Below are 144,179 nucleotides of genomic sequence, written 5' to 3'. Positions count from 1 at the left end.
TTAAGATATGTGAAGGAAATAGGAGAACATTTTCATGTATTGCAAGATTATCTGAAGATAATATCTCATTAAAAAAAGCAGTGTTGACGGGACATATTTTTATTTAGAAAGATTAGACTGCTTCCTTTACTTTGTAACTGCAATAAGTCTGGATATTTATGTTGTTAGACGATTTCTGGTGAATGTAGTTCCTTTGGAGCATTCCTTTCATTCTAAACATATGTTTTTTTCATGTTCCTCTCTTTAAATCCTACATATGCTTCAGGTGACTTGTGTATAACCTTTCAGAAAGCAGCCAATACCTGGCTAATTCATCACTTACTAAAGTAAATTACTATGATGGAAGAATATTTGTTCTTTTACGCCTTTAATCCCAGCACTCGGGAGGCAGAGGCCGGCGGATCTCTGTGAGTTCGAGACCAGCCTGGTCTACAAGAGCTAGTTCCAGGACAGGCTCCAAAACCACAGAGAAACCCTGTCTCGAAAAACCAAAAAAAAAAAAAAAAAAAAAAAAAAAAAAAAACAATTTCTCCTAAAATCTTCCCGGCCATACAGTTGCACAAGTTGCATTTTTAAAATCTTTTTAGAATGTTTAATTATCAAGCACATGGATTTATTTATCAAACATGTACACATGTTTGAGTGTTTTTCCTGCATGTATGTGCATCATGCAAGCACTTGGAGACTTCAGAAGTCAGAAGAGGGCATTATGTTCCTTGGCAGTCTAGTTATGAATAATAGTGAGCCATTATTTGGGTGCTCGTAACTGAACCAGGGTCTTCTGTAAGATCAACAGATGTACTTTACTACAGTCATTTCTCCAGCCCCATGAGGCACATTTTTAATACTATGGAGATAAGAATTACTTTCTACACCTTTTAATATACATAAAAAATGTTGAAATTTTATTTTGGTCTAACGAGAAAAAGATGTGTCATCTACCAGTAATATTTGTCTTCAAGGTAATTTTTTATAATACACTCATTTAAAAATCATTGAATTACTATTAAAAACTGGTTTAAAAACTGTGGGCAATAAGACTGAACAAATGAATACCCACATGTCTGCCTGGGGCTCTCCACCCAGGTGGAGAGAAGAAAACATGGGTGACTGGGCACTGTTATGGTGAGCAAGTATGGAAGACACAGAGGGACAAAATAACTCATGTCCTGTGGAGCGAGGCTGATCTGAATAAGTGGTGGTAAGGAGTGGGCTAAGGTGAGTTTCCTGCTTACCATGCAGGGCCATGGCGATGTCCAGACAGAGGCTGCTGTCAAGGAATGGCCTGGGCCCAAAGCTCTGCCACAGCTGTGATCTCTGTTGATGTCCATGGCTCTGACTACCCTAAAGAACACAGAGTTGGCCCTGATCATCACTGACTGCAACACTAGGAAGAACTGCTCCTTTTCGTAATGAACTGAAGCACTTCAGAGTGTATGCCTTGCCCCTCTCCTGGTCAAGCATGAAAAAGATGACCCTCTTGGTGGGGGCTCAGATGAGCTGACTTTGAGGGTTTGAGTAGGGAAAGATGGTCTCATTACTTGACAGTCATGAGAGATGCCTTCTTCTTGTTCCTCACCCCTTAAAGTGTGCAACAGGCAAAAGAGCTCACCTCTGGCATCTTAAGAGTGGAAGAGCTGGTTCTGCCTCTCATCAGCTACAGCACTTGGGAGAACAGGTCATGCATCTTGCTCCTAGCAGCATAATAGAACTGTCATTTCTGGCTGGGGTACAGGTGGGCTTGTCCCTAGAATGAGTGTGAGAGAGCTGGTCCAATCCCTCATCTGGCTTATGGTGGTACAGGTGAGGGAGACAAGACCACTCACACCACTTGAAGCCTGTGGCAGGTAGAAGAGCTGTCCCTGAGGTCACAAGAATGTGAGAGCTGGAGCTTTCTCTCACCAGCTGCAACACTTAGAAAAGTGGTCCCTACATCTCTCCTGGTCAACACAGCAGAGCTGGTCTTAGCTGTGTACATGTGGGTGAGTGGGAGAGTGGCCCTACACCTTGCCTGGGCAGCACTGTAGAATTGGCGCTGGTTGTATATGTGTGTGTGAGAGCCAGCTAGAGGGCATGTAAGCAGTAGAATCTCCCTGCCCTATTCTGCTTACTGTGATGGGTGAGCTAGCCGGGTTGGTGCTGAAGAACTTACCTAGCTGGTGAAGATGAGGGAAAGCTGGTGAACTGACCATGCCAGTTACCACCTAGCCCCAGAACTAGGACTAAGTGTTGGCCCATCACAACATCCAACCCATCTATAATCTGCTGGACCATGTGAAGTGACCAGTCCCGCAGACCTAAAACTGCAGGATCTCCATGACACAGGATGACAACAGGATATCCAGGAGGAGTTCCAGTGAGTGCCCAGTGTTGACAGTATAATGAAAACCAGAGACCTTGAACCAGACCAATGACTCATTGCAAAGAACACCTTCAAGGAACGATGTGTGGACAAAAGTTTATACTGTGTGACACATTACAGCTTCCAAGATACAATATTTATTTTATTTCTTTTTTCTTTTCTTTTTTTTTTTTAAGGCTTTATTTTTTTTTTTCTGATCAAATTCAATTTCTTCACCCAACTATTTGTGGCTGGGGGCTTAAGAGTTCAACATTCTTGATCACTTGCTAGTTTATTAAAACCATGAGTATTAGCATCCATTGAAGCGACAGAAAAAAACTTCTGCATGCAGGCTTCCATGCCTTCTTCAGCCCACCATATGCTCCTGTTTTTCCTTGTATTACTCCTTCCCTTTCCTGTGGACTGGCTAAGGCCCTATGTAAACCCAGTGTCTCACCTATGCTCTAGAGGCAGAACCTTCTCTGCACCTTTTATAATACCCTTTTTTATTATTGAGAAAAGGAAGAAAAAAAAAGTTTCCACCTCCTCCCAGCCTCCCACTTCCCTCCCCCTCCTCCCACCCTTCTCCCCCTCCTACCACTCCTCTCCCCATCCCTCTCCAGCCCAAAGAGCAGTCAGGGTTCCCTGCCATGTGGTAAGTCCTAGTTCCTCCCCCCTCTGTCCATATCTAGGAAGGTGAGCATCCAAACTGGCTAGGCTCCCACAAAGCCAGCACATTAAGTAAGATCAAAACCCCGTGCCATTGTCCTTGGCTTCTCATCAGCCCTCATTGTTCGCCATGTTCAGAGAGTCCAGTTTTAACCCATGTTTTTCAGTCACAGTCCAGCTGTCCCTGGTGAGCTTCCAGTAGATCAGCTCCACTGTCTCAATGGGTGGGTGCACCCCTCGTGGTCCCGACTTCTTTGCTCATGTTCTCCCTCCTTCTGCTCCTCATTGGGACCTTGGGAGCTCAGTCCAGTGCTCCAGTGTGGGTCGCTGTCTCTATCTCCATCCATCACCAGATGAAGGTTCTCATAGCAGTATTATTTGTAATAGCCAGAACCTGGAAACAACCTAGATTCCCCTCAATGGAAGAATGGATGAAGAAAGTGTGGAATATCTACACATTAGAGTACTACACTGCGGTAAAAAACAATGACTTCTCGAATTTTACATGCAAATGGATGGAAATAGAAAACACTATTCTGAGTGAGGTAACCCAGACCCAAAAAGATGAATATGGGATGTACTCACTCATAATTGGTTTCTAGCCATAAATCAGGGTCACGGAGTCTACAATTGGTGATCCTAAAGAAGTTAAGTAAGAAGTTGAACCAAAGGAAAAACATATAGTTATCCTCTTGGCTATGGGAAGTAGAAAAAATTGCTGGGGAGAAAATTGGGATCTTGGGGGTTGGGTGGGATGGGGGTAAGGGGAGATGGGGAGAGAAAAGGGAGAAGGGGAGGATGGGGGAACTTGGGGAAAAAGGAAGATTGGGATAAAGGAAGGTAGGATAGGGGAGCACGGAAGCACAATTCTTAGTTAAGGGAGCCACCTTAGGGTTGGCAAGAGACTTGAACCTAGAGTGGCTCCCAGGAGCCCAAGCCGAGGTCCCCAGTCAGTTCCTTGGGCAGCTGATGATAGGGAACCGGAAATGACCCTAGCCTATAGCAATACTGACGAATATCTTGCATATCATCATTTTTTTCTTTTCTTTAAAAATTTATTTTGTTTTTTCTTTTGGGAAAAGGTTGCAAGGGCAGATGTGAAGAAACAGGTATATAAGTGAGATTGAGATGCACGGCATGAAATCCACAAAGAATCAATAAAGAGTTAAATTAGAAAAAATGAATATTTAAAACAGGTGTGATAATATGCAGGCATAATTCCAGCAACTGAAAAATAGAAAAAGAAAGATCAAGCATTCCAGGCCATCCTCGGCTACATAGTGAATCCGAGTATTAGCCAGGGCTTTATGAGACTCTGTCCCAAATATGAAAATAAGAGAATATTGTGGTGGCAGAAAATCAAACCAAATAAAAATCACACCATAGGTTCAGTGTGATTATAATTATGCAAAAATGAAAACATCAAAGGTAAATTGTAAGTGGAAAAACACAAGGGGGTTAATAGTATTTCTTGTGGGAGGTAGTACTGTGGAATTTTCTCTTTGTATGTCTCTGTATATTACTGATTTTCTGATTCATGATACTAATGATGGAAAATATCTGTTGCATCATTAAATAATATTTTCAAAGGAGTTTTATTAAGTTGATCAAGGAAAGGGGAAACAGTGATATATAGTAGATTATCTTCAGTAATTTGCACCATATAACCTGGAATATTGTTGAATGTTTTAAAAGTTATACAGTTAATGCTCCTTTTCATGGTTTCCCTTGCAAAATCTGTAATCTATGTCAAATCGTTTTGAGGTCTGAATGTTTTCCTTAAAGCAGAAAATGTTCCTGGCTTAGACTCCTTTGTAGATTCCCTGTCTATATCATAGCAAACAAGATACATCAAATGACTTAAAATCCAAGATGATGTTTGACAAATTCCCCTTTGATTAATAAAGAAAAACAACTTGAATATTTTGGCCACTGATTTTGTTGTTGGTTTTCATAGAAATTAGGAAGCAAAGCATGGTTGGTTAGGATAGCTATATATTACTTACTTCTCTTTGATTATCATTTAAAAGTGTCGTCTTCTTTTCATACAGTGTTAAAAGATTTTCCATGTAATCAAGATGTATACAGTATAATTCAATCAATTTTACATTATAATTTACCAACAGGAGACCTTAGGGAAATTCCACTGAGCTCCAATATGAACATGTTCTGGGCTGAAAGCCCATAGATTTGATTCATAATCAAACTGTTGTGCTAATATTTTTGATAAAATGGCTTATAACTGCAGTTCCTCATTATTCATCCTATAGAGTCCTTCTGGTGTTCACCTTCACTTGGGGGATGGAAGCACAGTGAGAAGTGTTAAACTGTTTTATTCTTATGCCTTTCCAGGAGAGATTAAATCATCATTTGTTGTTCCCGAAGATTTTCTTAGTTTTCAGAGATTCAAGGAATAAAATGGAAAGAACTCTTTACTTTGCAATCTACAAGCACCTTGGACCTTCAAAGTCAGACCACCCACAATTAGAGCTCTGCTTTGACCAGGGTCAAGAACTTCATCACCATACTAGTAGACTCTTTTGTCTTTGTGGATGAGGATTCCAGGGGTATCTTGAGAATACCTAAAGTTGTTGCTCAGATGTATGTGAATTGTGATCTGAGCTCATCTTTGTCAGTGGTGAGAACTGTTGGGCATGTCTCTTCTGGCTTTTCTAGGACTCTCTGAAATCTAAAAAGCTGTAAACTATTGGAAAAAACACAGTTCAAATGGAATTTTGAAATGAGTTTGATTTAAACTGGAGCCAGCCTCAGCCTGATCCAAGCGGTGTTTTAACACACTTTTGTTTTTCATATTTTAGTGACCATCTGTCCTTACTTGTCTTGGCAAGGTCTCTAGTGTCACTATGTAGACATACTGGTCTTAATCAGACTGCAGTTTAGTGTGGGCTTTAAAGGTGACTTTCTTTTTTTTAATCTAAATAACATTTTTTTTCATTTATTTTACATACCAGTCACAGTTTCCTCTCCCTCCTCTCCTCCTAGTCTTGCCCCCTGTCATCCCTACTTCCTATCTATCCTCTTCCCAATCCACTTCTCCTCTGCCTCCATTTAGAAAGGGGTAAGCTTCTCATGAGCATGAGCAAAGCATGGCACATCAAGTTGAGGCAGGACTGAGTTTTCCCCCTGTATCAAGGCTAGACAAGGTAACCCAGCATGGGTAAGGGTCCACAAAAGCTAGCTAGGCACAAGGGATAGGTCTAAAGGTGACTTTCTTTACCCTGGTCACTTTGACAACTTATGTCTTACTTTCTGCCCAAGACTGTTTTCATTCTGTGCAGGATTTTACTACTGGGACTTTTGCTTGAGACACATAGAAGAAAACATTCTGCAAAGATTCCTACTCAGAATGGACTGTAGCCTTCAGCTCTGTCTCAAGGATGGCACCATCTGAAGGGAACTCACCCCACCTCACTTGTCTGCTAGTCGGAGCTTGTTTCCTTCCTGACAATGTAAGAATTGTCTTCTTACAAGGCTTAAGTATCAGTTTTTAAGGGAGTTTGGAGATGGCTCAGTTGATAACCATTTGCCACTGGTGCATGAGGACCTGGGTTTGTCTATAGCTTAGCTCAACATGCATAATCTGGTGTGGGGGTGCAAGCCTGTGACAGCTGAGAGAAGATCTCTAGGGCTCACCATAGAAACTGATATCAATTTTTCACACACACAAACATATACACACATATGCACACATACAACACACACATACAACATGCACACAATAAACAGATAACACACATGCACACACACACTGCAAAGACAGCAAACACACATAATGCAGACACACTTATAACACACATATCCACACATGCACAGATGTACACACACAATATACACTTGTACAACATACACACACATACAATACACACACATACCACCAACTTTAAATATTTCTCTAATTTACTGTATGCTTTTCAATTTTCAAAAATGAGGTTATAATATAATTTTAAAAATCTCTCCCTTCCCTTTCCTTTCTCCAAACACTCCTACTTACCCCTCTTCACTGCCCTTCTAACTCAGGGCCTCTTCTCTCATTGTTGTTGCCTTCATATGTGTGGTGTATATTCATATATTCTTAAATAACACCAGCTCAGTCCTTATACTGTTACTTGCATGCATGTTTTCAGGGCTGTCTATTGGGCATTGGATACCTAATTACTCTGTTCTTTCTTGGGAAAACAATTTCTCCTACTTGTAGCATTTGTTACTTGACTGCAGTTCTTTGTGGAGGGTTCCTTCCTCATGGACTTTTCCCTGTCCAATTTGACATATTATTCTTTGTCTTGCTCAGCCCATTTGGGCAGGTGCACCACTGAGACTTTATAGGTACATCTTCTGACATTCCTAGGAGACACAGTCTCACAAAAATCTCTTTGGTCCTCTGCTCTTACAATTTTTCTGCCCATTCCTCCACCGTGTGCCCTGAGCCTTAGATGTGGGAGTGTTATGTAGATGTGTACACTGGGAATGGGTCTCTTAATTCTGCATTGTTTCTCCATATAAGTTAGTAAAATAATTTTCAAAATTCAAATTATCTATTTACTGTGAATAATATTAAATTTTATGCGGAATATTAGGTCTGAACTACAGATATGAGAGAAATCTCATAGATATTTCTCTTGTTTTACTTTTGTATTTCTAGTCATTTTCAAGGATATATGCTATTAACATTAATATTTGAAGAAACTGATCTTTTTGTTTTCAGGCCTCACTACTAATGCTACAGAGTTCCTAACTTTGGCTAGTTCAGAAGGGGTAAAATAGGTGGAACTTGAGGCTAGCAATAAGATATTATTCTCTTGTGATTGGAATTGTGTTTTCTGCATGAAGAAACATTTTTTAAAAAGTACTGAACTTTAAATTCATTCTTTAGGATATTAATTTAAATATTTTCAGTATCATATTTGTATGGCTCATGAACTGTTAAAAATTACTTATTTATTGAGATTATAATATAATCATATTATCATTCTTTTTCTTGTCCTCCCTCCAGCCTTCCCATATACCCCTCTTTCTCTCTTTCAAATTCATGGCTTGTTTTCTCATTAATTGTTGTTATGTAATATATAAATATACATTCATAAGTAGCTGAATACCCTGTGCTCAGTCTGGACAAGTCATATTTGTATCAATGTGTTCAAGGTTGACCATTTGATAGCAGATATCCAATTGGTGCATTCTTCCCTAGGAAAGTCTATTTCTTCAACTCTCTGCATTCCTTCGATGTCTATAATTCTTCGTGTAAGGTTGAAAGCTCATTAACTTTTCCTTGTCTGTTTAAGCATGTCTATGGTGTCACCTTTGTTTAGCTAATGTTTATGATGTCATTTGGGTGTCACTTTTATGGTGTAACTTCAGAAATTTCTAGGAAACACAATCTTACAGTGAGCTCTCTGATCTCCTGGTTTTATAATCTTTCTGCTTCCTCTTCTACAATGTTCCCTGAGCCTTAGGTGTAAGGGTTACATTGTACATATATTCATTGTAACTGTGATTTGTGATAGTTTGTGATTTTCCATAATGGTTTCCATCTGCTGGAAAGAGAATTTTTCTTGATAAAGAAGAAGAACTTCACTTGTCTGTGGGATATAGGGACAAATACTTAATACATTTATGGAGGGATTATATTGGTTTATTAAAGTGGGAATTGTATATTCTAATCTAAGATCCATGATTTCACCTTCCCTGGTTACTTAGGTAGGTTTCTAGTACCAGAAAAGAAATTTCTCTCTTGTTGAACAAATTTTCAATCCAATTTGTGTGCTGCTGGTTATCACCAAAGTGCATATGCCACTGCTCCACTCTGAGGGTTGTCCATGAATCATGCTGGTCATTGTTGTTCACTGGCATGAAAAGGTTTCCCAATAAATAATTGGTTTTGGGTGATTCACGAATTCCTTATATTATATAATAAATGTAGATCTATCTGTTTTTTATTAATTTTGATTGTCAGTAAGAAGAACTGATTGAGACTCCTATAGTTCTGGGGAAATTTATAAGAATTTATTGAATGAGAAAAGTTCTAGACCTTCTGAGTCAGTATAAATTATATAAAAATTTCATATGAATATCCTCCTTTATCTTTTATTGAGATAGTTTTCAAGTCTGTCTTTCCCCATTTTTCTACCTGAGACACTAAGAATAACAGCTAATTTTTAGTCTGAGGACATGAACTAATATTCTAGTGTCCCTGGAATAAATAAGCTGAGAAAATGCTGAACTGACCTTTCTTAGAAATAGAAAAAGACAAGATCTTCTGTGTAAATTGGGAGCATGGGGACTTTGGGGGAGGCTTGAAGGGGGGAGGGGAGAAGCAGGAAGGGGAGCAGAGAAAAATGTAGAGCTCAATAAAACTCAATAAAAAAAATAACAGAAAAAAAAAACCAATGTTGAACCAAGAGCCTGATTACCAGTTTGGCCAATGTTGTGAGAAACGTTAACTTTCACAGACAAGCAGCTTGGACCCATTCTCAGGGGAACCTTGAAAGAGCTGAGAGGGAACTGAGAGGTCCCTGGGGTGTTGGCTGCTCTACAGTACCCCAATCTTAGCCATATTTCACTGTGTCTTACTTTGAAATAACACAAATTATGGTAATGAAAGTGAAAGTTTCCATTGATTTCATGTCTAGGCAACATTGTTGCAAATAATATTTTTTTTTTTTTGGTTTTTTCGAGATAGGGTTTCTCTGTGGCTTTGGAGCCTGTCCTGGAACTTGCTCTGTAGACCAGGCTGGTGCAAATAATATTTTTTTAAGTATGCTTTCACAGTGGAAGGGAAAGGACTCCCTTGGGAAAGGTGAAAAATGTCTCATCCTTCTACTTATAAAGCACAGTACACGCAGAATACAGGAATAAAGATGTAGTAATAATCTGCTCCCGAAGTTTCATAGGAAAGATTAAACTAGTGCCTAGCAACATTTAGAAATATACTTGTGAAAAAATGTAAGTTTATCAAATTTTGACCTATGGTAGAGACTTGGTACATTTATTCTTCATGTATATTTTAGTTCTCCCTGTTGTATTATGGTTAATTATAGCCTTCTCAGAAGATTATACTTGTATGGAAAATATTTACACTTTCTAAGAAGCGTTTGAGGACTCTTCTACACAATGATAAGTATGATATATTCTGAGAAAATACTTTGTATTGACACACATATATAATGATGCAAGGTTTAATGTTTCTTTATTTTAAAATGTTTTCAAGTCCTATATGATGCAGTTTTGCTTTTTAAGCAGACCATGTTGACATGACGTGTTTAGTCATTCTCTTACATCTGACCCTTTACCCTTCAGACCCAAGGATAGTTTTAAATGCAGAAGTGACATTATCTGCCATTTTGCACAGCCTCTACCAACATAGACAGTTTGACATTAAGTAATTTTTTCATGTTTATTTTAAGGTTTTCTCATTAAAATAACTGCCCAAGATCCTATGAACTCAAGTGTCTCTTTGTTATACTGTTTCCAGAGAGACCATCTAGATTAAATTAAGCATGTTTAGACACAAGAACAAATAGTGGCAATACCATTTAAAAGGTGCAATAATAGAATTATATACAAAGGACAGCTCCAGCACAAAGAAGGGAGAAGTGAAAGGCTTTCCACAGAAAGTGACAATTGCACTGAGTTTCAAACGTAAGTACAACATTTCTTGGTGAGCTGGGAACAAAAGGGCATCCTATTAGAGACAAAAAGAAAGACTGGGAAACAAGCAGCCTTAAAGCTATTGAACCGCACAATGATTAAGTATGGCAGGTAATGCATTTATTAATTACATAGATGCAACGAGCCTACAGTGTATAAATACTACAGCACATTATATTTTATGTAGTGAATGTGTATAATTATCTGTCACTTCTTATTTTAAAAAGCTATTTGGCTTCTGGAACGGCAAGAAGTTCAGAACACTGGAGGCAGATCACTAAATGTCTAATGGTGCTGCAAACCCAGAAGCCGAGAAAGGACAGGTGTTGAAAATCCCTGACTTTCAGGCAAACATGCAGTCATTTTCTTTGTAGGTTATGGGAAGACTAAAGTGGCTTTTACTAGGAAGGTCCGCAATACATTTCCTTTGCAAAACATAATGGCAAGATATGTTTATGAGGAATGTAGTAGTTGGTTCATGGAAGAGACTAGTAGGTTGACACACGGGGAAATCCTAGGTTCACTACCGTGTCTTTGGTGGGATAGATACTTCATGGGTAGAAGGCTTTTGTGTCCTAACTTTAGGAAAGAGAGAGATGGCTTTCATCTTATATCATCTTTCCAGTAAAGAGAGTATGAAGGGTACAGAGATAGTGATGAAAAATGGCAAATGAAAGATCTCTAGGCTTTATACAGTTACAGTGTAGGGTGAACCTAGTCCAAGATGACAGTTGGTGGCATGCTTGCAAGTATTTTCACATGTTTATTTGGAATTGGATAGAATTAGAAATGAAAGTTTCTCAAATTTGTTGTTTAATGGTCTGGTCGTCTATTGGTTGCTAATGTATGTTTACATTACATTACAAAGGGTCCGATTAAATAATGTCCTAAAATCACTGAGTGCTGATGTCACTCAGTGGATGCACTAACTACCAAGCCTGAAGATCAGGGTTCGATCTCCATGGCTAACACTGTAGAAGACTATAGACTCCTGTTACTTATCTTCTGACTCCAGCAAATATGTCATCACACAATAATTATAGATGAGTGTGTACATGCACACATACACACAAATGAGTGCAATTTTAATTGAAAAAATAATATCATATAAGCTACAGTTTATACATATGTCAATAGATGTTCCAGCAACCTACCTATTTACCTAGATGTATTACACAACCCAGGACATATTTCAATCAGTACTTTAAAAAATGCAGATAATATGATGCTCTTAAGAAATTTTACTCATACTAAATAAATATTTGAATTTGTAACTCTCGAAGTTCTGGGATTGTACATTACATACTTCATTTTCTCATTTTGAGTAGAATAATACTGTTTATGTCTCACAGAACTAGATTCTAGGTACCTATACATTAGGATTGTCAGTCATCGTTGCTATACTTTATTCTACAGAACTCCAGCCTTTGTAATAAAATCGCATTTTAACTTCCGTGATGTTATGACAGTCTCTGTAACTTGGGATACTATTCATATTCATGAATCAATTTGCATATCCATTTAATATTCTCCTGCTTTGCTTTACTTGTGATATGCTATGTAAATTGCCAGCTCAATTTCCAAACACTGTGGTAAGCATGTAGTTAGAGGCAATGATATGCCATAGCACTTACACAAAGAAATCAAAATATTTTCAGGCACACAATTGTAGAGTCGTATGTGAAGGGACTTTATGTTTTCATTTCAAAGTCAGCTCCCTTCCAAAGCCAGTGTATTCAAAGTCAAGCTGTCCAACAATTTGAAAATACTTAGTGCTTGCTCTTTGACAATGAGTGCTTCTTTTTATTCATTAAAAAATGTTCTCATTACCTCTGATCATATCACCACACTCTAAGCATATTTTAAAATCTCCTTGCTCAACATTGTTGCCCCAGTTGTGTGTGTGTGTGTGTGTGCTTACTGCTTTTGAAATTCATGTGTGATAGGAACAGACTCCCTTTCAGTATTAGCAAAATAATTAAGAAAAAGACACTAAATACAGCAAACCTTTTATATTATGTAAATCAGTAGTTTGATGAGGAACTGAGAACTTAGATGATGCTCTTCATGGGGATGGGATATAAGAGATTCATGGGGTATATGGAATTCTTTTTTTTTTCAGAAATATTTGTTTTATTGATAAAATTTCTGCCTCCTCCCCGCCTCCCATTTCCCTTCCCCTCCCCTCACTCCTCTCCCCCTCTCCAACTCCTCTCCCTCCCCCTCCCCCACTCCTTTCACCCTCCCTCTTCAGTCCAAAGAGCAGTCAGGGTTCCCTGCCTTGTGGGAAGTCCAAGGTCCACCCTCCTCCATCCAGGTCCAGGAAGGTGGACATCCAAACAGGCTAGGCTCCCACAAAGCCAGGTTATGCAGTAGGATCAAAACCCAGTGCTATTGTTCTTGGCTTCTCATCAGCCCTCATTGTCCGCCATATTCAGAGAGTCTGGTTTTAACCCATGCTTTTGCAGTCTCAATCCAGCTGGCCTCAGTGAGCTCCCAATAGATCAGCCCCACTGTCTCCGTGGGTGGGTGCACCCTTAGTGGTTCTGAATTCTTATATATAAGTATATAGTCTCTATAGCAAGTTAAACAAACTTATCTTCTCAAGAATTTATCACTTATTTTTGGTTGAAGCACCAACAATCCTTTTTCTTTAAAAACTGTATTTTGGAATATACTGTATGTCTTTATTCCCACAGCCACCATACTAACTAATACTCCAGAATTCCTTATCGTATCTGACTAAAACTTACATTAATCAAGGCCTCTGCTCATGCCATCTCCTCCCAACTCTTTCTAGATTCTGATGTCAATTATTCTGATCTTCATTTTGAAAATATAAACATTTTATATTGCCTATGTAAACAATGTTTTAATTTAACATTATGACTACCACTGCTATCCAAAACTAATGACAATTTTCTATTCCTTTTTTTTATTGAGAAAAGGAAAAAAAAAACCAAGTTTCCACCTCTTCCCAGCCTCCCATTTCCCTCCCCCTCCTCCCACCCTTCTCCCCCTCCCCCCACTCCTCTCCCCCTCCCTCTCCAGTCCAAAGAGCAGTCAAGGTTCCCTGCCCTGTGGTAAGTACTAGGTCCTCCCCCCTCCGTCCATATCTAGGAAGGTGAACATCCAAACTGGCTAGGCTCCCACAAAGCCAGCACATTAAGTAGGATCAAAACCCCGTGCCATTGTCCTTGGCTTCTCATCAGCCCTCATTGTTCGCCATGTTCAGAGAGTCTGGTTTTATCCCATGCTTTTTCAGTCACAGTCCAGCTGGCCTTGGTGAGCTCCCAATAGATCAGCCCCACTGTCTCAGTGGGTGGGTGAAGGTGTAAGTCATAAACAACGCCACACCAGTTTGGAATTATGATTAATATGATGGTATTTATTTAAAGGGGAAAAAAACTTACAGATCACCATCAGCCCTCTGCGCAACCAGGAAGGGAGTCTAGTCGCCAGAGGAATAGGAAGTGAAGAGAGAGAGGAGAGGAAGTGGCCGCTTTTTTAAAGGGAGAGAGACCACGCCCCAATGGGCTGGTATCTCAGCGGCTATAGGCTGGAGGAGTGGGAGGACCTCCCGTAACACCTCCCCCTTTTGCTTAAATAAGAGAGTTCCAACCCTACAACGAATTTATATACAATAAGTACAAATATTCTATCTAGCTTAGGTTTTGTATAATAAATAACTTGGCCAAGTCATGAGAGAAAGTAACTACATTTATATAGTCTTCCACCCCATCGAAGATCTGAGAAGGGAAATAATGTTACCTGGGTAATTAGGAAGTTTATGGTGGCACACGCCTTTAATCCCAGCACTGCACTCGGGAGGCAGAGGCAGGCGGATCTCTGTGAGTTCGAGACCACCCTGGTCTACAGAGCTAGTTCCAGGACAGGCTCCAAAGCCACAGAGAAACCCTGTATCGAAAAAAACAAAAAAAAAAACAAACAAAAAAAAAAAAACAACTTCCAAAACATGCAACAAATCACAGAGACAACTAGCTACCTAGGCAATCACCCAAAGTCACATTAGTAGCGATGAAGCAACCAAATTTGGCTAAGGCCTAACATAACTGACATACCATTTTCAAAGGCAAGCAACTATTCAAAACTATCTTACCCTGTCCTGGCAGGATATGACAGCCCTGTTTTATCCACTGATGCACGCTCTGTATCTTTGTCAGTGGCTGAGGTATGGGCATTTCTTTGCCCCAAGGCCAGTTCTGCCAAAAAGAAAGGCTCCAGGTGGAGTGTCTTTGGTGCTCAACATTCTCTCGGGATTAGAGTGGTGTTGCCAGGAGCAATTGTGTCTCACTACCGCAAAACTCTGAGTTAGATTAAAGGCCATTTTCTACAGCTCTTTGAAGAAGTTGAAGATTATCTATCTATACTGAGTATAATCTCTATATACCTAAAGAACCTGATTAGTCTAATTATATATGACAAACTTAGATGACTATTAGTCTATATAATTCTCAATATCTATCTAACTTAAAGACTAAGACAATAAACTACTGTGAAACAAATGAGGACAATGAACTCCAAATATAAACAATGTACAAATATACATTGCAGTAGGTAAATATATATCAATACACAAACATTATATAAGTATCTTAATCAGAGGTAGAAATGTACACTGCAATATGGTAAATATATTCAATATATATATATATCAATACAATATATGTCAATACATAAAAATGTTTTAAACAGAGGTAGAAACATGCATGCATACAATAGTCAATATAATTTAACTTTGTATCAATATAAAAGAATCTATACCAATATATTTGTCTAAAAACAGTAACTCACAATTACAAATCTATTATCCCATCATCCCTCTTTTTTTTTTTCAAAATGATCCCTGAGCTTATAAAATTCCTCCCCCAACCCTCAATCGTATACTAATTATAATCAACCCCTAAATGATGTCGCTAAACCCAAGGGCAAACTTTACTGGGAGAGGGGACGTCGTCCTCTAGAATTACTTCCAGCTGTCATGGGGGCGACGTTCTTTCTGGGGGATCCTGTGAAAGTAAAATGATGGTTAAATTTCAAGATCAATGTCTTTTAAAATTGCCAATCGTCTCTGAGTATTTTGTGCAGGTTTGGCCAAAATGTTGTATAAGATGTGCACCATTTCAGCTAACCAAGTTGGAATTGTCTTGTGCAGCTGGTACCCAAAGCAGGTCTTGTAGTAGCGCTATCAGTATCATGACGTCATATCAACCAGGTGGAGTTGTTGTTATGGGGCCCCATCTTCTTCCTGGAAACTTCAAATGTCACTTCAGGAAAAACTCATTGTTCATTATGAAAAACTTAAACATTAATCATATAGACATATATAGTCATATATATATATATATTCAATGAAAGACATGATAGATATATTCAATGAAAAGTATGATAGATATGAGGAAAAGCAAAGATGTTTTCTAAACTCATATTTCTTTCTGTCCCACATCATGGCTCTTGACATGAGACAGAAACTCCAGAAACTCTGGGTTTTTCTCTTACTAACAGGCTTGGAATTGGAGAGGGACTGAGCCAGAGTCCAACTTCAAAACCAGCTTTATAAATTCAGAAATATGGTTTAATATTACTTACACAACCCATTCAGTTTTCCTGATATTTCCTATTGGGCAGGTATTTTTCCATCTGTCAGTATCCAAACATCCAGGGTCCCTTGAATTTCTCAAAGATGAGTGTTTTCCTGTGGAGATAAGAACAGAACACTGCCCCCATTATATATGTTTTTCTTACCACCTGTATGAATATCATCATTGTGGATGAGTTGTCATTTCTCCTTTCCAAGAGATTTTCTCCTCTTCAAATCAAAACTTTATTAATTTTGATGGTATCCACAATTTTTCTTCTCCTGTGGAAACAAGAGCAAAACCCTTCCCCAACGTAGCACATCTCCTGGCTTCCATTGAGAGGTCAGCACATCTTTGAAATAAATCGGTTGATTTAGTTCAGCAGACTTTTCCATTATCCAATGTCTTTCTGCTGCTGTCGTTCCTTTCTCATTAGCGTTAAGAAAATTCAAGGTTAATAAAGCATTATGTAATCTATTTCTGGGGGTATTTTCGGTCCCTTTCTGTTTGTTCAGCATATCCTTTATAGTACGATTTGATCTTTCTATAACTGCCTGACCTGTAGGATTATTTGGTATACCTGTAATGTGTTTTATATTATAATAATCAAAAAAGCATTTCATTTTCTTAGATACATATGCTGGACCATTATCTGTCTTTATTTGCGCAGGTATACCCATGATGGCCATAACTTCCAATAAATGTGTGATTACTGAATCAGCCTTTTCTGAGCTCAGGGCAGTAGCCCATTGAAAACCTGAATATGTGTCAATGGTGTGGTGTACATATTTTAATTTACCAAATTCCATATAGTGGAACACATCCATCTGCCAGATTTCATTTCTCTTAGTGCCCTTTGGGTTACTCCCTGCAGGCAACGGTGTTTGATTATAAAAAGAACAAGTAGGACATCTCTTTATAATGTCCTTAGCTTGTTGCCAAGTAATGGAAAATTCTTTCTTTAAGCCTTTACTATTGACACGATGCTTCTTATGAAATTCTGAGGCCTGCAACACACTTCCAATCAATAATTGATCAATCTCAGCATTGCCTTGGGCTAGAGGACCAGGCAGACCTGTATGGGAGCGGATTTGTGTTATGTACATTGGACAAAGCCTGTTCCTGATTATGTCTTGTACCTGGATAAACAATGAAGTCAACTCTGTGTCATCTGGTATAAATTCAGCGGTTTCAATATGCAAGATATCTCTTTCTGCATATTGTGAATCTGTAACTATATTAAAAGGTTGTTTAAAATCCCTTAGCACCATAAGAATGGCATATAATTCTGCCTTCTGTACAGAATCATCAGGGCTTTGTTCCACCTTACTCAATTCTTCTGACTTGTAACCTGCTTTCCCTGATTTATTTGCATCAGTATAGAACGTACGGGCTCCAGTTATTGGAGCATCACGTAGAATTCTAGGAAGAATCCAAGAAGTTCTTTTTATGAAGTTAAGTCTACCACTTTTGGGATAGTTGCTATTAATTTCTCCCAAAAAATTAGCACATGCTCTTTGCCATGGTTCATTGTCTTCCCATAACATTTTTATTTCTTTCGTAGTAAAAGGCACTATAATTTCTGCTGGGTCTATACCTGCTAGTTGACGAAGTCTCAGCTTACCTTTTATAATTAATTCAGAGACTTTTTCCACATAAGTTTTTAATTTTTACTTGGTTTATTAGGTGTAAATATCCACTCTAAAATAATATCTTCCCTCTGCATTAGAATCCCTGTAGGAGAAATTCTAGAAGGCAATACGACTAGGATGCAGCTAAGATTTGGGTTCACCCTACCTACATGTGCCTCCTGTAATTTTTCCTCAATTACTGTCAGTTCCTTTTCTGCTTCAGCTGTCAGTTTTCTTGGACTATTCAAATCTTTATCACCATCTAAGGTTTTGTTTAAATGAACTATTAGATCAGGTGTTATCCCAACAGCTGGTTGTAGACTGGAAATGTCTCCTAACAATCTTTGGAAGTCATTAAGAGTCTTTAACCAGTCTCTCCTAATTTGTGCCTTTTGCGTTTTAATTTTCTCTAACCCTATTCTGTAACCTAGGTAATTAATAGAATTTCCTCTTTGAATCTTTTCAGGGGCAATTTGTAATCCCCACCTAGGCAAGACTTTCTTTACTTCTTCAAACATCCTTTCTAAAGTATCTTTATTTGAATCAGATAACAAGATGTCATCCATGTAATGATAAATTATGGACTTGGGGAATTGTTTACGAATTATTTCCAATGGCTTACTTACAAAATATTGGCACAATGTAGGACTATTGAGCATACCCTTTGGGAGGACAGTCCATTGATATCTCCTATTAGGCTGAGAATTATTATAACTAGGCACTGTGAAGGCAAATTTTTCTCTATCCTTTTCTTGTAATGGTATAGTGAAAAAACAATCTTTCAAATCAATAACTATAAGAGGCCATCCTTTTGGTAACAGAGAAGGCAAAGGAATTCCAGATTGTAGTGGGCCCATAGGTTGAATTACTTTGTTGACAACTCTTAGATCTGTCACCATTCTCCATTTACCAGATTTCTTTTTTACAACAAACACAGGAGAATTCCAAGGGCTGGTTGATTCTTCAATATGGTGAGCATCTAGTTGCTCTTGCACCAGCTGTTCCAATGCCTGTAGTTTATCTTCAGCTAGAGGCCACTGTTTGATCCATATTGGCTTCTCAGTTAGCCATTTTAAAGGTAGGGCTGTTGGTACCTCTAAAGGTTTGGTATTTGCTGTATGTTTTTGTACAGCCTGAATGGCTGGTGACCTTTTCCCATAATACCTCACCATATCCTTCCCAGAATTATGAGTTCCTGGAACTACAGGAATGTTAATCTGGGTATTCCATTGCTGTAGCAGGTCACGGCCCCATTAATTTATGGCAATATTGGCTATATATGGCCTTAATCTTCCTATTTGCCCTTCGGGCCCTATGCATTCAACCCATCTTGTGCTTTGTTTTACATGAGATAGGGTTCCAATTCCCAGGAACTGAACATCTTCCTCTTGAAGAGGCCAATTTGGATGCCAAGATTCTGGGGTAATGATACTTACATCCACACCTGTGTCTAATAAGCCTTCAATAAAAGTGCCATTTATACAGACTCTTAGCTTTGGTCTTTGATCATTAATAGAAGTCTGCCAAAATATACGTTTACTCTGTCCTACTGGGTTTTTTGACTCATCCTCCACACGTATTTCATCATTTAGACCAGTATTACTTTTTACAGCAGAAATTGGAGCTTTTAATTTTCTTGGTAAGGCACGTTCTCCACTGTGACTGGGAATGGCTGGGCCACTGTTGGCTTGGGGGCCTGCGAGAGGCCCCTCAAGGACTTTCCCGATGGTATCGGGTTGCCATGTTTGTCTGTTGTTGACCTGCATTCGTTGGACCAATGTCGGCCTTTACCGCATCTCCTACATATACCTGAAGGCCTAGGTCTCCTACTTTTGTCAATCCCAGAGGAGATAATATTCCTAGAAATTCTGTGCCTGCAATCCCTTTTCAGATGTCCTAATTTACCACAATTAAAACACTTGGCAGTTTGATGTCTCCTCATTGCTGTGGAAATTGCTTCTCCTACCCAAGATTCATCGTTATAGCTAAACGTCTCAACATTCATCGTATGCTGAATCCATTCATCCATAGGTGCTGATCTAGACTTTAAAGGCCCAATTATCTTTTTGCATTCTATGTTTACATTCTCAAAAGCTAGAGATTCAAGAAGAATTCGTCTAGCTTCTGGGTCTGTTACCCCTATGTCCAGAGCCTTAATTAATCTTTGCAAAAAGTCAATAAAGGGTTCTCTTGGTCCCTGCCTAATTCTGGTATATGATTCAACCCTTTTTGCTGCATCTTGTATCCTATTCCAAGCATTTAAAGCTGCTTGGTGACATAGACACAGTACTTCACCATCATAAAGAGCTTGGACCTGTGGGTCAGCATATTCTCCTGCACCAAGAATTTGATCTTGGGAAACCTCGACACCTTTTGCTCTTCCTTGCTGTTCCATATGTTTGGATTCTTCTCTGAAATAAATTCCAAACATCAAGGAAGGTCCATTATCTAAAACTGCAGACACTAACTGATGGAAATCATGGGGGTAGCTCTAGCATTAGAAGCCCAAGTCCTTATCATTTCCTTTACGTATGCAGAGTGCAAGCCAAAATTAACAATAGCTTGCTTAATTTCTTTTAGACCATTCATTGCTATTGGCGTCCATCTAGCTTCTCTGACTCCCTTTGAGCCTTTAGAAGTTGATGCTTTGTCAGAATTAATTATAGGGTATGCCGCTAAAACCTTGGGTAAGCCAGTTCTAATAGCTGGTGTTGGCATTGTATCCTGTCCTTGTGCCTTATTACTCTGTTCACCAGCTCCAATCATTTCTTCAATCATTTCAAGTCTTTTTATTATTGTCTTTATTATTGTCTCTTTTGAATCCTGAATCTCCTGACCTGCATGAGTTTCTAGTAAAGATTGTATGGTTCTTAGGAGTGCCATGATCTTCCTAAATGATAGAATATGCAAAAGAATACTGAAACCTAGTAACCAGTAAATTAAGTTATCCCCATATTCATATTAACCTTGCATGATATAACCCATTGTACTGGCAACCAGAACAGTAAAATTCGCGTTGGAAACGGAAACTGACATATTATCTATTATCCAGCAGGTGGCGCTGTTGCCAAGTCGCGACGAAAACAGGGTCCTGTTTCAGAGTCCGCCTAGTATTTGTTAAAAACTGGAAAATGTAAGTTGCTCAACAAAGTAAATGTAATAAAATCAATTCCAGAGATCGAACCAGAAACCCAGAATCCAGGAGTAGAGAAGAGCAACCTGGAAGCCGCTTATGCCTCCACGTGACAGAGTCATCCTGAGGGGCTGCAGCTTTTAGCAACTGCGTGCTCTGGTTTGTGCCACTTAAGAGCTGTGCTTGCAAGGGAGATTTAAAAACGACTCAGAAAAGAGCAAACCACGCGGCAGAGACTATGCGGGCCTGTGGAGTTTAAATCCACGTGGGGAGGCCAAGGCCGCCAGTGGCGGCTGAGGAAGGGAGGGCTCCCGCCAAGCCGGACTCGAGGCCGGCAGCTGAGAGGGGAAAGGAGAGGTTCTAAAACCAAATGTTGGGTACAAACTGAAGGCGTAAGTCATAAACAATGCCGCACCAGTTTTGAATTATGATTAATAGCGTGGTATTTATTTAAAGGGGAAAAAACTTACAGATCACCATCAGCCCTCTGTGCAACCAGGAAGGGAGTCTAGTCGCCGGCGGAGCAGGAAGTAAAGAGAGAGAGGAGAGGGAAGTGGCCGCTTTTTTAAAGGGAGAGAGACCACGCCCCAATGGGCAAGCATCTCAGTGGTGATAGGCTGTAGGAATGGGAGGACCTCCTGTAACAGGTGGGTGCACCCCTTGTGGTCCTGACTTCTTTGCTCATGTTCTCCCTCCTTCTGCTCCTCATTGGGACCTTGGGAGATCAGTCCAGTGCTCCAGTGTGGGTCTCTGTCTCTATCTCCATCCATCACCAGATGAAGGTTCTATGGTGATATGAAAGATATTCATCAGTATTGCTATAGGATAGGGTCATTTCAGGTTCCCTATCCTCAGCTGCCCAAGGATTTAACTGTGGACATCTCCTTGGGCTCCTGGGAGCCACTCTAGGTTCAAGTCTCTTGCCAACCCTAAGGTGGCTCCCTTAACTAAGAATTGTGCTTCCGTGCTCCCCTATCCAACCTTCCTTTATCCCAATCATCCTTTTCCCCCAAGTTCCCCCCATCCTCTCCTTCTCCCTCTTCTCTCCCCATCTCCCCTTGCCCCCATTCCACCCCACCCCCAAGATCCCAATTTTCTCCCCGGCCATTTTGTCTACTTCCCATAGCCAAGAGAATAACTATATGTTTTTCCATGTGTTCACGTTCTTACTTAGCTTCTTTAGGTTCACCAATTGTAGACTCCGTGACCCTTATTTATGGCTAGAAACCAATTATGAGTGAGTACATCCCATATTCATCTTTTTGGGTCTGGGTTACCTCACTCACAAAACTCAAGTCCAAATGGATAAAAGACCTCAATATCAGTCAGAACACATTGAACCTGATAGAAGAGAAAGTGGAAAGTACCCTACAACAGATGGGCACAGGAGATTGCTTCCTATGTGTAACCCCAGCATCACAGACATTAAGGGCAACATTGAATAAATGGGACCTACTAAAACTGAGAAGCTTCTGTAAAGCAAAGGACACTGTCACTAAGACAAAAAGGCAACCTACTGACTGGGAGAAGATCTTCACCAACCCCGCAACAGACAAAGGTCTGATCTCCAAAATATATAGAGAACTCAAGAAACTAGACTGTAAAATGCTAATTAACCCAATTAAAAAATGGGGCACTGAACTGAACAGAGAATTCTCAACAGAAGAAGTTCAAATGGCCAAAAGACACTTAAGGTCATGCTCAACCTCCTTAGCAATCAGGGAAATGCAAATCAAAACAACTTTGAGATATCATCTTCCACCTGTCAGAATGGCTAAAGTCAAAAACTCCAATGATAGCCTTTGCTGGAGAGGCTGTGGAGGAAGGGGTACCCTCATCCATTGCTGGTGGGAATGCAATCTTGTGCAACCACTTTGGAAATCAGTGTTCGGTTTCTCAGGAAATTCGGAATCAACCTACCCCTGGACCCAGCAATACCAATCCTGGGAATATACCCAAGAGATGCCCTATCCTATGACAAGAGCATTTGTTCAACTATGTACATAGCAGTGTTATTTGTAATAGCCAGAACCTGGAAACAACCTAGATCTCCTTCAATGGAAGAATGGATGAAGAAAGTGTGGAATATATACACATTAGAGTACTACGCTGCGGTAAAAAACAATGACTTCTCGAATTTCTATTCCATTACATAGCAAAATAACAGTCAAATACTTGTAGGGGTATGTGTGAGAGTGAGCATGTTGTGTGTGTTGTGTGTATGCATGCACATATGTAGATATGTATGTGTATCACATTTTCTAACTACAAATTATTTATCCACTTATTGGAACAAGTTTTTTTTTTTATTTTTCTTTTGTCTATTGCAAATTGTGATGCAAGAAATGCAGGAGTACTGGTACTGGTTTCTTTGGCACACTGATAACTTCTGTGGCTAAATGTCCACTAATGGATTACTGAATCAGTGAATCTGGGAGGCACTTCGGTTTTCAACGTTTGAGGGGAAAATTCTTCAGTGCCCTATATATTTACTCAGACCTACAGTTTCTGGCTTATGCCACATTGCACTTGTAGGATATATTTGATGCAACTTATTATCTAACATTAAGGAACTGTGTCTATATTCTTTGCATTAGTTAGTCAATTTCCACATTGTTTCCATTGTTATCGACTCTGTGTTGAACTGTTTAGAGCTATAGTAAAAGCAAGAGTCATGGATCCATGATTACAGTATTGCAGGAATCTTTTCACTGTCCTGAAAATGCTAGGCTTTCATTTATTCATTTGTCGTGTCACTTGTCCCATATCTACCAACTTCTGACAATTATATCTGTTCTTTCTACACATGATTAGACTCAAGTAGATTATAATCATTTCAGATTTTTTTCAATTAAAATATAGCATTTAAAAAACCTTGTTGTTTTGTGACCTAATAAATCATTCATTCTTGTCGCTGAATAATAGTTCAATGAATGTATGTGATACTGTCTGAACATGCCCTTTCCAAGGGCATCATGGTGCTTCAAAAATTAATAATTATAAATAATGCTTTTCTCAGTGTTTGTGAGCAGATTTTGAAGTTTTAGATTTACCTGGAAAATACCTGTGAGAATCAGTGTCAGGGTGTATATTAAATATATGTTTAGCTGTTTATGAAACTGCCAATCTGCCTACCCAACTAGTGCTCTGGTTTGCATGCCAAATAGAAGCATATTCCTGCTGTCTCACGTGTTGGCATTTTGTTTGTCAGTGTCTGGGATATTAGCCACCCTAACAGCTGTATAGAAATATCAGAGATTACTTTAAAGTTGTCCCTAGTCACCTCTGATACTATATGCCCTTTCACATGCTTAATGACCATTTATACATGTTCTAAGGTGAAAGCCCTTAGACTATTTTCCCAATTTATAATTAAATATTTATTAATGTTAAGTTTTAAGAATTGATAACATATTTTAGTTTCGAACCCTTAATCAGACACATGTCTTCAAGTAACTTCTTTTTCCCCTTACTGTTGATACATTCACTCTCTTAAGACTGCCTATCACATGTTAAAGTCCTGTTTTGATGGTTTCCTCTACCAATTAAATCTTTGGTGAATTTTGCTCTCTCACATATCTGTAAACCTATTGTCAAACTGATGTTATTTTTGTTCTAGGTTTTTAAAAGAGTATTTGCTTTTTTTACATTTAGGTATATAATCCAAGGTGATACTATTTAGATTTGTTGTTTTACATTTGGATGCCCAGTTGAAAACTTTTGCTGAGTTAATCTATTTCCCCGGGAATACTTTGCTTGTATTTGTGATATTTGTGTGGATATATTTTCTCAGTTCTCTTTTCTGTTCCTGTGTTCTTTTTATCTGTTCTTTCAGAAATACCATGCTAGCTGTCTAGAGAACAGGTACATAGTACCCTCTTGTAAGTGTCTATTCTCTGCCTAGTTCTCAATAGTGTTTTGCCTATTTTTGTTCTTTGGTCCTCCTACAAGCTTTCAGGGGTATCTAAAATTTGCAATGTGAGGTTACCATTTATAAATGTATTAGCCAGTCTCACAGCTATACTCTGATAAGAGAAACCTTCAAGTCAAAGTTTGGGAATAATAACAATTATCTGTCTTCACAGTCAAAGGCCAAATTGCTGATATATTGTTTGCAAATATTCTCAATCTGTTGACCTAAGTGTAAAGAGCTGACCATCTTTTTAACTTTTATTGAGCTCTACATTTTTCTCTTCTCCTCTCCCTGCCTCTCTCTTCCCATTAAACCCTCTCCCAAAGTCCCCATGCTCCCAATTTACTCAGGAGATCTTGTCTTTTTCCACTACCCATGTAGATTAGATCTATGTATGTCTTTCTTGGTCCTCATTGTTGTCTAGGTTCTCTGAAATTGTGATTTGTGGGCTGGCTTTATTTGCTTTATGTTAAAAAACACTTATGATTGAGTACATGTGATAATTGTCTTTCTGGGTCTGTGTTACCTCACTCAAAATGATGCTTTCTAACTCCATCCATTTGCCTGCAAACTTTCAGATGTCATTTTTTCCTGCTGTGTGGTACTCCATTGTGTATATTACCACATCTTCCTTATCCATTCTTTAGTCAAAGGGCATTTAAGTTGTTTCCAGGTTCTGACCATTTTAAAAACACACATTGTCTTCCAAGCTGTTCTTAGTTTTCCTTCCTTCATATTTATAATTTCTTTGATTTCTCTAATTCACTGTTCTCTTTTCTCAGTGATATTATAGTTCTACTATATTCCACAATGACAGCTCTGTTGTTCTCTGAACCAGCTGATCTCACCAGCCTCATTTTCAGAATGTCACATATTGTGATTTAATATCTAGCTGTACAGGTGAATTCAATTTTACTTAAGACACCATTAGAAAACATTCTTATATGTTCTGACAATTATATTCCTCTTCACACTTTTTACATGTTTTATTTTTTATTATAATATTATAACATTTATGTCCTTCTTCATAGATCTTCCATATACCCCTAACATTATTCCTTAGATTCACTGTCTATATCAAGACTTGTTATCACATGCATACATATGTGTGTATGTATACACATAATGCATTCTTAAACATAACCCACTCAGTTCATATGATGTTACTTCTATCCAATGTTTTCAAGGTTCATAATTTGTGTAGGAAAGCAGCTGGTGTGTTCTTTTCTGGGGAAGATGGTATCCCATGTTTTCAGTTTTCAGCATCATCTTTAGAATATTGTTGTACAGCTCATGTTTGGCCAGTTATGTTGTTCCACCTTTATAGCTGTTGCCAGTAATTATTATTAAGAAATTAAACCTCACAACAAACTCAAAGTTTATCTAACTCTCATGATACTTCACTGTAAAGATTATTTACTGGGAAGATTACTGGCCCCTTTTCCAGATAAATAATTATTTTCTACTTTATAATAGAGAGTTCTAAGGCTGAGGTGATGACTCAGCCATTACACTTACTTGCCACCAAGTCTAAAATTTACTTTAGCCCCACATAGTATAATGAAAAAAAATGATTCTGGCAAGTTATGCTCTGACCTCCACATGTGGTGTGGCATTAGTGAATGAAAATGAACACACAAATAAATAGACCGTAGTAAGTTCTTAAATTAGAGTTCTTAGGCAGGGAAACATCAAAATTGACATCTTTCAATGGAGAAAACATATATAACAATTAAATCAACATAGCTATCATTCCTATGTTACTTCTTTTTTGCTAATATTTAGACATTAAAATGCTTGCTGTCCTTTGGTATAAAGAATACAGCCATTTGGAAGCCCAGGGGTAATTATTTTCTACTAATGTTTATTTCCTTAAAACTAATTTGTAAAAGTAGTATATTTAACTGCATTTCTTCAGTGTAATAAATCTTTGAAAATAAATATTTTCTTTTTTCATAAAATAATGAGAGTATACTTTCCCCAACTGCCTATCTGAATTTTTTAATCTCTCTGGATCAGTAAGTAGACAGTAAATTGAAATCCAGGAATATTACATTAATTTAACTTAGCTCCACTAAGGAAATATGGGTCTAAACATTTACATATTTCCTAAAGAATGCCTTGATCATTTATTAGCTTTGCTTTTAGTAAATGTAACTTATTTTTCCTATATTCACAAAAAATAGTGGGCCACTCTTATCTATACAAGATTATTGTACAGGAAGATCTGTTGTTACAATGAATTTTAAATGGGTTTGCAGTTTTTCTACCACCTTAATCATCTATCATAAACTATCACGTTAAATGCATTTCAAATATTGGTATAAGTTTCTCAACTGTGTCTACTACCACTAGATCCATCATTATCATCACTATTGCTGGTTCATTGTCCATGATGGATGGGAGCTAGGTCTTGATGTTTAGTTGACATAGTCTCTTTGTTAACAGAGAGCCCATTGTAGTGACAGACATACTGGTGCCCAGCATCAGACTTCTACTCAGAGCATTTAAATAAATAAAAATAAATAAATAAATAGATAAAATTCATATAAAGTGCATATAAACAAAAACACACCTTCTAAAGAGGTTACTTTGCATAAGATCCCTTATTTGACATTTTCATGGCCCATAGTACCCCTTGTAGCCCAGAGTTTGTTTTTCCATAGCACACTCTTTTTTAGTTTCATGGAAATAATGAAGTAAAAGCAAGATGTCTCAGAGTACAGTATTTAAAGAAAATATTATAACATTTTACAAAGGGAACTAAAATGTTAAAATACAGAAAACACTATGAAGTAAGCATTATTATTATTCTCTGGTTATTTTTTTAAATACTTACTTTAACTTAGTTTTGAGAGTATTTGAGTTAAAATTTCCTTACCATATAGTATATTTTGATCATGGTTTGTCACTTCTCTCAACTTCTCCCAGATCCTCCTCACCTGCCTCCTTACCCAACTTCAGCTTCTATCTTTCTCTTTCTAAACTAAAACAAAAGTCAACAACCAATCAACCAACCAACCAATCAAACAAACATACACAACAACAACCAAGAACTCAAGACCAAAAAAAAATTCCAAAGCAAAACAAAGATATAAAACCACAAAAAGAAACACAGAGTTAATTTTTTGTTGGCCAACTGCTCCCGGCCTGAAGTGTGGTTAATATACTCAGGACCAAAGGGACATAGCAATGAAGTGGCTTCTTATTTTTAGTGTTTGAAATTAAAATATAATTACATTTTCTGCCTTCCTATTACCCTTCCAGCGTTTCCATGGGACGCTCTTGCTCTCAAATTCATCTCATTTGCTGCTGGTGGGATTGCATACTGGTGTAACCACTATGGAAATCAATGTAGAGAATTCTCATAAATCTAAAAGTAGCCATTTGACATATATCCCAAAGAATTAGCATCCTACTTCACAGATACGCTCTCAGCCATGGTCATTGTTGCCCTGTTCACAATGAATAGAGAAGAGAAACAACTTAAATGTCTTTAAGTTGATGAGTGAAATGAAAAGAACATGTGTAGAATAGAACACATTATACTGAGAGACATAATCCATACTGATAAAGTCAAATGTCACCTTTAGTAACCCCAACAAGTTTATAAATACAATGAACCTATAGCACTTCTTGTGTAACATTCAGGACATTTTGCTTTAAATGTTGTTTGTCTTTGAAAATTGTTCTCAATTATTACCTTGCTCCAATTCTCCCTGGCCTACTGTAAATACATACAATTATAGATGATCATTTTGAGCAATATCTACTGATTGTGATAAACAATTCTGATGTGTTAAATAGCATATCGCACTGTGATGAAAATTCAAATATTTGTGAGTTTTTACCTTCTGTTTTGACAGTCTGCAAACCCGAGGGAGAAAAGGACTAAACATACAATCTATTGATTTTAACACCTAGCAGCATAACGTGTGAAACATACAGTCAGCCTTCATCCAACGATGGAGCCCTTTGTGAGCTTGCTAGGTAGTGTTTATAATTCTGCCTTACTTTCTTTTTCCTAGTTGAGATTTACTCTCCTTAATTTTGTATCTAAGAATCATACGCATAATGTCCCACCTTATTCTGCTTTGATTACCTGTATGTGGATCTGCCTTCATGCTAATGTGGACTACTCATGCATTCTGGCAGATTGCTTCTGCTGCGTCAGTGTCTCACACATGCAGATCTCTCACCAGCTTGAGCATTTTGAAGCTTTGTCTTAGTTTAAACTGAGAAGCAACAAAGTTAGCAAAGGTAATTTTGTTGGTCACTTGGAACTTCTGTGACTGACAGCTAATAAAAGGCATGAAACTGACCTTCACCTTCTCTTTAAAAATGTCTCTGTGTCAGAATGTAGTCTTCTATGAGGCCCTTCAGTACATTTCCTTGTAAGGCAAAATACCTATTGCATTTCAAGAATAAGAAGGAAATACATAATTGATCAACATATAAGCTCACATATTCATAAATAAAAATTTTAACATGCCGAAGGGTGGACTCATTTTGAAGTTGACAGAATCCTCTCCTGCAATTCATTGCAAAGGTATCTGTCTAGGGCCAGGTCCACTCCCTGCTGCATTAATTAACCAGGGAGAAAGAGTCTCAGATGAAACTTTTATGTCAGCAAGGTATCAGAGATTCATCACAGTATGCAGCTTGACTTCATGTTGACAGATGGGGAGCCTGTGATCTTTTGTACCATTAACTTGAAAGTAGCAGCCGCCTGTGGTAGCAGCAGCCACGCATTTAAAGTTACACAACAGAATCGGTGTTATTCGAAAAATTCATTTCAAAAGATTATCTTCAATCCTCATTCCGGTTGTACCATGTGATGGACCTGATTTCTTACTCAAACTTTTCTAGGTAGAGGAAATTGTCAACTTCCCTGGTGCATTTGGGTTTTATTCTTCTTTTTAGCCTTTCATATTTTACCAAAAGTGATGAGGAAAGGTTATTTGTGAAATCAAATTGACTTATATGTTCCCATACTAAAATCTGAGGAAATTTGATGGTTAACAGCCCAAATTAATACTTACTATGACACAGTTATTGTTTATATTTTGTTTCATAGGACTTTGTAAGGAACTGTCATAAATGTATTAATAAAAACACTTCCCTTGAAGCATTCACATCTAGCTCAGGAAATACAAAGTTTTATCCACTTGGTCGGTTTCCTTGGTTGATCTTAATAAAAATGACTCTTGAAGATGCCAAGGCACTCACATATTGTACATTCTTGAGTGTTCTCTGTTATGCTAACTCAATGTGCAATTTCAGTGATGAAGCCATGCTTCCCTTTCTGTTTTCTTCCCTCTCTAATGTTTTTCTCCAGCTGCTCCTTGTTGAGGAGGGAATATCCACCCACACCAGCTTGAAGTGTCTTATTAATGTCAACCAGGGATACAAAACAGAAAGTTTCAATCCTGTTTGTAGTTGCAAAATTCTCAATATCATCTTCCTTCTCTATCCTTCTTCCTCCTCTCCTCTCCTCTCCTCTCCTCTCCTCTCCTCTCCTCCTCTCCTCTCCTCTCCTCTCCTCTCCTCTCCTCTGCTTTGCTCTACTCTTCTCTGCTCCCCCTGCCCTTACCCTCTCACTCCCCTATCCTTCTTTCTCTCTTTCCCTCTCTCTCCCTCCCTCCCTCTGTCTTGGCAAAGGGAGTGCATTGAATATGTTAGCTATATGATTATAATAAATCATACATTTTGAAATAAAACATCATATTAAATATTCCCAACAAATTTTCAAATGGTCTGTATTATTTTTGCAGGAGATCATGTGGGAATAATAATAGTCACAATGTTACTATGCTGTTAACTAATAGATAAACAGTTCCTAATGTGGATGCAGTTCTAATATGTCAGTCCTCAGAATACATGCTTATCCACCATTTTGTGAAGACAGGTAACCGTTTCAATTACTATATGTTATTTACTACGTATTGTTCTGTCTTTCTTAATATAACAGACAAATCTCAGCCAGTGAAATAAGCACAGATTTACTTGCTTACAATAACACATTCCAATTCCTTTTTATAAAATAAAGCTATCATTCATTATCAAATATCTATGATTCCAAATATTGACAACCTTTTACTTTAAAATATTGTCAAGAAATAAAATAGACAAAAGTAACATATACCTAATAATAGCCAGTACTTGTTATTAGTCTTAATATTTATAAAACCTTATGTCATTTTTCTGCATTATTTCAAAGTTTAGTTTTTATGTTGACAGATAAACCTCTGTGTTTGCAGGTGTTTCTCATTGGATTGAACATGTTCCAAGACTTTCTAAATAATAAGTTTTAATTAGCAAATATTTTTCTACCAAGGGAACAATTATTTTGTCTTGAGAGGAATGAAATGAGGAACTTAGTTTCTAGCTTTTTATATAATAATGTTTAATTATTTTACTGGCAAAAGCAATATTTCAGCATAGTTTTTCTGTAGTAATTTCCTCTGAATTGAAATATTCCATACTGGAGTGAACAGAGAAGTTCATGAAACTCAGGAAATAAACAATTCATAGGTCTCATAAAGTTCCTGAGATAATGACAAATCATCCCCCTTCAGTGACAGGGAAGCAGCAAACCATTACTGGCAAGAAGAGACACTCAAGTGGCCATTGGATTGTGACACCCTCTACTTCACCTAGTCTAGTTTTCAAAAGTTCTGCAGAAAGTGCCAAAGTCAGAGCATTTACGAATCATCACCCTTGCTGGGGTGGAATTTCAGTGATACATCTGCCTTTGAATTATTCATACTCCTCTAAGTAGTTCCAGATCTCTTATGCATAGCTTCAGAAATATCATTGGTTTACCAAGTTGTACTTGGGTATAATCATTACTTTGCTATTTCATTGATTCCCTCTTTGGGTTGAGTAGGCATTTGTCCACACCAGGGAAAACAATTCACAATTATATTAAACAGTATTTCTGAACTCATAAAATTAACTAGACAGTAAGAATTAAAGAAAAAAAGAAGCTTATGAGTGGTAGCAATCAATGGAATGAAATAGAGCCAAGAAATAGATCGACATGGAATTGCACAAATGATATTTGACACACGCAAAAAGGAAATTGCATGAGGTGAGATTTGTTAGTATTTTTAAAGAATAGAGGTACATCAACATACCTTCCATAAATTGATGCAAAGACCTGATTGTTGAAATTATAGTACACTTGCATCATAGAGCATGGACATATCAAAATGATACTCACCTGGAAGGTTTATCATTATTGACCAGCTTTCATAGTGCTGGATGGGCTATGCATGCTACCAAAGTAATGAAGGAATAACTAGCTAATCTCACCCTTATGTAAACCCTCCAACTGACAATAAACTAGCTTGGAAGGACAGTCCTGTTAGTGTGATAGTGGCAAGAACAGCATGGGAGCAACCAACCACTTCCTGATTGGATTAAAGGCCTACTCCAGAAGTTGAAACCCATATATATCCCCATTATTGGAAGTGAGGAACTGTAGCTAAGCAGGCCAAAATTACTAATGGAGAACTTACTATTATTATCATGTTAATTGGACATACTGTTTATCTGACTTCTAATTATCATTACACCCACTACTTAGTGTATCTCTAATCCCCCACAGAGAAGCTCTTTTCCTAGAGGGCAATCAACACAGGTGTCTATAACTGATTTAAATGAAAGAATAATGTCCATACTGAAAGTGGAAACCTATAGAGCACTCCCTAAACTCATACCTCAAGGATCATTCCAGAAGCAGGGGCAAAGACTGTGGTGGATGACTACAAGAAAATCGTATTTTATGGAAACAATACAGCTGTTAAACATACAAACACCAGCATTGGATACATCATACATAAAACTCACTCAGGTTTGGGCCAGATAAAATTTTAGCATGGAGAAGAGAGGTGGAAACAAAGTGGCACTCCTAGTTAAGGGGTTATTAAAAATTGAGGGCTTCTAGTAGAGAAAGAGTTAGTTTTCATCTCCAGGTAGATAGACCACCCCGAAGTTAAAGTCAAACATCCAAGAATATCTGGAAACATTAACTGTATTTGAAAAGTTAAAAAAAAAAAAAGGCCAGAGGATAAAAAGTAGGGTGGATGATTAAGGGGATAAGAGATCTGAGAGAAGTTGGGGGAGGGAGTGAAGATGGTAAAAATACATTGTATGAAGTTCTCAAAGAACTAATAAAACATGAGTAAATGAAGAAAAAAATAAAATGAGGGGGAGACATTGCATGTATAGCACCAGCCAACAACTGGTTTATAGGCCTCAAAACAAAAAGCAAAACCTTAGAATTTCCTAATTCTGATGAAGGGAGCAACTGCATCACATTAGCAATGACTTGCTAGGTAAAATCCTCCAAATATAACTCATGAATGAAAAAAAATAGATTGCATTAAAGTAAAAAGAAAGCAAAACAATAAAACCAAATTTAAGCTTCGAGAAAACTGTTACTGGTATACAAGAAAAACTGTCACTGATGGATTTCTTGCATATACAAATTACTTCTAAACCTCTCACAGAAAGACCCCAAATGTTTAACTTTAAAATGAATCATAAATCTATGTAGAAATTTCACCAAAGAGGATATATTTCATAGATGATGAAAAAGGATGCACAATGTCATGCATTGTGAATGCGGTACAAGTGAAAACAATGAATAGATACCATGCCCTACTTACTGAATGCCTAAATTCCAGACTCTGGATAGTTATAAATTCCACTAAGGTTGTGGAGCAACAGTAGTTTTTATTCGTGTTTGTTGTGAATGCAAATTAAGACAGTTGCTTGAAAAGACATTTGAACATTTTTTTTCTTTTTTTGGGGGAAGAGGTTTGCAGGTATTCAAGACAGGGTTTTTCTTCAAAGTCCATTTAAGTAATTTCTTTGGAAACCAACTATGCTTGTTACTATAATTCACAAAAGTTTCATTCCTAGCTTTATAAAGTGGGAGAGGGACTGATGTACAGGCACTTGAATACATGTTTATATTAAACCTTTTTGTTTGTAATTGACAAGATTAAAAATCAATCAACACATTCTTATGTAGGTAAATGGGTGATTAAAGTGTGAAAACTTCTGCCTACACAATGCTACCCAGCAATCTCAAGAAATGAGTTATAAAATATGGAAGATGGTTGAAGTTGAAATTTGCATCAAGTGAAAGAAGCCATTCTGAAAAGATTACATTCTCTATAATTCCAACGTTGAGGTATTCCTGAGAAAGCAAAACTGTAGAAATATGGACAACCTCAGTGGTTTCCAGAGGCTTGCTTGGTCAGAAGGAAATGATACACAGGTGTTATTCAGGGTATTTGAAGGGCAGGGAGACGATTACCCATGTTTATTTAACAGTGAATCCATGGAGATTGGATTAATCATAAGTAATGGACTGTCTGACAGAGAGAATGATAATGAAGCTTTATGTTCACTTAGTTAAAAGCCATGTCAGAACTGATTCATCAGTTTCAACAAATTCATTATGTTAGTGCAGAATGTTGATATTTGGGGAGGTTGAGTGTTTGCGGTGAACAAGGTGGAACGGAAGTTGTTAGTGTTCTCTGGTTAAATTTTCTATATAGTTAAGCCTAACCTAGAAAAATATAGTATGCAGTTAACATTTTAAAATGTGCATCCTTTGTACAACAATTCTGATAATGAGCTGCCAAACCAAAGTTGAATTGAAATACAAAATTGCTATATTACCTAACCTAATGTTAACATTTTCCTTACTCGTTATAAATTTTATTGGAGTAGATATTTTTAGATAGTAGTCCATAAAACCACAAATTGTTTTGTGATGTATTTCTATCTAAAGGGATCTATACGTTGGTAGAATAAACTGTCTCTCAAGAAAAAAGGGATAAATGACTCAATTATGATACTATACTAAATCAAAGATGAGAATACAATGTCTGTAAATAATGCTCATTTCACATAGGGATTTATTGTTATATATTGTATGTACCAAGTGGAGGGCTTAAAGGGAGACTACCAACTAAAGGCTTTTCATAAGTCAGAAACATTAATCTAGAAACGGTTAATTGTTTCTTACTATGTGGATCAAGGTAACTGAAACTTCTTATTCTGTATCACCAAAGTGAGAGGACATACGTCAGTTGCTATCAGTGACACTCATAGGTAGAAGACTGGCATAAAGTGCAGTTCTGTTGTTAAAGTTCTTTCATTTGATATCTTTCAAAACCTGTTAGTTTAATCCCAGTCTCTTTCACTAGCTAATAGATATTGTGTTGCATACATGCAGTAGGACAGCCATATTGAAAACTTTAGCACTTAGTGCAGAAAGAGTAGAAATGTAATGCTTTATCTGGGGGTGGATCAAAATGATAAACACAAGACAAAGTATATAAAAGTACTATGGCTAGGAATATCTTCCTCAATATTAAATTGTATTCAGCCATCAGTCAACAAGTAAACACACAGGGAGGGGGGAGATGGAAAGGAGGGAGGCAGAGAGATAGTTTTGCAGGAAAAGTTGCTCAGAATCACTACAAAGAGCTGAAATACTAAGATGTATTAAGTGTGACCTGAGTTAAGCATAAACCACTAAAATTCTCAATATTTTTTGAAACTTCCCTAGTTCCATTTATCCCTTCTACTTCTCACTCCAAATGTAATCTCCACCACCCTGTTTTTTTCTATTAACCCTTCATGCCAACTGTGTCCAAATATTTCCCTCTCTACAATTCCTAGAAAGCTGATTAAAATGGAGATACCAAGTGTCTTTCGGTTGTCTGCCAGAATTAATGTACTTACAGCACAAATATCTTTGGTTCTTCCAAAAAATAAAAATAATAAAAACAACAAACTGCAGAGGTGGGAGTTATGTTGAGAGTGGATACATTATTTTTTAAAGAGAGATCTGAGGACATTTCTATAATTATTTTTGTGTCTTAATAAAGCTTTTGGGCTAGGATTTTCTGTTTTTCCACATGTATTTATGATAACCTCGTCATACCAGCCAACTCAATATTCAAACTGTCAGTTTATCTTGTAAGTCTGTAACCCAGATTTCTATCTGATGCTGAATTTTGCTGAAGTTCTCTAAATGTACAGTGTGAATATCTCTTTGTCTTTGGTGACAGCAATATCCTTTGAGAAACTGAATGCATAGTCTTTACACAGCTTTTCTTACTCTGAACTTTTTAGCTTAGTTTCTGAATTTAGAGTATGTTTGCCATTGCTATGACTAAATCTTATCTGGTGTTCTAAGTTCTGGCATTCCTCTATTTCATTCAACAAATCAAAGTATCTTCTGCTTTTAACCATTTGTGTGTAATATTTTACATATTAGACACTGTTTCCTAATGGATTATGTGTATGACACTCAACGTCTCAGTTTGTTTGTAAATACATATGTTTCAATTTCCAAAAGACTCATGTCCATGATTTTTCACAATATGCTTGAAGAACATTTTGATAGTGCACACTTAAATAGACCACATAGACTCAGTATCTGAGACAAAAGGCATGGATAACCCTAGGTCTTCTCAGATTTCTTCCCCCCCCCCCTTCTCTTCTGTCTGCCCTTCTTTCCTAAAATAAAACCCTCTTCTCCATATTTACTTTAATATTATGCTTTACTTTCTCCTTCTCTGTATGACAGCAGCAGAGATGATATATTCCATATACCAGTGAACTCTGATCAGGTCCTAACTTGTGCAAGTGTGATGAGCATACACAATTTTAAGCATTTAAATTAAGCTTAAGTTGAAGTTGCTCTTAAGAATATGTTCCTAATGTTTGAAATATTGTTTGGAAATCCTGGACTTGCAAAATTAACTATGATCATGTAATAGCTTTTCTTTATAATTAATAGCTACACCAAATTTAACAAGAAATATTTATGAATTAATCCATGAGATACAGTCATAGACGCACACAATAAGACATTTCATTTCTTTCACTCAGTTATTAACATAAAAATCTTGAAATTAATACCAGATGATATTAATATTGCAATTCCAAAGGTAACGTTTCCTACTGTAAGCAACAACAAAAAATGGATTTCTTTTACAGAGTTTCTATGTAAAGGGTATGTGCTTAAAATCTGAACTTACTTACTCTCACAGCTAAATGTTTTAATTTTGATTAAATAGCTAGTTTCTAATGGGCATAACGATAATGAGTATAAAGAACTATTGAAAGTGTTTTATGGTAAAGAATGAGTGTATATAACAGATCAAGACAAATAATTGGAAACAGCATTGGAACATCTTTAGACTATAAAATCAAAATGTCAATGATTATAAGAGCAGGCAAAACGCTGACTTACCATGATGGTTTTACAATTTTTATTTATTTACATCTCTGTCCTGGTTTTAAAACCAAAAAGATGGTTTAATTCTAGTTTCAAACAGTTCTTTCAGTTTGTAATGAATATAGAATTGTCTTTTAAATGATTGCTTTTATGAAAAATCTTTGCAATGATTCAAAATTATTGACTATCTTGATAATGTTATGAATATTATTATTATAGTTTTTATTTTGTTAAAAATATGAATTATTAATTATAGAATGAATTCCTGAATAAATAGATGGATAAAATTATATTAAGAAATGGAAATAATATATGTAATTGTATTCATTGATTTATAAATGGTCTCACAGAGACTGTCACTAACAAAATTTTTTGTCATTGCTATTTTCTGCCATTGTTTATTTTGCTTATTAAAATTATTTTAGGAATATTCATTATACTCAGATTTATCTATTGAATTTATGCTACACTATTATTCCATACAAAATAATAATTCTAAAGGGAATATTTCTCAAGTTTTCCTCCATAGTTTCACACTTCAGTAACTCAGTGGTCAATATTTATAGGCATTTTAAACCAGTTAATAGAATTGAACTATTGTCTGCTTTGATAGATGAGGAAAATAAAACAATTTAACTGATAGCAACAAAACCAATTTCAGTATGACTCAAATGGTGTTGTTTTTTTTTTTTGAGGGGAGGGTTCTTTTGGAAAAGCAGAATAAAGTAGATTATATTTATCATATCATATTCATTTAATTATGCTTGTACAAGAATTTCTCACTGCAATTCAAAGACTAAAAATAAATGAGACCATTTAAAGAAATACTTCTTCATCATAAGAAATAATAATCAACATAATTTACAAGTTACTACTAACCAATGACTTTGACTTTTCCTAGACTACAGGCAGGCACATGTAACTGGAGGGAGAAAAGAATCACACATTCTCTCTATTTCACTGTCTTTCATAACTCTTATATATGTTTTCAGGAGTTTTTTACCATATCAGTTAGCTAAAATCTTAATATGGGCCCATTTCTAAACACACTTTGATAATTTTCTTTAAGTCCACAAATAAAATTTATAAATCAAACCACAAGCCACCTAAACCATCATTTTCTGTCTTACAGCTCTCAGATTTAAGTGCGAAGGAATAGATCTTTGCAGAACCACTGTAACATTTTCTATCCTCCCTTCCTTTTTCCTCCCTCTTGAAATTTAAAATAATTTGTTTTTGTAGGGATGGGTTTACTTCAAGATAAAGGAAAATCTCAAGCTAAACCACTATAGCATCTCAGCAGTGGGCAAAGGGGGTATACCATGGATGAGGGGCACACAACATGCATAGAATGCTTGTGTTCCTGCTAGCTAGGAATATCTGCTAATTCACCCAGTTCTGTGCAAACTAATTCTCTCTCTGAAGGGTTTTCCTCATTGACATCAGTCTTTTCTTCATTTCTTCATAATATGTGTCTTAGTGAAACAAGTGAAATAGTAAATGCAAGGATTTTCAGAACTGTGTCCAGTGAGACTCTGGGTTATAATAATTGCCTGGTTAGTATTCCTTTGGGTAAAACAGTTGTCCATTCAGTGGATTTTTATAGTATTATTGTGAACATATTACAGGTTTGCTTACTTTTTTTTACATTGCTGTCTCTTTAATTTTGAATTAATTAATTTGAGCTTCGAATAATCGCTATGATCAGATTTTAATTTCTCAAGAATAAAATTAATTAATATCTAAAATTTGGCATGTCTAAAATATAAAATTACTCATCTCTTCTTGCAGATCTCAAACTCAACTTCTAGGTTTACACTCTCACTGTATTTTGTGGTTACTACAGTAGCATCTTTATTGGGAGGGGTGGATTTATCTTCTGGGAACATAAAAACAATTTTATGGGCATATAAGGAATGAAATGATGATTGTTATAAGGTGACTTTTATTACTATCAGGTGTCAAAGTAGAATTCGCAGTCTAAAATAGAGATAAGAAACGTCTATTTGAGGGTGTGACATAGTGGCTGAAACATGGAAGGTGTTTTAAAGGAGTCAGGCAGAGAAATTATAAAGGACACTTCAGACAGGAAGCCACAGGGTAATGTGACTGACCACTCATCATTCTTCCTCTGGTAGAATTCAACTTGGTGCCTGACGTCCTGGTACAATTATTAATAATACCCACTTTAACTCAGAAGTGTCTTGCTTCGGACGATAAATTATATGGCCACTCTACCTAAGGGCAGGGACATAGAGTTTGTACAAACATAGCGTATTTGGGGGAATGTAACCATTTATCACAGTTGGAATTTAGGATATGAAATAAGAGTTGTGAAATACGAGAGAACCCGAGAATAGAGTGTGAAGGATCTTTCTTCTCAGGCCAGCAGGTATTGCTTTTTATTTTGAAGAAGATAGGGTGTCACTAAAAGCTTTAAGTGACAGATGCAGTATAGCTCAATTATTTGAAAGCTTTCTCTAAGTTTTTCTCTTATGGTGTAAGATCGAAGCAAGGGGGAAAGCAATGACAATTCAGCTTACGTTTATCATGTTCCTATTGTTCACAGGCACTACTTAGAGTACTTGGTGAATGAATTATAAAAGGCATGTCTCGATAGTATGGAAATTCATAGTAACAACAAACATGTGGGAAAAAATGCAAAGTAGAGCAAGAGAGGTGAGTATCAGGAAACCATTTGCATTGTCCTGGAAGAAATGGCAGCCACAGCTTTGATAAGAGATGTGAGGATATAAATAAAAGTAGACTCTCAGGTATCTGAGTGTTGCTGCAGACGGAGAGAATACTTGGTAAAAACCACACTTGAGAATATAGTTGTGGTTGAGAATTTTATAGGACTCTGAAGTTACTGAGATGGTTAGAGAAGGAAGGGAAAGTGGTAAATGAATACCATAGATAATGGTGGCCCATATACTGAGTGACATGAGAATATGTGTTGAGATTTGCAATGAGCTAAGTCTTCAGTGGTAGCTTCATGTTGTCCTTGAAGAAAAACTGTCTAGAGTGAAAGGTAGTCATAAAGACCAATTATGTCCTTATGACAGACATCGAGAAAAGAGATATTCTCTGGGTCAGGATTTACCATACATATGAAGCTGAGTCATAAGTTGTGATTCTGTAACCGGACTGTGAAATAAAAAAAAAAAGAAGTGAAAGAAAAATATTTTGAAGACAATATTATACAGTGGATATAAAATGAGCTTTGATGAGCTAGGACTATATGTTCCTGATTAAATAGATATTATCAAAAATAAAGCAAGAAGCTACTAGAATTCTTTAAAAATAGTGTTGTGTTACTCTTTGTACAAAATACATCAAATAGACAAATATTATTAAATATTTGTATTTGAATCTATTTAAAATATAATTATCATTAAAAGCATTAATAAGCTGAACACTTAGTAGCATTTAAAAATATGTTAGCAATAACAAGATCAAAATAAAGGAATAAACTTGCAATTTTTCAGCACAAATCTGATGGAAAGATACCCTCTCTAATGCCAAAAATATTCTTATTTTGGTGGCAATATTATATATGGCAGAAAATAGAAGAAAAACAAACAAAAAACCCCCCAAACTAGCAGAAGATTAACCTTTAAGCTTATGACATATTCTGGAATTTGTATATAAGAAAAAATATTTGAAATATATTATTAGTCGCAAGCTATCAGGTTGGTTAATCCAAAGTAATGGGCAACAGTGAAACCTCATTTTCCACAGCTCACCCTAGTTTCTTTTTCTTTTTTTTTTTTTGTTAAACATCTATTATTGCAAGACTCACTTAAGTGAAAGAGAGGTATAAGAAGAAAGACTTAACAATATCTCAGGTTTTACTACTACTAATTAATGGATACCTATAAGAGTGTAGACCACAAGTATTTTACTTTCAAATGGTGGTTACTCTGTGAAATAACAGATATGCCACATATTTAATTGTGTTGATTGGCTGAAAATAACCTTAGATATTAAAACATCAGGTTGAAAAAATCATGTTATGTTTATTATCAATAAACAGTATCTCTTGGCATGGACAGTTTCATAGTAACACTGTTTTCTCGACAGAGTAGGGCTGATGTTCATGAGAGGCAGTGAAGCTGTTCCCAAAAATTGACTAAGTTCAAGCCACAAAAAGAAGTAGAAGTAAACAAAAGTTCCAGCCCTAACAATGAAGCTATTTGCGACTGATACCTCCTGGGAGAAGGATAAATCAGCCATCTTCAATGGCAAGACAAGGGGTATTTCAACCACACTCTAGTACAGATGTCAAGATTGGCTCTATATGCTTTGGCTTGGTTGTGTGTGTGTGTGTGTGTGTGTGTGTGTGTGTGTTCTTGGTTTTTAGCTTGTTTTCTTTGGTTTTAGGAGAGAGAGAGTATGAATTTATATGGGTAGAAAGGTGTGGAAGAGTTGTGGGTGGGGAAAGAACATGATTAATTACATTGTTTGAAAAATTATAAAACAAAACAATCAACTAATATTATTACTCACTGAAGCAAAAGAGAACTAGATTGTGAAAAGTTAGGCTCTATCCCATGAGTGAACCTGAGTTGCGTGAGAAGTGGACAGCTGCAATGTCCTTTGTGGTGCTTTAGCAACAGCAGCACTGAATATGTTGGGCTTTCTAAATCCTGCAGACCCAAGTGGACCACAGGTGGATTTGTCTGCATCTTGTCCTCAAATGCTATGCAGCCAATGTGCACTTTGGTTTGGGAGTGCTAGGGTTAAGGCTCATGGTGTGTCTTCAGCTGGTGGATGATGGGAGTTGAAGGATTAATTGGCATCTCCAGTAGATGATTATGCAAAGGATGCAGTTCGCTCAGGGATGTCCTAGTACACTCAGGCAGGCTCCTGCAGCAGTAAGATTCAAAGGCTTTTTAGTCTCCCTTTTAGTCCCTCATTCCTCCAGCTTTCTTAATGTCAGTTCCTGTGACTAACTTCTAAATTGACTACCGAGTCTTCAAAGCCCCTCCTTTTTCTTAACGTGTTAGCATTTTAGTCTTTTTTTCCCCTTATTTTGAAAATGTCTTTTGACTACCACTTGAAGAATTTCTTCTAGATCTATCTTTTCTATCTCCCTCAATTCCACAGTGAGGTAAATTGTTGATAAAGATTTTTTTTTTATTCTTCTTGATGTTAAATACTTTCCCTGCTTATAGGCAAAACTATATATTATCTCTAGATATGATCTCCTTGTGTAACTATTTAACTTGAAAAGATGTTTTTCTTTTGCAAAATATTACAAAATGTTATTTAAAACAAAATGATAATATGGATTAAAAGTTCATTGTCAAGATCGACAGCAGGCCAAAGGAGTGGAAGCACATAGAAAGGTCTTGGAATGAGTCTTAATTCCGATTTTATTATCAGATTTTCAAGCTATTATCTTATCAACTTCTAAGCTTCTATTACTTTTTACATCCTTTGTCTTCGTGTTCAGTGGAAATAGCTCTAGACTGCTGGTTGCCAATCTACTGGTCACTGTTTTGATGTGTCATAGACACTTGTGTTTTAGGAGTTACTCTTACAATCTACATTCCTGTCTCATTTAGCAGCAGACACCAGATTTCAGATATAAAGGCTCCCTCTTAAGATTTGGAAGGCAATCCCTGAGAAGAAACAACGAATTCCTACATCAGTACCAGGATTATACTTCTTGCCAGGAGCCAGACAGAAAGCCTTGATACTGGCTCTCAGATGTTCTCATACAAATCTGCTCTGGAGAGAGTTTAAGCAAGGGAGAGATTTACAATCATGCTCTTTTTACTTTCCAGGTTCCCTGTTGTTAAATGTTTATAACTCTTTTACCCAACACCCAGTTCACTAATCTTTTCAGTACATTTACTCATTACCTAGTTGACTGCTTTCAATCCTCACCCTTTTCTAAACTTGAGCTCATGCTCCCCTAGAAGTCCTTAGCTTCACTTTATATCCTATAATGATTTTGAACTTCTGAGCCAGCTGCCTCCCCTTCCAGAGAGTTGGGATTTCAGTCTTTACCACCATTTTTTGTAGGATCAAAACCAAGGCTCGTGCATGCCCAAATGCTTCTCATCTCTAGCCTATCCATTTTAAATTCTGACTATAATTTACTACCCTAAAAAAGTCCCTATTGGCAGTAAATTCAGTTTTAAATGTAAAGATTCAGATAATTTTATCTTCCATGTTTTAGTTGAAGAAATCAGCTGATGTATACTTTTTAGTTCCCTACTCAGTTTCCATAATGATTGCTTATAGAATTAATATAGAGATGTTTGTTCATATATGCGAAATCTATGGCTTCATTGCAGCTGCAATGGTAGAGTTATATAGTTGTAGCAGAGATTATATAGCCTTCTAAATGAAAATACTTGTTATCTGACTTTAATGGAAAAGTACATTGAACAGAAAAGATACTTGTTTAATATCAATTTATTTGTTAATATATAATTCTGTATTGTATCGTTAGCAATATTATGCAATACTGTTATTATCTGATACACTTCTTTTTGTGACTTCTTTCTTTATAAATATATGTATATATATATATATATATATACATATATATGCACATGCATAAAGATATATTAAAAAGTGGTCAAACATTTTCATTTGCTTCTTAAAAACTATGCATGATTTCTTCTTTCTATTAATCCCTGACAACAATCATTCCATTCTTTACATTTCTCTATTTTAAATACCAGATGCCTTAGAGTATTAGAATCATACAGTCTTTAGTTTCCTGTGATTGGTATATTTCATTTACAGCAATATCTTTAATATTTATCTGCTGCATTGCTTATAGAAATTCTGAATGATGTGCTTCTCTATCTATCTGTCTACTGTATTTGCTGTTCTCCCATCTTTGCTAACATTGGGATCCCAAACTATAATATTCAGAGTTCTAATTTTCCCTCAGCTTTACAAACACTTTTATTTCGACAACGTCCATGGTATCAGGTAGGAGTTGTCCTGACTTGTATTATCCTGGTGACCAGTAATGTTGAGCACTTGTCAGTTAGTCGAAATTTGGAGAAATCCTCATTAAAGTTCTTAGCCCTTTTTTTAAGTTGCATTATTAGAAATTTTATATATGAATTATAGAAACACATATGCTAAAGATTATTCATTCTGTCATTGGGCATAACGTTTGTCAGTATTTTCCCATTCCAAGGTTATCTTTTCACTTTGCCCCTTGTTTCTTTTCGGACGCACAAGATTTTCAGTGGGAAAATTCTTTTTGAAATTATTATGTGTCTAGGACTCTTCCTCTGTGTGTAAGTCTGTGTACTCCTATGAAGATGCCCATAGAATCCAGACAAGGCTGTTGTGAGCAGCCTGATGAGAATGAGAAGAATGAACTTAGGTCCTCTGCACGAGCAGTGCATACTTTAAATTACTTCTCCAGCTCAGAGAAGCTCCAGTTTGATTCACTCTGACTTGCCAGTTTTTCTTTTGTTGCGTACAGACTGCCTTTCATAGTCATGAAACATTTGTACAGAGTCAGATAATTAGTCTCTCCCCATGTTCCCTTCTGGGGTATCAAAGTTTGAAGTTCTATGTTTCCACTGATTTTAGTTATTTTCCATAAGTGTACACTTTCATTGCCTTTCATGTTAACATCCAGTTTTCCCACCATTATTTGTTGAGGACATTCTTTATTTCTATCACATATTTTTGATACTCTTAGGAACTATTTGTTAATAGTTTATATCTAGGTTTCTTTCGAATGTGCTATTCTATTCCATTGGTTTGCATGGTTTGTATATCTTTAATTGTCTTTAGGAAGAATAAAAAGCTGGAAGCAACATATTTTTATATTTTCAAATATATACTATACTATAAATCTACAATGATCAAACAGCATGTAATTTACAAAACAGAAATATAGATTAATAAAATAATGGCAGCTCAGAAATAAATCACTATAGCTGACTTGTAAGAAATTTGGTCATAGTAAAATCCACGTACCTTGAAAGCCAAGGAAATTTAAAGTAGTACTGGTTATAAATGAGAAAGCCAGATATATCGATGCACAGCCATGATTTTCACATTCTGGGAGCTAAGATGGTAGCACATAAGTGTCAAGCTGTCCTGAGATGCACAGTATCATGTTGCTTTAAAACTCTCAGAAAGAAAATTAAAAAGGAAAATTCGATTGGGAAACCCTGGGCCTGAAATTATGAGTCTCAGAAAGCACTGCAGCTTGAAACAGTCTGACAATGAGTTGCTGAGCTCCTCAGACTCCCAAGTTTTGAGCTTATTAGCATCAGGTCATAATACTGTTATTGCCTAACTGGGGAAGTAAGAAACTAGCATTCATAGACTTCCTAAATTCACCCAGCCTATAAGTAATTGACATCAAATCCAAGCTAGACTCCAAGTCTTCAGTGTAAGTACTGCTAATTGTTTAAAAAAAAATGCTATGATGAAAACCCAGTATGTTTTTATGCAGCAGTTTTTCACTCTTACTATATGGTATTTCATGCAATTTCACACTGAATAAGAAAATAAAGTTTAATTACTCATCACAAGCAGGCATGCTGTTGGCATCTCTAAAATTCTCTGTGTAGTCATAGTAGCTCAAACCCACACTGTCCTGACACTTCTAAAAATGTAGGCTCAGCATGATCCTATAAGCAGTGGCAGGAGTGTGTGCATTTTCCACCTCGTCATGATCTTGGCCCCTCTGACAGTGCCCTGCTCAATACAAATGGGGCTGGTGTGAGTTGAGTGAGTGTGACTAATTAGAGAAAGGCTTCCTACCGGAGGGAAATGAGTTGGAAGCTCCAGGATACCTCTTCTGCAGAAGACTGTCGAAGACTGATAAAGGGCAATTATTTCCTATGCATATACAATACAACACCCTTTATTGAAAATGGTCGTGCATGACATCTAAGGTTTCTTAAAATAGAAGTTAGGATACAAAGCAATAGTACAGCAGCTTCAATTTCTAATCAGAGAGCACTTACTTCTGTATATCTCATCTACGAGCATGGTGCTGAGAAATGGAAAAATTTACATAAATAGAAATTAAAGTGATGCTACAGTTTTTCATTACTCACATTACTATGCAAGTTTTTCTAAAAAAATATATATGTGTCTTATATATATATATATATATTCTGAAAATGGGTAAATTAATTCTCTCATTTTACAAACTTCAAAATAGTTATTCCATATTAAATATGTAAGTACACACACTTTAAAGAAATATTGCTATGTATATGGAGTCATTTTTAGACAAGCGGATCGATATTTAAGTTATATAAGCAAATTTATGTTTGTTCCCTGAGATTAAATTCCCTAGTCTCATACCCAGCTCTGCCACTTTCTTGTTCTCCTGTTCCCATCTTCTGTGGATCACATAGAACTTCCCCTTCTACCTTCCTCCATCTACTGGTAAACCAGGGCCATTACTCAGAGGGCAACAAGTGGGCTGAAGATTGAAGGCTGAGCCATAACTCCCCTGTTGCTTGAGATCCAATACCCCAAATCGCATTCACAGCTCTGTAGCAGAAAACATGTTGTGGTCTCCCTTTCCTTTCTCACCCCATCCTCAAGAGATCACAAAGTTTTTCTCTGAGCTTCCTTCCCCCAATTCATTCCTGTATACCAGTCTCTAAGAACAGCAGGCATTTCCTGTGAGCACACTAGCTGAGCAGGCCAGTAAAACAGGCAACATACAGCCATCACACTGTTGAAGAATCAAGAGAGTAAGCAAAACCTAAGCAGCCTGTGACAGTGGTGACATAGGCCTTTAATCCCAGCAATTGAAAGGCAGGGGTAGGCGAGTCATTGTGAGTTCAAGGTCAGCTTGCTCTATAAAATGAGTTCCAGGACAGTCAGGACTGTTACAAGGAGAAATCCTGCCTTGAAAAACCAAAAACCAAAACAAAACAAAAGAAATCTAAAGAAAAACTGAAAACAAAACAAGAACAAACAAACAAACACGCCAAAGGAGGAAAAAACCATCAAATTAACAAAGAGAAATCCAGAAATTATCAAGTAAACCTATAATCATCCCGATTCCAGCTGCCAAAATGCTAAGAAAAAAAAATCAATTATAGCCAGAAAAAAGGTGTCTTCACTACAACCCAGCTATCCTATCCTATTACAGCACACCCTAAATATTCTAACATAGATGAAGCACAAGAAAAAATACCCTAAAATCAACTATATAAAGAAGATAGAGGTCCTTTAAAATGATATGAATAAATCACTTAAAGAATACAGAAAAGGGGGCTGGAGAGATGGCTCAGAGGTTAAGAGCACTAACTGTTCTTCCAGAGGTCCTGAGATCAATTCCCAGCAACAATATGGTGGCTCACAGCCATCTGTAATGAGATCTGGTGCCCTCTTCTGGCCAGCAAGCATACAGACAGAACACTGTATACAAAATAAATAAATAAATCTTTTACAAAAGAATACAGAAAATCACAAACAATTGCAAGAAATAAATAAGCCTATGAAAGAAATCCCCAAGAACACAAATAGTTGAAGGAAACTACTGTTCAAGACAGGAGCATCAGATTATGGAGGAAGGGATGAAGGGGAAGAGAATAGGGAGAAATGACTAGAATACGGGTTTATTTATGGGGTGATGTGAAAAACCTAGTGATGAGGGTGTCTCTAGCTAGCAAGGACTACTAGTAATGGAGGGTACAGAACCTGAACCAGCCTTCTTTGGTAACCTTGCAAGGTTCCCAGAAGTGGGATGGAGAAGCCAAGCCAGTCACAAAACCTTCAACCTACGACTGTCCTGCCTGCAAGATGGCCTGAGGCAGGTGGCTCAGAACTTGTGAGAATAGCCAACCAATGACCAGTCAAACTTGAGGTACAAGCCAGGATAGGTAGTTCATGCACAACACTGTCTACTTGGCCAGGAACCTGTAGCTGGGTGGCTCAGGGACCTAGAGTAGAACCAAACAGCACTGGTGGAAAAAGGAAGTCAATAGAATGATCTCTTATGGTATTCAGCTGTACTTATAGGTTGGTCCTTAGCCTAATCAGTATCAGAGAGCCTTCCTCTATCAGCTGAAGCAGATGCAGAGACTCATACCCAAACATTAGGTGGAGCTCAGGGAACACTGCTGAAGAGGAAGAGGAAGAATTTTAGGAGCCTGAGGAATTAGGACACCAGGAGAATACAGCCCACAAAGTCAACTAAGCAGGACTTGTAGAGATCACAGAGACTGAAGCAGCAATTATGGAACTTGCATGGGTCTATGCTAGGTCATCTGAAAACATAGTGTAGTTGTTTAGTTTGGGGTGTTTGTGGGACTTCTAACATTGTGAGAGAAGGTCTCTGATCATTTCCCTGTTTTTTGGAACCCTTTTCCTCTTATTGGTTTGCCTTGTGCAGTCTGATATGAGAGTTTGTGTCTAGTCTTACTGAGTTTTTTAAAATATTGTGCTCAGTAGATATCACTGGTAACTCTGCTCTTTTCTGAAAGGAAACAGGAGCAGTGGATCTAGGGAAGAGGGGAAATGGTGGGAATTGGGAGGAGTGGAGGGAAGGATGCATTGTGATGTATTTCATGAGAAAAAAATAATAACTATGCAGACAAAGGGATGTTTTATTTAACTTTGCCATATTAATTAAAATATCTCAGACTTTTGGAAAAATTCAAGAAAACACAGTTGAAGGAAACAAATAAAACTCTTCAAAAGATGTAAATGGAAATAGAATCAATAAATAAAATGCAAGTTGAACGAATTCTGGAGATAAAAATTTTAGAATTTGAACAGGAACTACAAATGCAAGATCTATCAGCAGAATACAAGCTATGGAAGGGAGAATCTCAGGCATAGATGATACAACAAGGAAAGTGTTAAAACTAAAATACTCCCGATGCATGCATCCAAGAAATCTGGGACACTATGAAAAGACAAAATTCAAGGATAATAGGAACAAAGGAAGGAGAAGAATCTCAAATCAAAGGCCCCAGACAGTTTTCTCAAAAAAATAACAGAGTAAAATTTTCCTAACCTAAAGAAGGAGATACCTATAAAAATACAAGAAGCAAATAGAACATCAAATAGATTGAACCTGAGAATAAAGTAACCTCACTACTTAATAATCAAAACACTAATTGTACAGAAAAAAAGAAGAAAAGCTGCAAAGAAAAAAATATACCATATAAGTCATAGCTATTAGAATTACAACTGATTTTTCAATGGAGACTTAAAACTAGAAGGGCCAGGCAGATGTACAGCAGACTCTCTGAGACCACAGATGTCAGTCAAGACTACCATTCCTAGAAGAAATAAAAGGAAGACAGACAGGAGAGGCAAAAGTAAAGTCAAATTATCCCTATTTGCAGATTTTATGATCCTTAAGAGACCCTAAAACATTACCACAAAACTCTTAACTTTGAAAAATGTTTCCACATATGTGTGTGTGTGTGTGTGTGTGTGCGCGCGCGCGCATGTATGTGTAACATAAAACCAGAGCTTCCCTAATTGGGGTAGGGAGAAAAGAAACCTGGAGTTGAGAGGTAAAGAACACAGAAGAGCCTTTAGGGTGGTGAATATGATCAGGTTCCAGTTATGTATGTATGAAGCTGTAGCATTTTTTTTTCTTAGATTCTCTTAACAGAACAAATGCTTACAAGAGATATGGGAAACCTGAGTACATGTAAGAAAGCCACATTTACCATCTGGATTTTGATGGCAAGTCAAACTGAGAGAGTCATAATGATGCCGCTGTTGCTGCACAGGTAGAAAATGTTTCCCACAGACTCACACTTGCTTCCCTGGTGGAGAAACTAATTTCGGAGGCTCTTAAAAATTTGAGAGGTGAGGTATGAATGACAAGCAGTTCACTGGAGGCATACCCTTGAGCTCTGGAGGATATCTGGCCACTGTATTCTTTCTCTTACTGCTTCCTATACAAGAAATGACTCATGCTCCTGCTGCCATGATTTCCTACAAAAGACAAAGCTTCTAGCAGTCACAGAATGAACTCTCTGAAATAGTGAGTCAAAACAATCCTTCCTTCTTTCTTATGTTGTTACATTCAGGTATTTGGCCATTATGGTGTACAGGTTCTAATAAACACACTGTGAGAACACTAAGCTTGCATCTGTTAATGTTTGCTGTGTACTTGGAAAAAAAAGCCAACAATTTTCTATTGACAGTGTTATTTTCTTTTTTTTTTGTTTTTTGTTTTTTGTTTTTTCGAGACAGGGTTTCTCTGTGGTTTTGGAGCCTGTCCTGGAACTAGCTCTTGTAGGCCAGGCAGGCCTCGAACTCACAGAGATCCGCCTGCCTCTGACAGTGTTATTTTCTATGGAAATTATTCCCAATAGTGGACTTTGTAATATTTTAGCATCTCTTGATCCTGATGTTGTTAAGTGTTTGAGAAATTTATGGAACCACAGTTGTAAGCATTTGAATATAAAATGGAGGGGGGGAAAGCCATTTATTTCTTGTTTCTCCCTATCTGATATTAAGGCTCTTACGTAAGGAGGCTCATGTCCTGAGTGGTGAATGACCGCATTACTCTCTGGGCTAGCATGAGCAGAGGTGTTGGTAAAAGCTATTATGAATTCCTATGACTAACCCATTTGGGATAGCACTTCCTGTAGATTTTTCTGTTTCAGTAAATGAAGTAAAAGTGGATTTGAGCCTAGAATGAATCACCTGAACGCTAAATATTCATGCAGTTTCTGATTCCGTAGCCCCAAATCACTAAATTTATATAATCCTGATTATGAACACTTTGTAGGAGAGATAGATGCTAAATGGTCTGTCAAAAGAACACTTGGAAATAGGTGTAATTCTGTGGAAAAAGCCTCAATACTTCATTAATATTAATAGAAACTGGGTCAGTAAATAAAATGCACACTATTATTCTCCGTGAATTGTACAGATATAGCTGTTTAGATATTTCAATATTTAGTATAAGGAATGTGCCAGGCGCTGAAAATACACTGACCTTTGCTTTAAATGCGGACCTTGATTACAGGGAAATTACAATATGTGAAACCAAATCTCAAAGGAGGAAAACAAAGGTTTTAACTCATTCATACTGTTGCCGACTTAGAGATTAAAACACACTATAGATTTTAGATTTAAATTATCTTTCATTGCCTTTTGAAAATATTTTGCAAGTAGATACTGAGGAAATTCCTGGGCTCAAAAACAGAGAAGAGGGATGTAAAAGTCATAGACATTCTTTCTTCCATTTATAGTGGTAGTTTAAAGACAATTTGAAGACTGATACAGTTAAATAAAATGGGCAAACATGAAATACTCTATATGGTGATAATTTTATCCTTCTTTACCAGTTATTAAGTCATAGTTGTTCAGATCCATATTGCCAATGGATGAATAGAAAATATAACACAGTGTTATAAGGGGGAAAAGGAGAATTTGGAATGGGAAGGATTAAGTGGAATAGATATGGGAAGTCAAGGCATATGAGGAACTATGAGGAATGGCAACTAACACTAAAGATTTTTTTGAAAAAAAATTATGTATAAACTTACTGCTGCAGAAGCTTCCTGTAATATAACATACACAAAGGAGTTTAAATGGGGTTCTCCTACAATGGAAGTATATGTGGCATTATCCCAACCAAACATCATGTCATCCCAAATAAAATCCTCAGGACCAAGAATGGGTTTCCTCTTTCTGAGATGTTGCCTAATGCCAAATGTCCCTTAGACTCTTTGAACAAAACAGGCTATTGCTCAAACTATCAGTTGTTTCAATAATTTGACACTAAAACATTATCACTGAACACAGCACATATCTATGTTATATAATATAGAGAGACTTAGCTGAGTATCAACTGGAAGCTGTGTCTCTAACTGGCTATTGTTTATAATGCTGGAAGGGGCTGTGTATTACTGGAGGAGAAAAATCCTTAAACATCTCATCCAATTATGAACTCTAAAATATACAGTAACAACCTCCCTGGTAAGATACACTCACTAGTTTAAAAGTGCTGTGAATGACAGGGTTCTAATCAAGTACTTTTTGTTTGGATTTAAGGCAACTCCATAAAATAGAATTTACAGTCCAAGAAGCTGAGAACCTGACAACAGAAAGGTCATTGAGCCTAGGGGAAAATCTATTGCCATTATTTTGCTATAGGAGCATACTAATAAAATGACTTCTAAAGACTCGTTTCTATACCATTAACTTGCTCAGTCTTAATTACAAGAGCTTCATCTTGAAATTGATGGCAATTAATACAGAAATCCACAAGTGATAAATATTTAGAAAATAACAGACTTTGGAATGCTCATCCCTGCGTGGGATATGGACACCACACTCCTCTCCTCGAGGTTCAGGAATTGATGCAGAAGAGTGGTCAGAAAGATTTTAAGAGACAGATGTGATGTGTGAATAAAAAATATCATGCTTATGAGCCATGACAGGGCAGCTGCCAATATGAATTCACAGTGGGTGTGAAAGTATGCACAGTATCTGCAGAAGATCATATCAACTCACATATAGTCTCAGAGTGAAGAAGATGAGGTAGTTGTGAAGTCCTACCTCTGATCAAGGAGCTATTCTCATTTGGTCAATGCTAGGTGAAGGAAAGTTAGTTTTGTTTATTATACTGCACTTGGTAGATCAACCACACTCAAGGACTAGCATCACACCTAGTAGTAGATGAACCAAACAAACTGGATTCCAAGATTTCTTTTTACATTTTTCTTCATTTTGTTGTTAAGAGTGAGAGAGAAACATGAGGTTGGAAAGTTCAGTGATGAGGAATTCCCCTCTGTATGATGTGGATACGTTTGGTTAATAAAGAAGCTTGAGCTTCTGGCAGGGCAGGGCAGAGCAGAGGTAAGTGGGGAAGAAGGAACTGAATGCTGGGAGAAACAAGGGCTAAGTAGGGAGAAGCCATGGAACCCCGCCCCCCGCTAGAGACAGTTGCCAGACAGAACTTTGCCAGTAAGCCACAGCCATGTGGAGATACACAGATTACTAGAAATGGGTTAAATCCAGGTGTAAGAGTTAGCCAATAAGAAGCTAGAGCTAATGGGCCAAGCAGTGATTTAATTAATACAGTATCTGTGAGGTTATTTCCAACACAATATGTGGCTCTCCAACAGTTCAGGAGGTAGGAGATGGTCTGACAGAAGATGGGGGAAAGGAATAGGTAAGTTAAAAAAATCATATAAAATTCTCAAAGAACAAATAGAATAATGTAGGTGATATGAAGCAGAAAATGGAAAAAAAAATCTGAGATGGTATATCTCCACCTGGAGAGAGAGGAAGTCAATACAGAATGAAGATGAGCCAAATGCCAGTACAGTAATGTTATTAGATAAAACTTTATAGAATCATATTATTTTGTATCTACTAAAAATCGTATACAATACATATATACATATATAATATGAGTATGTGTTTGTGCATGTGTGTGTGTGTGTGTAAACAAAGCTATTCCACTTGGGCTGACAATGATCTCCACAAGAACAATAGCATAATAGATAACAAAAAAAATCTCTGTCTTTGATACAAGAAACTTCGTTTTGAGTGGTCAGGGTAGCCCAAGTGACTCCCCAATCAATATGGACTATTATCATTGTCCTTGATTACTTCTCAGAGGTAGAAGGTAAGTCCCTATTACTGAAGATAATACACGCTTAGAACTTAGGACACAAATGTTTGAGTCGGATCTAATCAAAGGTTCATTCCTGTAACCTTGCTTCCACTGTGTCAGAAAATGCTATGTAAGCAACCAAAGGATGGAATTAATTAATATCCTAACCCAGAAGGATACCTATGAACTAACAATGATCATAATGACAAGACCCAATAAACTTTCAGTAAGTATCACTCACATGTTGATCATAACCAATAGCTGTCTAATTGGATTTGTAATCCACTCCTCAGGAGGGAAATCTCACCTGATTCTAGAATCTACCTAACTTCACAAGGCTAGTAAGGTCTTAGAATTGATTGGAAAGAGAATTTACTGCTACCTCTTTGCTAGATCACCATACTTTCTATCTACATTATGATTCTAATCCTTGTTACAACAAAGAGTGTAGTTATCATCCCTTAACAAAGAAGCTTCTCTTGACCATCACCAAAAGAAAAAAAAAAACAGCTAGAAGCAATCCAGAGATCAGTGGATCATAGGGTGCCTATCTGCACTGGATACATCTGCTTCGAAGATCCTGAGTTTATAGCCCAGCCCATATCAGACATCACAGGAGAGAAGTGAAATGATAGTAAGGGCTAAAATGCCAGGAAGTCTGCTATGAAACAGTCTCACCTAGAATGGCTGCACAAACAAGACTGGAAGAAAACCAATCAATAGACACATTAATGTAGAAGGGGAAAATTCTCTTGGGGCCTCCTTTTCTAGACAAAGAACTAGAGGCTATTAATGACTGCTGAAATAGAGTGAATTAGGTTTTACCAGTGATGAGCTTCATCATTGGTTAACCAATACAAACAGATCAGTTCTGAAACCATATACACACAAGCAGCAAGGGGAAAATGTTAGCTAATAAAAGCAGAGAAAAGAAACAGCCCATTCAATTATAATCGACTGTTTTCTTTCTGAGGCCCAGTGGCCTTCTGTGAACTTTGCATTCACCGTGTCTTTCTGGACAGAACATGTGCTCTCTATCACTGTTTTCAATGTTAGTGCTGATCTCTGCCCCGTGGTGCTAACATCAAGTCTCCAAGCATTGCAAACCAGGTTCCTTAAGCCTGTTCCCCTAAGGGTCATTCATCAAATTGCTAGTCATTTTTTTATTACCTCTTCTTGGTTTCTTTCCAAATCCTCCTCATCATGACTCAGTTTTGGATGTCCAAATGAAACCCACCATGTTCATAAATATTTGACCACTGTAGGAGCTAAAGGGTCCTTTGTGATTTATGTAGACACTACTTTTTTGAAGTCTTTTTCTTCTTGAAGATTAAAAAGACAGCAATTTGAGTTCTTGAGATCTGGTCCTTGCTGTCAAAAATATTGTATTTCCATAGAATATCAATAGTGAAACTGATTCAGATTATGTAGGAAGCATAACGTGAAAGAATGTAAGAATAGATGAGAAATGATAGGGAAAACAGATGTGAACACAAGCTGTCATGAAAAAAGACAAGGACTTATCCCCATTTGATGATAACATTGGTTGGCTATTTCAGGAACACAGGATATTGAATTCAAAGTGTGTTTAAAAGGTATGTTACTTTTTTTCATCTTCAGGATACTTCACCATTTTTTTTCAGTTATTAAAACCTATTTAACATACTTAAAATTGTCTTACATACAACTACATAGCAAATATTTTTTTTTTTTTTTTTTTTTTTTTTTTTTTTTTTTTTTTTTTTTTTGTAAAATTAATTTAATTTATTTACTTTACATCCCATCCCAACATTTCCTCTCCCCCTGTTCCCTTTCCCCATTTCTCCCTCACCATGCTCTTGTTCCCCCTGTTGTTCCTGTTCAGAAAGGGACCAGCCTCCCATGGCTATCAACAAGGCATGGCATGTCAAGTTGCATTAGGACTAAGCTCTTCCCCTTGTATTAAGGCTGGGCAAAGCAATCCAGTATGAGGAGTGAGCTCCTAAAACCCAGCCAAAGCCTTAAAGGTGGTCCCTGCTCCCACTGCTAATAGTCCCACAAGTAGACCATGCTACACAGCTATTATGCATATGTCACACACACTTAGGTTGGTCCTATGCAAACTCCTTGGTTGTTGGTCCAGACCCTGGAAGCCCCTAGTTGTTTCTGTAGGTTTCCCTGTGACCTACAGAATCACAGGGGCTAAGGACATAGCAAATATTTTTAAATGAGGCTGGAGAAATGGTTCGGTGGTTATGGGTTTTGTTCTCAGCATCCATGTGGTGATTCACAATAGTCTGTGTCTTCCTTTCCAAAGATCTTATGACATTCTTTTTGAGGGGTCTCTTAAGGCATCCAGGACCCACATTTTTTATAAACATTCATGCATGCAAACACTCATACACATAAAATAAATACTTATTAAAAAATTGAATTATCTAACGAAAATTCTCCATTTCTAAAACCCTTCCCGAAGAGATAGAATGTTGACCAAATATATGCTATCAATTTGGGTGGCTATAATAGCATTTCCCTTCTTGCCTGCTATGTGACAATATCAAGATGTCAATAGTTAAGTTCACTCTATTTATTTTTACATTCTCACTGTGTTGCAGCTCTGTAAACAATATGATTAATGAAACCTGAAGCCTTCTGTTTTTAACCCAGTGACTCTCTACAGTTGTAGATTATTACAGCAGGCCCTTCGTTCTTGTCATGACTCCACTGATGGTGAGCTTCTGACAAAGGCCGATACAGACATTCGTAAGTCTGTTAGATAAAATTGTCATTTTCTTTAAAAATAGGGCATATTTCACATATTCTGTAATTTACTAAGTATTTAGTAGATATTTTTGAATAACAAAAAGAACAAATTCTGAATGCTAAAAAGGAGCTGGATTGTGACTAGAATTTTAATTTCAGTGAACACAATTTAAAACGTTCTTTATTGTAAAGAAGATGTCTCATTTCACAAAAAGAGGACATTTCCATTTTATTTTATCATCATTTTGAATCCATTATCATCTTTGTTATTGATACTCTCTTTTTATATGTCTGCCAGTACATTAAGCAATGTAGAAATATTATTCAGATGTAACCAATGAGGTAGATATTATTGCTGGTCCCATCTTATAAACAGGGGAACTAATGTTCAATGAGGTTAAGTTTCTTCCCATTTAGATCAGATGCTTATGAAATATTAATGCTAGACCATGAATATTTAAATGCAGAGCTCTTCTTCAATCTCCCCACATTGTTTTTCAAAACACAGGAGGTTCTATGTGCATGTGTGTTACTGTGGGTGGGTGACCCGCTCTTTGTATTAATTAAGAGATAATTATGATTCAAAATAACAGGTGTCCTTAATAGCATAGTACTTTGTCTGAGTTGATTCTCCTTTCAGACTCCTCCCCCAAACTCCGTCCTTAGTCTTCTTTCATTCTGTCTCTTCATGAATTCCCCTTCATATCACATGTGTGCAGTTACCCTCCTCATCTGTCCTTAAAACCTCTTTTCTCTTCTCAAGGTACCTTCTCTTGCTTTATGACCTACGTCCATATGCCGCACACCGCGCCCCATGTCTGTGCTTTCTGCACTAGAACCCAATTAGCAAGCTTAGGGCAAGGGGCTGGAGGTTGAGGAAACACACGCAGAGACAGACCAACAAATGGACCTCTAATCCCTGGTACAAAGCCCTTCTTTAATAGCAGCATGGAAGCTTAAATACCCTGCAGTCAATGGCCAACAGGTGAAAATCCCCTCCTCTGATCCTCCAGGCTAAGCACAGCTTCTAGTAACTTCAATTAGAAGGTTCTAGACAGGGAAGAGCAGCTGAAGGCCAGAACTCAACTGGTCCCAACATCCATACTCACTCCAATGTTATTTTCTACAGTTTATTGTCTCATGGTTGTGAACAGGATATATTGCCCATTTCATTTTTTTAATCCTCCCTCTTTCTACTTTGCCTCTGTTCCGCATTTCTGCTTATCAATCACATATATTTGTTACTTATTCTTAAGTACTCCACTACATCCTGAAAGTTAAAATATTGAAAAGAATCTAAGGTAAGTCCCACTTAGATCATAGTCTCTTACGTTTCACATTGACTGTCTACAAGCAAGCCACTGTGAAATGTCATTGCGACCTCTGTTTTATTAGTAATGCCTATGCTCACATACCGGATATTGTTTCCCACTGGATTTCTAACAAATTCTGGGATAATTGCTTCTCTTTAAATGTCCCTTATTAGAGTTCTCGTATCTTCTCTTTGATATTAATCAAGCCAGTTTTATCTTTGAATTATGCTCTACTTACATTTTTTTCCTCATTTTAACTCTTTTCACTGTCTTGGAATCATTTACCCTGCTCTTTAAATACTGTGTTAGATGTTATGGTATGACCTGCCTCTTTCTTTTCATCTAGATTTCACCCCAGTACCATTGTTTTTCGAATACTAATAGTCCCTTTTGACTACCTGAGCTATGTTGGGATCTAATCCTTGTTTATTCTCTGCTAGCATCCCACTCACCTGATTTTATAAACTTGGCTATGTACATATTTATATCATAAATACCCATAAAGCTCGTTGTTAGCGTCAATGCTCCCTCTGCTCCAATGTATACACAAGTATCATAGTAGTCTCCAATTTTGTTGTTAAACTCAACAGTATGGTAGCAAAATTTTCTCCCTAAAAAGCTAATAGGAGGTGAAGAGATGTTTTGGTGATTAGTATGCTTTCTACTCAAGCATAGGGAGCTGAGTGCAGATCCCTAGCATCATCATAAAAAGACAGGGGTTACCCAAAGCGCCAGCCGCAGGTTGAATGAGAAAGTAGGATCCCCAAGGCTCATTGGCTGGTCAGGCTAGACAGTTGTTTATCTTCAGGTTCAGTGAGTGAACTAGTGTCAAAAAGCAAGACGAATAACAGATTAAGACATACAATATATTTATCGCTGATCTCTACACAGACATGTACAGGTGAGTACACCGGCACACAAGTGTCATGCATACAACACACACACACACACACACACACTGTCACACCATGTACACACAACATACATACACAACGCAATAATAAAAGGCAGCCTTTATGTAAAGAAAATAAAATGGATTGCAAATTAGTGCTAGTCTGACTCTATATACTACATATATATGCATTATACATACATATATATCATTTAAATACCTATGACTTACATCAGAATGACAGTGACAATTTTTTCTTCTTTAATACTAAAAAAAAAACCTACAGAAACTGTTACTCTAATTTCCCTGAAATATGCCAGAGTTTTAGTCTTGCTTCTGGGTGTTATTTAGATGATTCTCTTTTGTCAGTACTTTTTACTTCTTTCTTTATTCTCCTATCCTACAAGGCTTAGAATTCAAAGGTGGCTTCTGTGTATTGTCCTTTATTTCTGTACATTCTCAAAAATGAGAGTTTTCACATTTTAAAATAGAGAAACTCCATTACGTGATTTGTTAGAATATTTTTCTTTATAGACTATCTTCTTAAAATGTTTCTTTTTCTCATTCTTCTCAGCATTCAGTCCAAAGTGCTGGAAACCCATCATTTGTTGATCATACTCCTGCGGAGTGGGGCAGCATTGTTTGTCAATTCTTTCATGGCCATTTTTCTGGGATATTCTATGAGAGAGTAGGGTTAGGGAGAGAGATATTTTCATAAAAATGAGTATATGCTGTAATACATACAGATGTCAATGCTAGCACATTATGATACCTATGTGACGGTTCTTCATGACAAAAAATTAAAGCACACTAACTCACATGTCCTAGCAGCTATACACACCTGCTTCTACATAAAACCCTGTGAACTTGCTAGAAAATTCTTTTAAGTAGCATACATATTTAAAAAGGAGACATTTGTAACAATAGCAATAACTTTGTGCTTCAGACCACAGGTACTGGCAATACCCAGGAGTACTGTTTATACCTAGTGCCCCAGCAGAAAGCAAAGTAAGAGATACAGCATGCCTGGACATGAAAAAGATACCAAGCTCTGGAACCAATGCACAGGCACAGCCATACTGAGAAAACACAGACTTAAAAATTCATTCTTCTGATGGTAACATGACTCAGAGACCTAAGACAAGGCTGCTACAGCTGTGTTTAGCTGAAGCTCTCCAAGTCCCCGGACCTCATTTCTTTCAATGAAGCTCACTTTTAAAGCTATTTCTGGCTACAATCAACCTTCCAAAATGAAACACAATTGGATTTTAATATACAATTAAAGGAGTTTATGAATGTCACAACAGGGCAATTGTTGGTGTATGTGGTTTATTGTGACGTTAGGGGAACAAAATGATTTTCCTAGATGACATGGACCCATGGTAGTGAGAAGTCAGCTGCTGCTTCCTGACTTTTATTTAATAAATGAGTCCAGTCTTCTGTTGCCTAACTGAACTGAAGATAAAAACGTGTGATCTAATGATAACTCATGAATTTGTGACAGGAAGCGCATCACAGGGTCTAAATTATAATTCAAATTATAAACCAGCCAATCATCATGGAGTCATTTTCTCTACATGGTGAGTCATCTAATTTACAGCATGAGAAAGCAATGACAATTTATCTTCTAATTTTATTTGTGATGCTTAACAATGTTATAGAGCATGTAAGTGTTTTCTCTCAGTGCTAAATTTAAAATCAATATAAATCAGATGTATTTGAATTACATAGCTTTTGAAATAGGAAAAATAGGACAGCTTTTATTTCTACTGTTCATACTATGAGAAATATTTCATTATATAAAAGTTAAAATGTGAGAGGTGAATTATTTTTAATTTACCATATTATCCCAATCCATCAATATGTAAAATATAAGTGTCTCAAAATGAAATAAAACATATGTAAATATATTACAGGAAGATATTACATTTGATTTTTATAGAGGGATTTTATTTCTTTCCCGAACTACATGGAAGGAATATGCCATTCTTCATAAGATCCACCAAGTCTCTTCACCCTATCAATTGTCTCCCCCTAATCAATTGTTGCTAATTGTTCATAAGTTATTTAACAACTTTTAAAAATGTAAAGTGATTCTTGTTCCTGAGTATATACACATCAAATAAACAAAAGTATACACTGCACTCTTTCTTTTTCTTGTAAGGTCTTATTTAGCATATGTCTCAAATTAATTTTGTTCTCTCTCGTGTCCCAAGCCGCTTCTATTCCCATGCCACTAACCTGAATTCAGTTTTTTTTTTGCAAATTATAAACACTTTTTAACCCTAAATATCTGCACAAATCAGTTTTGTTAAGTACTCCTACTGCTATAGGACACTCAATTCTGCCTTCTGTTTTCACACCCAAGTATGACACCAGAAGAGATGACCTCATCATGCACTGTTATGTCGTCCCCTCCCATACTTGAAGCTACATTATTCTCTCTACTATTTTAAACAGGAAGTTGCTAGCACATTCACTTTGGAAGAATAGTAACAATTTTTTTCTATATTATTTTCTTACAGTTAATATATTGAATCAAGTTATTAAGTTTTATACAAAAATTTGTAAAATAACTGATTATGTCAATCATTCATTTAGAACATATGACAAATTGTTCTCAACACCACCATCAGCTTCTATAAATTTCATCTACATCTAAGAGTCAACAGAACAAAGAAAGAAAACCTTGAAATCATTTGTTGCTTCAAATTCTACAAAATAGAACATTATAAGTTATTTCTTTTTTTTAATGTGTGGAGATTTTATTTTGAAGAGTTTTTTTTTTAATGTATTTATTTATTAAAGATTTCTGTCTCTTCCCCGCCACCACCTCCCATTTCCCTCCCCCTCCCCCAATTAAGTCCCCACCACCCCCAGCCCGAAAAGCAATCAGGGTTCCCTGTCCTATGGGAAGTCCAAGGAACCCCCACCTCCATCCAGGTCTAGTAAGTTGAGCATCCAAACTGCCTAGGCTCCCACAAAGCCAGTGCGTGCAGTAGGATCAGAAACCCATTGCCATTGTTCTTGAGTTCTCAGTAGTCCTCATTGCCCGCTATGTTCAGAGAGTCCGGTTTTATCCCAGGCTTTTCCAGACCCAGGCCAGCTGGTCTTGGTGAGTTCCCGATAGAACATCCCCATTGTCTCAGTGTGTAGGTGCACCCCTCGCGGTCCTGAGTTCCTTGCTCGTGCTCGCTCTCCTTCTGCTCCTGATTTGGACCTTGAGATTTCAGTCCTGTGCTCCAATGTGGGTCTCTGTCTCTGTCTCCTTTCATCGCTTGCTGAAGGTTAATATTCAGGAGGATGCCTATATGTTTTTCTTTGGATTCTCCTTATTTAGCTTCTCTAGGATCACTAATTATAGGCTCAATGTCCTTGGTTTATGGCTAGAAACCAAATATGAGTGAGTACATCCCATGTTCCTCTTTTTGGGTCTGGCTTACCTCACTCAGGATAGTGTTTTCTATTTCCATCCATTTGCATGCAAAATTCAAGAAGTCCTTGTTTTTTATTGCTGAGTAGTACTCTAATATGTATATATTCCATACTTTTTTCATCCATTCTTCCATTGAAGGGCATCTAGGTTGTTGCCAGGTTCTGGCTATCACAAACAATGCTGCTATGAACATCGTAGAGCATATACTTTTGTTGTATGATAAGGCCTCTCTTGGGTATATTCCCAAGAGTGGTATTGCTGGGTCCAGGGGTAAGTTGATCCCGAATTTCCTGAGATACCGCCATAAAAAAATCTACCTTCCAAAAAAAGCCCAGGACCAGATGGTTTCAATGCAGAATTCTACAAGAACTTCCAAAAAGAGCTAATACTTATACTCCTTAATGTATTTCACAATATAGAAACAGAAGAGTCATTGCCAAATTCCTTTTATGAAGCTACAGTTACCCTGATACCAAAACCACACAAAGACCCAACCAAGAAAGAAAATTACAGGCCTATCTCACTTATAAGTTATTTCTATGTGATGTAATTTTCCAAAGCACTTGTCCTAAATTACTTTAAATTTGCTATGGGGTTATATTACCATTGTTACTTCTACTTTTCAATCATATGTAGATTCAACTTTCCAATCTAGAGGAAGAAAATCGGTAGTATTTGTTCTTGTGCCTTTTATACATTGCATTTGTTACTTACTTTTCTCCTCTGCATCGAAATCAAAGTACTTCAAAGTTGTCCCTTTTGGTAATCATTGACCATGCTACTTCACATTTTCCTCATGGAATTAATGCAAATAATGAACTCACTACTGCCTGAAATCTGTACACTTTTAGAATCCATTATAACTTAAAGGAAAGTACAGTGATCATGAACAACTGAATTAGAAGCTCTGAAACTGTTTCCTATTGACCAGCAGAGGCCAGAATATAGTATCATGGCATTTCAAGTGTTCAATCTCAAATTGAAACGATACTTCCTAGAACTGCTTCATGGAAACTTAAATATTAAATATATGTTACTGCACATGTTCATTACTAAATGTGTTCATGAGCTTCCTAAAAGAAAATAGAGTTTAGATTATGTTCTATAGTAGTAGCTAAATTTGGAAAAAGAAGGAGGAGAATGGGGAAGATGAGGGGAGAAGAAGCCCTGAGTACATTCAATTTCATCTATACTGAGCATCTCTTTCTTTACCATATATGGCCCTGGTGATATGTAAACCACCAGAACAAACATAGTACATCTCAAAGAAAGTCTCTTTATTCCATGGAGCTTAGAATGTTAGGTGATTCCTTTCTAATTATCATGAAAAAGGTAAAGTTGAATTCCGTGTGCTCTAAGAAGCTTCCCTAAGATTTTTTTTTCTCATGCTTGACTTACATAATCTTGCTTAGAAATAAGGACAGAGTTCTCCTCAATGTAAGAGTGCCCTTAAGAATGCTCCAATGGCAAATAGGCCTGCAGATTTTCTCTTCTTCACAAGCCATTGATTAGAGAATTCAAAGCTTCTCTGTGGCATAACTTGAAGACTGGTGAGAGACAAGTGAAGAAGGAACTTTCATTTACATGGTAAGTTAGGGATTCTATACTTGTTACAGAATGAACCTTGGTTGGGATAAGCACTGAAAATGCCAGCCTAAATCGGAGGGGCAACAAGCAAATATATTATTTTTCATATAATCAACTAATCCAAATCACAGATTACCCAACCTTGAAAGTCTGTCTATCACTAACCAAAAGGCTCAAACACTTAATAGGCCTCCGCAACTTAATAGGCACCCAGACATTAGCATACCTGTTGCCTTCGAACCCCACACATGGGCAGCAATGCCTGCCAAAATGAGAGTAAAAAAACTAATCAGACAAAGTCCATAGTTCTCAGAAAATCCCTAAACATACAGTCTTGCTCTTCGACTTCCGTAGTTCCACTTCTGGCTAACTGTACTTGCTAGATGAGCTGTGTTAACCCAGATGTGGTTTTCATGTTTGAAAGTTTGCCCTGAGAAAGGCTTGGGACTGCTTTGAAGTCTCAAATACCCAGTACAGTAGCTTTCTGGCTAATAAAGTGTTTCAGTTGGCTTCAATTCATGTCTGAGTAGTCCTCCCTGGTAGATAAAGCAATCCAAAGAGACTGAAACTTGAATCTTTCAAAATTGTTAAGAAGTTATAGGAATTCAGATTAAAAATAGTCATTTTAAAGTATTATCTTCAATAACAACACAAATAAATATTTAATGAATGTCTCTGTATTTGCCTGGCATACACACACACACACACACACACACACACACACACATAATATAGAGCTGATTCAGTAGGTATGAATGGAGACTTTATTTGAAATCATTGAATACTAATGTATCACCAAGATATAACGGAATAAACTCCTACTACTGTCTGCAGGCAGAACTTTTAGAAGGAAAAAAAGAAAAAGTCAAATTGTCTCTGATGCTGTACAGCATGGGTGGGCAGATGCTTCTAGGCAAAAGATGAGAAAAGTGTGGTAACAAATCTACCCTGAATCATGTTCATGTCTCCAATCTAACTTAATCCGAAAAAAGAAAACATTTTCTTAATTAGTCTGGAGAATGAATCTCTACTGTCACTATATTATATCTGTATCAGGATTCTGGAAGAATAGGACACACAGAAATTGATCAATAGGCCACACATATCTATACATATAGAAGGCACCACAGTCAAGAGACAGTACTCTAGTACAATGAGCTGCACCCCTACACTCTTACAGTTTACCCACAAAACTTTTATCTAATTCAAAATGAAAGAGTTCAGAGCAAGAGCAGGAACCAGAGATAGTACCTGGAAACAAAGAAAGTTTCCAATAATGAGATTCTTTCAAATATTTTTATGTCACACTTAGGCATGCAAATAAAATAACTCTTGAATTTTATATATTATTGTACATCACATAGAGGCACTGAAATTCCCAGGTACTAGCTCAAAAAAGATTGAGCAGTGGAATTAAGCTTATCAATCCCCTATTGTATTCAGATAAGGGGAGATACAGACCACGAAAAAAGTGTAATAAGTAAGAAAAAATGGAAAGGAAATGGAAAGGTGAAAAGGAAAGGAAAAATGAAAGGGGTAGAAAACAGATAAAGGAGAAGATGAAAAAAGAGAATATAGGTAAATGAGAATAGAAGAGAAAAAATTGGAGAGATGAACGGAAGAAAAACTGTCTCATAAGGCTTTGGTTGGTGAGAGGCTTTGCAATCTCTAAGCCCACCCCCAAAAGACACATCTGCCCTAAGAAGGCCACACCTCCCAATCTTTCACAAAGTGTTTCACCAGCTGGAAACCAAATATTCAGACATGCAGTCCTGTGGGGCCCATTCTCATTGACTTCACAACAGCATAAGTGTTTTCACTTGTCATGACCACCTTGGAACATCGATATTTTTTTTTTTTTAAATCGTGAGTTCAGAATTGAAAATTCTCAAAGAAAGGATGTGTCCTTAAGGGACACTGCAAAACTCTGAGAATCATGTAAATAATCCTTTGCAGGTAAATAACCTGAAAGCCTATATTCCTTTTCTGTGTTTTCCAATTGTTTTGTAGGAGAAAGAATCAAATCAGTTTTCTTTCCATAGGGTCCTAGAGTGTATTACACATGCAGGAATTTCTTCTTTACTATGGAAGGGATTTAAGGATGCCTCAGGCCATGTGATTAATATTTTCTAGTGTTCTAGGCCTTTGAATATTGTGTTTTGGTTAATTTGCATTCCTATAAAAGAATATCACAAAATGGATTACTTATAATCAATAAAAATGTATTAGCTTCCACAATTGGAGTTTTGGAATCTTGAAAGTCTGCAATCAAGGAGTTAAAGCAGTCATAGATTTTTTTTTGTTGTTGTTGCATTATCTCATGATGGAAAGATGAATAGCAAAGAAAAAAAAGAGAGAAGCTTTTAAGGGAGTATAATAAGAATTTACTGGTGTATGTGGGGCGGGGGCAGGGTATTGGATCATTTCCATGAAAAGTATAGTACAAACTTCTCATGTTCTAGTAAACAACCTCTTCCCCATGCTCTGACAGATAACCATAACCAAACTAAATGTATAAAAAGCTAACAAATAAAAGCAAAAATACCCATCCAATTAGAAGGAAACTGATTGGAAAAGAGGTTTTTGGTAGAGGAAGTTAAGGGGAAAGATGAGATAGTTAAGAGTGGAAAAGATCTAGTTTCAATATATCTATGTTTAAAGTTATTGAACAATAAAAACAATAAAAATGCTTTAGATGCAATTTATGACATTATTCACCAGAAATATTTAGTAGAATCTGTGCTAGCAGTACAAATACCATAAAAAACAGATATTCTTTTGAATTTTGCCAGCATAAAAAGAGAAACATTTCTCTTGAAAGATGGGGTGAGGGTGTGATGCTTGACTTTCTGGGTTATTCATGGGCATTGCATCTGGATTTTGAAGAGTGAAAAGGACATTCTTCTACTTGAATAATATTCTAAATGGTTCTCCAGTAAATGAGGCAATAAAGGACATAATGCCCATGCTTTATGACAGGCATTATGTTAGATTTCAAGTAGAAGAAATTGAATCACATGTCCTGTTCCTGAGAGAACAGAAGATTTTAACACAGTTTTCAGTTTAATCATGAAAAGAAGTATTAAGGGATAGGTGTAACTATAATTCAGACCTGTGTATGCAGAGAAATTAGGAAGAATTTTCTGCAGGACATGACATCTGAGAATAGCTTTAAAGATAAGAGTTATATCCACAAAGAACCAGGCATTTCCACAGTGATCATATGTTCAAAGCCTCAAACTCAAAATAAGTTTTATAGACTCAGGAACCTAGGAGTCCAAAACCAGGAATTTCTACCCAGAACTGCTCTCCAAATGCCTTTTGGAATGAGTGTCTGTATTTCAACCCACTGTATAGTAACAACTGATGAATCATTTGTTCCAGTGGCTTGGGGGAAGATCTCAGAAACCACAGGACTACAAAAGACCAGCTAGTGACCAAATAAAAACAGCCTACCTTATGGGAACAGGACCATGCCTGTTGTATCATAGATATATGACTTTAGTGTATACTTTGTGACAATTCGTTGTCTTTCATATGACTTACTATTAACAACATGGTTGTCCAAGTGTTTTTTAATTAAAACACATAAACTTTGAAAAAAATAGATAATTTAATGATTATATTAGAGATGTACTGAACTTACATGCTATAAAGGACATATCTTCTTAATGTGCCCAGCATTTGTTCATCCATGAACACAGGGCCCCATGAACTAAGTACTTTCTGCAAGAACTCATCTCTTAACTTTAATTCACTAGGGATTAAGTTTTCAACACATAAACTTTGAGACACTTTCAAACAGCACTTTGTAAAATTCATAGCCAGTTGTATGTAATGCTTTATTCTCTTATGATTTCTAATGTACTAGTCACATTTTCTCTGGGATATGCCATTAATATACCAGTTAGTTTGATTTTCTTTGAGGTGTTGTAATGTCCAAGTCCTGTCATATGCTATTAAAAGAGAAAGAAGAAAGACTAACATAGCTTGGAGCAATTATTTGGACATACACAGTCATCATGTCAAGCAGATATGAAGTGTTTCAGATCATCCTTTCCAATATTATAGGACAGAAAAATTCACTATGATAGTAACCATATACCATGTGTCTAAGGAGGTATTCATCAACTCTATGGAAGATTTCACATGCAGCAAGAAGGCAGCAATATTACTTTAAAGCATCCATAGTTACTGCAATCCTTCAAGATCTGTGCAGTTTCTGTAGGAAAAAAAAACTGGTAAATAAAACAGTCAGCTTTCCAGTATCTAGATAAGCACCAGATATCCAAACTTTTCTCTCACTAACCTTTGACTGTGTTATGAATTGGCCAGTAGTGGGGAGAGAGAGTTGCGGATATATATGTCCAATCACTATATGTATCTATGATAAATATCAAATGTATCAGTGGTAATAATGTCTCTTATTGACTACGTGGTTGTGAAAGTGCCTGAGAGGTGAATGCCCACACTCAGTGGATGCTCTGTGAGATAAAGTTTGACTTGGACTTCACTTATTATCAGATTGCAGTGTTCCAATGAACCAAAATATAGCAGTATTCTACTTTCTACATATGAATATCAAGTATGGCATGAGTTAAAAAAAGGTCTTAGAGCACAGTAATTGTCCCCTTTTCATCTGTGCACTTCTCTTTGGTCCATTTAGGAAGGTATGAGGTTATTGTTATTGTGTACACCTATGTAATATTTCTCTGAGAAACTTTTCTTCTTTTTCATTATCTTCCAGTTGTAATGTTGACTCATTTCTTCAAATGGGAAAGATGTTTATGAAATTCTAATGAGAGCATTGCCCTTATCATGCTGTGCCTCTAGCCTTATTTCTGGTAATCCAGAAAGTGCAGGATTCTCCTGAGACAGTAGATGCTGGCTTGAATACATAGTGTTAAGTTTCCCTATCTGGACTTCAAATCTTTTCATCTTACAATAATTGTAATACTTTACTCACCTAATTTCTAATTATAAAACATTAGCCTTTGGGGCTAGTTAGCCATTGCATGGTATTTTATACTCATGGCTGGGTCACTTTTGAGACAAGGTGTCTCAGAATGTAAGATGACTGTACTCCTTAGCTGTCAGTGATGAACCTCTGCCAATGCTCTCAGATATGTGACTGTCTTCTCTCCAGAGATTTTCTACCACATTAAAATGATAAAATGTTTGAGACTATTCCTGGAGTAAACTATTTATTGAGCTTCCAACTTAATGAATCTGCTTAGATTTCACTATTTCCTTGCTTAAATCCCCTTTCCACAATTGATACTAAACTCTGTATAGTGTTGATGGTTCCTTTACTGCATGTTTCTCAGGGAAATCTAGCAGCATATTCGTACTCTATCATGATATATTACTCAGCATATTACATTATTTACCCAAGAAGAAGGCTTCAATATTGAAAACTACCTTCAATCAAATATGTATCCCAACCACATTTCCCACATCCTGATTCACTTAGTGACTTAGTGTTTTATTACTGTGAAGAGATGCCATGACCACAGCAACTTTTATAAAGGAAAATATTTAATTGGGGCTGGCTTAGAGTTAAGAGGTTTAGTCCATTGTCAGCGTGGTAGGAAGCATGACAGTACACAGGAAAAATGGTGCTGGAAAAAGGGCTGAGATTTCTACAATCAGACGGACAAGCAAGAGAGACTGAGTCACGGGGGCTTGCTTGAGCTTCTGAATCCTCAAAAACCACCCATAGCAACACACTTTCTACAGCAAGGCCACATCTACTCCAACACATGTCCTAAACCTTTCAAATAATGTCACTCACTATGAGCCATTTTTTTGTTGAAGCACTTAGTATCACCTCGCTTGTATCTTTGCCAATGGGAAAATGCCAATTGCCATGTATCAGTCTTGAAGAGTCCCTGATGGGGTTACATTATGACTTTTCTTACCAACATAAAGGCAAGATAAGAAGTAAGAAATAAAGCAAATCTTCCTCCCTCGACCAATTACCTTCATAAACAACGTCACAGATTAATCTGGGGACATGTTTTACTAATTGTCTAGATGTTTTTTAATCCCATCAGATCAACAAAATGAACATTAACAGGAAAATTTGAAGAAAACAAACTTAAGGAAATATAAAATCTGAAAATATCTTGGTCACATAAATTCAAATGTACTAAACACTTATGTCAGATTTTCATGTCTCCCAAGGAAGGCCATTAAGCATGGTCAGATTACCAAGATTCACACCCTTAAAGAAAACCAGGTTTTGTCAGGCAGTGGTGGCACATGCCTTTAATCCTAGCATACAAGCAGAGGCAGATGGATCTCTGTGAGTTTGAGGCCAACCTGGTCTATAAGAGCTTGTTCCAGGACAAGTTTCAAATCTACAGAGAAACCCTGTTTCAAAAAACAAACAAACAAAAGAAAAAAAAACAAATCAAAAAAAGCAAACCAAAACAAAAACCAACCAAACAAACAAAAAATAAAACAAACAAAAAACCTCTGCCAACAACCATCAACTGTCTCTAACTCCTCATAATTTTGGGGCATTAAGTTGAAGGTAGTTTTGGAACTGGGAGTTGATCTGAGAGAAGTTAGAGGGAAAGTGAGGGATAGTTTTGACCAAAATAGATTTTATAAAATTTGGAAAGACTTAATAAACATATATATTTTTCAGTTGAAAATAGATTTTTTCTTTTTGCTGTGTTTTGATTATGTTTTTACTTCCTCTGAGTCATCCAAGTTCCTTCTCTCTTCCTCTCCTGTCCGGATCCATACCCTTTCTGTTCTTCATAAAAAAAGCAAATATGTGCCAAAAGAATAATAATAAGTAAGGTAAAACAAGAGTAAAAAAAAAAAAACAAATTGGAATAGGACAAAACAAAAAAAGAAGGAAAAGATCCAAAGAGAAGGCATGAGAAATACATACAGACAACAGAGAAACATAGTATTCATAGTAATTCCATAAAACCCACAAAACTAGAAGCCAAAATATATGTACCAAGGACATTTAAGACTTTTAAAAAAATGCCCTGGTACAACGTTGTTAGGAGGCAAAGAGCCACCGAAGATGCTATTGAGTTACTTTTTAATTAGCCATCTTCAGCAGTGCATGGGGGCTAGTCATAAGAATAGTTATCCCCCCCCCCAGTAAGATTTATTTGAAGGAAACTAATCTTTTATTTGTAAATGGTTATCAATTGGAGATAAATGGTTATCTGGAATAAAGACGGGGGCATTTTTCTTTAACAGCTCTAACACCTTATTGGCCCTGCTCCTGTTCCTTCACTGCTTGCGAGTTCATTTGAGCATGAGTCCTGCTGTGTTCAGAATGTAATGGTTTAATGGCAGAAGCTACATTGGTGGGTCAGAGCCAAGGGGTTCCACAAAGTCACATCGTGCAACAGATCCCAAGTGAGAGATTTTTGGGCAGGTGGGGAGGCCACCACTGAGGGAAAACAGAAGGAAAAGACAGTGGGGAGAAAAGGCTCTTGCTTTTTATAAGGGTATATAACACATGCACATGGTGACAGTTCACACACATGGTGGCCATAGTGACCCTGTTCCTCTTGGTGGCTGCTGCTGCTGAGGTCCCTGAGGGCATGAGAGTGGAAATGCCTGATTGCTAAGACAGCAGACCTTCTTTGCTTGGTGCCCTCCTTTCTTTGGTTCTTGCACTCCTTCTATCTCCTCTTCAGCAGGATTCTCAGAGCCCCCAGAGGAAGGGATTTGATGTAGGCATCCCTTGTAGGCCTGGATGTTTTCAGGTTTCTCTCTCATTCTGTTCACTGTCAGGCTGTGGGTCTCTGTAGTCCTTCCCATCTCCTGCAGCAGAAAGTTTCTCTGACGACAACGGAGCAAGACAATTATCTATGAGTATAGCAGAATGTCTATAGGAGCTATTTTTATGCCTATGTTCCTTTAGCAGAGCAGTAGATGAGCAGCATATGGGTTTGCCCTAGGTTCCTGGTCTGTCTAGTCACGTAGCCTTGGTCAGTCACCACACAATGCAATTTTCTTTATTTTCTACTTATCTCCAGAACACTGATTTTAAATGTTCACAGTATTTTATTAAATATGCATTTGCAGTACTAGCTCTGTATCAAATTCATTAAAAGACTTCTCATTTATCTCTTAGTTCATTAAATTTTTCTGCTATTGATTTTCTGGGCTACTAAACAATTCTCTGATTTCCATCCTATTTCCAAGGGTTTCATGTTTTCTATACACATATTTTTGTATCCATTATTAACAATAATTTACCATATGAATGGATTCTAGTTTGCTTATCAATTCGTGTCATTGAGTGACATCTTTCCCAATGTCCACAGCACTTAGCATGCTTTCAGTTCAAATAAATTCTAGGTAAGTTTCAGCTAATAAGAGCCTATGTCAGGAGATCTTGTCTTGATCTCCTGAGTAAATTGGGAGCATGGGGACCTTGGGCGAAGGTTGAAGTGGGGAGGAGAGAGGCAGGGAGGGGAGAAGAGAAAAATTTAGAGCTCAATAAAAATCAATTTAAAAAGAGCCTAATTTCCCCCATCTACAACATTGACCCTGAGAACTGTCAGTCTCAGATTCTTTCTTTGAATGATCCTTTGAGATTTAAGTGAAGATTTCACCTCCTGTCACTTAAGAATCCTTTTAGAATAGTGAGTCAGCCCTTTGGTGTATAATCAAGGAAGTACATAGCAATGCCTGTCTTCCAGTGTCTGTGAGAGACTTGGGACCTAACTTAGAATAAGTGTGAATTAACAAATGTACATGGTCTAATCATAGGAAACAGCCTATATACTCAAATCTGATAGTGCTTCTTAGGGACTTCATGTCAACACTTAACGATGTTCCTACTTTGTAACAGCAGAGTTAATCTGAGTTCCCATGGCTGTTACAATTCTGTTGAGTGAAGTCTTCCCTGATGCATTTTTTCTTTTTCTGGTTAAAATGCAGGTTAAAAAGAAGAAGTACACAGTTTCCCAATAAGATTGCTTTCATTGGTGAGTCTCATTCTTAAACCATTCCACACGAATAACAATAAAACAGCAGAAATTATAATAAACTATTTTTAGGGGTCATAAACTTTTTAATTCTTTTTCTTCCATGTTTCTTGACCATTAATTATTGTTCTGTTGCTGAAGTACATCGTGATGACATTTAAAGATACACACTTAGTTGTTTTCTCTTTTTTAACCTGATACATTTCCTCAATGTCTATTCAATTTCTTTACTTGCATATATTTTGGATAGGCAAGGCTTATAGCTCCAATTTGAAATCTTTATTCTTCTTTATAAAATCATGTCTTTTTTTGTTGTTGGAATTTTAATGTTATTCTAAAACTTGCATATGCCTTTTCTTAAACCTGGAAATTCATTCTACTGGTCACTTAAATATTTAATAATCTGTGAATTTTCTAATATTACCCTCTTTTTATTAAAAATTAATTACTTTTTATTTTCCAAGGCATGTAGGCAAGTTAAACTGTACTAGCAAAATGACAGTAAGGATGTTAGTGTTTTGGGTTTCTGTTGCTTATTTGTACGGAGAGGATAAAGCAGGAACTTAGTCTAGGACAAAGAATCCACAAACTGTCCTCAAAGAACCAGAAAGTAGAAAACAGTCAGTTGGCAGGAAGGTTTGAAAAAGTGTTTAGGTACCTCAAAATGAGATGCAATAATAGGGATCATTTACTCCCATGGTAAACAGAAGTGTTAAGTGATGGGAGAAGTGGATATTTGAGTTAAACTAAGTAAAACATGCCGGTCAAGTTAGTTTTTATAGCGAATGAAGAAAATGCCTGTGGAGGTAATCAGCTTTTATAAGTTCAAGGGCAATGTGCACACCAGCACTCTTAGAAGTATTGTGTTATAGATTCTGAAGTTGTTACTCTAGACAGACATTCTATCTCTTAGTGAAAGAAGATGAAAAAAATTACATGAGAGTGAAAATAAATATGTTCTTAGGTATATGGACTGTGAATTGGGTTAAGATTTGCTACTTAATATATATTTAATATTGGAAGAAAAGAAATAAATATGTTGTTTATTTTTTCCATTTTCATCCACTATACCCACTAACTACATCGAGAGACTCACCAAGAAGATAAATACAATTATAGAACGTCAAGTCAGTTTCAATTCTGTACATCTTGAATGCATTATATGAATCTGCTTCACTGAGTTTGATTACGTTCAACCTTTATTGACCCTAGACTACATGACTGTGAGATCTCCCAGCTTTCTACCCATTAATGTGAAGAGTGAATTACACTGATGGTTTGGAAATTTACAGAGAAATCATATAAAAAGAAAGCAAATGGGAACAAAACTTTTCAACTTTTATTTTCTACCTCATCTGTTTCTAGATCATTTATAATAAATAAATGGAGTACATATCACCCAGGAAGCTTATCTGGAATACAATGAAGAAATCAAGGACACAGTATCAATTTTTGTCACTGTTTTTGCTATTGACCATGCTATGTGCAAGTCTCTGGGGCCCTGGATCACCTCTAACCATTTGCCGTAGAGTGTGCTTAGTGTAAGCTACATCTGGTAGTCTGAAATTGCTTAACATGTACATAATTGATGCACTAATGACTTTTTATACTCTTCTGTCAAATATTGTATGCATTCTAAATCTTAAAAAGTAGCGTAGAATAAATTTATTTAGCAATAAGAAAAAAAATCCAATACAAGCCAATATAGAATTTCTACATAAAAATTTACCAACTTTCATTTGCTGATTTTTTTTTCTGGCATTACCTTCTGAAACCAGATTTTATTGCATATTTCAATTTGCCCTTTCGTTTTCTCCATGGAAGCTAATATTTCATTTCATATGTAATGTTTTCAGGCAAGGAAACAGGATTGATTTTTCAGGTTTTAAGCTGAAGCTATTAACAATGGAACATTTCTCTTGGTGGTAGGTAGCATACTGAATGAACAGTGGGCTCATCTGTGGGCCTTTCTTCAATAAAGGTTTAAACATTTAAAAGTCAACTATCGAGCTCTGAATATTATCTCCCAAACCTCTAGTAAACAACTCTAGATTGTTATCTTTCCTATTTGACCAGCAGGGTTTTGTTTGTATTGGCTATTGAAATATATGTGCATATACAAAGGAAAAGAAACCGGTACAATACTTGCTTTCTCAACAATACTCAGCCTGAGACAGACTGCTGTGCACTTACATTTAATCACAAAGCAAATATGGATCATTTGATGTGACCCAGGAATGTTGCCTGTTTTTTTTTCTCTCTCTTTCTTTCATTTTTGGACATCTTCAGTTTTGTTTAACTGAAAATAGCTTCTATTTTTTCATTGACTGAGAAATAGGGAACATGAGATGGTTGGTTTTTGTGGTAATGTTTAACCACTAATCAAACAAAATTGAATCACATCAGTTAAACATAAGAGGGATTATTATTTTCCCTATGATTCTTGCAATAGAATAGAAATGAGCTCAACTCTACTGAAACAAATGTGGGGTACATTGGATTACTGGGGCTTTCTGGAGGGGTGGGGGTAAGTGCATAAGAAGAGATATTGTTAGTAGGAAGTGAGGAGATGAACATTGTTTGGTTTGGAGTAGTGCTGGTGGCATGGTGTTTGCTTGGCAGTTTTTTCCCAAACCAGGCTTTTCATCTTTTCATGAAGTACTGAGACAGGTCTTCAAGCTGTCCTGTTTAAATGAATTTCAGTCATTCAAAAAGACAGGCCCTTGAGTGTCATATTCTGGAGCTCTAAAAGACGTAAATCTCAAAGGAGCACAGAAAGCATTGGCAGGTGAATGATCATTCCATAAATGTTTTCTGGAAAATGTGGTAGGTGCTCTTCATTCTCTTATCACCACTCTTGTGACACAAAGCCATGCTGAATGTGGCAATACATCAATTAAATTTGTAGTTTTAACATGATGTTCTTATAAAATTAATCCCTATTGTCTTTACAAGAGTATATTTCCCAAACACTGGGAAATCAAATTAAGTCTGTACATTTTAATATTTAATGAACAACTACTGCTTCTATGTTAGATGTATTCTGTTTTCTATCTGTGTGTATGCACATGTTGTCCTGACTAACTATTAGAGGTGGATGTAATATACCTTCTTTAATTTATCTCCATTTTATTATTTCAGGTAGGGTCTCTCACTATTTCCTGAACTCACTGATTATTTAGACTGCTTGGCCAAGAATTCACTCATCTCTTTCATACTGGTGCTGGGTTTACTTACCCAGTTTTTCACATGAGCACTGAAGCTACAACCTCAGGTTGTTATGATTGTACAGCACACCCTTTACAAGGAATACCTCTGCTTTCCCTACTTTTATTATAATATTATCTAAGGTATCACAAATAAGGCAATGTGGTGCTATTTAATTTTGTATTTGAATGAGTAACACATTGAGGTATTCAAACTGCAAACAGTTGGTTCTTTTCCTCCTCCCATTCTCCAATGATGCCTGACAGTGTTATGAATGCTATTAAAAATCCATAGTTCGGACATTTATTAAAAAATTCAAAATATATTTCACACAGTTCTACAGATCGAGAAATCCAGAATCAAGGCATTGACAGATTGAATGCTTTTAAAAGTCTGAATTTTTAACTCATTGGTGGCATCTTTTACCCCTGTCCTTGTGTGGCAGGACTGGAAAACCTGGTAGCAGTAAGGCCTTACATGTTTGGGGCTGGGCCATTGTGTGGAGGTCGGTTGTCAACCTCAGATATCAAACCACAGGAGCCACATACATGTGCTTGAGACAGAATGAAGCAATGGGAGTGGAGGGGCTGCGTCCCCAGCACCCCTGCTGCCTGCTCGGCTAGCTTATGCCCCGAAATAACAACACACAAACTGTATTCATTTAAACACTGCTTGGCCCATTCTCTTCTAGGCTAATTCTCCCATATTAATTTAGCCCATTTCTAATCATCTGTGTGTAGCACCCCAAGGTGCGCTTACCGGGGAGATTCTAGCCTATGTCCATCCTGGGTCGGAGCTTCATCCCGGGAGCGGGGCATGGCGTCTCTCTGAGGCGTCTGCCCCCGAGAGGAGAGCTGTCGAGTCTCTGAGCTCACTTCCTCTTCCTCCCAGCATTCTGTTCTGTTTACTCCTCCTACCTATGTCCTAACCAATAAAATGGGCCAAGGCAGTTCCTTTATTAGCCAATGACCTTCCTCCATCAACAGAGTCTCTCATTGAGCTTGGAACATCCCATTGAGGCTGTGTTGACTGATGATCAAGGTCCTGAGTTTCAGCTGTCTCTGTGTTTTCAGAACTGGGATCATAAGTGTGTATCCAGATTCTTTTTGTTGGTTCTGGGAATTGAATTCAGATCCTTTTGCTTTTACAGCAGCACTTTACTGACTGACCTCTCCAGTCTCTGGATTATCTCTCTCTCTTTTTTTTTTTTTTTTTTTTTTTTATTTTCGAGACAGAGTTTCTCTGTAGCATTTTGGTTCCTGTCCTGGAACTAGCTCTTCTAGACCAGGCTGGTCTCGAACTCACAGAGATCCGCCTGCCTCTGCCTCCCGAGTGCTGGGATTAAAGGCGGGCACCACCACCGCCTGGCTTGGATTATCTCTTATTAGGGTATTAATCCATTCACTGGACATCTACCCCACAACCTAGTCGCCTCCTAATCTCCCCTGACCCTAATACCATCTCCTATAGGCCGAGGAGTAGGAGATGTCAACTTTAAGATATAGCACATGGTTGTAAGTGTTGGCATCATTGCCTGGAACCTGAAAGAAAATCATTGGTTAGCAAAGATGGCTAATGCTCCTTTTAAAATGCTACATTTAGATGACACTTTTGAGGTCATTGGTATTATTATTATTATTAAAATGTTTGTGTGGTAAAATTCATTAGGAATTTGTGAAACATAAACTATAAATTGATGTTTAGAAATAAAATTTTGACCATACCATTTTTGTCCTTTTGATTTATTGTAATGTTTAAAGTCCATTAATTTGAATGTTACTTGAATATTTAGTTGTATTTTTTAAAGTCTTACAGAAAAAAATGTAACCTTTTTACAATGTTCAGCTGTAGTTGACGTGATTCTTTTAATTCATAATATAGAGTTTATGAGATATAATGGAACACAAAAAGAGCCTGCCAAACAAGCCTAAGTACTTAAGTCTGATCCTGAAGCCTATGCAAAGGTGGTAAGAGAGAATCAGTTCCACTGGCGTGCCGTCTGATCTACACACTAACACTATGATGTGCATGCCCACATACAATAGACACACACAATGTACTCTAACCTATTTCCATTGGAGTCATGTAATAAAATACTATTCTGCAGGTTCAACCCCCTCTACAGGTAATCTATAAAGTGGAATAAAAGCCTGTGCAGTATTCAATATGAGTATGCAAATAAATAAAATCACTTTCATTCAAAACACATGTTTTTATCTCCATTGCCTGAATAACTGAGCCTTCTAGTTTTCGAAAGTTTTTTTTTCATGAAAAATTATACTTTGAGTCAAGAACATGTTATTTATGCATTTTGTTTTTAAACATTGCATTCATTAAACAGATACTACCTAAAATCTCAAAAAAGGAACTGAGAACAACCGTTCACCTGACAATGTGGATGGATGTGGTGTAAATTGTGTGAGATCCACACACAGATGAGCTACAAATAAAAATATAATGAGAGGAAAATTAGTCTTCCTCAGTGACAAGCAGACTCAATGATTATCTAATTCCATGTGGTCTAAACAAATATGAATTATCAGTTGTCACTAATAATTTTTTCAGGTCATACTTATTCCCACGTATGCGTGTAAGTAACAATAATAATAAAGTTACATGAATTTGAAAAAGAGTTGGAAGACATAGGAAGAGTTAGAGGAAAGAACTGTGGAGAAATGATGTAATCATGCTTTCATTAGAGAAAAAATGCATTTACTTTTATTCATGTGTATATGTGTCCCTACTTATCTGTTTGAGCACTACAAGGAAGGGTGCAGCTTCTGTGGAGTCAGAATAAGGCTTCTCATTCCTGAATCTCGTATTAAAGTTAGTGGTGAGCCAGACCATGTAGGTGTTGGGAATCGTCCTGTGCAAAAACAGCATGTACTCTTAACATCTTTTCAGTCCCTAAATAGTATACCTTTAGTCATCTCATTATTACTACAATACTATAATAATTATTAAACAAACTCACCTCTGCTTCTTTCTACAGTGTTAAAAACAGACATAACTAAATAGACATAACTAAATAGACAATGTGTTGCTTTTCTGCTGATTCATTACAGTGGAAAAGGTGGCTTTCCTGTCATTGTCCCTGAAATGTAAGCCAACGAGCTTTTGAACACTAAAAATTTTTTGTATGGCTTCAGAACCTTATACAGAAATTGAATATACAGTGCTCGGCCTCACTAATCCTGTGTTACTAATGCCCTTTATTTAAAACCCTCTGTAGATTCTCTGGGGTCATAAGCCTTCCACGCATCAGAGTTAAAACAAACAAACACATGGGCAATATATAACTCCTTATTAAATGCCCACAAGGGATTAAAGTCATTATCTTAACATAGGAAGAAGTATATTTTGCCCCAGTGTATAATAAAGGCAAATACTCTTAAGGCCACCTAAAATATTTTCACATATGCAATGATTTCCACTGAAATTTACTTGATTAAAATGATTTTGGTATCAATTTGTTGAAAACCATTCCATTCATTTCCTACAGAGACACCTGAGTTCTTAACCAATGTATTTTGTTAGTTCTGAATCTATTGCTGAGGTGTCTGTTTATTTTAATTGTTTTCTGTACATGACAGATGGACTCGCAGGCTCTTCAGCTTTAATTTAAAAAACACTATGTGGGCAGAATGCTAGTATCTTGGCAGTGTGCAATAGGACATATAGTTTAAAATGTATTGTATATAGGACCAATTTTGCTTTTTGTTTACAAATTAAATAATTTTAATACAAACTTATATTCTATGTGCTATGAAATGAAACAGACCTCAGGTTGCAGGTTTAAAATGACAGCTTCCTCATATTAAGCAGAGCTAATTTTGGAAAATCTATCGGATTCACCACTTTATACTTTGGTTATTCTATATGGCTAATAATAATCCAAATGCCACCCTTAATACCAGCAGGTGCCTTATTAGCAAAACTCATTCTGTCTTTACAATTGCCTGGTGTCCTTGAGAACTGGAGAAAGAAATTTGCTACGCAGTTATAACAGACACCTGAAAAGCAAGTAGTTCTGTTGTGACCAAAGGGTTCTTGGTTCTGTCAGCATTTCTGATTTCGATCAGAAGTTTCTTAGCCAGAGGTACTGCCTCATATCCTTGCTGTTTTGTTTTCTTCTTCTTCTTTTTTAACACACCGACATAATAAGTACAGATACAGAGAATTTATGTGTAATCAGATGTTTCACTGGTCTTTAGAAGAGTGTGTTGATCCCCAGTGCCATCACAGACTTGGAGAGACACGTGAACATCTCATGGAGATCAGTGGTTGGCTGAACTGGGTTGACAAGCCCATCTCCCCATATGTCAGCCCATTTAAAAGACTTAATCTCCTTCCTCAGGAAAAAAAGAAAACAATAATAGCAAAAAATTCACCCCTATTTAATCTCTAAGAAAGCCCGTCAGTTACTGCAGCTCTTTGGTAATATTCTCCTTATATCTTTGAGTTTAATGTGTTCTACAAATGTTCCACTCTCAAGAACTCTGTGTGATTTCTTTCTGCAGTAAATCTTTCTTCTTTCACTCATAAAACTCATTAAAAAAGAAACTCACACTTTAAAAAGGAAAGTCACTCTAAATTTTCATGACCCAGTGGTTTCCTTGATGACAGTGAACACCAAACACCCTACAACCCTCCAGAACCTTATAGGAAGTCTCTGTACTTCTCACGGACCCTCATTTCATCCGTTTTCCTCTTACCAGCAGATCTTCCACTTGTACCACTTAAAGATCCAAAATCAAATTTCTGTCTTTGATTCTTCTTCCTCATGTGTGTGTATGTATTACATTTATATAATCCATTAATCAAAGTTGCCCAGTATAGTTATTCATTTTAATCATGTTTACAAAACTAAAAGTCTTAACTATGACACTGGCAGCATACCTGTTAATTGAAGAAAATGTAGCTAAAGTCTGAAAATAGGCATTTAAATCTAAAAAAAACTCAACATAAGTAGCAACAATGCCACATGGGGTTTCCAGAAACATATATCTCTAATATCTCTGTTTGGGTTGCTTCAATGACTGATGACCCCACAATCCTGCCATCTAAAACTTATTGGAGTGTTGATACTAAGTCAGACGTTCTCCAGGCCCACAAATGAACCAGCGAGTAAACGTGAGATTCTAAGATAAGCCTGTTCCTATTACACACTGGACTCCTCTGATGGATTAATATCTGGCCCTGGGAAAAGGCTCTTAGAAAAATTTAACAAATATTATAGTCCAATCTGTAACAAATATGCAATGATTGTTACAAAATGTCTTTACTTATGACTCCAAAATTACTTTTTTTTGCATTCTCTGATTAGTGCCCTATTTATAAAAAGCAGTTATTGCAAATTGAAGAGGAAGAAACCCATATCAATACTTGCAATAAAATTAAAGCAACTCATCAAATGTTTAAAAATTGACATATACAAGACATATGCTGTTAAACTTCTACTTTAAATCAGCAGTGCCAGTGAACACTGTATAACTTCAGATGTCATTCTATTCAAACAACAGTATTCATAACAGAATGATGCTTCATATTGCATCAGCATCAATGAATAAGGTGAATATTGTTTCTAACTACAAGTTTCTCAAAAAGGCATTAATTAATTAATTGTCAACTTCATATAGAAATATAGGCCTAGGGAGTAGTTAAGTGCAATTGTGGCCTGCAGTAAAAAAAAAAAAAATGAACCTAGAAGTACAGGCAGAAGTGGGCAGACTGCGAACAGACATAGGACTTGAAGAAAATTGCAGGAATTGAATTATTTATCATCAGTTTAATTAATGGTCTTTCCCAAGTGACTGCTTGTCAGATACATGCACACAAATATTGTAAATAAATTCCTAAGATACACATGACATGGATATTTTAGTGATATCTTAATAAACACCATTGATGTGTTTATTAATGTTCATTCATGTTCATTCATGAAGCTAGTGCTGAAATGTTGTAGTTGCCTGAGGTGAGTATTAATTGCCACCAAAATAAAATCAAGTAATAATGTTATATTGTTAAAAACAGCTATAAACATGCTGTTGTCTACTTTCCTAAGATGAATAAAATGAACGTCATATACTCATGATATAACTCTTGAAATTTCTTCCATATTACAGTGAAAACAAATGATATGAAATAATTGTATTTAAAAATATTTAATTTCACAACACAACAAATATTAGCTCTTATCAGACATTTTATTGCAGTTAATGACCTTAGATGCCCTGCCTCCTTTTACATGATTTAAAACTTATCATTTGAACTATGGAGCTAAACATATTTTGGCAATGATATCCTGTAATTTGACTAAAAAAAATGAGCTAAGATTGACTGATTGAATTTGGGTAGGACTACATAGCACATTAGTTTAAAATTTTTAAATGTAGGGCAAAATAATGCCCTTACTACTCACACTCTACCCAGAAATACATAAACCTTAAGCAATTTCACTTCACTCATAAAAGAGACATTAATAATGGTGACTGTGTAGTTCACACCTTTAGTCATTTTCTATGTTCTGAAAATGATGCACAGAACCATTGGGTCAACCATTTTTAAAAGCAGTTGGCTAGAGTAAGTTCAAAACCTTACACTGTCATGTGGTTTCAAGAATGAACTGATGGGCTTCTGGTTTAAATCATATAATATTTGAAATGATTATTGCGTCTGAAGGGACTCAGAAATACTAAGAAAATAATCATTTGTGGTCCTGTAGAGACTGTAAAGAAGAATGTGAATTCCTCCTTCAGTGATTCTTCTGTACTGTGCTCATGAGATTTATGTACAGAACAGCTTGAGTCTCAGATGTCACCACTTGTTTTTACAGAAAACATTAATATGAATTTGAGGAGAAGTGAAGAAAGAGTGTTCATCAATGTGCGCCATGTAAATTTAATTTGTGTAAGCTGAGAAGTCTTTACTTGCCTCCAGTAAGTAGAAAATGTGTGAGAAAATGTGTTTCTCTCTACTTGAAAATGTTTTTTAAACTTCCTCCATTCTCTTGTTTTCTGACAGGACACAGAAAAATCTAGGTTATGATTTCTAGAGGTGGCAATTCCAATTCTCCTCCAAAGCTTTATTTTCATGGCAGAATTTAAACCTGACAGCATTAGCGGAGAAATCATTGATTCCCACACCATTTTTTTTTAAAAAAATGTAACTTCTGACTTCTAAAGACACTTTGGACTTTGATAGCAGAATGTGCAAATAGTGGTGTCTTGCTTTAAAATAAAGCAAAATGGTAGCACACACTGTAAGATTGCTCAGTGGTTAAGAACATTGTTCTTTATCAGGAAGACCTGAGAGCACTTAGGATCCCAGCACTCATGCAGAGTAGTTTACAACATCCTGTAACTCTAGTTCCAAGGAATCCCATACCCTCATTTTGCTACTTGGTCACCCATATACATTGACACAGTCTTAATAAAATGTAAAATTATAAATCTAAAAAAAAGACACAGATGGTTAAGTTTCTGAAATAGTTTATAAATGTGGATGATAAGAGGATGCTGGGGTGGAAGGCAGGAGAAAAGTTTGAAAGAACTAGTTAGTGTGGTTTCACCTGCTAAAGGTGTAGCCCAAATAGGAGTTCATTTGTTCTGAGACACTGTCTTCCGAACATGTTGCTGGAGACTGTGATTTAAGCTGATTTAAAATTAATATTAGTTAGAATGATTTACATAATTACTGGTTTAACTTGTAAGCACACATAAGTCTCAAACAATTTTTATTCCTAAAATATGTTCTTTATCTAAGCTTGTTTTGGGGTAAAGATGAATTATTTACATAGAAACATAAAGCTTCTTTTTCTCTTAATAAAAAAGGTAAATATAAAACAATTTAGCATACAATGCTGTTTGCAGTCAGATAGAGCATGAGGTGAATTGAAAGTCTATTTCTACTTTTAATTTTTATCCTTTTCGTTAGTCTATCATCTGCATTATGTTTACAGCACAGCTGGAGTGCTATTGTCTTCCTTTCATTCTTCTTTGGGACTTTGAATTAGCATCTGAGACGTTAATTGTCTTCCCACTCTGCACTAGCTGTGCTATTGTCTGATGCTGGCCTCTCTTTTCAGGATTTTTCCTACATCACTGATCAGAGAGCAGCAGGCATTCTTTCAGTGTTTGCTTCCTGACAGCTCTTGTCTTCAATAACAGAACGACAGCACACTCAGAGACCCTGTTAAATGGACATACTCAGTTTGTTTCTGCTCTTGCATTACACAAATATCTCAAAAAATCATATGATGCAAAGCATAGCTACAATACTTTCCAATTGTATTGCCCAAATGATTTGTCTTAGCATTGAGAACTCAGTATCTATGGGGGAGGGACATATCTTGATGTTCAACAAAAATTATTTTGTACAAATTAGAAATATTGCTTTAATCAATCAATCAATCAAAAAAGCAACGTGTTTGCCAGGTGTGCCAATATATACCCAAATTCTAGCACTCAAAGTCTCAGGCAGAAAGACTGAGTTCTGGGCCAGGCTAGGCTTCATAGCAACATGTTGTGTAAAAACAAACAAACAAACAAACAAACAGATAGAGCAAGAAGTAGCTCAGTTTAAAGGGCTAGGTGAACATTAAACAAGAAAAAAAGGAGGCAAAACGTTAAGCCATGAGAACTCAAATTATGACAAAAAAAAAAATTCCCTCAACCCCAAGTCATAGTACAGAACGCTTTCTTGCTTATACTGGAAGGAACGGAAGGGCAGTTGGGAACATTCTTGGCAGCATAAATGATATGCAAATGATTTCACACTCTACAGCAAGCTCAAACTAAAGTATTTTTTCCACAGCTGATGGAACTAAGATACTGTAATATAGGGTGAAGAATAAGATATGTGAGCTTGTCTCTATGCTGTACTTTGAGATTTAATGTATTGAATAATATTAGTTATTTCAAATGGTCTGAGATGAAAACTAAAAAAAAAAAATCAGCTATTTTCCTTTTTCTCTGAATTATTTGCTTTCTTCACAAAATAGAAAATAGCTGAGGAAAACTGACTGGCAAATTAGGGAAGAGACTGTGAAGTAGCACCAATTATCCAATGCCTCAGTACTTGTGATAGCAATTCTTGCAGGGACAGTAAAACAAACTCAGAAGGAGGCCATTCCTCCGAGCTTAGACGCCATGCCCCCTGGATTTTGTTGTCATATGGAGAATAAGTGAAGACTGCATCAGTCCTTAACTTGGAAAACAATAGGAGCATTTCATCCCAAGTGGATTTTTGTAATATTTATCAAATCACAATTTATTGCTCTCAATGCAATCATCCCAAATGTCAGTATGATAGGGTTCTTTATAACCTTAGATTTCTACGGAAGACACAGACGGGTGTAAGTGAAAACAATCTTATCACAAGATCATACAATTCCCTTAAAATCTAAATATCTTTTTTTTTTAAAAAGCACTTCTAAACCATGAAGCTATAAGTAGAACCATTTCTACACTATCATTTTTTAAGTCCAAGGAAAGGACAGACAACTGACTACTCTTTAATAAATGGTAAAGAAGCAACTCCTTTTATAGAAAACATTTTTCATTTACTAAGTGCCGAGAAGGAATGTTAATATTGATTCAGACTCAGCTATGAATGCTGACCTCAAAGGTACTGACTGTGATTAGCTGGATTTTCATAGGCCCCACAGCTTATAAATTCTGACTTTTTCTTCAGGATGACATTTTAAATCAAAGCAATTTGAGTTCCCTATACTATCACGGAAGCACTGAATACTTTTAAACACTTTTGATACAGTCTGTAATGGACAGAAAACTGGTTTTTCTATACTGCAGTTCTGCACAGTACCATCCCATCTGCTGGGATATATTTTCCCAAAATAATTTTCTGGAGATTAGAGAGTTAGAAAAAAATGCAGTCGATACATGTTTTGTCTTAGCCAACCATTTAGGTGAAATGAGAACAGAGTGAGCCAATTTCTAGAGAATAAAATGCACTTTTATCTCCTAAAGCAAGATCTTCATAGCAGCATGTTGATTCTAGAATGTCTAAAAGCCAATTGCAATCAAACGCAAAGGAAAAAAAAATACATGTATTGATTTAGGAGATTGAAAATGTAAGCTTGGAAGGAGTGATTCTCTGTAATTTCCAAAAATACAAGTTCAGAGCTGGGGAGATTTCTCGCTGGATAGTGTACTCGCTGCATAAGCACGAGGCCCTGAGGATCACCAACACCTACATGAAATCTGGGTAGGCACGGTGCCTCAAAGGACAAGGGATGCTTGCTAGATGAATTGACAAAATCTAGGACCAATAAAGATACTGCCTCCATAAATAAGCTGTTGAACAGAAGAAAGGAACCTGACATCAACTTATCATGTGTGTGTATATATATATAAAATCATCCCACATGCATGTGTGTTCACAACTATGTAAATATACATAAGTATACACATGCATTGCACACAGAACAAAAAAATCCCAGCATTATAAATCACAAACTCAAATTATACTTTGCTCAAGTTGATCGAATTAGTCACCAGAAACCTTGTATATTAACATCTTGCCTGCAGCATTTCCTAGAATTCTTTCTTGGTGACACACATACTATGTATCTTCCATAGTGCTTTTTAATGACCCAGGTACTGAAAAGTGGACACACATACTTCCTCCCTTTCAGCTCAGTTATCTCTTGGCTTTTAGTGAGTTGTATTCCTCAGCCTCTATCATTTCCCTTCCTTCTCTTCAGTTTCAGATTTCTGCAATTATCGCTCCCATTTGTTCCACTCTTTGCCACATGTTCTGATTGTTGAGAACTGTAAATGAGCCACATTTTCTTGAAGGATATCACTGGCCTTTTATTGAATCTAAGTACTTCCTGTGTGTGCATGGTTTCCACTTTGGCTAAATTGTAAAGAGAAAAGGTTTGCTTTGGCTCACAGATCTCTTCAGAATTAAGTATCAGGGAGAAACAACCACCAGAAGCAGCTGACAACAGAGTGCTAAAAACGGTCAGAAGTACGGTAGAAAAAAAAAATGCCACTCTCTGGGCTCTATATGGGTGCGAGTTACTCTCTTTTGCCACAGAACGCTCTCTTACTCTCTATCACTCCCTTTTTCATCATCGAATAACTTTTTTTTTATTGAGAAAAGGAAAAAAAATTTCAGCCTCCTCCCAGCCTCCCATTTCCCTCCCCCTCCTCCCACCCTTCTCTCCCTCCCTCCACTCCTCTCCCCCTCCCTCTCCAGTCCAAAGAGCAGTCAGGGTTCCCTGCCCTGTGGAAAGTCCAAGGTCCCCCCCCCCCCCCCCCCCCCCCCCCGTTCATGTCTAGGAAGGTGAACATCCAAACTGGCTAGGCTCCCACAAAGCCAGAACATTAAGTAGGATCAAAACCTTGTGCCATTGTCCTTGGCTTCTCATCATCCCTCATTGTTCGCCATGTTCAGAGAGTCCAGTTTTATCCCATGCTTTTTCAGTCCCAGTCCAGCTGGCCTTGGTGAGCTCCCAATAGATCAGCCCCACTGTCTCAGTGGGTGGGTGCACCCCTCGTGGCCCTGACTTCCTTGCTCATCTTCTCCCTCCTTCCACTCCTCATTGGGACCTTGGGAGCTCAGTCCAGTGCTCCAGTGTGGGTCTCTGTCTCTATCTCCATCCATCACCAGATGAAGGTTCTATCGTGATATGCAAGATATTCGTCGGTATTGCTATAGGATAGGGTCATTTCAGGTTCCCTATCCTCAGCTGCCCAAGAAACTAACTGGGGACATAGCCTTGGGCTCCTGTTGGTGCATGGCAGAGAAAGCCCAGTATGTTTGAAGATTCTGCAAACAGGCAAAAAAGTACATGGTTAAGAGATCTGATGGTTTTTAGGAACATAAGTGGAGATGAGTGTTCTCTAGTCACCGAATAAGGCATTTCAAACACAAGGCACTACTGTGTACTTGGGGGTGTTCTCTATTGCAGAGTAGCTGGATCAATACAGTGTGCCGGGCAGAAAACCTGCAGATAAGATTTTTCCCTGCCATTCTGATATATTAATTTTTCTCAATCGTTTACCTTAAGGGATGATTGAAAATACAAATGTAGGTACTTCATGTCCAAAATTAAACATATAAAGAAGAGAATTTAGGTATATTACAGCCTTATTAGGATTTATTAGGAAATACTTCATAAATCTAACATGGTAGAAACTTCTAAAGCTATCAAATTAGAACAAATGGTAACAAAGTGGTATTTCCAAGTGGTTTAATAAATAAACATTGCTCTCTGGGCCACTTTGTAAGAAGATAATGACATGAAAGGGATTTAAAAAACAGGATTTCTCTGACAGGTAAAGTAGGTATAGCTATAAAAATCAGGAAACTCATTAAGTAAAGAAAATCAAGAAATAAATATCTTAGTGTCCTTCCCAGAAGGCATATGGAGAAACTCTCGTGGAAGGCTAAAATAAAGCACACAAGAAAATTTACCAGATTGGCTTGAGAAATAATAATTATAGAAAATTAACATCTTAATAAATGTTTCACTTCAAACTCAACTTAGTGCGCACAGATTTTTCCCTCCACTCTTCTCCTGCTTCTTCTTGTCACCCTGCCATGTTTATGTTCCAATTTTTCATCTGGGAGGTGGCTGTCCCATAAACTGATCCATTTTTTTTCAGTTATTGAATCATAACAATCATTTCATTTTAGCAGGAAAGCTGTAAAAGGTAGTTATTACTTATAAAAATCGATGTCAACAAACAAGAACCTGAAATGAGTAGGTTTGCAATTTTAAAGTTGTTTTATAAATGATGAACTCAACACATCCAATTTATCACTCAGTTCTCTTGGCGCTAGCTTTTAAAGCATATCAATAGTCTGAAGGTGTGTCCCTACTCCTGGCACTACCACCTGGGGCTAACTGAATTCACACTTTAAATCACCTCAAAGTTCTTTGCTCCAGGAGGATTCTTCAAGGTGTTTTCTCCCTGAGTGAACACGTACACCTTAATAACTAATTCCAAGAATCATGTGGCATTCCATATTACTCATGGTAAGAACCAATGTCTTCATATGGTTTTGAGGCTGTTTCATTAATTCCCCAGGCTGATTTTTGCCCCCTCCACCACAGTTCTATTGCTGCAGCAGGAAGAACACTTTTCCAGCTCTTACAAACATGCTCTTTCTCACTGAATATAGCGGACAATGAGGACTGCTGAGAAGTCAAGAATAATGGCACTGGGTTTTGATCCTACTGCACGTACTGGCTTTGTGGGAGCCTAGGCAGTTTGGATGCTCACCTTACTAGACCTGGATAGAGGTGGAACTTCCTGGACTTCCCACTGGGCAGGGAACCCTGACTGCTCTTTGGGCTGACAAGAGAGGGGGAGTTGATTGGGGGAGGGGGAGGGAAATGGGAGGGGGTGGCGGGGAGGAGATAGAAATCTTTAATAAATAAAAAAATGCTCTTTTCATCACCTGAGATGCTTTCCCTGCAGAGCCTGTCTCCACGCTTCTTTGATCCCTTGGTGCCTTCATGAAAATGGCAGATCCTGGTTGTGAGTACAGCTTACCACTTTTACTCAATATTTAATATTATTTTAGCAGTTTTATTAAACTTAAGTGACAGCTGATATTGGGAAATCCTACTTGAGTTTCTCACTAGAACCAATCAGTTATGTGTGTTTGATGTGGACTTTTTGTTGATTTGCCAGGAAATGGTCCTTGTAGGGACTGACAATATTAGAAGTTGTGGCTTTGTTGGCATAGGTGTGGCCTTCTTGGAAGAAGCGTGTCACTGTGGGGGTCGGCTTTGAGTTCTATACTCTAGCTATACTCTGTGTGACACAGAAGTGCTTCTGCTGCCTGTGGATCAAGATGTAGAATTCTCAGCTCCTTCTCCAGCACCATGTCTGCACACTGCTATGTCCTACCATGATAATGGACTAAACTTCTGAAACTGCAAAGTAGCTTCAATTAAATGTTTTCTTTTATAAAAGTTATTATGGCCATGGTGTCTCTTCACAGAAATAGAAGCCCTAACTAAGACAGACTTAAATGACTTAAAGAGCAAACAATATTAGTGACGTCAAACATGCATCCAATATTCTACTTGTGAATGAATATACAATGTAAATAATATATAATGAAGTGAAATTTAATAGTGCTCACACAAATGTTTGTAATTTATAATCTTATATCATTAATTATGTCAACCCAGGCATAATTACATATTCCAAAAGAAATCAACATTTCTCTAAGATTATTTTTATGATTTGAAATCAGTTAAAAATGTGTCTGCTGATACTTAATAAATAAGTCATTTTTATACTTATTTCTGAATATATTCAGAATATTAAGACAAAGCTTTATTATTCAATAAGAATAAAAAGGAAAACTTTAAATATGAAGTCTAATTCATAACACTGGTTTTGAAGAAATTTTTGTTTATTTGTTTTCTTGACAGAGTTTCATTATGTAACCATGGCTGTCCTGGAACTCACTCTATAGACCAGGCTGGCCTTAAAGTCACAGAGATCTGCCAGCCTCTGTGCCTGAGTGCTGGGATTAAAGGTGTGCACGACCACCACCACCACCACCTGAATTGCTCTGAAGTTTTTGATTGTGTGTTTCTAGATAACTTTTATGTAATTAACTCCCTTAATTTGAGACAGGATGTCAGCATGTTAATAAAAAGTATCAGGGTTGGGATTATGCCCAAATGCTCATTTTTATGGTATCTAATTCTTTACCTTCATAGTTCAGCTTTCTATTGCCCTAAAGATCAACTTTCTGGCCTCACCAGAATTTCACCACTACTGGAGGTGATGCTAGCAAGGCCCCATGAAAATCTCCCTGAGAAACTTTAGACAGTTAATGAGGCTGTGAGAGAGGGAGTCATATATCTCAGTGCTTTAGCTACATTTGCTTAAGTAAACCTCACCCACCCACACTTTGAAGCCATTAAGGTAGTGGACAACAGACAGAAAGCAGGAGGGGACTTCTTCAGAAGAGGAAATTTAGTGTGGGTAGAATCAGGCAGGAGATAATGGAAGGGAAGAAGAGCATCAAAATTCATTGTATACACATATGTAATTCTGAAAGAATTACTAAAAAGATGGTCATTTCCAGTTATTATAAGAACATTAAAACACATTTTAGTAAGTTTACTCAATGATTGTCCCTAAAACCTGGTTCAACAAATTAGCCTACAGTAGTGTCTTATAATAAAGTGCTGCCAAAAATGTATTCTAAGTTAATTTGGATGGCATATATTTTAAGTCTACAAACTATGTTTTGACACATATAAATATGTATCTATATGCAAACAGTGAAAATGATTATTGCAGGTTAAATATGGTCAATGCTAGCTGTGTATGTGTACGTATATCTGAGCAGTTCTAGCATCTCAGATCTGAACTCAGTGAAAAAAAATTTAAAGACTTTCTATGTCAAACTGCAGAAACCCAAATGTCTTTCTTTCCCCCCAGAAACAAATCCATTGGTAGTTTCTTTGAAGGCAGGTCTCACCCTGCAAGTAATACAATCACAGTCTCTACTCTTTCTTACTTTTGTCCTGGCATTTTACCATAACAGCATAAACACAATTAAAGCATAAATCAAAGCCAAAGTAGCCTATGTTTTGAAGTAGATTGTTTACTGTGGTACTATTAAAGACATCACATAACTGGCAGCAAAGGAATTTAAATTCTGGATCAATATTTCAGCATGCTATTTTATTTCTCTGGAATATTAATATTCAATATTATAACTTCAGAGTATTGAAATCAACAAGGTAAAATTGAAGTAAATTGATCACAAGCACACACACACACACACACACATCTTTTAAAGGTGAGGTCTGAACTCAGAATTCATACATAAATGATGATTCCAGAAAATTATTTTTCAATTTATTTCTTAGACAAAGGCTAAATATGTTAGACTTCATGGGCTAATGCTAGAAAAAACAAAACCTTAGAAGTTTAAATGTTTTAATGTTAAATTGAAGACTTTTATCATCATTCATTACTGCTTACTTTGTGCACAATTGATCATGTGAGCACAAAGGGTGAGGGCTGCCTGCACAAAATCAAGAGCTTTGGAACACCTACAGGGAAATTCCATAGCACTGGGTCATATATGCAGAATTAAGTGAGCATCCATCAATTAATAAATGGATATTCTTAAACTTGATTTAGATAAATACAAATGAGTATATAACTGGATGCAATTTCTTCCGGTGGTAATCTGTGTATTCTGGAGGCTGAGGCAGGATTGCCATGAGTTCACTGACTAACGTGAGCCTCATAGTGAGCTCTAAGCATGCCTGTTATACAGCGTAGGCTCTTGCCTAAAAAAACACAAAATAAATAAGTAAATAAGACAAAAATTGTTTTAAAGTCACTTCTTACACATGTTTATGTAGCCCAATGAGTTTAATTCAGGTTGTGGACATTAGGGTTTAAAAGAATATGGACATCTAACCAGGGGCTACACTCTTGGGTGAGGACCCTGTGTATGACAGAATGGTGGCAGGCTTAGTCTTCCGCAGGTCTTGAGTAGCTATTGAGAATTCAGTGCCATATTGTGTTTGGAAAACAAGCTTCTGCAAACCTCCAGCCTTTCCTCTGGTGTTTACATTCTTTCTATTCTTTCTTCTGTGGTGTTCTCTAAATATTGATGGACTCTAGATGCCACATTTAAAGATGAGCACTCAACATTCACATATTCTCAGCCCTTCAGTCAATTATGAATCTGTTTTAGTCAGAGTTCTCTGGAGGAACAGATTACACACACATATATGATATGTATAAGTGTGTATATATATATATGTATATATACATATAAATATGCTTGCATATATATATATATTTATATATACTTTAAAAGTTAGCTTAAAATGGTAGTATGAAAAATACACCTGAGATGAGAATTCTGCAGTTACTTGATCCTTGAGGCTGAGTGCCTTGACATTTAGTTCACTGAGATGGGATAGCCAGTAATCACTCAGTCCTCAAGTCCAGGTTTCTCAGCACTCTCAATCTGACCCAAGAAACATGGCAGGTTCCTAGAGACCCGCTAGTCCCTACAACAAGATGAAAGCTCCTTTAAGGGTGTCAGAGGAGAAAATCAGAAGCAGTAGCCATGCCCCAAATCACCTTGGTAGATAGAGAGTAGAACAAGCAAGTAAAAAATAGATAATCTTTCTTCTGACAAGTCATTTCGATCTGGTGTGCTAACTTGCTAACATGTTTCTGTTCATAACTTTTTAAGCCTTCCTACATCCAGCAAGGCAATCATGACAATTCTTCACGCCAGGCTCTCCACTTAGTGGTTTTAATTTTGGTAAGTCAATATTAAAAGTATCCTTGGTAGGGACTATGCAGTAACTACTGCAGAAAGGTCCTCTTACCGAAGCTGAGAGCATCACTAATCTATGGACATGAACAAAAATAGTTTGATAGGCACAGGATGTTCATTTCATGCAGCAACAGTAATAGCTTTCCCACTAAGGGCTAAAACTTACTTAGCCATGGACTTTTTACAAAGCTCGTAGTATTAAACATGAATTCTCTCTTGTGGAGGGGTCATCAAATTCAATCAATAAAGGGTTAGTTGCCCCTTATCAGTCATATAAACATTATATCTTTGGACACATATTGTCAGACAGGTCAATAGTGTAGCATGTAGGGTTCACAGCTGAGCAAGGCTGGCAGTAATTTTTCTCTCCCAGCAGTCTGCACGGCACCTTCCAGAGCTATGGAAACTGGCCAACAGGAAGGAAGCTTCCAGCTTGTTTCCAGTTGATTTCTCTATGTCCTGTGACTGAAGTATGCAATGTCATCAGCAATAAAGTTTTATACCCTCTAGTGCTGGTGTACAAACAAGACCAGTAGCAATAATTTATATTGTTTTGGAGGCCACAGGGACCTCCATGAACAACAATAAAAGGATCAAATGTGAGGTTTTCTGCCAATGTCGCCTCCTATCAGCACACACAAGTTGGGTATTTTGAAATATTTTGATTGTAGGATTTTATAATAGGGTTTCTAATTTTCCTTTTATTTCTTCAATTTTCAGATAAAAAATCCAAGGCATGGACATACTCAGCATATTCTCTGAGATTCCCCATCTAGTAAGTAAAAAGATCAATGGAAACCAGCTAATGATCTGTGCCACACCCAGACCTTGAATATAGATTCTAGTTGAGTGGGTCTGAGCACCAGGCAGAACCTTTGCATATGAAAAGAACTTCTGGTTGTTTGGGCTTCTGCTCTGAAGATCAGATGTTGAGTAACAGTGCAATATGTTATGCTCCCTCTTACATAATCAGCAGGTATTGAAAAAAAACAAAATAGAAAGTAAGCTAAGAAGGATTTCTGCCATACTTGTTTTCCATGCCACCAATACTTTCCTTCTAAGAAAGAAAGTTCAAGCTAAGTGACCCTGCTACATTTTAAGTACTTAATCAGTACTCACTGCACATCTTGTGTCATCCAATTGCTCTGCATTGAGACCATTTTTAGAATTCACATCTGTAGTTTTTTTTATTTGGTTATTTGTTTATTCAGATATCTCTTTAAATTTTAAACATACTAGGTTGGTTTTGAGGTCACCATATAGCTTGGGCTGCACTCAAACTCTCGACTCTCTTCCAAATACAATTACAGGTAGAGAATGGCACATTCAACAATTTTTTCATGTTTTATATGCTACTGAAGATTGGAAACTAGATATTTCCCATGCTAGGCAAATGTTGCCCATCTAAACTGTATTCTCAGCCCTTATTTATATTAAGTTTTGAGTACAAAATGTTCTCTCAAAAAACCTAATGTGTGGTCTCTGCTCATGTAATTTATTGTATAAGTGAATCTTTAGAAGAATTTATTACCAAGGTAAACTCCAAACACAGCTGTGGGCATATAAAGCTGTCCTGTATCTTATCTTATTTGTGCCCTGCTTAAATCATGATTGTCTCGAAAAGATCCTCTTTATTCTTGCCAAACGGACAAGATTTTGCTGAAACCATCTACTGTAGCAGACGTTAGTTTTCTGGGTAGTACACATTATTTTTATTAATTTTGAGGTTTCATGAAAATGACTGAAACCAAAGTGTCATTCCCACTCACACTGGTCTACTCTGAAAGATTTTATGAGACCTCTGTGTCTTTCCCCTCCTCACAACTAAGGCAGTGATTTTTAGCTTTCTCCTTGGCTTCTGTTTCTACACAGGACTTTCATCGATTCAGTGAAAGCCTTGAACATTCTTTATAATTTCATGAAAACTTTCTCAACAAAAATATATTGCGTTGACACATAACAAACTGTTCTTGAATGTGTCATGCTTTAATTTCAGGAACGTGGTCAGTTCTGGCAAGGGCCTTTCTTTCTGACACTTTACCATCTTCATCTTTGCATTGTCTCTATGGAATTCATATATATAATCACACCATCAGCTTGTTATTGCTTCTCAGCAGCAGGTGTAGATACAACACTTATTAATAAAGTCCTCTGGGGAAAGTAATAAGTTACTTGAAACAATTCCATGTAGCTTAATATCAAAAAAGCAAAGTAATAGAAAAATTTTTAGTGTTTATTTAATGAGTTTTTCTGGATTATGACAAATACTTAAATAACTTTAGATTTATAAAATACCCAGAAATATGCAATTTTTATGAAAATATCATTTTTTTTCTACAAGAAGTAAGCCATTTGCTGAAGGACCCTATATCCACTATGTTGGATGTACCTACAATGATTGACTTTTCTTGTGTCTGTGTTAACATACTATAGTAAAATTGCCTTTCACCTGAGTTTAAATTGTTAGGACTATGCAAGTTATTCAGAAGATCACTTAATTTTATTTAGTAAATAATGTCACCACATATATCATTTAAGGAAGTGATGTGCAGATATAAATTGTTCCATAAGTTTAAATACATGTTCAAGTGCTTCCTGAGCAAACCCGCATAGTCTAAATCAGATGAAGTCTCAGTCTTGAGAAAGGAAGCAGACACAAGACCCCACCCCAACCCAGAACCTATCTTCATTTGACAATCATTTGTTGAAGAAAAATTAAGAGTTTTATTGGCCACACAAACTATACTTAAAGGCAGGCCCCATGTACAGCCATAAAGTAAAAATACAAAACAAACTCAATTATATATATATATATATATATATATATATATATATATATATATAATTTTGTTTTGTTTTGTTTTGTTTAACCTCATAATTCTCTGCCTGATTCTTTACTTGGCCATTACTTATTTTTAACTTTCAGACCTTTTATTTGCATATTGTGGTTTCCAGTTTTGTGTTTTGAAGGAATTTCTATATATGCGAAGTGTGTTTGTATATGTATGTATGTCTGACTCTGTAACTGTTTCTTGTACTTTATTCTTTCTATTTGTTGTTGTTTGTTTGCATATTTTTGTCCTATTCCGGTTCATATATTTTAGTTTGCGCATTTACTTTTCTTTCTAGCCATCTGTTGGTTTTTTAATGAGAAACAAAGGGTATAGATTTGAGTGGGTGGGAGGATGGAGAGGATATGTGTAAACCATAATCAAAATGTATTGTATGGAGAAAATCATTTTCATGAAAAAGAAAATATACCCCCCCCCACCAAAAGAAATCCTGCTATTCAAAAACCATCTGGACTTGAATTTCCCTGTGAAATCACCCAGGAGACTTGTTGTGCTGACCAGTTAATAGCCCCTAGGATTTAAGGAGTGAGGCTCATTGCAGAGCTTGGTGAGCAGACAGGATGTGGTAGAATTCTGCCAGCTCCTCCATTTAGGAGTTTGAGAGTTAAAATTTAAATTTTTGAAACAAAAAAAGAAGAGGGTAGTAGTTTTGATGTGAGAGTTGAGATTAAATGTAGGACAGATAAACAGGGAAGAGCCTTAGGAATACACCTACTGTCATTGTTTCAGAGGGACAAATCATAGAGCATAGCAAGGGTCACAGATCCATGAAGAAATGATTAAGAAGCAGCAGCATATTAGGTATTGGTCACAGGAGCACTAGGGCATAGCAGACTCATGGGAATCTCTCAGCATTAGAATTGGAATTAATTTGTCAGAAAAGAAATGAAAAAAAAGATGTTTACAGCATAAATAATTATGACATGCATGAAAAGGCTTATGTCACAAGCAGTAGGTATTGCAGAATTTCTACTGCAAAGTTCATGCATCTAGAACTTATCACATTCAACAGAAATTCTCTGTGGATATTCTTTCTCAAATTATTATTTTCATCATTTTTCTTCAGGGCTGAGTGTGATCTCCAATAACATTTTCGAAAACCATCCCCTTTTTTTTCTCACATTAATGCAAGATTTTTAGCACTGGAGTCAGAATGGCCTGACATTCACTGGGTAGCTGTCCTTCTTAACTTTGGCCATGAATTTGACTGACATAGTCTAGAATCAAATGAAAAGGAAAGCTCAATGGAGGGGTTACTCAGATTAGATTTTCCTGTAGACACATCTGTTGGGAATAGTCTTCACCATCTTAATTGACCCAGAAAGGCCCAGTTCACTGTGGGTGGCATCATTCTTCCCACGGGGGGAATGGCTGTGGACTCTATAAGAAAGAAAGCCTGGGAAAGTCAGCAAACAGCTTTCCTATCCAGTTTGTTTTGGGTCTCTCCTGAAACAAGTTTCTGCCATAACTCTCTTCTCACTGACGGACTGTGGCCTGAAAAGATGTCACATGAGCATGCTCGAACACTAAGTTGCTTAGGATGGCAGTGTTTTATCAGAGAAACAAAAATAAAACTAGTACAGTAGTAATGCATGTTGTCTTCAGACTCATAGCAATTCTCCTGCCTCAGGTTGCCAAATGCTGGGCTAACAAGCACAGAACACGATACCTGGTGTTTAAAGCTGATAAGTAAATACATACTTAATGAAAGAAAGAAGGCAGAAAATCTTAGCAAAGCTCTGTATAATTATGACTTATAAAAGCAAAAGCTCAAGCTCTCCAACTTTTGGAATATGCTTTCTGAAAAAAAATACCCATATTGGAAGAAATAAATACATCTTTCAACAAGTTCGGAAAGTCAGAATTTTAAATGAAGTTTCCCTTTTTTTTTTAATTCTCTAATAAGTAACATGGAGTGATTATGCAATTTTCTGGCCTGCTCACCACACATGCACACATGTGGGCATGCTTGAACATGTGTGCATGCATCCACCCCCACACCACACATGGCACACACAGCACACATGCCACACACACATCACATATACCACACACACATACATACACACCACACACACATACATACACACCACACACACACATAGCACACAACTCACACACACACGCGCGCACACACACACACACACACACACACACACACACACAAGCAGTTCTAGGGAAACTCGTAATTCTCCCTGCTCCCAATTCATTTCTTAGCTCCACTATGGCAGTATACTGATGTTAGATTTGTAAGTGATTCTAGTCTTGCAATTACTTTCCTAAAGTCGCACTGACACTAGGGGACATTGCTATTACAAGTGTATTTCTTTCTTACCAACGCAGCCACTTTTAAAGTCAGTTTTCTTTCAGTTTTTCAAGGTCAACGACAGATGAGGATCTCTAATATTCATCTCAGAGTGTCTGATTATCAGTAATCGTGAATTCAAAATACATATTCTAAACAGTCAAAATAGTTATGATGTGATATTTAAATATCGAAATCTTTGGTATCTACTTTACATGTTAGACAATTAAAATATGTGAAGGATGGTTTATATTCGGATATTCACATGTCTAGTGTTATTTATGTGATGTGAGGGGCTCTGGTAGGAATAAACTGCAGGATTTTCTCTGTTGGCCATTCTGATACTGCTTGACTGTCTGCACAGGAAAGACATGTGTCATCATCGTTCAGTACTTATCCTTCATTCCAGGGTCAAAGTTTGGTCATATCATAAACCCATGGAAATAAAGAGGACACTATGAGACTATTGCTGTGATATTACTAAAGCTGAGATTGACTTTTTTTTTTTTGTAAGAAGAATGTCCTTTCCTTATTTTTACAAAGCTGAGTTAAAGTTTCAAATTTCATCACATCGCAAAATAATAACTAAACTTTATTAAAGTCTCCTTCTATGCCAGGCAATGAGATTCTATTTTGCACATTTGATATTACACGATGCTTGGAGCAACCTTATGTGTTAGCCAAATAATTACCATATATCTCAGAAGAAAGAACCAAGAGCACAAGTTAAATATTTTGTCAAAACTGCAAGATTTAAAATTCGGGTCCGTCCTAACCTAAACAAAGCATTAATTATTTTATTATTATAGTACAACTCCTAAGATGTAGGTACCTGATTTTTTTTTCCATTCTAAGTTTTAACTTTGGCGTAATTTTTGGTATTTCTTTTTCTTTTAATTTCAGTATTTCATAAAATCACAAAATAATACATTCGAGAGTTATTTCTATGGCTACCAATAGCTATGTGAGCCAATTTTAAACAATGAGATACAAGAGAATTGTATAAGATTCTGGAATGGTTCATAGAAGAAATATATTTTTGGTGACATATGCATCACTTCTTAATCTAACTTGAAAAACAAAGCAGATACACCTGTATTTGAGAACCTTCATGATAGTATGAAGTTGAGGTTAACTCCACCAAGACAGTTGTGTCCAAGAGTCTGACTATCTATCCTTGGATTGTTTTTGAGATTAAAACAAAATTCTAAGACACTTGAAAAATTGCAAGGTGCTCTTACCAGCAACTGGATGCAGTTTCCACTTGATGACTTAATATACTCTATGAAATTAAACCCCTAGAAAAGTTCTTTGATGTTAAATAATTTTGATTAAAATGACTTGATTTCATATTCACTGGGAAGAAAATTGAAGTACATAGTAAAATATGTCCTTTCATTGCTGAAGAAAAACATTTTCCCCTCAGACTAAATGAATGTTTTATTTCTAAGTTATCACAGTAAAAATGGCTTTAGGAAGGAAATATGCACTGTGAAAGTAAACTGGTTCAAGCATATCAATATTCCAATTATATGCTCACTTTATGTAATAGCAAAATTAATGTTTTAAAAAAGGATTCTCTTTCAGTGTAATGGTAGGAACTGAATATAGGTTGTAGTTTGAATGTAGTTTCAGAATGTAGATTGAATGTAGTTTTAGAGAAATCCTTAAGTAATTCTTCAGCACATGCAAGCAAATTAATAAAACAATATTAAAAGTTGGCGTTATTCATGTAATAGTAGGGATAATGATGGTGGACTGGTGATATGAGTCAGTAGAGAAGGAGATTTCTCCTGAAAGCCCCAGGATCTGAGTTTGGTCTCTGGAACCCAGACATAAAAAACAAAACAAAACAAAACAAAACAAAACAAAACAGATGCAAGCGACATGCATTGGTAATCCTACAGTGAAATGGAAGGTGGGGGCAGGGGTATAGTCAGAAAAGTCAGGGCTCACTAGTTTGGAATACTTAGCATGGCAAAAATATTAGAGCTCCCCTCCCAACAAGTGGAAGGTGAAAACAAACTCCTAAGAGTTGGCCTGTCATGTCCATAGATGCGCTGTGTTAAGTGTGGACCTGCACACACACACACACACACACACACACACACACACACACACACACAGTATCCTTCTATATTTTAAAACAGTAGTACAGTTTATACAAGAGAAATATTTTTTCTGTGATTAAAAATCAACCTGTACCACAAATGCCATACCTCGAGTCCGTTACTGCATTTTATAATACCTGTAAAGATAAAATGAGACTGACCTTTTTCAGCCTTCACCATCATACTGAAAACTGTTAATGCATATTGTTGAAAACAGAGTTAATATGTACTTGGATATGTTGAAATGCATTTGCTTAAGAGAATGTGTGGTTCTACAGTCACTGCAGCTTAGGACATTTGGGGAGAAACATTTATCAACAGGAAGAAATGCCTTTTTCTTATATATAAAGACAACTGCCTGAAGTATTGATTTTTTGGAGAATGAACTCTGTAAATCTAGTTCTTCAAAAGCAGATTTAGACAAATGCAATGATTGTGGAAGATAGGTCTGTACCGTGGCTAAGCAGGTGTGGGGAATAGGAGCAATCACTTAGGACAGGAGCTGCAATTGGAAAAGTGAGTACCAGTTCTTCTCACGCAGCACACACGAGAGGTGCAATTCTGTGAACTCCTCAAGGACTTACTCCCATCTGGTTTGCTTGTAGTCTGATTATCTTTGCTCCTTATTACTATCAAAGAAATTGATGTTTATCAACACTGATGTTTCAGAAGGTAAACCCCCTGTGGACATCCAATTACTTTCTTCTGCAGCCAGCTACTGGGAAAAGGAAATTGATTGACAGATGACTCTGGAGTGCAATCCTTTGGGCCCAGTGGGGTGCATCCAGATTGATTCAATGTTGAGACTTCCAAGAATCTTGCAAATACACCCTAGGGAACCCTAATTGAACTCTAGGGGTCTGTGCTTAATCCACTTTCAACTTGAAATCATTCCCTTCCTGAAGAAACCTCTTTAGGCCCAGGCATAGCTTCAAACAGCAAAAAGTTACAGTAGCTAAAGCAGATCTAGATTCCTATCGCTTCTATATTTTCATCCAAGGCAGGTTGATTACCTTTAGGTAATAATTCCTACTCTCCTGATGCCTACAGTGCCTCCTCTTCTGAATCCATTTATGCTGCTATAACGAAGTGCCACAAAAGGATCTCTTAGAAGCAAAATAACTTATTTTCCATATTCCAGGAAGCTCGAACGATGGAGAACAAAGCACCTGCAGAACTTCATGCCTGCCAAAGCAACAAGAATATGTTTCTTTGTCTAGAATATCCTTGTTCTGTTTTTCTGTAAGCTTTTGCACACCCCCTTAGTTCTAACTCTGAAGCTATTCCCAGAAATCCCTTTCGTAGGCTCTCACATCCTTCTTTGGGTATCAGAATGATTTGAGAAACTGTTCTTTTAGGACTTTCGCTCAGTGTTTTACAAGTAGCATTTTTATTTATCATGGCATGCTTAATTGAAAGACTATTTTTAATCTTGAATCTCATTTTTCATGCCTCTTAATTGCTCAGCAAATGCAATCTGAATGAAAGTACCCTGGCTCCAGTCCTGAACCTCTCTATGTCCACTTCCTTCTAAAGAGAGTGTTAATAATAAATTGTGTCCTCGAGAAAATTATCATTGAGATAATCAAAGGGAACTATGTTTTGAAATACAGCTTTGAGTCCCTGTATTAGAAATAATTATTGTGCTATGCAGTGCTTTGTATTGCTTTTCTTAACTTTGTAAAATGAATAGAGTAACATTAGAAAATCAGTTTCAATGGTCAGTCACCTAACTTGATAGTCTGTACAGCATAAGATTGGATTTACAATTACTGGGAAGATTAAACAAACCTTTCTGTGTCTGATTGATGTGTGTCGAGATGTCTAGAAAGACGGATATACTAACCTTGTCCCAGTACAATGCAAGTATTTCTCAGTCCACTTTAGTTCTGAAAGCGGCATGAGAGTGAAATTAGCATATGGCCAATTTGCTGGATGCCCAGAGGTTCTTGGATCATGCTGATACATCTTTATCTGCTCATTAGGATTATGGCTTGAAATTTGGTTTACTTGAGTTTATGCCTATTACTCTAGAAGTCACTGCATATTACTTAGGGCAGCTTTTGAAGCGTATACAGATGAGTGATAGCTATTCACAAGCATACATGTCTGTGTGCTTGTGTATTGGATTTGCTTTACAGTTTTAATATGCTGATAAGATTTCTTTCAGGAAAATTCATTTCAGTACTGACATCAAGAGGTTTAAAAAGTTCCCCTTCCTGTAATAAGAATAAAACTAGAATTTGCCTTTTGTTTCATACTTAAAAAAATTATTTAATGGGCAGAATCTGACTTAAACCCTGTTAAGAATGACCACTAATTAGAGATTCTCTATTCATTTGCTTACTTTTAAACAGATTTTAGATTTAATCTTATTCCCATTTTAAAGGTTACAGACTAGAATATAATAGTTCAGAATTCTCAATTAATATTCTATCATTTGTCTACACCACTCACATACATAAGAGCAGTACCTAGAAGGACCAATTAAAGCCAGAATTGATCAGGGCCATCGAGGAGAGGGAAGCGAGCTTTATTTCTCATTTTAGCTTTAAAAATTAAAATTTTGAATTTTAAATAATAAATCCTAATTACTATATATTGGTGAAGGAGGTTCTTCTGTTCATGTGTTGCTTTCATTGGGTAATGAATAAAGAAACTGCTTTGGACCTGATAGGGCAAAACTTAGGTAGGCAGAGAAGACAGAACTGAATGCTGTAAGGAAGGGCAGAGTGAAAAACACCATGGATCTCCTGTCTGAGATGGAGGCTGGTTTGAATCTTGTCAGTAAGCCACAGTCACATGGTGATACACAGATTAATAGAAATGGATTAAATTAAGATGTAAGAATTAGCCATTAAGAAACTAGTAAGAGCTAATGGGCTAAGCAGTGTTTTAATGAATACAGTTCCTGTATGGTCATTTCGGGTGTAAACTAGCTGGGCAGCAGGGATAAACTGGGGGCCTCCTCTCCCCTGTAACAATATACATGTATTTGTATATCATATATACAGGATATGTTTTAATATATCCTGATTATCTTCTCCCTCTATTCTTTCCAGTTTCTTTTCACATCCCCTACCATCATGATCCACTTTTTTCCTGTCTCTTATTGGGAAAAACTGGCTTCTAAAGGGCATTAATGAAATACAATATGTAATATAGTAAGATAAGACAAAAACTAACACGTCAGATTTGGACAAAACAAACCAAGAATAAGAAAAACATGCAAGAGAAAGCAAAGAACAAAAAAGCAAAAAGAACCCACAGAAACCCATTTGCTTACACACTAAGAAATCCCATGAAAACACTAAATTGGAAGCCATAATATACATGTAAAGGTAAAATATTTCCATAATACATATATACATATATAATTAAAAGGTAAGATAATTTTTAAAAGGAAAGCGCTGACACTATATTATGAGACAGGGCCCCAAACAGATACTTTTGAGTTCATTTTCTGCTGGCCACCTACTGTTGGGCATTTGTAGTGTGCTTCACTAGTGAGCCACTCTTGGAAGATACTAAATTTTCATTCGCAAGATGTGATTTATTGGAGACTGCTTCTGGGTTAGGTAGGGAACATATGTACACATCTTTCAGCTCTAGAACCCAATCTGGTGCATATCTATACAGGTTCTACATGATGTCTCTGTGATTTCAAATGTGTTCTGGTCCTGTTGTTTCGAGGGTCTTGTTTTCTTGGTGTCCTGCATTCCTGCTGACTTACACTCTTTCTGGCTCTACAACCAAGGAGGTTTCCTAAGATCTAAGGTGAGGGGCTTGAAGACTGCACATTTAGGGTTGAGTGTTCCAAGGTCTCTCATTCTCTTTATAATATCTGATTGTGAGTCTCTGTATTTGGTGACATCTGCTACAAAAGGAAACTTTTCTGAAGATGGCTGAACAAGGCTTTGATCAATGGGTATAGCAGCTCTCCTTAGAAATCATTTTATTGCCTTTTTATTCTTATTTTTTTATTGATTTTTATTGAGCTCTACATTTTTCTCTGCTCACCACCCTGCTTCTCCCCTCCCCCCAAAGTCCCCATGATCTCAGTTTACTCAGGAGATCTTGTCTTTTTCTACTTCCCATGTAGATTAGATCTATGTAAGTCTCTCTTAGAGTCCTCATTGTTGTTTAGGTTCTCTAGGATTGTGATTTGTGGGCTTTTTTTAGTACAGTATTATTTGGATTTACTGTAGGTCTCTGGTTTATCTAATCTCAGGTTCATTTATATAATCCTCATATATATATATATATATATATATATATATATATATCCATCAATGGAGCAGAGAGTGCATTACATTCAACCAGGGGGTATGGCTTTGTAGAATCCTTAGGAAGACAGATATTTATTGAGAAAACAGAGTTAAAAATATCAGAAACACAATTAAAAACAGAATTAAAAAGAAAAACAGAATTAAAAACATCGACAACATCAGCAAGTAACTTCCAGGAACATCAGGAAGCTTAGTCAACTATAAGACAAAGTCAACTACAAAGTAAGATGTGAAGGACCAAATATAGATACTTGTATATAAAAATTCCCTATAGGGCTGAGAAACACAGTTTGAAAATATCACTGAAAGAAAAGAATAAAACAAAAGGAAGAAGAAAAGGAAGGAAGAAAGAAAGGAAGAAAGAAAGAAAAGTTTCAAACATGGAGGTTCAATTAGAGAACACAAAGGTAAATTTTTAAAAAGCCTAACCATGTATTCCAAATTATATCAAACACACACACACATTAAAGTTCAACATATGTATATTTTGGGGGAATGCTCAGACTAGATTTAGCAATTAAGTCAAAATTCTGAAATTGTTCAGTTGTGTTTTAGATTATAATCTCACGTCTGTAAAACAAACTTTGTCATTGTCTCTGTAAAGATCTTAAGGATTGTCCCTAGATTAGAATTGCTTCAGGGGAAAATAGCAATTTATAGAGAATGTCAAATAAAGTATAAAACTGTCTGGGATACAAGTAGATAAAAAGTCCAATAAATTCAACTCTCTTCATTGTGTATAGCAACCAGTGAACATACAAATAGAAACCTTCCTTCTTCTTTTATTTTATTTTTAGATACAAATCAAGTCTGACATGTATACAGCAGCCCAGTGATTGACCCTGAGTTCCTCAAACTCTTGTGTTGTCTGGCTTTCTAATTGTTTAATCTTACAAATATTAAGAAAGCCTGATAAACTTGATAATATATAAATTCTTTTGGGTAGGCCATAAACTGACTTTGTGGGAGTCTATACCCATTTATTTGCTGACACATATCCTTTATCAGAAAAATGTTGTTTGTGTTATGTGTTGGTACTATTATAGGAATTTAAAATTTTACTTTTATTTTCTAATTATTTCCAATAGAGTTCTGTCTAGATAGTAAAATATCTAGTATGAGCAAATTGGGTCCGATTAGCCAAGATGGGAACAACGTAAAGGGACAAACTCTAGAAATAAAAGAGGTAAGTATCTCAGAGAATTATACTAAAAAAATATGAATCTAAGTAAAACCATATTGGCTAGATTTAAGCAGAAACATGGGGACATGCTTATTTATATGATAACATAGACAGATTGAGGAATATAAATTTTATGGAAGAATCAACAAGTTAACTAGAAGATGTAAGATATTTTCAAAGTTTGTTTTTTTGAGACTTTGTTTCTCTGTGTAGCCCTACCTGTCTTGGAATTAGTTTTGTAGACCAGGCTGGCCTCAGTCTCCCAGAGATCTGCCTGCCTTTGTTTCCCAAGTGCTGGGATTAAAGGTGTGCGCCACCACCACCTGGCTCACTCTACTTGAAAATAATCTTAATGTTGAGTAAACAAAAATCAGGTGAAATTTGGCCTCTGGAAAGAGTCAAGCTTTATTTTAACATCTATCCTTTGAAAATATTGAGAACTATTTTCTTGGAAATGTGTTCCATTTTGCTTTTTAGTACCTCTGTGACATTCACTTTACCAGAATGATAAGAGGATTCTCAGCTGCCCTTTTCTGTTTGGGAAGATTATTCATCTTGAGGAAACTTTTGATATGGATTTATGGTCCTTCCTTCCATTTCACTGCTTTCCTTCTGGAAGCATTTCACTCTGAGATTTCTCTTCTTAACTTGGATGTGTCAGTTAAGAGGATCCTTATTCAATATAACAATAAATCACTCAACAAATTTCTGTAAAAAAAGGGTGAAATGTTTTGTAACTTTTTGTTGTTTGTTGATGACACCATACCTTAATATGAAAAGATATAAGTTTTGTCTTGTGTATATTTTTTATAAACCTCTTTGCAGACAAATAACAGGAATGATCAGAAATTCTGGATTTCAGTGTCACGATTCTAAGCCAAGTAGTATTTTACACTTAAATGCATCTACATTTTATTTTATAGATCTCAAGACTCCAACAATTCAGTCTGATACTGGGTAAATAAGTGAGGTAGCATTTTCAAAATTTTTTAACCTTTTTTCACTTCTCTTTTATTTGGAAAACTCAGAGTGAGTGCCCCTGCTATATAATACTGCCTTTATTTAGTTGAAAAAAAAAAGGTTAATCAATGCAGGTACCTCTGATAATTGACAAGAGACCCAGACAGATGCTGTCTTATGCCAGTTACTGATATGGGATGTCTCTCTATATGCTGTGAATACGTTTATTACCATAGTTAATAACAAAACTGATTTGGACTGTGGCAGGACAGGACAAAAATATAGCTAGGTGGGAAATCCAAACAGAGATACAGGGAGAAAGGAGACAGATTAAGGTAGATGACAGTAGCCACCAAAGGAGTATGATCTCAGAGCATTACTGGTAAGTCACAGGATGCTTTATATAGAAAAAATACCATATTTTTAAAAATCAACTTCAGTTGCTGATGATAATACAATTGTGAGATTTATTCTTTGAGTAAACCAAGAGGAAAAATTATTAGATTCTGTTCTCTGTGTTATTTTAAATATCTAGAATCATGAGAGGTGTATAATTAAAATCTACAATCAGAAGAAATCAGATCAGTTCTGGTATAGTGTGTGGAAAAACATTAGTTATCTGTTTATTCTAACAAGGCTTTTGAAAATGCAATGTATCATTACTCTGCTTCTCTGTGTATTCTGAGTTAACTGAGATGGGAATAAGAATAATTTAGAAGTGTTCATGTGCAGAGATTAACAAAGTGACTTCAGATAATGAGAACTAATACAAATATGAACAATTCAAATTTCAAATTTAGTATCTACTAATTAATAGCAATTTTTCATTTGATCTTTTAAGATTAAAGTTAATTAGAATGTATACTATCATTGGGTCTCCTTGTGCTTGTAACTCTTCATTTCTATTTTCATAGATTGAATATGTCAAGACAAAACTCATCTTTTTTAAACATCTTTGGGGTACGTATATTGAACATAGTAATCATTAAATGCTTAAAAGGCAATAATAATGGAAATTTTAGTTCCATTATATATATTCAAAATTGATAACATAATGAAGCTTAAATGAGATTATACTATGCTTTAGATATTGTGGTGTTTTTCTATAAAGTATGTGTTGCTCTCTCAGTATTATACATGTATCATTTAATATACAACACTGTATAAGAATGCTTAGTTTACTATAGAGAAATGGTCTCTCAGACTTATCTAGCATAAAATCCCGGACTTCAACTCATTATATCGTAAAGATCATGTTTAATTTTCAGAATAAGTTATATATAAACACAATAACAAGCACACTCCCGTAAGATTGCCATAGTGACAAATCCTGCATGTCAACAGAGAAAACTTTAGGTCATGCCATATTACAGATACATTTGACAATTTCATTATTTACTACTAGTGCTTTTGTGCAGAAAGGAAAACAATTTCACTGGGAAAATTTTAGGATAAAATATATAATCTAGGAACACATACACTGTATATTTTTACTAAGTGGAAACAAAGCATTTGTAACTGCTTATGTTAAGAGAATAGTTCTTCTTCCTTGTTTTTTTTATCAACAGAATGTTGTTTTATTTTGTAATAGAAATGAAAATCAGGTATGATGAAACCTGATATCTTTTATTATTCAGTATTATTTTTTAACTATCATGGATTCTTTTGTCTTTTCATAGGTAGATGATTGTCCCTTCATGATAAATTAAGAATTGTGCATGAATATATAGATTGCTTTTTGTAGGATAACATGTTTACTTTATTAATTCCATAGATCCATGAGCATGGGAATACTCTCCACCTTTTGATATCTTCTTTGGTTACTTTTGTCAATGGCTTGAATTTTTTTAAAATAATTTTTATCAACTACAGATCCAATAGAGGGCTAATATCGAAAAAATATATAGACTCAACAAAATCTGAATAAAATATGAAATATAAATTGAGATAGATAATTTTCAAAAGAGTTAACCCAAATGGGAGAGAAATAATTAAAGAAATTATCAACATCCTAGGTCATCAAAGATATGCAAATAAAAAGTTCTTTGAGATTTCATCTAATACCAGTTGGAATGACTAAGATCAATAAAACAATGACAGCACACACTTGGAAAGAGACAGAGTCAGGGGAACAATTATCTATTGCTGCTGGAAGTGTAAACTTGGACAGCCAGTATGGGAATTAGTGTGGCACATCCTCAGGAAAAAGAGGGTAGATCTACTTCAAGATCCAGCTATACCACTATTGGGAATATACTTAAAGGATGCCTCATCCCACCACATGTTCATTGCTGCTCTATTCACAATAGGTAGAAACTGGAAAAAACACTTAATGCTCCCCAAAAGAAAAATAGTTAAAGAAAATGTGATACATTTACACAAAGGAGCATTACTCAGCCATTAAAGAAATGAAATCACAAAATTCACAGGTAAATAAATGGAACTAGAAGAAGAACTGAATGAAGTAACCCAGACCCTGAAAGACAAATATGGTATTTGTTTGCTTATTTGTGAATATTTACTATAAGATCAGTACTAGGCAAGTGTAATGAATAGGTTTATGTAAACTTGACCCAAGCTAGAGATATCTAAATGAAGGAACCTCAATTGAATAATGCCTCTGTAAAATCAAGATGTAGGGCATTTTTTAAAATTAGGTATTGCCAGGAGAAGGTTCGACCACTATGGATGGTGCCATTCTTGGGCTGGTGGTACTAGGTTCTATAAGAAAGCAGACTAAGCAGGATGATCAAAGCAGTAAGCAGAACTCCTCCATGACCTCTGTATCAGTTCCTGCCTCTAGATCTCTGCCCTGTTTGAGTTTCTGTCCTTACTTCCTTAGAGGATGAACAGTGACATGGAAGTATACACCTCCTTCGCAGGTTACTTTGGTCACAGTGTTTCATTATAGCAATACTACTAATAATCAAAACACCAAGCTATAAATTGTAGAACCACAGAGTGTAGGTATAGAGTAAGGAAAGAGATTGGGACAGATAGATATGCCCGGAAAAGGGGAATAAAATAGCAAGTTATGGACTGCTTGGAGGATGTGACTGGAATGGGAGGATAGAGATTAGAATGGTAGAACAGTGTAAGGATGGGGTAAGAGGAAAATCAACTAAAATTAAGGGCTATATGAAAAGTTGTGTAGAGGCATAATACAGTAGAAGCCTCCTAATAGGTATACAAATACGAAAAAGATCTGATGAAATTGCCAAATAATGGAGAGAGAGAGAGAGAGCCTCAATTGGACATCTGTTATCACCAAATGAAATTTCCAGTACCAGAACAGCATTACTCTAACAGACTTGTTGCTCTAAGGGATCCCATGGGATCTCCCTCCCAATTTGACAAATCTAAAGGTTGCTTTTGGCAAACTGACCACAAGACACCGTTGCTGTGGACAATACCTCTACAACCCATTAGACAGAGAAATTGAGCTGCTGCCCATGTAAAGTTTACACCCACAGAATTAGCCTCTTCAATACCACTGTGCACACTACAAAAGGAGAAACATAAGCACAGACTGAGCCATAAAACCTTGAATCTGCAGTGGTATCCTACCTGCTAGTTGTGATAGCGCAATGGTGGCTCAAATATTGTAGGAGTAACCAGCCTATATCTGAATTGACTGAAGGCCCACTCTATAAGACATATGTCATACCAGACATCTCTTTGATGACCCAAAAACAGAAACTTGATAACCAGGGAGGGGAAACTAATCAGGATGCATTATGTGAGAAAGAAATATTTTCAGTAATAAGCAAAAAAAGAATAACTTTTCACCCAATGCCTTAAATATATGGATAGAATCGTATGATTTTTTTCTCTTTGAATAACTACAAACTACTAATACACCAATGTTTTGGAAATGACATTAATAAATGTTCATTTTTAATTAAATTACATCAAAATGTACTATTACCAGGAGCCCTTTGTACTTGTCCTTTCTTGCACATATGTTGCACAAATTCTAGTTGGTCTTAATTAAAACCCAGAGTTAGATATAGGCCTTAATGCTGAAGATAAGAGAAGCAGAGAGTCCAGTCACCAGAGAGTTCTTTTACCTTTACTGCTATCAAACAGAAGGGGCATTCCTGCCCTCAGACTACATCTTCCGATTTCCTCTACCTCCACCATAGCTCAGACAGCAACTGTCGCCACTCAACTTTAGACTGCACTGAGTTTCTGTCTCCTTCTCTCTCCACCAAGCCATTCCTCTCCTGTCTCCACCTCCCTAGTGCTAGGATTAAAAGTGTGTGATCTTAAATCCTGGGATCACCTTTGTGTGAGTTTTTTGGTTTTTTTTTTTTTTTTTTTTTTTTTTTTTTTTTTTTTTAGATTCATTTCTGTGAAGCCCAGGTTGGCCTTGGACCAAGAAAACTCCTGCTACCTCTGTCTCCTAATGCCTCAATTAAAGGTACATGCCACCACTCCCTGCTCTCTTGTGGTTTAGCTGGGCACTATGACCTTCAGGAAAGCTTATTTGTTAAAACATAAACAAAATAGCACTATACACAAGTTTATCATTTTAAGTTAATAAATAAATATTAAATTTTTACATGCCCTTGTAAGTTTTATCAACATGCTTTGCTCATATTTAGCCTCACATATCTTTCTTTGTCCCTTGACTCCATCCTTCTGATCCACTTTCTTTCCCAGAGTCTTTTGTTTTCATTAAATATACTCATATTTGCATAAAGAAAAAAAAACATAACTATGTAATCCTACCCTCCCAAGTACAGGGATTTATTACAAAAATGATGTAAAAATAACTTAAATTCACAAATACTGGGTAATATAATTATGTAATCATTATGAAGAATGCACTAAGGACAATGGAATAGTGTAGTGGATTTCTTATGGTCTTCTCTATGAAAATTTCACCTCTTCCTGCTGTCTTGAAGTACCCCGCCTCTTTGTTCTACAGTGTACAAAGATGCCTTAACTTTAACTTTATAGCATTTGTTAAAATGCATATATTTGAGTAGAATTTACTCAATGTATTTAAATTAATTCTTAAAATTGATACCCATGATCCCCTTGTAAGGTAAGCTAACCATGTCTTGTTTCTTTTGGACTGAGGTCAAAATGTGCTTAATTTAAAATAAAATAACATGCATTTAAAGATACAACTAAATATTATTCATTTACCTTTAAATTGTATAATTCTTCATTTTTCACAACTGAGTGATTGCCCAGGTCAAGTTGGTCTATGTCACGTCTGTGTGGAACTGTCTTGAGTGCTGATTGGTGTGGCAGGGCACATGCCCCTGTGTATGGTGCTGTCTCCAGAAAGATAGTTTGGCTTGTTTAACACAGGTGGAGGAACTTGGAGGATAAGGGATGAAAAACTAGGGTCAGTACATGAAATAAATAAATTAGTAAGCAAATAAATAGCTAAAAAGAAAAAAAAAGGAAGAAAAAGAAAATTGGCTAAACAATCCAATTAGCATTTCCATTGATGGTTTCTTTTTAGGTTTCCTGCCCTGACTTTTCTCAGTGATCTACTGTTACCTGGGAGTGGAAGCTAAAATAAACCCTTTTCTCCTCATGTTTCTTTGCTCATAGTATGTGTCATAGTAACTGAAAGCAAACTAAGACAAGGATTTAGGAACTGGAGTCCTTCTCTTCTTTATATTTCCAGTGTTGAGGATGGAACTGGCCAGATAATGTTTATTTAAGTTTTTGGAATTAATACTTAAAACATACTTAGTGGCATCTAAAAAATAATGGAGTAAAAAGCAATAGTTAGATATTTCTGAGTTCCGTACTTTCCTCTGTACAAAGTAGGTTCCTGCAGAAATTAATTAGAAATTATAGTTATTACATTAATTTGTACTATAGTGGTTGTAGAGTGAAGTGGATAAAAATCACCAATTAATTTCAAACATCCTACATAAGGCTAAATGTCAACAGGCTTATAAATAGAGTTGTTATTTAATTCATTTACTAATAAGCCTACAAATTGAGGCAGTGGTTAATTCATCTCCTTTATTACATGGTCCCAGAGAGACACCAGACTCTCCAATTTTAGCCTTCAGAAAATAGATATTAATATATGGGTCAATAAGTACAAATATTCAGTGTTTTCTAGGAAGAAAACTCTTAAAATAATCCTAATGTTTCCAAAATTGAGTATATACATTTTACATTTTAATTTACACAGATCAGTATGAGGATGATGAAAATGAAATAGGTTTTGAGTCAAAATCTCATTATCTAGCATTGACTAGTCTAGAATTTGCTGAGACTAAGCTGGACCTTGAAGTCATAATCATTCTACCTGAGTCTTCCAAGAGCTGGATTACAAATATTACCACTGGGCTCTACTTCTTGGTGACGTTGGGTCTGCAAATCAACAAATCTTCAAACATTTTTTATTTACTTTTATTATATGGCATCAATATTTAATTTTCTTTTTAAATTGCAAGTATATGTATGTGCCTGGGTGTGGGTTTTTGCATATTGGTGCAGTGGCAACTGAGGCTAAGCAGTTTAAAAGAAGACATCAAATAAAGTTATAGGTAGATGTGTCTGACATGGGTTCTGGGTACCAAACTTGGGTCCTCTGCACGGACACCATGTACTCTTGATTGCTGAAAATTTCTCTAGCTCTGTCAAACTACAATTTTGTAACTTTTAGACTAAAACATAACTCATTGATAATCAGTTATTGATATATGCTTTTCTCAAGATGTTAAGGTTTATAATTATCAACAGAGAAACAAAAGTTGAATTGTAGAAGTTATGTATTTGTTGAAGTTTAAAACGAAATGAATTAGTTGAAAAAAACGTTTTCTTCTATAGTGATTTATAATTTATTAAGCAAATATTCAATCAGTATTCATGGCTTACATCTAGTTACCCTCACCCCTAGATAGCACTCACCTTCTGAGGAGGGTATGAAGACACGTTTCTTGAAATGCTCTCTCCTTTCAGCTCAAAATTCCTAACACTTTTAACCTTCTCCTCTTCTGAACATTATTTTACATAAACTATTTCCCACTGATACATCATCAGTAAATATTAAGGGACTCACGAAGGTACTCGAGACAAGAGAGATAATAAATTAGATCTATATGGGCAATAAGGATAAGGAAAACAATATACGTATTCATGATGCATAAAATATTTAAGCTCAGAGTTAAGTCTTTGGTTTATACTAACCTCAGTTTGAATCCTCAACTATCATATTATGCAGTACAATCAACATTTTGTCTTGGTATTTTTCTTTTTTCTCTTTTTTATACCTTTTATTTTGTGACCATACTTTTATATATTCTTTCCTACAAGATTGATGCCATTTTTTAGAGAATAGAAAATGATAATAAACTTGCTTCTTCTTTGATTAAATTTAAGCTTTTCTTTCTTTGTAAATTGAAGATAGATTTTTCTTACATCCCAACCACAGATTTCTCTCCCTCCACTCCTCACATACAAATCTCTCTTTCCCTCTCCTTTGGATCAGCTCCATCTTCCTCTCCTTTGAAGTTGGTCTCCAAGAGACAACAACCAAAATGCAAATACACAACAAAGCAACATACAATAAGATAAAGATAAATCCCTCACATGGAAGTTGGACAAGGCAACCTAGCAGGAGAAAAAGAGTGCCAGGAACAGGTAAAAGAATTAGAGACTCATCTGCAAGCACAGTCCCACAAAACCACCAAACTATCAGTGACTACACAAGCCAAGAGGACTAAATGCAGATCCATGTAGGTCCAGTGCTTGCCACTTCCGTCTTTGTGAGCACATATGTGCCCGGCTTAGTTGATTAAGTGGGCCATGTTCTCCTGGTGTCCCCCATTCCCCCTGATTTCTACAATCATTTCTCACCCTCTTGCGTGAGATTACTTGAGCTCTGAGGGGACTTTTAATTTAGATTCTCTTTCCACATAATGTCTCTGTGGGTATCTACACCCTGCTTCCATCTGATGCCAGAGGAAGCCTCTTTTTTAATATTAGGTATTTTACAAGAGCTGCATAAATGGACAGAAACATTATTTTTAATGATATAAAGGGAAAGGAACAAAATTCTGTTTGGAGATTAGTCTTAGAGTAAATTAAAGTATTCTAAATTTAAATCATAATTTATGCTATCCATGATTGGATTAGCTGACATTAATTAACCCTTTAGAGGCTCAGATGTATAATCTAGGCATTTCTGGTGGGTGGGGGAGGAAGGTTGCTGATGCTGGATTCCAGAACATACCAGGCAAGCATTCTTCCTTTGAGCTATACTCTCAGGCCACAAGCCCAAATTCTTTGTAATATATCTGTTTTGGTGGTTTTGTTTCCTTATTTAATCATTTTAAAATAAAAGCACAAATACTTCCAGTTTGTGGAAATATACTTATCCCTAGCTTTTGTAGAATTATAAGTGTATGTTAAAATGAATAAACCAGTCAATTATGTTTTGAGTTTAGATCAAAGTCAACTTGAATTATTCCCTGTATCATTCAGTTTATCTATATGTGTGTTTGGACAAGGTTAATATGATTTTATTTACATCTTCTTTGCTTCCCTTTTTTGTTTTACTTTGCTTATATAGAGTCTTGCTTTGTTGCAAAGGCTAACCTGAAAATCTCAATCCTGAATCCAAAGGCTGGTTTCAGGTATGGGCCTTCAGACACTACTATCAAAGTTATTTTTGGAAGAATGAAGTTTTTTCTTTGATCAAATTTGCTGATCAATTTTGGTTTTTTATAATCACACACTAACTGGACAAACAAATAATTTAACTTTATTTCAATAATATAATAATAGTTATTAGAGACATTTTATTTTTATAGTTTATTGTTTTATTTTTATTGTTTTTTAATATCAGGGAGAAAGTGTTTATTTTTGTGGTCCTGTGTGTGTGTGCGCGTGTGTGTGTGGGCGCGCGTGTGTATGTGTGTACACATACATGGATTCATGCATTTTAATAACAGAAAATTATAACTTAGAATTTTTAAATAATATTTAATTCTCAACTATATAAAATAATTTACAGTCATTATAATGTGTAAAATCAGTCAAATAAACTATAATTTTGAATAATAAATAATGGAGTATCTTGTTTTATCCTTCTATGGTGGTTAAAATTTTGCTGGGCATAGTAGTCTGGGCTGGCATCCATGGTCTCTTAATGTCTGCCTAGTACTTGAGCAGAAACTTCTGGCTTTCATTGTTTTTATTGAGTCAGGTGTAATTCTGATAGGTCTACCTTCATATGTTACTTAGACTTTCCCCCTTGCAGCTCTTAATATTCTTTCTTTATTCTGTGTTTAGTGTTTTGATTATTATATGGCAGGGGTCTTTTTTTTGATACAGTCTATTTGGTGTAAGCTTCATGTATCTTCATAGGCATAATGTTCTTTAGATTGGGAAAGATTCTTCTATGATTTTGTTAAATATATTTTTTTCTGCTTTTGAGTTGAACTTCTTTTCCTGCTTCTATACTGATTATTCATATGTTTGGTCTTTTCATGGTGTCCCATATTTCCTAGATATTTTGTGTTAAAATTGTATTAGATTTAATGTTTTCTTTGACTGATGAGTCTATTCCCTCTATAGAATCCTCAGCCATTAAGATTCTCTCTTCTATCTCTTGTATTCTGCTGTTTATGCTTGCATTTATGGTTCTTTATTGTGTTTTTCAGGATTTCTGCTTTTATAATTTCCTAGGCTTGTGTTTTCTTTATTGTCTCTATTTCAGTTTTTAAGTCTTATATAGTTTCTTTCATATGTTTGATTGCTTTTTTTGGTTTTAAGGGATTTGTTGATTTCTTCCAATTTTTTGTTTGTCTTGTCCTCCATTTCTTTGAGGGAATTGTCATTTCTTCTTGAAGGGCCTCAAACATTCTTCTAAAGTTATTTTTTTAGGTCATTTTCTTTTGCTTCATCTATTTGGTTGTTCAAGTCTTGCTGTTGTAGGATCACTAGATTTTACTGGAATCGTGTTGCTCTTTGTGTGGTTGCGTGTGTTGTTACTTTGTCTACCCATTTTTTCCTATGGTTGGTGTAGTTGCGGCTCTCTGTAATTCTGGTGATCATTCTTCCGGGTGCCAGTGGATCAAGGGCTCAGATGATTTTTCCTTTGGTTTAGTCAGTGTCATGGTTCCTGTTACCCCATTGGTCACTCTGTGTTCCTGGAGGTGACCTGGGGCTCCAGGATTGGCTCTGCTCCTGTGGAGGTTGCAGTCTCAGGCCTGCTCAGGCCTTGGTCTCTGGCTCCTGTTTTAAGTTTTAATAAATAGCTTAATTAAATGCTTCTACTTTGAATAACCTGAATGGTATTGTGAAACTCAAGGTTATAAGATGCAAAGGAAGCAGTTGAAATGAATCAAAATAATAATAAGAAAAACGGTCTATTTTAATGCTTTGAGCTATTTTCTTAAAATTATTCACTGATCATTTGATTGAGTTATTTCTACTCTTGGGGTAGACTGTTTTTAAAGCACATTAAAAAGACTTGCTTCAATAGTTTTGCTTACAAAATCTCAGTAATGAATTACTGAGACATACTCCAAATCCATTTCTATATAAACCTTTATATTTTCAAATCTCACACTTTTATTTCTACAAGTAAAACTGAGTATATGAGGACACATTTGTAAAATATTTCATGAGTGGACTTTCATAACTATAAAAATAATTTGGAAAATGAATTAAAGGACACAGTTACTTTGACTCACAATTTCAGACATTTGAATCCATATTTCAGATGTTTAGCCCATAGTTGCTTCTGGCTGTTGATAAGGCTGAATATTACAGCTTGGACTATTGAGGATCAAAGAAGCTCAATATCTCAGGTGAGAAGGAAACAGTGAGAGACAGGGTGGAAGGTAGAATAGACATGTTATATACTCAAAGGCGTGCTTCTTGGTAACTATTCCCTTCAATTTCTTATTAATTCTATTTCCTCCCCATACAATCACTAAATTATGAATCACTCATGAATCCATTCATGAAGACTGAATCCTATCATTTATTTAGTCACTCCCTCAAAGCTCTACTTATTTTAGAGATTTATTTTAATTTTCCTTATATTTATGTGTATAGCTGTATGTCAATAAATGAAGGTCAATACAGTTGCTTAAGAAGTTGTAGAGGACATCAGAGGCCTTGGAACTGGAGTTACAGGCCATTGAAGCCATCCATCTCTAGAGTTGGGAGATTTTCAGGAGAACACTTCATATTTAAAGCCACAGCAGAGTTTATTGGTATTGAGCACTAAATTCTAATGAGTAAATGGCTTAGTATACTTTTAGACTGAATATTATACCTATTTATTTATTAAATAGCTTCTTCATAAAGAAAAATGTATTCAAGTGTGTATTAGCCATCAACTGCATACAAAATTAGGAGAAAGCACTTTTCAATGGTGAATTATTTCAAATTAATATATTAACTATTCTGCTGTTCACGTTGAGATATTTAGAAATTTTGAAAATAATCTTCTATTATTTATCCTCTGGTTAAAAATGGTAAAAGCTTTTCAGAAGACTGTCCAATTGTTCTCAAAGGAGAGCAAATTATGCCACAGAACTGACTTTATTCTGTGATAGTAGTGGAGCATACAATTTTTTGGAATTTTGATGAGATTCAATTTTTCATGTAATGACACTGATAGACATTTGTTATTTTTAGCTCAATGTTGTAACAAGTCACCAGTGTTGTACCACTCTGGCTAGCATGGTGGCAGCTATGAATTTAATTGAGATTACTCCTGGCATAAGTCAGGCAGAGCAGTAGACTGGGTTATACTGACTTGGCAGCTGACCTGTTTTTTACCCTTGTGACTTAATGAACTATGATGCTGTTCTGTCCATGCAGCCCTGTATAGGTGATCATTTCTAACAAAGTGTGGTTACAAGATGTTGTGGAAACAGGAAATCATTTCATCCTGGCAATATATCTTCTTTTCATAGAGCAAACAACACCCCGCTTAACAAAAATTACTGCATTCATCTTGATCTGTGCCATGCTAAACTTTACATGGTTGCCGTGTTGACTTCCAAAACCAAACAAAAATGAACAAGAATCTTGAAAAATGTTAAAAACTAAGAATTCTGCTGACAAAAAGGCTGAATAACATAGTTCTATATTTACACAGATGTGTCCATCATTCAAATAAGAAATACTTTTGTTTAGTCTTGATATTTTTAAAGTCAGTTAGGTAATGAATTCTTTGGTTAGGTCAAAAAATGTAATCAACACTATTAAAATCCTATCTTTTTTTTTTTTTTTTTTTTTTTTTTTTGGTTTTTCGAGACAGGGTTTCTCTGTGGTTTTCGAGCCTGTCCTGGAACTAGCTCTTGTAGACCAGGCTGGTCTCGAACTCACAGAGATCCGCCTGCCTCTGCCTCCCGAGTGCTGGGATTAAAGGCGTGCGCCACCACCGCCCGGCTTAAAATCCTATCTTTAAAATTTAACTTACTTAAGTAATTTCATTTGAGACGCTAGATATATTGCTCAGGTGGTAGAGTGCATGCATTGTATACATGAGACCCTGTGTCCCATACCAACATTAACAATAACAACACATAAGTATATCAAGTGTTTCTTCTTATTCTAACTAAAAAAGAAGAAACAAGGCATATGGTAAAAAGAGTCTACCTTGGTGACAAAAAGAGGACTGCCTATGCTATTGCATTTTCTTCCTCTTCCTCAGTTTCAGCAACTAATGAAGGCAGAGAGCAATGTGTCAGCAAAAAAAAAAAAAAAAAAAAAAAAAAAAAAAAAAAAAAAAAACCAAACAGAGCAAAGAAAACATTTATTTCAGAAATTTTGTTTCAACTATGAGTGAATGAGATGCAAGAATAATTCACAGGTAGGTAATTTTGAGAATACTTTAGGAACAGGTCTTAATGCTGTAATGAGTGTGTCATTTCCATTGTCTTATTTCTTTGTTCCACATCTTTGAACCTCAAAATAATCTTTGAGTCTTCAGTAAGTACCTTGTGTCAATGAGGTGATCACAAATACAAAAAGTTGGGTACTTGGAAGAGTGATGTGTCAGGAAGCTGCTTCCATGGAGTAAATTCCTCTTCTTTTTCATGACTGAGAAAAATATAACCTATATTAGTGGTCTTAAAATGTTTCTTACTATTAAAAGCAAAAGAATTTTCCAAATCTATGAATGGAAAGCTTTTCTTCCTTGTAACTGTTTTTGAAATGTGGTGGCATGGTCTAGTTCTCATTAGATTGCTCCAGAGAATTGCCCAGACTCATCACGTCTGCAGTTGTGTGGGCAGATGGATGAGTGGCCCTGATTCCTTGCTTTAGTTAGCTGACTCTTCCCACATTCTCCTTGAACATAATTACATATTAGGTACATGTATTTATTCAGTTAGTAGTTCCTTGTCTGTGATCAAATTTATATAATATAATTGAATTTCACTAGGCCAGTGTTGCAAAATAATTTACAATATTTCTTCTATACACGAAAAGATTTTAGTGTGTGAACATTTCTCATGTAAACCTAAGTGTCTCCTTGTTTGATGTATAGATATAAAACTTTCTAGTTCTCTAATCATAAGGGTCAACTGAACAAAACTGGAGTATTTGGATCTATATCAGTTATCCAGCTTCTTCCACATTTTATTTGTGTTATTTGTAATAAGCAATAGTTGATTTATGGCAGAGTCATGTAGTTCATATTGCTTCTTTGACTACATGTGAGTCTTCGAGTTAACTTTGGAGTGTTTTTTTTATTTGTTAATGCAATTTTAATATCAGGAAATTTAAGCCTTCAAAAATTTTAACATGTAAAGAGGTAGTCACATAAAATGTAGCATTAAGATAAACTAAAATAGAGAAAGACTCCAGCCAACTTGCAATAAAATCAAATAGAAGAATAGGCCCAATGTAACATACATTTTATAGGTAAATTTAAGTGTGATATTTGAGCTCACTAGAAAGCTGACTTGGGATGCTAACTTGGTTGACTGAATATGTTATCCAAAATACTTTGTCTTGATATGCACTAGATTCCTTAGGTCTGTGACAGGGTTTGGGAAATCAGCAAAATAAGCCAAAGATAAAAACATTGCATCTTTGAGAACAACTTCAATGTAAGCTTCTTTGCAAAAGATGTACTATTGTTTATCCCATGGACTAGAAAACTTCTTCAGCACAAACAAGAAGGCCAATGTTTAGCCATAAGATTATCCAGTAAGAGAATGCTTGTTTGGGAACCTTCCTCAGATGATTAATGCTAGATGTTTGTAAACCTGTGATTTGTTGATGTTAACTTTGTTTACTCTTTTGGCTTAGCTACTGTTGCTTTCTCTGATGGATGTGGTGAAACCCAGTGTTTTGTGGTTATTCTCGCTAGTGCTTCCAATTACTACTTGTTCTTTATTCTTTTACCTTTGCTTGTTATATACTTATAAGCTCACTTGTTCAGAATGAAAACCATGGATATCATAAATCATTCTTGGGATGCTACAGAACATGAATCCCACAGTATATGTATATATGACCAAATCAAAAATAGTAACAGATCATACAAGTATTGATTGTCAGAACATAATTATTTGTAATTACTCATCTAGAGCATACAGAGAAATTGCTTTCATCATGAAAATACATATAAACCATTCACTATTTTTTTCCACCCTCTCTTCTCTCCCCATCCTCGTTTTCTGCTCCTCCTTCTTCCCATTCTTTAGATCTCTTCCTACCCTGTGATAGTTTTCACTCTGCTTTCATGATCTATAGTATACACTACGTAATACATAATCCACATTCCAAGTATGGAGAAAATGTGAAATTTATCTTCCTGATTCTGGCTTATTCCTGTTAATATGACTCCATTCGACCATTTTCTGCTAACGTTAGAAGTTCATTCTTCTTTACAGATAGATGGAATTTTCTTATATGTATGCACCACATTTTTCTTATCCCTTTACCGGTAGATGTATATCTAGGATGACGCCTTATATTAGACAATGTGCAAGACATAGACCAGGCATGAGCTTGTTTGTGCAAGCATCTTTGTGGTCCGATGACTTATAATCCTTAAATTACATACACAGGAGTGGCACATCTGGATTGTACAGTATTTATTTTTCTGAGCAACCTCATATTGATTTCCAAAGACCTGATAACAGTTACCTTCCCAAAGGAAGGGTAGGGACCAAATAGAGGCCTCCTATGTAGACTCTCTTCATAATGTCTGGTTGGGAGCCTCTTCACCCACTTCTTTCTGCTGCCAGGGGTAGTCTCTCTGATAGTAACATGAAAGTTCTCTGATCTATGAGTATATGTGTCTTATGTATATTATGATGGTTCACCCAGTTAGACAAATGGTTCCTTCACAGAGCTTTAAATTTGTGGGTCTAATTTTGGCTTTTGCTGAGATGGTTGGATGAACAGTTAATTGCTCTCTTAATCTCTTGAACACTGGATATGTGTTCAGCTCAGCATTTGCTTCCCCTCTAAGCCTTACTGTCAATGTAGTTCTTAATTTACATATCTTTGTAAACACAGCAAAATTTCCAAAGTCCAGTTAATTTTTACTTATTAGGTCTTACTTCTGTTTTTTTTTCTCATTTAACTTTCACATTTTTTCAACAAACTTTAATAATAAATCAGTTTAAACCTTAACGTGTATTTGGAAACTTCCTCATCTATGTTCAGACTTATTGTTTAAAAGTGTCTGTATATATGTATATATGCATATTTTTATGTGTGTAATGTGTATACATGTATATAAGAGAATAAAATAAAAGTTAAGTGTAGGGATAAATTCTACTCAACTTGCTTAACATAATTTAACTTAATTAATTTCCATATTTTTCTAAAAAGTGTTTATAAACAAGATAATGTCTAAGATGATGTAATCTTTTCCCATAACACTGCTTATTTCATCTCAAACCCTCATTGACAGAATTTCCAGTTTCTATTTTTCACTATCTCTCTATCCAGGGATGCTAGAATTTCTCTATTATCTTCTTCAAATTTCTTTCAGTCTGTATCTCCTACCCAATTACAAAGCAATGCCAACATTTTTGGTATTTTTAGGAGTAACCCAATATGGTATTCCAAATTGCATTAGTTTATTTGTCTCTAACAGCAAACTTCTGCTAACATTGTGTTTTAAAACACACACACACACACACACACACACACACACACACACACACTTATTCTCCTGAAGTTCTGGAGGTCAGAGGTCTGAAAATAGAATCACAGAGCCAAAATGATGGTGGTAAAAGAGGTATGCTTTCTCCTAATGCCTAGGGTAGAAATGGCTGCTGGAATTTTCTACTTCATATAGGAGTTTCTTCACTGCTTTTAGCCTTGTAACTAAGTATATTACTCCTCCGTATACCCCAAAACCTAAAACAACGATAAGAAGAATATCTTTATAATGACTAGATTGTGATTTCCTTGTATCCATTACTACAAAAAGGAAAAAAAAATCAGAAAAAATATTCTTCATTCTAAAATTAGGGTGGAAAGTATACAAAATATACTTGGCATAAGTTTCATGCCACAATAAATTGAAACAGCAACCAGATACTGGAGTTCCTATCAAAAGAAATTTTGAACTAACTATAAGGATAATTCCACTATATACTGAAGCAGCCTCCATTGACATTAAACATTAATTCTGTTTGTATCTATTAGTCAATGATTCTAGAAAACTTCATGACTAATTAATCACCCTTATTAGGCTATTGAGGAATCAAATAAATGTTTGAGGGTTCCTTAATACAGGAAAACACAAAATTATTTATCTTGTAAATAAAATGAAGCTGAAGCAATATTGAATGAAGCTATTCTTTTCAAAATATGCCAGCTAACATGATGAAATAAAATTTAGTTATTGACTCCACAGACCTCAGTAAAGCTATTATTTAATATAATACCAATAGCTAGTCATGCTGCCAAAGAAGAAGTGATTATTATCACGTTTATATTACTCATAATTCTCAATATGAAGTTATAAATATGTTTTACAAAGGGGACATATTAAGTTGACTTACATGATAGAGAATAAGTAGTGTAATGATGGCTGACTGTATACTAAAAAGACTGATACCCACCCACTGAATGGTTCATAAGTCTAAATTCTTCAACAGTAGCAATTTGGTACTCATGGTATGGTGGACTCTTAGAAGTCACTAGAAACTGAGTTGCATGCCATGTGAGTGAAAGATGCCTGCAGTATAAGTAGCAGATAAGCAGTCATCAGCAATGGTCAAAGGAGAGCAGACCAAAAAGCCAGAACTTTTCCATCCAACTTCTTTATATCTGGACAAGTGTGGGAAAATGCTGCTTGCTCTGAGGGAGAGTATTATGGCCTTAGTTAATCTTTCCAGCAAATAACCCTTATAGACCTACCCAGATTGATATCTCTTATTTGATACCAATCAAGTTGACGACTAAAAGTAGCATCACAATGTTCATCTTAATGCCCTTGTGATACTGACAAATAAATCTATTCCATATCCAATCAAGACTTTGTATATTACAATTCATAGAAATGTCAGGTGCCGGAGGAATGGAAGTAAGTTAGTGAAAGAACCAAATTCAGATATGATGGTAGTTTAGAGAACATTGACACTGCTTTCTTAATAAATAAAATACAAGGAAAAGCTATAAGTGAAACTTTTAAACTACAGCCAATCTATCAATTGATAAGTGCCACTATTAAGAAAATGTACATAATCATAGTTAATCAGCCCATTAGGCAAATTTTATCACTAGTTATTTGATCTAATTAATAAATGTCAAAGATTTATGATTAAAATGAAATGTAAGATCAGTTGCATCTTTATTCTGAAGAGATAAAAATTACATAGGACATAGATAAATCTCACTTTACAGATTCTTTCTTCTGTATCACATTTTCTGCTGAAGTGATTCAATGACTCTTTAAGCAGAGAGAATCGCTGCTCAGTCTCTGAAACACACCTTTACTTGCGGCATCACCTTCAATATTTGTTCCTTTTTGATGGAAAGCTTTCATAATTTTTTTTTGTCCTTCTAAAGTTCTCAAAGGATTTGGGACTCTCATGGGTCCAGTGTCAGCTGCAATTTATTAACGATGTGATCCTGGAAAAGATACTGAATTTACTTTGTGTTCTGTCCCCTTACAAGATAGATACTACTATAATAAACCTTGTAGAATTTATATTATGAATATTGCATGAGATGAAATATGAAGTGTAGGTAAATATAGGGTACTTCATAAAAAACTTTCAATACATAGTAGTTACTGTTATAAATATCTTTGTACTAAAATAGTCATTGAATGATAACCTATATGACAATGTTGTGCCATTTTAAAATTTGAGAACCCGACATTTTTGGAACATCATTTTTCGTTTTATAGAGTTTGGGACTTTAATACTACTTTATGTACCAGGTCTAACTTTCTGTCTCTGCTGTCTGTGGAGTACTTTTATTTTCTTATTAATAATTTAACCTGTTGTGGTTGTTTGAATATAATTGGCCCCCATAATCTCATTGGGAGTGGCCCTACTAGGAGGTATGGCTTTCTTGGAAGAAGTGTGTTAGTGTGGGAAGGGCTTTGAAGTTTTCTACGCTCAGGATACCACCCAGTGTCTCAGTCAATTGGCTGTTGACTGAAGTTTTACCACATCGGCTTGCGTGCCACCATGCTCCCTGCGATGATGATAGCGGACTGAACCTCTGAAACTGTAAACAAGGCACCCCAATAAATGTGTTACTTTATAAGTGTTTCTGTGGTCATGGTGTCTCGTCAAAGCAATAGAAAATCCCAACTAAGACACTTGTTATTTTGTTTTGTTTTTGAAAGAAGATCAAAAGTATGTCAGACTGTCCTTAAACACACGGCATAGGATGATCTTGAACTTCTGATCATCATTCTCAAAAGTTGTCATAACACAACAACTATATATATGGTTGCTGGAGCTCAAACCCATGGTTTCAACATTCTAGGCAAGTACTCCACTGAGCTATTGCATATTTTAACGTGTGTGTGTGTGTGTGTGTGTGTGTGTGTGTGCGCGCGCGCGCGCGCATGCACACACACGCACGAGTGAAGCATGTGTGTGTGTGTTTACTATAAATTCCCCTCATAGACTAACAGGCTTGAATTTATAGTCTCCACGTGGTGGCACTATTTGTGTAGCCATGGGAATTTCAAGAAGTGGACCTTAGTTGGAGAAAGTAGGTTCCTAGGGGCAGACATTGGGACATATAGATTTGTTCTAACTCCATTCTTTCTGCATTCTATCTGTCAACAGATGTGACTACCTACCTCAAGCTCCCACTGTCACAGCCAGGAGCTATTTAGCTATTTATTTCTCAGAGCTTCGTGTCTTTCCTGCCACTGTAGACTGTGATCCTAAGGCCAGAAACGAATCCAACCTCTCTCTCTTTCCCTCTCTCTGGTTATTCATGGACAAAGCAGTGAGGAAAGATCATTATTACAGTGATGAATTTATTCTAATACACAATTAAGTGACTTGGAGTGCAACCAATTTTTATCATTTACTGTTAGATAGCTGTTTTTTAGGTAGTCAAAAAGCTATAATCAAATGCCAATTTAGCCCTCCTTTTAAGGTAATAATCCTCTGCACACACTACTCAATATTTTACTTGCTATGAGGCCTATCCAAACATCCTGGAGAAAACATGATTTCTCTGAAAGCAAGTATATATTCCTAAAATTTCAAATCAAATTTTCTTAACTATACACAAAACAAGGCAGAATACACTAATAGAAATATAATTTTATTACATCTTTTCACTATAGAGTGTTTAAATATATTGATAACCTTACTTCCATCTTCCCATTACGCAGTATCTCCAGCATCCAGCAACCAGTACTCTCCTCTGAACTTCCCTACCTTTCAGTGCTTTTCCAAACTTTCCTATGATAGGAGTCAACTGTTGCTTGCTTTTCTGTATCAGAATTAATTTAGTTAGCACAGCGATGTCCCGTTCCAATCATTTGTTGTTGCAAATCATAGAATTTCATTCCTTTTATGGCTAAATAGTATTCCTGTCGCATAGAAGTGATATTTTGTTTATTTGTCCATCAGCCATTTCCATTCCTTACTCTTAGGAATAGTGCTGCTATATACATGGAAGTCTAGGTGTCTCTTAAATATGATTTCATCTCCTTTGAATAAACATACGTTATTAGTATTTGTATAGTTCTGTATTTAGAGATCATCATTCAGATGTTCTTAATTTCATACTACCCAGTGTTCCTATACCTTCTCATAAGTTTCCCCCCATAATATTCATTGTATGTAAATTAGTAAGTAAATATGCACAGAAATTAGTTACTCGCTGACATTTTGACTTGCAGTCCCCTGATGAGAGTGATACTGAGACCATTTCTACACCTGCTAGCTCTGTGCATTCTTTCAAAAATGATTTCTAAATCTCTTCTAGCTCAAATCATATTTTGCTTGTTAGATTTGCTACTGAGTTGTGTAAATATCTTGTAATTTTGGAAATAAATTCCTTGCTTTTTAATTTACTTTTCTTAAGGTTTAGGTGTGAAGTGTCTTCTGAAAAAGCCCATTTTCCTCTCTGATTTTTGCTTGCAAAAATATGGCATCTGTGAACAATTGACTGAAACATGAGAGAGCATAATTCTTTCCTCTTTTTAGAGGTGGTGCTCAGGTATTTAGTCACAGAAATGAAAAGCTAGGTACCCAGTTTAATTACATAGGTATATGGTTGTGCTGGCTAGTTTTATGTCAACTTGATATAAGCAAAAGTCACATGAGAGGAGGAAACCTCAGCTAAGAAACTGCCTTCATAAGATCTGGTTGTACGCAAGCCTGTAAGGAATTTTCTAGACTAGTGATTGATGGACGAGAGCCAAACCCACTGTGGGTGAAGCCATCCCTTGGCTGGTGGTCCTGGGGTGGATAAGAAAGCAGACTGAGCAAGCCAGCAAGCAGCACTACTCTATGGCCCTTGCATCAGCTCCTAATTAAAGCTTTTCACTCCTTTTGAATTTCTGAACTGGCTTCTTTCAATGATACACTACAATGCAGAAGTATGAGCAAAAGAAACCCTTTACTGTTTAACTTGCTTTTTGGTCATCGTGTTCCACCAAAGCAATAGAAAGCTAAACTAAGTCAATGGTCTGAGGTAAGCACTTAGCCTCTCCTTTTTTGCAAGTGGGTATATAGTTTTGAAACTCTATTCAGTAAAAGCAACTATCTTTTCTATTCTGTGCTTCTGGAAGCAGACATTACAAGGGAGATGTTTTAAATTTCAGTCAGAGATTATGATAACTATGTTAGCAGGAAATAATGCCTTTATAATTTTGCAATGAATTCCTTGTTATCTATTTTATGAAGTTTCAAATTATGAACATATGTTTAATTTTGTCATGTGGTTTATTAGTGTTCATATACATGATCATGATTTGCCTATTAATTGAATTACTACATTTTATCATATTGGCTGTGTAGTATGTATCAGATAGGGCTTACTTCCAGAGTATAAATGCCACATATCCATATTGGGAGTCCTTTTGCATGTCCAGGCAACATTACTTAATTTAGATTGGTTTCATTTTATTGAATGTCCTTTATCTGTATTCAACAAAATTGTTAAGCAATATATTTGTCTTCTTGTAGTGTCTTTAACTAGTTTTGGTGCCAAAGTGATAGTGGCCACTTAAAATTAATCTGGAAGTTGTATTAATGTATATTTGGGGTTTGTCATAATAAGATGAGTTTTGATATATAGTCATAGTGGCAATGTATGTATAGTTAGGTTAAGGATGCTGCTAACTATGTCGTCATGTCTGCTTAAAAGTATTTACTAGCTTATAGAGAACACAGATAACCATTTTAAACAGGATATATATTGAGTTAGGCAACCAAATGGCTTATTACAATATCAGTGATTGTTCTCAACTTTCCTCTCTGTTTGTATTTTTGTAACATAAAAGTTAACCAGGTATGAGGACACACACCTGTATTCCAAGCTTTGAGAGGAGGAAGCAGGAGAGTCAATATAATGCCAACCTCAGTTACATAACTAGTTCTAGTATAGCATAAGCTATATATGATTTTTCTTGTCTTTAAAATATTAAATAACAGCTATACATGTAGGTGTGAAAGCATACCTCATATTGATAACTGCAGGATATCTGTCTACAGTAGAAGTCTTAGAAATTATTTTACTGTCCACTTATCTGGAATTATATGTTTATCTATTTGCCTCTCCTTTATCTGAATTTACCATTCACTTCTGCCTTTAATCCCAGCACTTGGGAGGCAGAGGCAGGCGGATCTCTGTGAGTTCGAGGCCAGCCTGGTCTACAAAGGGAGTTCCAGGACAGGCTCCAAAACCACAGAGAAACCCTGTCTCGAAAAACCAAAAAAAAAAAAAAAAAAAAAAACCCAAACCATTCACTTCTGAATGGTGGCTCTCTATTCTTTCAGTAGATTCTTAAGAGGTAGAGACCTCTTTCTAGTTATCATTTGTAGAAGAGTTTAAAAGTTGTCTTACTGAGCTTTGTCAACTTGACAGAGGCTAAGTTTACCTGAGAGGAAACCTATACTGAAGAATTGTCCATATCCAGTTAGATTTTCAGCATATCTTTGGTGACTATCTTAAATATTAATTGATGCAGGAGGGCCTAAACCAATTCGGTCATGACCATCTTTATATAGGTGGTCCTGAGATGTGTAGGAAAATAGATAAATATAAGCCTAAAGAGAATAAACCAGAGAATCAGGAAACAATGCTCTTCCATGTTTTTATGCTTCAAGCCTCAATATGAGTCCCTGCCCCAACTCCTGACAATGATTAGCAGTGATGTGGAAGAGTAAAAGCAAAGAGCAAAGACCAAACTACCCCTGTGAGGGTGGGAAAGAGAGGAGTAGTCCTTGCTAATACAAAGCCTTTGCTGATTAATCTGTTTCAATTTAGTACACCCTAAGATTCCATTTTAGCAAGATTTATGTTTCTAAGAAATCTTTCATTTCCTCTAAGTTATACAATTTATGAGCATAAATTGCCCATTGTAGTTTTGCTTAAAACTCCTTGCATTCAGTTGTATCACTTTGAAACTTTAATATTTGATTTCTGATTGTATTTGAGTTTTCTTTCTTCTCTGACTCTAGGAAAATGTTTATTGATTTTGTTTAACTCTTTACGAAGGTGATTCTTTGTTTTAGATTATTCTTATTTTTCTCAATTTTATGTTTATCTGGTCTAACTTTCAGAATTATCTAATTTCTAGCATTAGGCTCATTTTGTTTATACCTTAGGTGTAGATATGCACTATTTATTAAGTTATTTCTTCTTTTTTACTTGATGCAATAAGCTGCCCTTTTAGAACTGCTTTAGTGGTGTGTCTCAGTTATTAATGTGCTCAGTATTGTTTTCAATTGGACTACAATAAAATCCAATTTTTTACAGTGCTGTTGAACTCAGATATTTCTTTGTGGTTTTTCTCTATTGTTTTTCTATACAGTGTTGTATGTGTACTGAAGTTCCTTATCAATATTTCTTTGGATATTTAATATGGGAGGATCAACATAGTAAAAATGGCAATTCTACCAAGGGCAATTTATAGATTCAATGCAATCCCCATTAAAATCCCATCGAAATTCTTCACAGATCTTGAGAGGACATTAATTAACTTTATATGGAAAAACAAAAAACCCAGGATAGCCAAAACAATCCTATACAATAAAGGATCTTCTGGAGGCATTACCATCCCTGACTTCAAACTCTATTACAGAGCTACAGTAATGAAAACAGTGTGGTACTGGCATAAAAACAAAGAAGTCGACCAATGGAATCGTACAGAAGACCAGAATTTTAACCCACAAACCTATGATCAACTCATTTTCGATAAAGGAGCTAAAAGTATACAATGGAAGAACGAAAGCATCTTCAACAAATGGTGCTGGCAGAACTGGTTGTCAACCTGTAGAAGAATGAAAATAGATCCATATCTATCGCCATGAACAAAACTCAAGTCCAAATGGATTAAAGACCTCAATATCAGGCTGAACACACTGAACCTGATAGAAGAGAAAGTGGGAAGTACTCTACAATATATGGGCACAGGAGATCACTTCCTATGTATTACCCCAGCCACACAGACATTAAGGGCAACATTGAATAAATGGGACCTCCTGAAACTGAGAAGCTATGTAACACAAAGGACACTGTCACTGAGACAAAAAGGCAACCCACTGACTGGGAGAAGATCTTCACCAACCCCGCAACAGACAAAGGTCTGATTTCCAAAATATATAAAGAACTCAAGAAACTAGACTTTAAAATGCTAATTAACCCAATTAAAAAATGGGGCACTGAACTGAACAGAGAATTCTCAATAGAACAAATTCAAATGACCAAAAGACACTTAAGGTCATGCTCAACCTCCTTGACGATCAGGGAAATGCAAATTAAAACAACTTTGAGATACCATCTTACACCTGTCAGAATGACTAAAATCAAAAACACCAATGATGGCCTTTGCTGGAGAGGTTGTGGAGTAAGGGGCACACTCATCCATTGCTGGTTGGAATGCAAACTTGTGCAACCACTTTGGAAATCGCTGTGGCAATTTCTCAGGAAATTCGTGATCAACCTACCCCAAGATCCAGTAATACCACTCCTGGGAATATACCCAAGAGATGCCCTATCATATGACAAAAGCATTTGTTCAACTATGTTCATAGCAGCATTGTTTATAAAATCCAGAACCTGGAAACAACCTAGATGCACTTCAATGGAAGAATGGATGAATAAAGTGTGGAATATATACATATTAGTGTACTACTCAGCGGTAAAAAATAATGACTTCTCGAATTTTGCATGCAAATGGATGGAAATAGAAAACACTATCCTGAGTGAGGTATCCCAGACCCAAAAAGATGAACATGGGATATACTCACTCATAATTGGTTTCTAGCCATAAATAAAGGACATGGAGCATATAATTTGTGATCCTAGAGAAGCTAAATAAGAAGGTGAACCCAAAGAAAAACATATAGTCATCCGCCTGAATATGGGAAGTAGCCAAGATTGCCGGGCAAAAACGGGGAACTTGGGGATGAGGTGGTATGGGGCTAAGGGGAATTGGGGTGAGAAACGTGAGAAGGGGAGGATTGGGGGAGCTTGGGGGAATGGGATGATTGGGATAAAGGAAGGGTGGACACGGGAGCTGAGAAATAAATATCCTAATTAAGGGAGCCACCTTAGGGTTGGCAAGAGACTTGACTCTAGAGGGGCTCGCAGGTGTCCAGGGAGATGTCCCCAGATAGTACCTTGGGCAACTGAGGAGAGGGAACCTGAAATGACCCTATCCTATAGCCATACTGATGAATATCTTGCATACCACCTTAGAACCTTCATCTGGCAATGGATGGAGATAGAGACAGAGACCCAAATAGGAGCACCGGACTGAGCTCTGAAGATCCAAATGAGGAGCAGAAGGAGGGAGAACATGAGCAAGGAAGTCAGGACCACGAGGGGTGCACCCACCCACTGTGACAGTGGAACTGATCTATTGGGAGCTCACCAAGGCCAGCGGGACTGGGACTGAATAAGCATGGGATAAAACCGAACTTTCTGAACATGGCGGACAATGAAGGCTGATGAGAAGCCAAGGACAATGGCACTAGGTTTCCATCATAATACATGAACTGGCTTTGTGGGAGCCTAGCCTGTTTGGATGCTCACCCTCCTGGACCGGGATAGAAGTGGGAGGACCTTGGACTTCCCACAGGGCAGGAAATCCGTACTGCTCTTCATTCTCGAGAGGGAGGGGGAATGGAGTGGGGGAGAGGGGGAGAGGGGGAACTGAGTGGAGGAAGTAGGCAATGTGTGGGAGGAGGGGGAGGGAAATGGGGAGGAGGCGGAAATTTTTTTTCAACAACTAAAAAAAAATAAACAGAAAAAATAAAGAAAAAAATATTTGTTCTCAATATATTTAGGAATTTTGATGTATGAACCTATGTGTGTAATTTTACATTTTTTCATTTGATTTAGTCCCTTATTGTTTATGTACTGTTCATGGCCTGACCATATTCTCTAGAGATATTTTCAGCGCTGAAATCTTATTTGCATCAAAACTTTATATGTTTTATTTTGCCATTTTCATAAAATATTGAGTTCATCATTTTACCTTAAGTCTGTGTGTCTTTAAAACGTATGCGTCTAATATAAAGCATATAATTAGACAATATTTTATTCATTCAAATCTCCTAAGATGAGGTTTGGAAATATTTAAGTGTCATTTTTTTCCTTTACTTGGTGGTTCTTTTTTTCATCATTTCACACAACATGTACATTGAGTTCTTTCACTCCATACATCACAATTATTTTCCATACTCTCATTTTTTCCTCTAGATAATTTTAAATTAGTTGTATAAGTTCACAGAATATAGTTCGCATGAATATAGTAGCGAACCCTCAGTTTTGTTCATAATACTTGTCAAGTTGGTCGACTGCATGTAGAAAGATGCAAGTATTCTCATACTTAACACTGTGTACAAACACAACACTCCAAATAGATCAAAGACCTTAGCATGACATCAGATTTGCTGCATCCAATAGAAAAACAGTATTAAACTCATTGGCAAAGAAAAATTCACAGCAGAACATCAATAGAACAGGCAATAGGAAGAACAACAAATAAACTGGATCTCATCAACCTGAAAAGCTTCTGTATGGCAAATGACGTCACTGTGTCAGGCTATAAAATGGGAAATATTTTTAACAACTATACATCTAGTAGAGGGCTAATACCACAAATACATAAAGAACTTAAAACTAGGAATCAAGAAAACAAATTACCCAATTAAAATGGGGTACATATCTAAACAGAGAATTTCCTAAAGAGGCAACTCAAATGGCTGAGAAGCACTTAAACAAATGTCCAGGGGTCATTAGTCAAAGTCAAAACTACATTTAGATTCCATCTTACCCCAGTCAGAATAGCCCAGATCAACTTAACAAATGACAATTGATTCTATCAAGCCTGTGGATTAAGGAGAACACTCATCCATTGCTGCTGGGAGTCCAAACTTGAATATCCACTATGGAAACCAGAGTGGTAGTTCTTCAGGACTGTGGGTAGTGATTTTTCTTAAGCTCTATACAGCTCTTGGGTATATACCCACAGGATACTTCATCCCACCATAGAGACTCCTGGAAAGTGTCTACCTCTGCTCCTTACTGTACTCCCTCCCACAAGCTTTACTGTTGAACCGGTCTGCCCTCAATTTGTCTGCACATGCAAATTAGGTGTATGCTCTTGTTTTCCTCCGACATAGGCTCCTGTGTTGACCCTGTCCGTCATGTTCATCACCAAAATATACAGAGACCCACTGTTGGACAGTATGCAGAGACTGAGAGACATGGAGGGGCCCTAAATAGTTTGTCCCCATCAAATTTCTCCCCTTGGTGCTCACAGAACCCAAGATTCAGAAAGATTGTAGGAACCAGGTGGGATGGAGGACACCAAGGAAATAAGGCCATAGACCCTGTGGTACTATGAACAAGGCCTTCAGGCCTCTTCCAGATAGTGCCCCTGTGCTGATAGGAGACATGCACATAATCTCCCATCCATAACTTTGATGAAATTACTACTGACTGGTAAGTTCTCTTCAATGGAGTTTCACTGGGAAAACAAACCACTCTAAAGGCAAATCCCATGTCAATCAGTAGATGGTGAACACAAAACAAAGTCAATGGCATCTTTGGATGTTCTTTTTCTCATAAGATTTTATCAGGGCCTTTTCTTTTTTTAACCTTATGGGATTTCTGCATTTATAATATGTCCTCAATTCCACGTGTTTGTGGGGTTTCTGTCTGAGCAAACCTATGTCTCTACATCTATGTGTATTTCTTGTGATTCCCCCTCTTTTAGCTGATTTTCTTTGGTTTGCTTGTTTACTTTTTCTTATTCCAGTTCATTTTAAAAATTTTTATGCTATTTCAATATTATCCCTTTGATGCCTGTTTGTCTTCTTTTTTAATTTATTTATTATTTATACAGTGTTCAGTCTATATGCCACAAAAAAGAACCAGGTAAAATTACAGATGGTTGTGAGCCACCATATGGTTGCTGGGAATTGAACTCAAGACCTCTGGAAGAGCAGCCAGTGCTCTTAACTACTGAGCCATCTCTCCAGCCCCTTCTGTTTATTTTCTAAGAAGAGACAGAAAGTATGTGGATTATGATGGGACGGGAGGTGGGGAGGATCTCAGATGAGTTGGGGGAGAGAAAATAATAAGATATATTATGTAAGGAAAAAAATCTATTTTCAATAAAAAATAGAAGAAAAAGAAAAATTTAATAAAAGGTTTATAAATTAAAAATTGCTGTCTGTTTTTAAAGACTTCTACCTCCTTTTAAAATTCTTCATTTTATTAATGTATTTTTCTTGATTTATTGAGTTTTTTATCTATAGTCTTAATTGAATAACCTTTACAGTAATTAATTTCATTTGTTTTTTTTTAGACATTTCATAGGTTTATGGTTCGCTATGGTCAATTATTAGAAAATTGTGCATCTTTGGTGGTTTCATATTTTCTTATTTTATGCTATTCATATATTTATCTGGATATGTAAATATTTAGACATTTAGCTATTTCATGTATACTTTACATTCAAGTGGCTTCAATGGAAAAACACCTGACCCAAGGCTACTGTAAAGTTTAAGCACTAGACTTCGTAGTGGGTATAAACCTGAGGGCAGGAAGTTTAAGAGAATGGCCTTGGGAATAAGCACTGTAGCTATGTAGCACAGTTTTCAGAAGTCTGTTTTGGTAAAAGAAAGTACCTGCTCAAGCAGAAATAATATACTTAGTATCTTTTACCACAGCAAGGCATCGTGTAGTTTAAGGGACTTGTCTCTCAACACTGTCTGTAGAAATCTAGAATATCAATTCCAAGGGGTAGGCATAAGTGGATCAACCTACCACAGGATCCAGCAATATCACTCCTGGGAATATACCCAAGAGATGCCCTATCATACTACAAAAACATTTGTTCAGCTATGTTCATAGCAGCATTATTTGTAATAGCCAGAACCTGGAAACAACCTAGATGCCCCTCAATGGAAGAATGCATAAAGAAAGTGTGGAATACATATGCATTAGAGTACTACTCTGCGGTAAAATAAAATGACATCTTGAATTTTGCATGCAAATGGATAGAAATAGAAAACACTATTCTGAGTGAGGTAACCCAGACCCAAAAAGATTAATATGGTACATGAATTTTTGTAATTCATCTTCCTTCTTTCTTGTCATGTTATCTAGTGTTTCTGTACCTTATTATTTTAACTCTCCAAGAATTCCTTTAATTGGTACATTAGACTATTTTCCTGTCTTTGTCTCTGTCTCTCTCCGTGTGTGTTTGTGTGTGTGTTGTGGAGTTGTGTAAAGATGACTAATGAGACTTTAACAGCTCCTCTTAGTTTGTCTTATTCAATTTTCTTCTGGAAGTTTTTAACAAATATTTGATGCCAAGGCCCTACGAGCCAAACACTCTGATTCTGAACTCTGATGTCATCTCACACAGTGTAAATTTTAGAAGCTCTTTTGTGTATAAAGTTTAAAATAATGTTCTAGAATTGGGGTGATAAGAGAAAGATTAGTGAAACTATGTAAGTAGAACCATGTTTTGTAATGCTGAGAGACTCATGACCAATCGAGTTTAAAGCAGAGGTCAGCCAGTGCACAAGGAAGAAACAGTATTGTCACAAAGATTATAAACATATTAATCATGTGACATATTTATTTCAAATGCAGATATTTTGTATCTGGTAGTTCTGCCAATTAGATATGTACATATTAAGTAGCATATGTCATCAGAAAAGATTTATAGATAATTCTGAATCAGAAAACATATTATACTTTAAGACAAATTAATTAATTGCTTAGACCCAAAAAGATGAATATGGTATGTACTCACTCATTAGTGGACTCTAGCCATAAACAAAGGACATTAAGCCTTTAGTTCACAAGCCTAGAGAAGCCAAATAACAAGGTGAACCCAAAGAAAAACATATATAGATCCTCTTCGAAATTGGAAGCAAACAAGATTGCCGGGCAAAAGTTGGGAGCATGGGGGTGGGGGTAGGGTTGGGAGTGGGAAAAGGGGAGAAGGGGAAGAAGGGGAGAGGGAGGGGAGAAGGGAAAGATTGGGAGAGCTTGGGGAACTGGGAGGGTAGAGATGGAGGAAGGGCAGATATAAGAGCAGGGAAGAAGATATCTACATTAAGGGAGCCGTTTTAGGATTGGCAAGAGACTAGGGTCTAGAGGGGATCCCAGGTGTCCACGGGGATGTCCCCAGCTAGGTCCTTGGGCAGCAGAGCAGAGCGTGCCTGAACTGGCTTTGTCCTACTATCACACTGATGATTATCTTCGAATATCACCATAGAATCTTTGTCCAGCGACGGATGGACATAGAGACAAAGTCCCTCATCAGAGCAACGGACTGAGCCCCCAAGGTCCAGTTGAAGAGCAGGAGGAGGGAGAAGATGAGCAAGGTCGTCTGGACCACTAGGGGTTGGTCCACCCACTGAGACAGTGTGCCTGAGCTAATGGAAGCTCAGCAAATCCAGCTGGACTGAATGAGCATGCAATCAATCCGGACTCTCTTAATGTGGCTGAAAATGGGGGCTGACTGAGAAGCCATTGATAAAGGTCCTCTCTTAAGGACGGAGGGGGAGGGAGGTAGGTGAGTGGGGGAGCAGGAGGGGAATGGGAGGATGGGAGAAAGTGTAAACTTTTGAATGGAAAAATAAATAAAAAAAGACAAATTAATTAATTGCTTAGGAGATAACCTAAAAGATTGCGGCTACTATTTGAAGGTATAAAAATGAAAGTCAAATTCTGCTTCAAAACACAAAATATTCTGTTATATTTTGAACAATATGTCACTTAAAATGAAAGCTGGGCTCCTTGCAACTATTCAGAGTTTATATTTGGAGATAGTCAGGTCTTCTGGGTGGGTTATTTATAAAGAACAGAAAATATTACTCTCTCTCTCCAAATTTTGTCAGAAAATGACAACTTATTTCACTTTGAGGACTGTTAATTACTCTGCTCAAGAATTTTTTTATTTAGTTGAAAGTTTAAGTCATTTAATCAATTAATATCTGTTTTGCTTAAGACACTATTTTGATTAAGGTTTTACAAAGTAGTTTTTACTACAAAAGATTTTCTTAAAAGTACGTTGTTATTTTTTCTGGTTGTATTGGTAGAAATATTAAATTTCCAATTCTTGTTATTTTAGACACGTTTTATTTTAGAAATACTGGGAAATCAAGAACATTTTCAGGTAGTAACAATGTATGTGACATAGCATTGGTAGATGAAAAAATAATATTGGTGAAAATAATTACTTTTAGGCTTTTGGTAAAATTGTGCAGTCTATAATCAAAATGTTTATTCACCAAGGGTCTGTACCAGTTCATTTTCAGCTATGAGTACAGCTTAAATGTCATCTGTAGTTAATCTCTTCTTTACTTCAGAAGAAGCTGCCTTACTTTAAGATGTATTAGGAGTTATTTTTATTTCACTCTTCTGTGTGGGAAGAGGCCTTTCTAGTAAGATTTTTTTTCAGAACAGATGTACTTTGAATTATTTCAATTAAGTACAAATTACTTCCTTCATTAAGGCTTAATCAACCATGTGAGCAAAATAAATTAAGTATAAAGTAAGGAGAGGTCTACCTTTGAGTCAAACTATAATAGCATACATAGTCTACCCATAGAAACACAGTTTACATCAATGAAATACTGGTATAAAATTAGATATACCAATCTATCAGCTAAGAGAACTAGTTCGTATTTAAAGCCTTAGACAGATGATTCACTGTCTATAAAGCATGCGATGAATTAAATTTATCCTTTTGAGTTCTATAAAATATAACTAGTCTTTATATATTTTACTACTTTGTTAACTTTTTCTTAATTAAAAATATTTACAATGAAAAGAAATTGTGAAAGAGCAATAAATAGACATTAAATGGGAGAAAATAATGAAAGACTCACCAAAATCCTAATTACAGAAACTAAGTACAATTGACGATAATAAAAAGAAAGTCTTATGGGCAAAGGCTATGTTGTTAACAACTGTATGCTATATCCTACATCTAACATACATCTTTAGAATTTATCATAGAGTGAACGGGAGACATAGACAGACATGCTAATTTGTTAGACATTTTCACATATTTTACGATTTCAAGAGGTTGTTAAGTATTTGCATCAGAGACAATATGGGCCCCAAAGCCTTAAAATTAAACCACATCTTTCAAGGATAATTTTGCAAAACTTTCTGTTAATCAATTAGCATGTCTGCCATTTTAAGCAGACCAAATACCTACCATTTAGCCAAAGCACTACAGGTGCATTTTCTATTTCCTCTTTGCCTTATATTAAATAATGTTTGCCCAGTGAGAAGTGATCAAGGCACTGTGGAATGGCTCCATTGCCACACAGGTGTTTGCCATCAAGTTGTCACCCATGATTGACTATGTTCCTTAAAAACATGAGCCAAAACAAGCTGCAAGATATTGTTAATCACAGAAATAAAAGAAGTAACTAGCATAAAATTGGTATTGAGAAGTACTATTGTGAGAAATCTAACCATGTGTGTTTTTTGTTTGCTTGTGTTTTTTGTTATTTTTTTGTGGTTATTGTTGTTGTTTTATCATGTGGTTTATTAAGTTATTACTTTATTGGGAGAATGCTGAGGATTTGGGAAAGCCCACTAGAAAAGTTCTGGAATGTTGTAAGCAGAGTGTAAAGGATGATTTAGTAGAAGGTCAGAAGAACAGAGTACCAGAAGAAAAACAGAAATTAAAAACCTGATTCATGAAGCTTCAGAAGGGAACAAAATTTCTACAAGGAAGCAAACAAAAGGCTACTTTTGTTATATTCTGGAAAAAAATATCTGTGTTTGGTCCAATGAAAGAATGATTTGTTTGGCGAAAATTTCAAAACAGAAGAGTATTGTGGCTTTAGCATGGTTATTGCTCACAACTGTTATCAAGATTTACAATAAGAAAGAAGAAACATCCCATATATATATGTGTGTGTATGTATGTATGTATATGCATATGTGAGTGTATACATATCACATGCAGTTGTAATAACAGTAGCATAAAGAAGTTTAAAATCAAGGAAATATACATCTTAAAGCAAAGCTTCCTCTGACTCTGCTTCAAAGCCATACATAGGATGCTAGAGCTGTGGTTCGAGAAGCTATGGATCAGGGATCATAGTAGCTTGGACCAAAGTCCCAGAAAGCCACAGAGACTAATCAATGTGTGGCAAAGTTGACATTCCTAAGAAGACATTTCTCTAGCTACAAAGGTAAACCTAACTTCTAAGGTAACACTGCTGGGAATGTGGTAATTACACTAAACAAAGTCTCAGAAATGAAGTGGAGACACCACAGGCAAAAGAGCTGGAGGGTAGGGCTCTCAAAGCAGTGCAAACATTGTTACCCAGAATCCAGATGTCAGAGACAGAATTGCAGAAGTTAGTTTATTTTTTGATAATGAGTCTTGGTTTTGGTTTCCCTCTCACTTTACTCTAATTCTTTTCCTTGAAAATGCAAATGTTAAGGTAATGAGGAGATGACTCAGCAATTAAACTACTTGCTGTCCTTGCTGAAGAACTGAGTTCAGTTCCCAGCACCATGGGGAGTGAAACTGCCAGTAACTCCAACCTCAGTTGCCTGATAACCTCTTCTGGTCACTGCAGCCACACCCATGCACATAGTGCAGACATATGCCAGGCACAAATGCATATGCTAAGTTACACAGGCATAATCAACAAAATAAATAAATCTTTAGAAAATGAAACTAGTTAATCTGTGTTATATATTGGAAGTACATAAGTTTTTATTTCATGAAAGTTCAGTAGAAACTCTGGACTTCTAACAGTGTTAAAACTGTTTAGAAATCCAGAGTTTGGCCAGTCCTACAAATAAACTAAATATATCTTGCATTATAAAGTGAACATGAGACTTTAGAGGTCAAATGTAAAATTTTGACATGTAAAGTGATATGCTTGCATATTTAGGTTGAAAACTGGTGGATTTCTTGATGATTAAGCTTGGAATGTCAACTTAATTTGATTAAGAAATGTCTATAGGAGATCAGAGATGACTCCACAGGATATACTAGTACAATGGCACACGAAACATATGGGAGTAACCAATAAGGATCTGGTATGACTTCAGTCCACTCATAGAAATTGAAAGCATACCCATACCCAGCACTGCTTGGTTGGTTGAAAACCAGAGACTAGGTAGCCTAGGAGACTAGCTAAATCAAAATACTACTGCTCAAAAACAAACAAACAAACAAAACAAAAACAAAAAAAAACGCAGCATGATGAAATTGCTCCTATACTCATAGATTAAAGTCTTGTTCAGCCATCATCAGAGAAGCTTTCTCCTGCACCAGATGAGTATAAATAAGAGATCCATAGCCAGATATTGTGCCCTAAATGGGATGCCTCCATCATATCTCTCTTCTTAGGGTCAAGGAACCCTCAGAGGTGCAGGCAGAAAGAATATACGAGTAAGGGGATGGAGTACACCATGAAAACAAGGCCCTCTAAATCAACATTATTTAAACACATATGAACTCACAGAGGCAGAGAGACAGTGTGCGCAGGGCTGCATTAGTTGGTGTCTTAGAATTGAAAGAAAGAGTGGATGTATGTCCCCCATTCCTAGCCCAGAAACAATCTCTAGTCGACAGCCACTTATGAATGAAACATTACTTTCCTCCAAGCAAGTCTCACTGGAGAAACAAACTATTCTTAAGGGTAGACTTCATGCCCAGTTGTAGATGGCCAATAGAAATTTAACTCAAAAGCATTCTTGGAGGTTCCTTGATTCACAAGTCATGTCAGGGATCTATGTTTTAATTTTATCTTTTAAGATATTTATTTTAATACATATATGTATAATATGTCATATATAATTAATATACATATAATCTAATGTATAGTATTTTTCTTCTCCTCTTTTCCCTCATGTCCTTTGAGAACATATTATATCTTCTACTTTATTGTTTTTATGGCATGCCTGAGTTTGTGAACTAGTGGATCTATGTTTATTATGACTTTTCAGCTCTTTTCCTTCTGTTTGTTTTGTCCAATTCTGATATGTTAGCTTTTGTTTCATCTTATTATATTTTATCTTACCATATTATAATCCCATAGAAGCCTGCTTATTCTCTAACAAGAGACAGAAAAGGGTTGGAACTGGATAGAAAAGGGAAGAAAGGAGAATAAGTAGAGGAAATTTTATTGGATATATTATGTGGGAGAAATATATTTTCAATGACGGGAGGAAAGACAGGGAAAATGAGAAAATAATCCAGCTCAGAGTGATAGATATGATGCCCAACATTTTCTCTAGTTCCAACATCCTTCTCTGACCTTGAAATCTGATGATCTCCAAAAGTACACAACTTGATCCATATGTAACACACACACACACACACACACACACACACACACAAACACATGCCTACGACATTAGAGAGGTGTTTGTGAATGTCTAGGAAAGCATTTCCAGAGATAATTAACTAAAGTAAAGATCCACCTGGAATGAATACGGTTCTGTCATACAGGGTTGGGTTGAAATGAGTAAAAATCCTTTCTCCTTTCTTTGCTTCTGGGATCACATAGATATTAACATCTGTTATATGCTCTCTATGCCACAAAGCCACCCACTACCATGACTTTCCCATTATGATAAACTGTTTCCCCCTAAACAGGACAAAAATAAATGTCCCCTTCCTCAAATTGCTTTAATGAGGGATTTGGCTAAAGCAATAAGAAAAATAACTCTTCCACAGGCAGGTGAACATCATATATTAAGATAATTGAAAGGATTGATTTATATCATTTTATTCATAATTTTGTAACTGGTTTTTAAAAAAAGTTTCCCCTTATTTTAGAGATTATAATATGATCACACCATTTCTACCTTTCCTTTTCTCTCTCTAAACTTTCTTACATGCCTGTTCTTTCTCTTTCAAATTTGTGGCTTCTTCTTTCATTAATTATTGTCATATCCATATGATTATTTGTCTATGCATATTTATTCTTCAATTAGACATGCTCAGTTTGTATCTTGTTACCTGTATGTATGTATGTTTACAGAGCAGACCATTTGGTCCTCAGAAACCAATTAATGCGCTCTTTCCTGGACAAAATTTTTTCCCATCCTCAGTATTCTTTATTTGCCTACAGTTCTTTCCAACCACTTTGGTATGTCTATTGTTGTTGTCCTTGTTCAGTTCCCATTTAGACTGTCATGTTCATGAGAATCTATGGGTGTAGCATCTGACATTACTAGGAGATAAAATCTCACAGAAAACTTCCTGATCCTCTGCGCCTTCCAATCTTTTTGCTTACTCCTCTGCAATGTTCTATGAGTCCTACATGTTTGAGCAGAAACATTTTCATTGGGACTGGGGTCTAAAACCTTGCATTTCTATTGATTGTGACTTTCTATCTTTTGAGAAGTTTCTTTGATGAGGAGTGAGGACTACATTTATCTGTGAGTAGAAGAACAAATGTTTAGATTGTTGATAGGTATAATGCTAGTTTAATAAAGTGTGGTAGCACATTATCCCCCAAGATCCAAGGTTTCATTATCACTGAGTAGCTGACTAAGTTTCCATTTCCAGATATGCTTTCCTCTTTGTAGATCAGGTCTCATGTCCAATTGGAGAGATATTGGTTATTGCTACTACTATACTCTTAGGGATACTGTGCCATGCTTGCTGTTTTTGAGCTCCCTGGGTGCCGCAGATAGTTGGACTGTTGGCATCTTCTGTCATTCAGGGAGATGGCATTCAGGACAGTTCTAACTGAGGGGACTCCTGAACCTGTTACTGTCAACTTCAGCAGTAAATATTTACCTTACCTCTGGGGGATAACTAAGAACAATAGAAATAGGCTGTGTTGGAAGTCTTGTGGTCTAGTTTCTCATCTAAACAATGTTGGATAAATGATGGATAAAGGGAAACGTAGACAGTTTGAGGCCATGTGTTTTCCTTTCATTTTTTAACCTAGGAACTGACTGTTTGTGTTTTGCTGTCTCCTAGTATTTATTTTGTGAGATGTGGTTCCTATGTTTTCAAGTAATTAACAACTGTATTAGGGGAAGAGACATAGGAGTGGATACGTGCTCCCTTCTTTGTTTTCCCTAGACTCTCAA

The sequence above is a fragment of the Microtus oregoni genome, unplaced genomic scaffold, assembly GCF_018167655.1.
Source record: "Microtus oregoni isolate MIOR12 unplaced genomic scaffold, Mior012 000007F_ref0000211, whole genome shotgun sequence".
Taxonomy (NCBI): Eukaryota; Metazoa; Chordata; class Mammalia; order Rodentia; family Cricetidae; genus Microtus; species Microtus oregoni.
Note: the sequence above shows the minus strand (reverse complement) of the source record.